This window comes from Coffea arabica, chromosome 2c (genome assembly GCF_036785885.1).
Source record: "Coffea arabica cultivar ET-39 chromosome 2c, Coffea Arabica ET-39 HiFi, whole genome shotgun sequence".
Lineage (NCBI taxonomy): Eukaryota > Viridiplantae > Streptophyta > Magnoliopsida > Gentianales > Rubiaceae > Coffea > Coffea arabica.
In genome coordinates this window covers 29,662,856-29,807,034 of record NC_092312.1, presented here as the reverse complement: position 1 = coordinate 29,807,034, position 144,179 = coordinate 29,662,856, and the positions used below count along the sequence as shown (strand labels likewise).

General features: G+C 35.3%; 3 protein-coding genes, 1 long non-coding RNA gene and 3 other non-coding genes across 7 annotated transcripts; 4 read left to right on the top strand and 3 right to left on the bottom strand.

The window, feature by feature from the left end:
• The first annotated feature begins 57,337 nt into the window (after nt 1–57,337).
• On the top strand, nt 57,338–76,429 carry LOC113727161 (protein REDUCED CHLOROPLAST COVERAGE 2). Its single transcript, XM_072076899.1, has 21 exons — nt 57,338–57,938; nt 58,403–58,464; nt 58,543–58,635; nt 63,541–63,613; nt 64,214–64,612; nt 64,730–64,794; nt 64,883–65,014; nt 65,478–65,519; nt 65,619–66,140; nt 66,261–66,418; nt 67,411–67,906; nt 68,147–68,211; nt 68,356–68,440; nt 68,515–68,616; nt 68,710–68,814; nt 69,793–69,926; nt 71,539–71,722; nt 72,477–72,608; nt 72,676–72,800; nt 73,249–73,321; nt 73,424–76,429. Exons 1-21 carry the CDS (start codon nt 57,869–57,871, stop codon nt 75,596–75,598), a joined length of 5,292 nt encoding a protein of 1,763 aa, XP_071933000.1. The 5' UTR covers nt 57,338–57,868; the 3' UTR covers nt 75,599–76,429.
• Nucleotides 76,430–77,984: 1,555 nt separating this feature from the next.
• On the bottom strand, nt 77,985–80,014 carry LOC140035293 (uncharacterized). The gene is made up of 3 exons (XR_011839307.1): nt 79,889–80,014; nt 78,880–78,923; nt 77,985–78,198 (listed from the first exon to the last, which is right to left on the bottom strand). It is a non-coding gene; the product is annotated as an uncharacterized lncRNA (long non-coding RNA).
• A 3,511-nt stretch (nt 80,015–83,525) lies between these two features.
• On the top strand, nt 83,526–88,467 carry LOC113724237 (serine carboxypeptidase-like 40). The gene is made up of 8 exons (XM_027247159.2): nt 83,526–83,964; nt 84,860–84,967; nt 85,063–85,337; nt 85,834–86,088; nt 87,325–87,443; nt 87,548–87,640; nt 87,750–87,855; nt 88,218–88,467. The coding sequence occupies exons 1-8, from the start codon at nt 83,589–83,591 to the stop codon at nt 88,362–88,364; spliced, it is 1,479 nt and encodes a 492-aa protein (XP_027102960.1). The 5' UTR covers nt 83,526–83,588; the 3' UTR covers nt 88,365–88,467.
• A 3,829-nt stretch (nt 88,468–92,296) lies between these two features.
• On the bottom strand, nt 92,297–92,403 carry LOC140036075 (small nucleolar RNA R71). Its single transcript, XR_011839960.1, has one exon. It is a non-coding gene; the product is annotated as a small nucleolar RNA R71 (small nucleolar RNA).
• An 8,693-nt stretch (nt 92,404–101,096) lies between these two features.
• Nucleotides 101,097–101,203, bottom strand: LOC113720787 (small nucleolar RNA R71). The gene has a single exon (XR_003455520.1). It is a non-coding gene; the product is annotated as a small nucleolar RNA R71 (small nucleolar RNA).
• Nucleotides 101,204–115,270: 14,067 nt separating this feature from the next.
• Nucleotides 115,271–115,377, top strand: LOC113728294 (small nucleolar RNA R71). The gene has a single exon (XR_003458023.1). It is a non-coding gene; the product is annotated as a small nucleolar RNA R71 (small nucleolar RNA).
• A 7,886-nt stretch (nt 115,378–123,263) lies between these two features.
• Nucleotides 123,264–127,114, top strand: LOC113724236 (serine carboxypeptidase-like 40). Its single transcript, XM_027247158.1, has 8 exons — nt 123,264–123,639; nt 124,069–124,176; nt 124,267–124,541; nt 125,107–125,367; nt 125,687–125,805; nt 125,949–126,041; nt 126,359–126,464; nt 126,968–127,114. Exons 1-8 carry the CDS (start codon nt 123,264–123,266, stop codon nt 127,112–127,114), a joined length of 1,485 nt encoding a protein of 494 aa, XP_027102959.1.
• Nucleotides 127,115–144,179: the final 17,065 nt, after the last annotated feature.

Here is a 144,179-nt window from a genome sequence, read left to right as displayed (position 1 = left end):
AATGAATGGTTTATTCAAAATTGATTATGAATTGACAAAATGGATCGGCCGACCATTGGTGGTTTCAGAAAAGTAGTCTATGAGCCTTCTAAAATCACTATTTGGCCTCAATTTATTCATCGTCTCAACAAGAGGAATCATTTGTGAATTTTCTTCAAATTAATGTCCTTTTACGCAAGGGAATTTTACCAATTTTGATAAAATGGCCAAAAAGTGATTATTAGACGCTCATATTCCAAAGACCGCTTTATGAAAATGATCGGATCCTACCTTACCTTGTGCACTACCCCTTTGGATGGTACAAAATGTAAACGTGCAAGTTTCGTTGGATTAAGTATCCGAGACACAAGGTGGTTTATTCCTAAACACGGGATTCCCTATGTGGCATTCCCTTTCTATGGTTTATGCATGATGCCATTTATTAAAACGATGTAAATATGTGACAAATACGGCCTAAAGGACATGAATAATGCATCGGGGGGGAAAAAGTCTAAAAATGAAATGCATTTATTGAAAATTAAGTGTAATGACTGAAATTTAAACATGTGAGTTATCTAGTGGGTGAGTCACTAAAAGAGTGCCGAAGAGGCTTCTTATTGCTAAGGCATATGAATGCAAGACAAGAAAACAATGAAATGGTTAGCACAATTGATAGTACACATAACACATTAGGAGCAAATAAGAAAAGAAATACACATACAAACAAGTAAAAAGGGTGGAACCCTTTCCCTCGTGCCTAATGTGCTTAATAGGGTAAGGTCGACTCTACCCTAGGCGAGTCTAACATGGATGCATGAGGCTGGGGCTCACTAATGCAACTAGACTCGATAAGGCTTCGGCTCCCAAGCCTTCAGACCTAAAGGCAAAGGGTCATCACTCCCAAGGCCTTCGATCGGTGGCTCGAGTGATCCCTTAGGTAGCGCTATGGGCGCAGTGCACATCATCCGCCTACCCAAGGCAATCAATCCTAATCCTACAAGGTGGTGTGGGATAGCGCCCACGAAAAATAAAATAAAATGGGATAACAATAAGTAAACGTGCACGTATGAAGTGTTCCCTATTTTTGAGGGAAGGGGTTGAGAACCACGCGAGGCTCTAAAGGTGACACACCCCCCCAAATGCAATGCAAGCGCGAGATAAGTAAGTAAACATCCAATCAACCAATCATACATTCGTGAGCGAGGGAGTAATTTGAGACGCGAGTGATGCAAAATCCTAAAAAAGGAAAAAGATGCAACCCTAAAACACCCAAATGTGATATATGAAAAGGTTAAAAGAAGAAAAAGGTTGATTAAATCAAATTTGCTCGGACTCTCGAATGTCCCCAGTGGAGTCGCCAACTGTCGCGCCCCATTTTTTGATGAAATAAATAAATGGCTTTAAAAAATGTATTTTTGTGATTGAAAAATGAATTTTGATTTAAAAGAAAAGTGGGTCTAAATGGGGGTTTGAGAATGCGACGATTTGACCCAAAATTATAGTTTAAAAAGGGTTTTTAAAACTAAATACGAAGTCGCCACTTGGTAATGAGTTAAGGTGTACCAAGTCACCTAAAAAATGTATTTTTAAAGAAAAATAGGAAAAAATAGTGAGAAACCCTTTTTAAACGACTCCTAGTCTACGTAAACCAAAGAAGAAGGTTCGGGAGTCACATTTGACAAAGGGGAAGGCAAGGATAAAATCCAAGGCACCCCTTTGACCTAGCCAAGGCTAGTTGCGTTGATTTAATCAAAGATTTTCTTGTTTTAATCAAAGAATTCATTACATTTGGATGCACTACATGAATGCAAACCCTAGACCTAGGGGTATTGAGGGAAATTTCTCTTCAAAGGTTGAGTGGTGCCAATCACATTAATTGTGAAGCCCAATAACGATCCTTTGAAGGGGTCACGAATAATGCAAGTGGGATGCAAATGAATGGAATGGATGTATGCAATGTGAAGGCATGAGTTTGAAAAAGTAATAAAAGACGATAATGTGTAAGTGAGAGTGTGCACGTGAGTGGGCAAGGTGCGGTATATGAAATGATAATATGAAGTGCATGTGTGCAAGAAATGACAAAAGTGCTCGTGTGCAAGTGAAAATATAAAGGTGCACGTGTGCAAAATGGGAAGAAAAATGAAAGTGTGATGAGGGTATAAAATGGTAGAATGGATGCATGATCCTAGGGAATGTATGCATATTGGGTACGGGGAGACCTAAATCGTGACTCAATTTGCCCTTTTATAGAGGGAATACAAGCGTGCTAAGGCTTAGAAAAAGCCACACTCGTCTATATCCCATATTTAAGGGGACTCTCAAGCAAATGAACCCTATAACTAGCATGAAATGCAAAAATCCTAAAATGGAGGGAAAAGGGGTTCAAGCGGCATGCAAAATGATAAAAACTAAAAAGAATGCATGACATGTAATGAACATGCAAACATGTACTAACAAAGGGAAATTCCTAAGGGTCTAGCGTTGGACTAGCCCATTCTATGAATTCCTACTAGCGTTGGACTAGTGGAAATAGGCAATGAACCACAACTAGCGTTGGACTAGTGTGGCGACGGGAAAAGGGACCACAACTAGCGTTGGACTAGTGTGGTGACGTGCATTCATTCACGACTATAAAAAGCAAGTAGACATGCCAAATACTCGTAAACATGTAGCACATAACACTTAGCATGCTTGACTAGATGCAAAACCTAATAAAACGGTAACACATAGCACATAGACAAGCATAAGGAGCCTATTACATTTTTTGCTAACTAGAACAAAAGGGGAAAGAGAAAATGGACCAAATTGCTCGCCAAAGCCCTATCTATTACAAGCCAAGAGGTGTACACATACCCCATTAAAAGAATAACTTAATGAAAACAAAAGTAAATGACATAAGTAAAAGGAATTAAGGAAAAGCTAGGAAAAGCTAGGAAAGCAAAGTAGGCATGCAATACACTTAACACGTTGGGTCACATAGGAGAGAAACAAAAGGGATAAAAGAAATTATACCGCCCCTTTGAATGGTGTCCAAATGAAAGAAAAATGGCTTCAAAATAATAAAAAGGTCAAGGTACCTCAAATAGTAAAGTATAACAAAGTCACCAAATCTCTCCTAATTGCAATTTAAATGAAATCAAATAATGCATAAGTTTCAAGAAAAGGACCCACCAAGGACCCAATTACCAACTAAAGACCCAATTGCAAACCTTAGTCAACCATTCGAATTCAATCGAAACATTTAAGCACTCCAAAGGTCCCAAGAGCCAAGAAAAGGTCAAACAACCAATTTATTTAGGGAAATTAAAGAAAATAGGCAAACACGAGCTCACTTGATCGTAAAGCCTCTAAAGTCATGGCTTAAGTGCAATTGACAAAGCATGGTAGTTAATTGAAGCAAAGCAATCAATGAAATTGCAAAAACTAAAGCTGCCAGGGACCAAATTGAGGAGATTATTCAATTGGTTGGGTCATAGTAGAATAAAGGAGGACTTGAGGGGTTGAATGCAAATACTTTGAAAGGTTTTCATGCAAAATTCATGCACAGCAACGTAAAGAATGATTCTGCAATCGAAACCTTATATAAACAACATGAATGTGCGCTGCAGCTTCATTTTTAACCATAGATTTCAAAAGAAACAACACAAACCTCAAACAAACTCTCTCAAACTAATGTATAAACTTTGAATTAAACAAACAACATACAACTTCAGCATCCAAACAAGTGAAACTTGGCCAGAAATTGATGCAAAAATAACGAAGAAACTCATGCATTTCTGCGAAAAAATTTTGACAAAACCGAAGTTGCTTCTGTTTCAAACTTCTTTATCAAATCAGCCAATGGCCAAGGTTTGAACACAGCTCACACTGCATCCATTCTTCTATAACCTCCATTGAAACAAGATTGAGGTGCAAACAAGGTAATGAACACCCAGCTTCATGGGCTGCTTGCGTGAAAAAGAAAGAGCAGCAAAAAAAGAAAGACCGAAACTCGCGGCAATTTTTCCAGCCGTGCTTGTTTGCCAATGTGGTGTTCATTCAAATGCAATTTTTCATCTGAACATAGCTAAAATCTCAGCCAAACATCAGAGTTTTGATCTTAAACAACAAAATCACAGAGGTTCAATCATCTAAAGGTGCAAGCTTTTGGCAAGGAATTTCTGCAACAATAAGAAGTCTTCAAAAACCAACCGAAACTTTGGGAACTTCAGCAGCCTTCGACTAAGCTTGAGCAAAACATTTTTAGATATTCATGTGTGGAGGAAAAAAAAAAATGCAGCAAGAGTAGGAAACTCATTGTGATCATGTACATGGCATATCGATAGAACCACAAATTTCAATCAACCGAAGCTTCAACAATCGAAAATACAGGCCTGCTGCATGGTTCCTTTCCAAGCCTGCAGCAATTTTCCAGCTGACTTTATCCGTTACATTATGCAAACAGGCTTATCAAATAACAGAAATCCACTTATCCATCATTGACTGGGTATGCCACTTTATTGCAGGATTAAAACAAAGAAATGAAGCCGATCATCAAGGATAAAAAGTAAACATCCAAAAGAATGAAGAAGAAAAGAAATGCAGCGATGGTCTTCATAACATCAAAACAAAGGTGCGGCTCAAACATTTTTCTGTCCTTAAACTAGAATCTGATCATAATGAAACCACCATCCACCAACTGATAAGCTTTAACGCAATCAAACACCAGCTAGGAGAATAAAAAGACAGGGACATAGACATGAAGGTAGTCAAAGAGGAAACGGAACACATACCAACGGAGGCAAGTGTAGCTTGGCCAATTTATTGCTGTATGCTTGGTGCAGATCTGCTGAAAGCAAATAGAAGGCTGCAATGATGACAATGGACTCTCGACTTCAATGGCTGGTGAAGCTCTTTCCTTCCTTCACCGTCTCTCTCGCTTACTCCCTCAAAATCTCTCTTTTTTTGTTAGTTTCAGATCTTCCTCCTTCCAAAGTTCCCCTCTTTTGCTTTCCCTTGCTTCATTTTTCCTCACAAGATCCTCACGGCTAAAACCCTTTCCTTCTTCCTTTTCTTTTTCTTTCGCTGCTAGTCCCAAATCCTCTCTCTCTTACTCAGCCGCCTCTTTTTCCTATCCTCTCCAGATTTGCAGCCGTTGCTCTCTTTTTTTTGTCCCTCCTCTACAACCCAGCCGTATCCTTTCCTCCTCTGCCCTCTGTCAAAACCCCACTCTCCCTTTGCGGCTGTCTCCCTCTTTTCTATTTATACCAGGAACCCCCCTCCTAAACCCTTAGCACTCTTCTATATTTTTTGCAGATAAGGGCTGCCCCAATGCTCCTTTTGCAAGCTGCGGCAAAACGCAGCTTGCATGCCGCAGGATCCTTTTTTTTTTTTTGATTTTAAACTTAATAATTTAACAAAAATAATAATAATAAAACTAAATAATAATAAAACAACAATTTTAATCAAAATAAACAAACTAAAAATAACAAAATTACCATTTTCGATCTTTTCTTTCATTTTTCATCGTTTTCCATCATTTTTCTTCCTTTTTTCCTTTTTTCCAAAATAAATTAACGAAAATAAACCAAAATGCCAAAAGATTGAATTTGAACGTATTTTTGTGAACAATTTTCCTTTTTTTCTCTTTTTCATGATTTTTCTACGCTAAAACTTAAAAATAAAAATAAAAACTAGAAACTAAAAAAAAACTAAAAGCAACCACGACAAATGAGAATAAAAAGTAAAAGAAATTACACCAAAAATTTGGTGTCTACAGTTTGCCCCTTTTTGTCTGAGTTTTGAAAAAAATTGAGACAAAGAAGTAGACACCAAATGCTTACCCGGGGTCATTCGGCTTCAGCTACTCGAACGACTGCTGTTATTGACATGAGGACTGACTCCTTTTTATGAAGCTGACTCGGACGAGAAATTTAAAAACGGGATAGACCAGAACTGGAAGTTTAAAACAGGACTGACTCGAACAGGAATTTAAAAACAGGATAGACCCGAACCGGAAGTTTAAAACAGGACAGACCCACGGGATAGACCCGGACAGAAATGTAAAATTGGGATAGACTCACGGGATAGACCCGAACAGAAATTTAAAATTGGGATAGACCCACGGAATAGACCCGGACAGAAATGTAAAATTAGATGAATTGAAGTGAGATGGAGTGTTGGTGGGATGAAAACACGCACATTAGTGAGATAGACTCGATGTTAACGGCGATAGAAATGAAAACACGCACGTTAGTGAGATAGACTCGATGCTAACGGCAGTAGAATGAAACACGCACGTTAGTGAGATAGACTCGATGCTAACGGCGGTAGAAATGAAAACACGCACGTTAGTGAGATAGACTCGATGCTAACGGTGGTAGAAGTGAAAGCACGCACGTTAGTGAGATAAACTCGATGCTAACGGCGGTTGAAATGAAACACGCACGTTAGTGAGATAAACTCGATGCTAACGGCGGTAGAAATGAAACACGCACGTTAGTGAGATAGACTCGATGCTAACGGCGGTATAATGAGAACACGCACGTTAGTGAGATAGACTCGATGCTAACGGCGGTAGAAATGAAAACACGCACGTTAGTGAGATAGACTCGATGCTAACGGCGGTAGAATGAAAACACGCACGTTAGTGAGATAGACTCGATACTAACGGCGGTAGAAATGAAACACGCACGTTAGTGAGATAGACTCGATGCTAACGGCGGTAGAATGAAACACGCACGTTAGTGAGATAGATTCGATGCTAACGGCGGTAGAAATGAAAACACGCACGTTAGTGAGATAGACTCGATGCTAACGGCGGTTGAAGTCAGTAAATTAAAATGTGGTTGTCAAGAAAAGAAGTATAAGGGTGCGCGGCGGACGCTAAGCTTTGCCAACAAGAAATGAAAAATGGATTTTCAAGAAATAGGAATTTGATTTTGATTTTTCTTTTTCTGATTTTTTTTTGTTTGTTTTTTTTCTGATTTTTTCTTGTTTCTTTTTCTGATTTTTTGATTTTTCCTTCTTTCTTTTTTCTGATTTTTTGATTGAGAGAGACTTGTGGAAATAATTTGCCCCAGTGATGAATTGGTCAGTGGGATTAACCCGAGCCTGCCCAATGAAATTTTTGAGATGTTGGCGGCACCAAGTCCAGGCCCAATAGGATTTTTGTGAAGTTGGCGGCACGAAATCCAGGCCCAACGAGATTTTTGAGATGTTGGCGGCACCCAGTCCAGGCCCAACGAGATTTTTGAGATGTTAAGAGAAGGGGGGGAACAGAATGATGCGCGGCGTGCATTGAAGCTTCGCCCACAAGAAATCAAATTTGATTTTTCAAGAAACAAGAATTTGAACTTGATTTTTGACTTTTTTTTTTTGATTTTTTTTTGAGAGAATTTTTCAAAAATAATTTGCCCCAAGTGTAGGGCCCTTTTCCCTTCTTTCTTCTCTTTCTTCGGCATCGGCCTCCCACATCACCAGATGCTTTTCTGTCATTTTGAACCATGAATTCCTGTACAAGGGGTTCATCAAAGTATGACATGCATTCAAATTTCTTATTTGGAAAGAACAGCGTGATTGGTTTGATATCCTCAAATGTATTAAAAAAAATTTTTTTTGCCCCAGTATGGATTTATTTCATGAAATCTCACAAATAAAATTTTTTTTTTTGCCCCAGTGTGGGCTCCCTTGATTGCAAAAATTTGTTCAGATGATTTCCCATTTATTTGAACAAAGAGAAACAGCACTTCTAAAATTTAGAAAATAGTCATATATACAATGTGAAGACACTTAACGTCGAGTTTGAACTCATGCAGAAATTTCATGATGAATTCCTCGAAGTAACACCAAATTCAAGAAGATTTCTTCCTCACTTTTAGCATTGGTGCTTAGGGTAACGGGTCACCACTTCTGGTTGACTCATCTTTTCAGGACCAATCAAATGACTTTATTTTTGAAATGACTAAGGAAATGGGAGGTCAGAATCTATCTTTTTTTTTTTTTTTTTTTTTTGTGCCCAGTCGTATGTAATCCATTCAATGTCACATCTTAGTGAAAGCAAAGAGTTTGTCACCCTCATTTCTTAAGAAAATTGAGTCAACATATGAGCTTTAAGCTTGCAACAAATGGGTAGAAACGATAGCTAAACATGCGAAAATTGGTTATACCCCCATGATCACAAATGATTGATGGATTTCTTATGAGCATAATACTCACTTTGGATTGTCATGAAGGAATAAGTCAACGATGGACTTTGTTAGCTTGTAATGTGGCTTGAAAACGATAGCTAAAGAATAAAAACTTTCAAGGACATAGCAACGAAGATCGCATTTTCCCAAAATTGCCCCTATTTTGAACTCGAAGATTCTGAACTTTGTTCGATCACTCAATAGGGACTTCACCATCGAATCCTTTGTATTTCATTTTTCCTTTTTGCTTTTCCGTTTTCTTTTCTTTGATCTGGTGGGTTTTCCATGGTGAGTAGCGTCAGCCTCCATACTCAAGCAATTCAGAAATACAGCTAAAATTTTCCGGCATCAGAAATTTTCTTGACAGGGCCATTGCAAAGAACAAAAGTCAGGACTTTCGGCTTTTGTAATGGGGTCAGGTGGGGTGTTTAGAAAAGTTAAGGCTTGAAAGCAGATTTCAAAAGTGGTTTGAAGAATCTGAGATCGCATTGTTGCGCCAACCCTATTTTAGGGTTAAATCAGAATTTGCCCCAGTTTATTTGTGAACTGAGGTTCTCTTTTCTTCTTTTGTCTTTTGAATTTGTGGCTTTTCACTTTTCCACTTTTTGAAGTTTTCCTTTTCAACTCAAACTTGCCCCAGTGTGGGGTTTGCGATTCTCAGGGGTTGCCAAACGAAGCAATTTATTCTGAAGGCTCAAAAGGGATAACTAGGGATAGAATGCTTGATCGGAAAAGAAGAGGGCCTGACTTTTAATCCGTTCCTTACAATAACTCTGAAAGGAAACTTTGGTTAATGCGAAATTTTTTTTTTTTGCATGTTTCTGAATTACTGACTGAGGAAGACCCTTGTTCATCCATATTTGTGAGACATAGGCGATCCACGTGGACAAAACTCTTCCTTTTTTCCAAAAATTGGAACCCAAATGGAATCAAATTTCCCCAATTCGCGATTCCCTTTCCCCTTTTCTTTTTGTTTCTTTTTCCTTCCCCAATGTGGGGTGCGATCATATGTGCACTCGAAAAGAACCACCAATTTTTAGCTCAAATGAGGATGCAAGGGATGATCAGTGTTTAGGTTGTGGAAACGACGGCCAAAGTATCATTCTCACACTTCATGACAACCAAAGTAACTAGATGGTCATTGAAAATCCATTCCCCTTCTTGGATATTTGAAAATTTTCCAATATAGGGTAGTGATCATTAGGGCTCTTATTTGAAACGAAATTATTCTTTCAAAGGCTCAAATGGGAGAGCAAAATGATAAAATGTGTATAGGTAGAGAAAAGAATGCTCGAAGTATCATTCCAAATTTTCAAAACAAACAAGAATAATGCACATTTTTGCTTTCACTTAGATGTGAATTGAATCGGTTAAACACAATAGATATTTTCAAGCAAAAATAGCCCCAATTTACAATTTATCAATCAATGTGACTGATTTTATTTTGGAATCAAATGAAGGAGGAAAGGAATCTCATAGGGCCTTTTGAGTGACCTCTTTTAATTCTGAGCACTCTTATTGTGTAATTCAGATCACCAATCTAGTGTACACAAGGATTTTAGAAAGCATACACTTGCGAATTTTTCAGGCTGGAGGTTGAAAACAAATCTCAATTTAGTCTTATTTCTTAAAATTCATCATGAAATCTCCAATGAATAAGAATAAAGAATGAAATGTACATAAATATACACAAAACAATGATTATCCAAAATTTTTATTGCTGAAAAACAATTTGAAACAAAATTTCTCGTTCAATTATGATACAAATGAGAAGAGAGAAACTCGTAAAGAGCTCCACATATACACTTTTTGTCTCCTTTTCTTTTTGGAACAAAATGTATTAACAAATCAAATATACAAAATTTTCCTTTGGAAATAATTACAAAATCTCTCAGATGCTTTAGCGTAGAGCTTCCAGATAGATCTTTTATGTTTTCATTGTAGGATCTGCCCAAGAATCATACAATACTTGCAATTTTGACACTTTATTAGATCCAAATTATCATCAGGTATAGAAAAATATTTTCACCTTATTGAAGCATTTTTTTTTTATGAATGTAGGGGAGGGGGAAAACAAAAGAAAAATACCCTGAGTTAGTAAATAAGAATATAAAATCGGTATGCATATCCTATGGGGGGAACCCTTTTTGTGCCAAGGGTAGGCCTAGCATGAAAATGCAATCCTCTAGGGTAGGCACTATACCATACCTGATGGCTCTGATCAATTGATTGAGTGAAAAATAATTTTGAAAAATTTGATCAATTGGAGAGATGAAAGACAATTGTCAAAATAAAGACAACGTCCGAATGAATTGATCACAAACGCACGGGTTTGACCTTGACGAACTTCCTATCGAAGAGACCGGAATTCGTTTGACAAAATTTCCTCAATAAAGCGCGGGTCAAAACCCCAACTGATCAAATGGCTGGATGCAATGGATGTTTTTCTCAAAATCGACTAGGTTTTCCATTTTGAAATTCGAAATTGAAATCCTAATTGGTCAAATGGGTTTGAAATGAAATTGACCATTTATTTAAAATCGACCGGATTACCCTAAAAAGGGAAACGGGTCAAATGAATTGAGTGACATTTGATAATTTACTCAAAATTAACCGGATCATCCTAAAAAAGGAACTTGGTCAAACGAATGAAATTGAGAATTTTATTCAAAATGGACCGGATCATCCTAAAAAAATGAAATTGGTTGAATGAATTGAATGAAATCGAGAATTTATTCAAAATTGACCAGATCGCCCTAAAAGGGTAAATTGGTCAAATGAATTTATGAAATTGATGATTTATCGAAAATCGACAAAATTGCCCTAACTAATCAAATGAATTGAATGAAATTGGTGATTTATTCAAAGATCGACCAGATTACCCTAAAAGGGTAATTTGGACAAATGAATTGAATGAAATTTGATTTATTTCAAAAATCGACCAGATCACCCTAAAAAGGGTAAATTGGTCAAATGAATTGATGATTCATTCAAAAATTGACCGAATGACCCTAAAAAGGGTAAATTGGTCAAATGAATGGTTTATTCAAAATTGATTATGAATTGACAAAATGGATCGGCCGACCATTGGTGGTTTCAGAAAAGTAGTCTATGAGCCTTCTAAAATCACTATTTGGCCTCAATTTATTCATCGTCTCAACAAGAGGAATCATTTGTGAATTTTCTTCAAATTAATGTCCTTTTACGCAAGGGAATTTTACCAATTTTGATAAAATGGCCAAAAAGTGATTATTAGACGCTCATATTCCAAAGACCGCTTTATGAAAATGATCGGATCCTACCTTACCTTGTGCACTACCCCTTTGGATGGTACAAAATGTAAACGTGCAAGTTTCGTTGGATTAAGTATCCGAGACACAAGGTGGTTTATTCCTAAACACGGGATTCCCTATGTGGCATTCCCTTTCTATGGTTTATGCATGATGCCATTTATTAAAACGATGTAAATATGTGACAAATACGGCCTAAAGGACATGAATAATGCATCGGGGGGGAAAAAGTCTAAAAATGAAATGCATTTATTGAAAATTAAGTGTAATGACTGAAATTTAAACATGTGAGTTATCTAGTGGGTGAGTCACTAAAAGAGTGCCGAAGAGGCTTCTTATTGCTAAGGCATATGAATGCAAGACAAGAAAACAATGAAATGGTTAGCACAATTGATAGTACACATAACACATTAGGAGCAAATAAGAAAAGAAATACACATACAAACAAGTAAAAAGGGTGGAACCCTTTCCCTCGTGCCTAATGTGCTTAATAGGGTAAGGTCGACTCTACCCTAGGCGAGTCTAACATGGATGCATGAGGCTGGGGCTCACTAATGCAACTAGACTCGATAAGGCTTCGGCTCCCAAGCCTTCAGACCTAAAGGCAAAGGGTCATCACTCCCAAGGCCTTCGATCGGTGGCTCGAGTGATCCCTTAGGTAGCGCTATGGGCGCAGTGCACATCATCCGCCTACCCAAGGCAATCAATCCTAATCCTACAAGGTGGTGTGGGATAGCGCCCACGAAAAATAAAATAAAATGGGATAACAATAAGTAAACGTGCACGTATGAAGTGTTCCCTATTTTTGAGGGAAGGGGTTGAGAACCACGCGAGGCTCTAAAGGTGACACACCCCCCCAAATGCAATGCAAGCGCGAGATAAGTAAGTAAACATCCAATCAACCAATCATACATTCGTGAGCGAGGGAGTAATTTGAGACGCGAGTGATGCAAAATCCTAAAAAAGGAAAAAGATGCAACCCTAAAACACCCAAATGTGATATATGAAAAGGTTAAAAGAAGAAAAAGGTTGATTAAATCAAATTTGCTCGGACTCTCGAATGTCCCCAGTGGAGTCGCCAACTGTCGCGCCCCATTTTTTGATGAAATAAATAAATGGCTTTAAAAAATGTATTTTTGTGATTGAAAAATGAATTTTGATTTAAAAGAAAAGTGGGTCTAAATGGGGGTTTGAGAATGCGACGATTTGACCCAAAATTATAGTTTAAAAAGGGTTTTTAAAACTAAATACGAAGTCGCCACTTGGTAATGAGTTAAGGTGTACCAAGTCACCTAAAAAATGTATTTTTAAAGAAAAATAGGAAAAAATAGTGAGAAACCCTTTTTAAACGACTCCTAGTCTACGTAAACCAAAGAAGAAGGTTCGGGAGTCACATTTGACAAAGGGGAAGGCAAGGATAAAATCCAAGGCACCCCTTTGACCTAGCCAAGGCTAGTTGCGTTGATTTAATCAAAGATTTTCTTGTTTTAATCAAAGAATTCATTACATTTGGATGCACTACATGAATGCAAACCCTAGACCTAGGGGTATTGAGGGAAATTTCTCTTCAAAGGTTGAGTGGTGCCAATCACATTAATTGTGAAGCCCAATAACGATCCTTTGAAGGGGTCACGAATAATGCAAGTGGGATGCAAATGAATGGAATGGATGTATGCAATGTGAAGGCATGAGTTTGAAAAAGTAATAAAAGACGATAATGTGTAAGTGAGAGTGTGCACGTGAGTGGGCAAGGTGCGGTATATGAAATGATAATATGAAGTGCATGTGTGCAAGAAATGACAAAAGTGCTCGTGTGCAAGTGAAAATATAAAGGTGCACGTGTGCAAAATGGGAAGAAAAATGAAAGTGTGATGAGGGTATAAAATGGTAGAATGGATGCATGATCCTAGGGAATGTATGCATATTGGGTACGGGGAGACCTAAATCGTGACTCAATTTGCCCTTTTATAGAGGGAATACAAGCGTGCTAAGGCTTAGAAAAAGCCACACTCGTCTATATCCCATATTTAAGGGGACTCTCAAGCAAATGAACCCTATAACTAGCATGAAATGCAAAAATCCTAAAATGGAGGGAAAAGGGGTTCAAGCGGCATGCAAAATGATAAAAACTAAAAAGAATGCATGACATGTAATGAACATGCAAACATGTACTAACAAAGGGAAATTCCTAAGGGTCTAGCGTTGGACTAGCCCATTCTATGAATTCCTACTAGCGTTGGACTAGTGGAAATAGGCAATGAACCACAACTAGCGTTGGACTAGTGTGGCGACGGGAAAAGGGACCACAACTAGCGTTGGACTAGTGTGGTGACGTGCATTCATTCACGACTATAAAAAGCAAGTAGACATGCCAAATACTCGTAAACATGTAGCACATAACACTTAGCATGCTTGACTAGATGCAAAACCTAATAAAACGGTAACACATAGCACATAGACAAGCATAAGGAGCCTATTACATTTTTTGCTAACTAGAACAAAAGGGGAAAGAGAAAATGGACCAAATTGCTCGCCAAAGCCCTATCTATTACAAGCCAAGAGGTGTACACATACCCCATTAAAAGAATAACTTAATGAAAACAAAAGTAAATGACATAAGTAAAAGGAATTAAGGAAAAGCTAGGAAAAGCTAGGAAAGCAAAGTAGGCATGCAATACACTTAACACGTTGGGTCACATAGGAGAGAAACAAAAGGGATAAAAGAAATTATACCGCCCCTTTGAATGGTGTCCAAATGAAAGAAAAATGGCTTCAAAATAATAAAAAGGTCAAGGTACCTCAAATAGTAAAGTATAACAAAGTCACCAAATCTCTCCTAATTGCAATTTAAATGAAATCAAATAATGCATAAGTTTCAAGAAAAGGACCCACCAAGGACCCAATTACCAACTAAAGACCCAATTGCAAACCTTAGTCAACCATTCGAATTCAATCGAAACATTTAAGCACTCCAAAGGTCCCAAGAGCCAAGAAAAGGTCAAACAACCAATTTATTTAGGGAAATTAAAGAAAATAGGCAAACACGAGCTCACTTGATCGTAAAGCCTCTAAAGTCATGGCTTAAGTGCAATTGACAAAGCATGGTAGTTAATTGAAGCAAAGCAATCAATGAAATTGCAAAAACTAAAGCTGCCAGGGACCAAATTGAGGAGATTATTCAATTGGTTGGGTCATAGTAGAATAAAGGAGGACTTGAGGGGTTGAATGCAAATACTTTGAAAGGTTTTCATGCAAAATTCATGCACAGCAACGTAAAGAATGATTCTGCAATCGAAACCTTATATAAACAACATGAATGTGCGCTGCAGCTTCATTTTTAACCATAGATTTCAAAAGAAACAACACAAACCTCAAACAAACTCTCTCAAACTAATGTATAAACTTTGAATTAAACAAACAACATACAACTTCAGCATCCAAACAAGTGAAACTTGGCCAGAAATTGATGCAAAAATAACGAAGAAACTCATGCATTTCTGCGAAAAAATTTTGACAAAACCGAAGTTGCTTCTGTTTCAAACTTCTTTATCAAATCAGCCAATGGCCAAGGTTTGAACACAGCTCACACTGCATCCATTCTTCTATAACCTCCATTGAAACAAGATTGAGGTGCAAACAAGGTAATGAACACCCAGCTTCATGGGCTGCTTGCGTGAAAAAGAAAGAGCAGCAAAAAAAGAAAGACCGAAACTCGCGGCAATTTTTCCAGCCGTGCTTGTTTGCCAATGTGGTGTTCATTCAAATGCAATTTTTCATCTGAACATAGCTAAAATCTCAGCCAAACATCAGAGTTTTGATCTTAAACAACAAAATCACAGAGGTTCAATCATCTAAAGGTGCAAGCTTTTGGCAAGGAATTTCTGCAACAATAAGAAGTCTTCAAAAACCAACCGAAACTTTGGGAACTTCAGCAGCCTTCGACTAAGCTTGAGCAAAACATTTTTAGATATTCATGTGTGGAGGAAAAAAAAAAATGCAGCAAGAGTAGGAAACTCATTGTGATCATGTACATGGCATATCGATAGAACCACAAATTTCAATCAACCGAAGCTTCAACAATCGAAAATACAGGCCTGCTGCATGGTTCCTTTCCAAGCCTGCAGCAATTTTCCAGCTGACTTTATCCGTTACATTATGCAAACAGGCTTATCAAATAACAGAAATCCACTTATCCATCATTGACTGGGTATGCCACTTTATTGCAGGATTAAAACAAAGAAATGAAGCCGATCATCAAGGATAAAAAGTAAACATCCAAAAGAATGAAGAAGAAAAGAAATGCAGCGATGGTCTTCATAACATCAAAACAAAGGTGCGGCTCAAACATTTTTCTGTCCTTAAACTAGAATCTGATCATAATGAAACCACCATCCACCAACTGATAAGCTTTAACGCAATCAAACACCAGCTAGGAGAATAAAAAGACAGGGACATAGACATGAAGGTAGTCAAAGAGGAAACGGAACACATACCAACGGAGGCAAGTGTAGCTTGGCCAATTTATTGCTGTATGCTTGGTGCAGATCTGCTGAAAGCAAATAGAAGGCTGCAATGATGACAATGGACTCTCGACTTCAATGGCTGGTGAAGCTCTTTCCTTCCTTCACCGTCTCTCTCGCTTACTCCCTCAAAATCTCTCTTTTTTTGTTAGTTTCAGATCTTCCTCCTTCCAAAGTTCCCCTCTTTTGCTTTCCCTTGCTTCATTTTTCCTCACAAGATCCTCACGGCTAAAACCCTTTCCTTCTTCCTTTTCTTTTTCTTTCGCTGCTAGTCCCAAATCCTCTCTCTCTTACTCAGCCGCCTCTTTTTCCTATCCTCTCCAGATTTGCAGCCGTTGCTCTCTTTTTTTTGTCCCTCCTCTACAACCCAGCCGTATCCTTTCCTCCTCTGCCCTCTGTCAAAACCCCACTCTCCCTTTGCGGCTGTCTCCCTCTTTTCTATTTATACCAGGAACCCCCCTCCTAAACCCTTAGCACTCTTCTATATTTTTTGCAGATAAGGGCTGCCCCAATGCTCCTTTTGCAAGCTGCGGCAAAACGCAGCTTGCATGCCGCAGGATCCTTTTTTTTTTTTTGATTTTAAACTTAATAATTTAACAAAAATAATAATAATAAAACTAAATAATAATAAAACAACAATTTTAATCAAAATAAACAAACTAAAAATAACAAAATTACCATTTTCGATCTTTTCTTTCATTTTTCATCGTTTTCCATCATTTTTCTTCCTTTTTTCCTTTTTTCCAAAATAAATTAACGAAAATAAACCAAAATGCCAAAAGATTGAATTTGAACGTATTTTTGTGAACAATTTTCCTTTTTTTCTCTTTTTCATGATTTTTCTACGCTAAAACTTAAAAATAAAAATAAAAACTAGAAACTAAAAAAAAACTAAAAGCAACCACGACAAATGAGAATAAAAAGTAAAAGAAATTACACCAAAAATTTGGTGTCTACAGTTTGCCCCTTTTTGTCTGAGTTTTGAAAAAAATTGAGACAAAGAAGTAGACACCAAATGCTTACCCGGGGTCATTCGGCTTCAGCTACTCGAACGACTGCTGTTATTGACATGAGGACTGACTCCTTTTTATGAAGCTGACTCGGACGAGAAATTTAAAAACGGGATAGACCAGAACTGGAAGTTTAAAACAGGACTGACTCGAACAGGAATTTAAAAACAGGATAGACCCGAACCGGAAGTTTAAAACAGGACAGACCCACGGGATAGACCCGGACAGAAATGTAAAATTGGGATAGACTCACGGGATAGACCCGAACAGAAATTTAAAATTGGGATAGACCCACGGAATAGACCCGGACAGAAATGTAAAATTAGATGAATTGAAGTGAGATGGAGTGTTGGTGGGATGAAAACACGCACATTAGTGAGATAGACTCGATGTTAACGGCGATAGAAATGAAAACACGCACGTTAGTGAGATAGACTCGATGCTAACGGCAGTAGAATGAAACACGCACGTTAGTGAGATAGACTCGATGCTAACGGCGGTAGAAATGAAAACACGCACGTTAGTGAGATAGACTCGATGCTAACGGTGGTAGAAGTGAAAGCACGCACGTTAGTGAGATAAACTCGATGCTAACGGCGGTTGAAATGAAACACGCACGTTAGTGAGATAAACTCGATGCTAACGGCGGTAGAAATGAAACACGCACGTTAGTGAGATAGACTCGATGCTAACGGCGGTATAATGAGAACACGCACGTTAGTGAGATAGACTCGATGCTAACGGCGGTAGAAATGAAAACACGCACGTTAGTGAGATAGACTCGATGCTAACGGCGGTAGAATGAAAACACGCACGTTAGTGAGATAGACTCGATACTAACGGCGGTAGAAATGAAACACGCACGTTAGTGAGATAGACTCGATGCTAACGGCGGTAGAATGAAACACGCACGTTAGTGAGATAGATTCGATGCTAACGGCGGTAGAAATGAAAACACGCACGTTAGTGAGATAGACTCGATGCTAACGGCGGTTGAAGTCAGTAAATTAAAATGTGGTTGTCAAGAAAAGAAGTATAAGGGTGCGCGGCGGACGCTAAGCTTTGCCAACAAGAAATGAAAAATGGATTTTCAAGAAATAGGAATTTGATTTTGATTTTTCTTTTTCTGATTTTTTTTTGTTTGTTTTTTTTCTGATTTTTTCTTGTTTCTTTTTCTGATTTTTTGATTTTTCCTTCTTTCTTTTTTCTGATTTTTTGATTGAGAGAGACTTGTGGAAATAATTTGCCCCAGTGATGAATTGGTCAGTGGGATTAACCCGAGCCTGCCCAATGAAATTTTTGAGATGTTGGCGGCACCAAGTCCAGGCCCAATAGGATTTTTGTGAAGTTGGCGGCACGAAATCCAGGCCCAACGAGATTTTTGAGATGTTGGCGGCACCCAGTCCAGGCCCAACGAGATTTTTGAGATGTTAAGAGAAGGGGGGGAACAGAATGATGCGCGGCGTGCATTGAAGCTTCGCCCACAAGAAATCAAATTTGATTTTTCAAGAAACAAGAATTTGAACTTGATTTTTGACTTTTTTTTTTTGATTTTTTTTTGAGAGAATTTTTCAAAAATAATTTGCCCCAAGTGTAGGGCCCTTTTCCCTTCTTTCTTCTCTTTCTTCGGCATCGGCCTCCCACATCACCAGATGCTTTTCTGTCATTTTGAACCATGAATTCCTGTACAAGGGGTTCATCAAAGTATGACATGCATTCAAATTTCTTATTTGGAAAGAACAGCGTGATTGGTTTGATATCCTCAAATGTATTAAAAAAAATTTTTTTTGCCCCAGTATGGATTTATTTCATGAAATCTCACAAATAAAATTTTTTTTTTTGCCCCAGTGTGGGCTCCCTTGATTGCAAAAATTTGTTCAGATGATTTCCCATTTATTTGAACAAAGAGAAACAGCACTTCTAAAATTTAGAAAATAGTCATATATACAATGTGAAGACACTTAACGTCGAGTTTGAACTCATGCAGAAATTTCATGATGAATTCCTCGAAGTAACACCAAATTCAAGAAGATTTCTTCCTCACTTTTAGCATTGGTGCTTAGGGTAACGGGTCACCACTTCTGGTTGACTCATCTTTTCAGGACCAATCAAATGACTTTATTTTTGAAATGACTAAGGAAATGGGAGGTCAGAATCTATCTTTTTTTTTTTTTTTTTTTTTTGTGCCCAGTCGTATGTAATCCATTCAATGTCACATCTTAGTGAAAGCAAAGAGTTTGTCACCCTCATTTCTTAAGAAAATTGAGTCAACATATGAGCTTTAAGCTTGCAACAAATGGGTAGAAACGATAGCTAAACATGCGAAAATTGGTTATACCCCCATGATCACAAATGATTGATGGATTTCTTATGAGCATAATACTCACTTTGGATTGTCATGAAGGAATAAGTCAACGATGGACTTTGTTAGCTTGTAATGTGGCTTGAAAACGATAGCTAAAGAATAAAAACTTTCAAGGACATAGCAACGAAGATCGCATTTTCCCAAAATTGCCCCTATTTTGAACTCGAAGATTCTGAACTTTGTTCGATCACTCAATAGGGACTTCACCATCGAATCCTTTGTATTTCATTTTTCCTTTTTGCTTTTCCGTTTTCTTTTCTTTGATCTGGTGGGTTTTCCATGGTGAGTAGCGTCAGCCTCCATACTCAAGCAATTCAGAAATACAGCTAAAATTTTCCGGCATCAGAAATTTTCTTGACAGGGCCATTGCAAAGAACAAAAGTCAGGACTTTCGGCTTTTGTAATGGGGTCAGGTGGGGTGTTTAGAAAAGTTAAGGCTTGAAAGCAGATTTCAAAAGTGGTTTGAAGAATCTGAGATCGCATTGTTGCGCCAACCCTATTTTAGGGTTAAATCAGAATTTGCCCCAGTTTATTTGTGAACTGAGGTTCTCTTTTCTTCTTTTGTCTTTTGAATTTGTGGCTTTTCACTTTTCCACTTTTTGAAGTTTTCCTTTTCAACTCAAACTTGCCCCAGTGTGGGGTTTGCGATTCTCAGGGGTTGCCAAACGAAGCAATTTATTCTGAAGGCTCAAAAGGGATAACTAGGGATAGAATGCTTGATCGGAAAAGAAGAGGGCCTGACTTTTAATCCGTTCCTTACAATAACTCTGAAAGGAAACTTTGGTTAATGCGAAATTTTTTTTTTTTGCATGTTTCTGAATTACTGACTGAGGAAGACCCTTGTTCATCCATATTTGTGAGACATAGGCGATCCACGTGGACAAAACTCTTCCTTTTTTCCAAAAATTGGAACCCAAATGGAATCAAATTTCCCCAATTCGCGATTCCCTTTCCCCTTTTCTTTTTGTTTCTTTTTCCTTCCCCAATGTGGGGTGCGATCATATGTGCACTCGAAAAGAACCACCAATTTTTAGCTCAAATGAGGATGCAAGGGATGATCAGTGTTTAGGTTGTGGAAACGACGGCCAAAGTATCATTCTCACACTTCATGACAACCAAAGTAACTAGATGGTCATTGAAAATCCATTCCCCTTCTTGGATATTTGAAAATTTTCCAATATAGGGTAGTGATCATTAGGGCTCTTATTTGAAACGAAATTATTCTTTCAAAGGCTCAAATGGGAGAGCAAAATGATAAAATGTGTATAGGTAGAGAAAAGAATGCTCGAAGTATCATTCCAAATTTTCAAAACAAACAAGAATAATGCACATTTTTGCTTTCACTTAGATGTGAATTGAATCGGTTAAACACAATAGATATTTTCAAGCAAAAATAGCCCCAATTTACAATTTATCAATCAATGTGACTGATTTTATTTTGGAATCAAATGAAGGAGGAAAGGAATCTCATAGGGCCTTTTGAGTGACCTCTTTTAATTCTGAGCACTCTTATTGTGTAATTCAGATCACCAATCTAGTGTACACAAGGATTTTAGAAAGCATACACTTGCGAATTTTTCAGGCTGGAGGTTGAAAACAAATCTCAATTTAGTCTTATTTCTTAAAATTCATCATGAAATCTCCAATGAATAAGAATAAAGAATGAAATGTACATAAATATACACAAAACAATGATTATCCAAAATTTTTATTGCTGAAAAACAATTTGAAACAAAATTTCTCGTTCAATTATGATACAAATGAGAAGAGAGAAACTCGTAAAGAGCTCCACATATACACTTTTTGTCTCCTTTTCTTTTTGGAACAAAATGTATTAACAAATCAAATATACAAAATTTTCCTTTGGAAATAATTACAAAATCTCTCAGATGCTTTAGCGTAGAGCTTCCAGATAGATCTTTTATGTTTTCATTGTAGGATCTGCCCAAGAATCATACAATACTTGCAATTTTGACACTTTATTAGATCCAAATTATCATCAGGTATAGAAAAATATTTTCACCTTATTGAAGCATTTTTTTTTTATGAATGTAGGGGAGGGGGAAAACAAAAGAAAAATACCCTGAGTTAGTAAATAAGAATATAAAATCGGTATGCATATCCTATGGGGGGAACCCTTTTTGTGCCAAGGGTAGGCCTAGCATGAAAATGCAATCCTCTAGGGTAGGCACTATACCATACCTGATGGCTCTGATCAATTGATTGAGTGAAAAATAATTTTGAAAAATTTGATCAATTGGAGAGATGAAAGACAATTGTCAAAATAAAGACAACGTCCGAATGAATTGATCACAAACGCACGGGTTTGACCTTGACGAACTTCCTATCGAAGAGACCGGAATTCGTTTGACAAAATTTCCTCAATAAAGCGCGGGTCAAAACCCCAACTGATCAAATGGCTGGATGCAATGGATGTTTTTCTCAAAATCGACTAGGTTTTCCATTTTGAAATTCGAAATTGAAATCCTAATTGGTCAAATGGGTTTGAAATGAAATTGACCATTTATTTAAAATCGACCGGATTACCCTAAAAAGGGAAACGGGTCAAATGAATTGAGTGACATTTGATAATTTACTCAAAATTAACCGGATCATCCTAAAAAAGGAACTTGGTCAAACGAATGAAATTGAGAATTTTATTCAAAATGGACCGGATCATCCTAAAAAAATGAAATTGGTTGAATGAATTGAATGAAATCGAGAATTTATTCAAAATTGACCAGATCGCCCTAAAAGGGTAAATTGGTCAAATGAATTTATGAAATTGATGATTTATCGAAAATCGACAAAATTGCCCTAACTAATCAAATGAATTGAATGAAATTGGTGATTTATTCAAAGATCGACCAGATTACCCTAAAAGGGTAATTTGGACAAATGAATTGAATGAAATTTGATTTATTTCAAAAATCGACCAGATCACCCTAAAAAGGGTAAATTGGTCAAATGAATTGATGATTCATTCAAAAATTGACCGAATGACCCTAAAAAGGGTAAATTGGTCAAATGAATGGTTTATTCAAAATTGATTATGAATTGACAAAATGGATCGGCCGACCATTGGTGGTTTCAGAAAAGTAGTCTATGAGCCTTCTAAAATCACTATTTGGCCTCAATTTATTCATCGTCTCAACAAGAGGAATCATTTGTGAATTTTCTTCAAATTAATGTCCTTTTACGCAAGGGAATTTTACCAATTTTGATAAAATGGCCAAAAAGTGATTATTAGACGCTCATATTCCAAAGACCGCTTTATGAAAATGATCGGATCCTACCTTACCTTGTGCACTACCCCTTTGGATGGTACAAAATGTAAACGTGCAAGTTTCGTTGGATTAAGTATCCGAGACACAAGGTGGTTTATTCCTAAACACGGGATTCCCTATGTGGCATTCCCTTTCTATGGTTTATGCATGATGCCATTTATTAAAACGATGTAAATATGTGACAAATACGGCCTAAAGGACATGAATAATGCATCGGGGGGGAAAAAGTCTAAAAATGAAATGCATTTATTGAAAATTAAGTGTAATGACTGAAATTTAAACATGTGAGTTATCTAGTGGGTGAGTCACTAAAAGAGTGCCGAAGAGGCTTCTTATTGCTAAGGCATATGAATGCAAGACAAGAAAACAATGAAATGGTTAGCACAATTGATAGTACACATAACACATTAGGAGCAAATAAGAAAAGAAATACACATACAAACAAGTAAAAAGGGTGGAACCCTTTCCCTCGTGCCTAATGTGCTTAATAGGGTAAGGTCGACTCTACCCTAGGCGAGTCTAACATGGATGCATGAGGCTGGGGCTCACTAATGCAACTAGACTCGATAAGGCTTCGGCTCCCAAGCCTTCAGACCTAAAGGCAAAGGGTCATCACTCCCAAGGCCTTCGATCGGTGGCTCGAGTGATCCCTTAGGTAGCGCTATGGGCGCAGTGCACATCATCCGCCTACCCAAGGCAATCAATCCTAATCCTACAAGGTGGTGTGGGATAGCGCCCACGAAAAATAAAATAAAATGGGATAACAATAAGTAAACGTGCACGTATGAAGTGTTCCCTATTTTTGAGGGAAGGGGTTGAGAACCACGCGAGACTCTAAAGGTGACACACCCCCCCAAATGCAATGCAAGCGCGAGATAAGTAAGTAAACATCCAATCAACCAATCATACATTCGTGAGCGAGGGAGTAATTTGAGACGCGAGTGATGCAAAATCCTAAAAAAGGAAAAAGATGCAACCCTAAAACACCCAAATGTGATATATGAAAAGGTTAAAAGAAGAAAAAGGTTGATTAAATCAAATTTGCTCGGACTCTCGAATGTCCCCAGTGGAGTCGCCAACTGTCGCGCCCCATTTTTTGATGAAATAAATAAATGGCTTTAAAAAATGTATTTTTGTGATTGAAAAATGAATTTTGATTTAAAAGAAAAGTGGGTCTAAATGGGGGTTTGAGAATGCGACGATTTGACCCAAAATTATAGTTTAAAAAGGGTTTTTAAAACTAAATACGAAGTCGCCACTTGGTAATGAGTTAAGGTGTACCAAGTCACCTAAAAAATGTATTTTTAAAGAAAAATAGGAAAAAATAGTGAGAAACCCTTTTTAAACGACTCCTAGTCTACGTAAACCAAAGAAGAAGGTTCGGGAGTCACATTTGACAAAGGGGAAGGCAAGGATAAAATCCAAGGCACCCCTTTGACCTAGCCAAGGCTAGTTGCGTTGATTTAATCAAAGATTTTCTTGTTTTAATCAAAGAATTCATTACATTTGGATGCACTACATGAATGCAAACCCTAGACCTAGGGGTATTGAGGGAAATTTCTCTTCAAAGGTTGAGTGGTGCCAATCACATTAATTGTGAAGCCCAATAACGATCCTTTGAAGGGGTCACGAATAATGCAAGTGGGATGCAAATGAATGGAATGGATGTATGCAATGTGAAGGCATGAGTTTGAAAAAGTAATAAAAGACGATAATGTGTAAGTGAGAGTGTGCACGTGAGTGGGCAAGGTGCGGTATATGAAATGATAATATGAAGTGCATGTGTGCAAGAAATGACAAAAGTGCTCGTGTGCAAGTGAAAATATAAAGGTGCACGTGTGCAAAATGGGAAGAAAAATGAAAGTGTGATGAGGGTATAAAATGGTAGAATGGATGCATGATCCTAGGGAATGTATGCATATTGGGTACGGGGAGACCTAAATCGTGACTCAATTTGCCCTTTTATAGAGGGAATACAAGCGTGCTAAGGCTTAGAAAAAGCCACACTCGTCTATATCCCATATTTAAGGGGACTCTCAAGCAAATGAACCCTATAACTAGCATGAAATGCAAAAATCCTAAAATGGAGGGAAAAGGGGTTCAAGCGGCATGCAAAATGATAAAAACTAAAAAGAATGCATGACATGTAATGAACATGCAAACATGTACTAACAAAGGGAAATTCCTAAGGGTCTAGCGTTGGACTAGCCCATTCTATGAATTCCTACTAGCGTTGGACTAGTGGAAATAGGCAATGAACCACAACTAGCGTTGGACTAGTGTGGCGACGGGAAAAGGGACCACAACTAGCGTTGGACTAGTGTGGTGACGTGCATTCATTCACGACTATAAAAAGCAAGTAGACATGCCAAATACTCGTAAACATGTAGCACATAACACTTAGCATGCTTGACTAGATGCAAAACCTAATAAAACGGTAACACATAGCACATAGACAAGCATAAGGAGCCTATTACATTTTTTGCTAACTAGAACAAAAGGGGAAAGAGAAAATGGACCAAATTGCTCGCCAAAGCCCTATCTATTACAAGCCAAGAGGTGTACACATACCCCATTAAAAGAATAACTTAATGAAAACAAAAGTAAATGACATAAGTAAAAGGAATTAAGGAAAAGCTAGGAAAAGCTAGGAAAGCAAAGTAGGCATGCAATACACTTAACACGTTGGGTCACATAGGAGAGAAACAAAAGGGATAAAAGAAATTATACCGCCCCTTTGAATGGTGTCCAAATGAAAGAAAAATGGCTTCAAAATAATAAAAAGGTCAAGGTACCTCAAATAGTAAAGTATAACAAAGTCACCAAATCTCTCCTAATTGCAATTTAAATGAAATCAAATAATGCATAAGTTTCAAGAAAAGGACCCACCAAGGACCCAATTACCAACTAAAGACCCAATTGCAAACCTTAGTCAACCATTCGAATTCAATCGAAACATTTAAGCACTCCAAAGGTCCCAAGAGCCAAGAAAAGGTCAAACAACCAATTTATTTAGGGAAATTAAAGAAAATAGGCAAACACGAGCTCACTTGATCGTAAAGCCTCTAAAGTCATGGCTTAAGTGCAATTGACAAAGCATGGTAGTTAATTGAAGCAAAGCAATCAATGAAATTGCAAAAACTAAAGCTGCCAGGGACCAAATTGAGGAGATTATTCAATTGGTTGGGTCATAGTAGAATAAAGGAGGACTTGAGGGGTTGAATGCAAATACTTTGAAAGGTTTTCATGCAAAATTCATGCACAGCAACGTAAAGAATGATTCTGCAATCGAAACCTTATATAAACAACATGAATGTGCGCTGCAGCTTCATTTTTAACCATAGATTTCAAAAGAAACAACACAAACCTCAAACAAACTCTCTCAAACTAATGTATAAACTTTGAATTAAACAAACAACATACAACTTCAGCATCCAAACAAGTGAAACTTGGCCAGAAATTGATGCAAAAATAACGAAGAAACTCATGCATTTCTGCGAAAAAATTTTGACAAAACCGAAGTTGCTTCTGTTTCAAACTTCTTTATCAAATCAGCCAATGGCCAAGGTTTGAACACAGCTCACACTGCATCCATTCTTCTATAACCTCCATTGAAACAAGATTGAGGTGCAAACAAGGTAATGAACACCCAGCTTCATGGGCTGCTTGCGTGAAAAAGAAAGAGCAGCAAAAAAAGAAAGACCGAAACTCGCGGCAATTTTTCCAGCCGTGCTTGTTTGCCAATGTGGTGTTCATTCAAATGCAATTTTTCATCTGAACATAGCTAAAATCTCAGCCAAACATCAGAGTTTTGATCTTAAACAACAAAATCACAGAGGTTCAATCATCTAAAGGTGCAAGCTTTTGGCAAGGAATTTCTGCAACAATAAGAAGTCTTCAAAAACCAACCGAAACTTTGGGAACTTCAGCAGCCTTCGACTAAGCTTGAGCAAAACATTTTTAGATATTCATGTGTGGAGGAAAAAAAAAAATGCAGCAAGAGTAGGAAACTCATTGTGATCATGTACATGGCATATCGATAGAACCACAAATTTCAATCAACCGAAGCTTCAACAATCGAAAATACAGGCCTGCTGCATGGTTCCTTTCCAAGCCTGCAGCAATTTTCCAGCTGACTTTATCCGTTACATTATGCAAACAGGCTTATCAAATAACAGAAATCCACTTATCCATCATTGACTGGGTATGCCACTTTATTGCAGGATTAAAACAAAGAAATGAAGCCGATCATCAAGGATAAAAAGTAAACATCCAAAAGAATGAAGAAGAAAAGAAATGCAGCGATGGTCTTCATAACATCAAAACAAAGGTGCGGCTCAAACATTTTTCTGTCCTTAAACTAGAATCTGATCATAATGAAACCACCATCCACCAACTGATAAGCTTTAACGCAATCAAACACCAGCTAGGAGAATAAAAAGACAGGGACATAGACATGAAGGTAGTCAAAGAGGAAACGGAACACATACCAACGGAGGCAAGTGTAGCTTGGCCAATTTATTGCTGTATGCTTGGTGCAGATCTGCTGAAAGCAAATAGAAGGCTGCAATGATGACAATGGACTCTCGACTTCAATGGCTGGTGAAGCTCTTTCCTTCCTTCACCGTCTCTCTCGCTTACTCCCTCAAAATCTCTCTTTTTTTGTTAGTTTCAGATCTTCCTCCTTCCAAAGTTCCCCTCTTTTGCTTTCCCTTGCTTCATTTTTCCTCACAAGATCCTCACGGCTAAAACCCTTTCCTTCTTCCTTTTCTTTTTCTTTCGCTGCTAGTCCCAAATCCTCTCTCTCTTACTCAGCCGCCTCTTTTTCCTATCCTCTCCAGATTTGCAGCCGTTGCTCTCTTTTTTTTGTCCCTCCTCTACAACCCAGCCGTATCCTTTCCTCCTCTGCCCTCTGTCAAAACCCCACTCTCCCTTTGCGGCTGTCTCCCTCTTTTCTATTTATACCAGGAACCCCCTCCTAAACCCTTAGCACTCTTCTATATTTTTTGCAGATAAGGGCTGCCCCAATGCTCCTTTTGCAAGCTGCGGCAAAACGCAGCTTGCATGCCGCAGGATCCTTTTTTTTTTTTTGATTTTAAACTTAATAATTTAACAAAAATAATAATAATAAAACTAAATAATAATAAAACAACAATTTTAATCAAAATAAACAAACTAAAAATAACAAAATTACCATTTTCGATCTTTTCTTTCATTTTTCATCGTTTTCCATCATTTTTCTTCCTTTTTTCCTTTTTTCCAAAATAAATTAACGAAAATAAACCAAAATGCCAAAAGATTGAATTTGAACGTATTTTTGTGAACAATTTTCCTTTTTTTCTCTTTTTCATGATTTTTCTACGCTAAAACTTAAAAATAAAAATAAAAACTAGAAACTAAAAAAAAACTAAAAGCAACCACGACAAATGAGAATAAAAAGTAAAAGAAATTACACCAAAAATTTGGTGTCTACAGCCATGTTACCAGATTGCTTCCAACAAATGTGAAATACCCTGATGTAGACTTTCGATCAGTTTGACTTCCAGCCCAATCTGCATCTGTATACCCTTTGATTTCTAGATCTTCTTTTTTAGCAAAAATTAATCCTTTTCTTGGAGAAGATTTTAGGTATCGCGGGATCCGGTAAACAGCCTCCATATGATCTTCACTTGGTGCATGCATGAATTGACTTACAATGCTCACAACATATGCAATGTCAGGACGCGTATGCGATAAGTATATTAGCCTCCCAACTAATCTTTGGTACCTCTCCTTATTGGTTGGAGTTTGGTCTTGTTGAATGGCTAACTTGTGATTCATCTCAATAGGAGTTTCAATGGGTTTACAGTCCAGCATACCAGTTTCTGCTAGTAAATCCAGCACATATTTTCGTTGGCAAAGAGAGATTCTGTTGCTCGATCTTGCAACTTTAATGCCTAAGAAATATTTCAGGTGCCCAAGATCTTTAAGTTCAAACTCAGTTGCAAGGCTTTCTTGGAGGGCAGCTATCTCATTTGAGTCATTTCCTGTGACAACCACATCATCAACATATACAATAAGAGCAGTCACATTTTTAAAAACTTGCTTGATGAAAAGTGTATGATCTGCATCACTTTGTTTATATCCATTCTTCTTCATGAAAGTTGAGAGCCTTCCAAACCATGCTCAAGGAGATTGCTTCAATCCGTATAAGGCCCTTCTTAGGTTGCATGCTTTGCCACCACAGTTTATGCCCGGAGGAGGATCCATGTATATTTCTTCATTCAGAGTTCCATTGAGAAAAGCATTTTTAACGTCAAACTGTCGCAGTGGCCACTCTTGATTGGCTGCTATGGAAATAAGTACTCGTATGGTATTTATTTTTGCTACAGGAGCAAATGTATCCCCATAATCAATTCCGTACTTCTGTGTATACCCTTTAGCAACAAGTCTTGCTTTGTACCAGTCTATGACTCCATTGGGATTGAGTTTAACTGTAAAAATCCACCTGCATCCTACTGTTCTTTTCCCACCGGGCAGCGATACAAGCTCCCATATATGATTTTTCTGCAAGGCTTCCATTTCATCATTCATAGCTTTCTTCCATTTTGAATCCATCAATGCTTCCTGCACATTACTTGGAATAGATATAGGGGATAATTGAGTTACAACAAGTGCATGAGATTTTGACAAACGATGAGAAGAGGTATAATTGTTAATGGGATATTTAGTCTTAGCTTTAAAATCAGCATCATACTGATTTTTTGGAATCCCTCTGTTTATCCTAATCGGATATCTTGGTTCAGCTTTAAGAGGACTTGACTCATGTATTACAGGGGATGAAGGTAATGATGTTACCTGAGGAGACACATTCGGAGTTTCTATGGCTGTTGGTGTGCCTTGGGAAATTGTACTATCTTGATTCTCATGAGAGCCACCAACAACCTCAGGATGTGTATTATTCAACAAATCAACATCTGGTTCAGTTTCAATTTGTGCTTGTTCGTGAAAAACCTCATGAGTGTTGTCTTCACCTAAATCAAGTGTTGTCTCCCCCTGAAGAGAGCACTCATGACCACCGAAAAAAGGAAGATCTGCATGGATTGTAACATCTCGAGTTACATACATTTTGTTTTTATTAGGATTATAGCACCGATATCCTTTTTTGAAATCTGCGTATCCAACAAATATGCAGCGGATAGCACGTGGATCTAGCTTGCCTGTAACCTGGTGGACATATGCAGTACAACCAAACACACGTGGTTCCAGATTTGAACCAATTGGTGCTTGGACAAGTTCATGGAGTTTTGAAATCAATGACTCGTGATGGAGTCCGATTGATAAGGTATGCAGCAGAGCGAACAGCTTCGCCCCAATACTCTCGAGGCACGTTCATTCCAAACAAGGACGCGCGAACAACCTCAAGTATTTGGTGATTCTTTCGTTCTGCCAAACCATTTTGTTGCGGTGTACCAGTACATGAGGTTTGGTGTCGAATGCCATTTTCTTGACAAAAAAATGCCAGACCCCACCATTATCAGATTGAAGAACTTGAATACGACATTGATACTGAGAAGCCACCATTTTATATAGATCCTGGAAAACAGAACAAACATCTCCCTTGTTTCTTAGGAGAGAGATCCAACTCATACGAGTACACTCATCAATAAATGTCACTAAATAACGAGCACCAGACAAAGTAGGAACTTGAGCAGGTCCCCAAACATCAGAGTGGATAGTCATAAAAGGTGTAGTACTCTTATTATAACTAGGTAGATAAGGAATTCGATGGTTCTTTGCTATTTCACAAATGTCACAATGAAACTTAGAATTTGTATGTAAAAACAAACTTGGTTTCAATTTGCGAAGATAATTAAATGATAGATGACCAAGACGACGGTGCCACAACCATGCCATATCTTTGTTTCCTTGACTCCCTTCGATCTTATTTGCTTGACCAGGTATCTGATTGTTTGTAGTGACCAAATCAAGATAGTACAAATTCCCACGTCTAATACCATAGCCAAGAGTCCGTTGTGTTGCAATGTCCTGAAAAAGACATTTATCAGGCCAGAAACGTACAGTACAATTCAAGGCTTTTGTGATTTTGCTAACAGATAAAAGTTTGGACGAAAGAGAAGGGACTACAAGCACAGTATCAAGATTAATGGAATTTGACACATGTACTGATCCTTCGCCAGTAACGGGTGCAACTCCTCCATTAGCAGTGAGTATGTGAGGTTGAGTTGAAGAACGAATAGAGGAAAGATGGGTAGAATCGTTTGTCATGTGGTCAGTAGCACCTGTATCAATAATCCATGTATCATTTATAGTAAGATTAGTTTTGGGCAGATCTGGATTACCAGCCTTGACAACATGTGCTGAAGCTGCGTTTGAAGTAGATGCAATCACTTCCTCATCTGTTGTGGTAGTAACGGCAGCTTGTCCAATTTTCTTCCGAGGTTTCTTTGTAAATTCCCACCATTCAGGATACCCAATAATTTCATAGCACCGTTGTTGGGAATGTCCCTCTTCACCACAATGAGTGCAAGTATAGTTGTTTCCTTTAGTGCCAGATTTTTTTCTTTAGTTTGTTGGGCATTTGCAGGGCGTGTGCGGGCAGTCAAGTGAACCATGCCATCTGATTGAACTTTAGGTTCCTCCATAGTTTGTCTTTGGTTGTGATCCTTGCGAACATATGCATAGCATGACTCAAGATCCAGAGGTGGATCTTTTCTCAAAATTTCACTTTAAGCTTGATTGAATTCTGGGTCAAGGCCAGCCAAAAAAATATGAACTCGAAGTCGAGTCATATGTTTGTGCAGCGATATGATTATAGCAGCATTATTTTCTTGTGTTTGAACACGAGCATCAATTTCCTGAAATATGCCAATCAGTTCATTGTAGTTTACAGATAAGGGTCTACCACTTTGATGAGTAGTAAATGATCTCCGATTCAGTTCAAAGAGTTGCGTTTCATCCGAGCCGTCATAAAACGTCTTTGCAACTGCTTCCCATATTTCTTTGGCTGTTTGAAGACGGATGAATCACTGCATCAAGAGTGGACTCATAGAGTCAATAAGCCAACTCTTAACCCGGTTATTATCAATAAGCCAGGCTTCCAATTACTTGTCATCTGCAGCAGGTTTCGGAGTTGTCCCTGTAAGGAATCCAGATTTGTTTCGAGCTCCAATACGCATCTCCATAAGCTGTGACCATAACGGAAAATTCGTATCATCTAAGATGATTCCAGATGGAAAAGGAGTATTGTCTTGGACAATGATTCGAGATTCATGGGGAATATTAGAAGAGGAGGGGTTTGTTTCATTCACAGTTGCAGAGTAAAAAAAAAATCTGTTTCTACGTTAGGTATTGCTCTGATACCATGTAGAAAAGATGATGGAGAATCGTTCTCATATTTTTTTATATCTTTTAAGCTATTACAGCCTATATATATACTAATTGGGGTACATCAAGATCCTATATTACAGCCTAAACATAAGACAATTAATTACAAATAAGGAAACGAAATATTTACACAATCTGCCAAATTTGACAGCAGATTTTGCTCCTTAAATTGCTCGCGTCAACACAAGCGTCTGGGGATAAGATCCTTTGTTGTTTGTTGGTCGGGTAGTACATATTTCATCGGGTACCTGTAAGGCCAATAGGGTATGGTCAGTAACATCTTCCTGTTCAGAAAATTCATATTCTAAATCAGAAAATTGGAAATGAAATTCATCCCGAATTTCTGAAATTAATTTTACTCCCTTTTGATTTTGAGAACAATTTTTTGCAAAATGTCCTGGCTTTCCACGGATAAAACACCTACTGTCTTTCCTTCCTCTGAATTTTTTCTCCTTCCTCTTGAAATATTTCCATCTTTTCCGGAAGGTTCTTCTTGGATAGCTTTTGTTGAAACTTCTGAACTTCTTAAACTTTTTCTTCTTTTGTGAGGAGCACATGCTTGACACTTCCCTTTTGTAATTAACTCAGGCTTTTTACAAGCTTGATCTAGGCAAACATCTCCTTTGAGATATTCTTGAATAACTTTTCTTTTGTTGCAAAGATCATCCAAGGATAAGAGGACTACCTGCTTAATTTGTCCTGTAGACAAATTCAAGATAGATCCATATTTCAAATTCAAGATAGATCCCTATTTGTTATGGATGTACATTTCTGCTCCATCAGCAAGAGATTTCGGAAGTGAACTCACAAAAGCTTGTTTAAGATTAATATCTGCACCAAGAGCAAAAAATAATTTAGTCATCTTTTTGAAATGTTTATTAATATCTTTACGATCATAAGAAAAACATTTCATTTCTTTTCTTTTTGTCTCCTTGCTCTTTTTCACATCTCTAATAAACATTAAATGTAGAATATTGATGTTTTCAGAGAAATTTTGGCGAGTTAAAAAATACATCTTGTCCTACTCTGCTAAACTCAACCACCAATCCAAAAGGATTCCTGAAAAATGAGCAGTGAAGTTAGACAAGATTTCAAAATGAGATTCTTCTGTAAGATTCCGGATAATCATCCAAGCATGAAAATCCTGGAATCTTGCTTCCCATTTTCCTGATGGGATATCATCAATAGTAATAGTAAAAATTTGAACTCCCTTTGTTTTTGAAAAAGTAGTCCTCTGAGTCCTGGAAGCATTTCAGGCTTCTCCTTCACTATCTTTTTTATCATCAGGATGTACTACTTCTGCCTCAGTAGCCATGTTTATGACCAGTATTTCTTCTTCTTCAGAAGATGTCATTTCATCAAATTCTTCTAAAGTTTGACTATCATCTGATTCAGATTCTTGCTCTGATTCCATTGAATTAGATTCTTTTGAATCTTCTTTCAACTGTTCATAAGTAGAAATGTATGGTACTGATTCCTGAAGTAGTTCTTCCAACATGGATGATAAAGGATTGTCATAAATTCTGGTAGTCTTTTCTGCTTCCTTTTCCTGTTCAAGAAAAAAACAGGATTAGTATGTATTTTTGTATACATCAATGAACTGTCCGGCTCTTGAACAATTTCTTTTTCTTTTCTTTTCATTTCTTCGTCAGCTTTCTTTCTTTCCTTTTCTTCATCTTTTTGTTTTTGCTTTTCTTACGATATTCTCGTAATACTTTAGCAATATCAAAAGGAGGAGTCTGTTCTTGTTGACTTGGAAAGAGTACAGAAGGATTAGGTGTAGTTACACCACCAAAGTAAAAAGGACTTGGCAAATTTCTTATAGGAGTGGCACCAAAACCTGGACTTACCTTTGGTACAGGTGGTTCAATTGGTCCAACATCAAAGTCAGGGACCTTACCTGTAGTCTTGAGAGTTTCAATCTAATTTTTGATGAAACAAGTTTCCTTTTCCTGATTCAAAACAAAGTTAGCCAAAGATGAAGAATGTGAAGGCAATTCATATTTCAAATTTTCAAACCTTTTTTTGAGAACTTCAATCATATGTGATACTTGAGAATTTTGAGTTTTGACTGCAGTAGCAATATGATCAATTTTTCCTTTTACCTCAGTCACATTCTTATGAATAGATGTCAAAGCGGTATTTTGAACCAAGAAATTTTCAGTCTGCCAATTCAGAATCTCCTCAGTAGGACTAGATCTAATCGTTTCTCCTATTGGGATGAGCATTCTGAACTTTTGGGACATGTCTAGAACCATTTTTAACAAAAGGTTCTAACTTGGGGAAATCTTCTTCATTGAACATGAAGATCTGCTGAAGAGGTTCCTCAGGCTTTTGGTACAGACATTTTGATAGCTGTACTGGCTTTGGCTTCCATTCTTGTTTTACTTTCTTTGTTTCTTTCTTGGCCCCCTTTTCCAAAATATCTAGACACTTTTAATAGTAAGGATGAAGGACTTGTTTAGGAACCTGTGGTTCCAGAGAGATCCATGAAGATGGAATTTGGTAGCCATCGAAGCTAGTTCTTTCTGACATGAAGTTGTTAGAGTCAGGGTCCTATGGTTCAAGATCTAGCTTGCATGGCCTATCCTCAACTGGTTGTTTTTTCTTTTTCTTCTTTGAGAATGATGAATAATCATCATCAATAAGAGAATTTTCCCAGCATTCATGATATCTAATACATACATCAAAATATATATGTCCAGAAATAGGATCTTGAAAATGATGAACTGGTTCACCTTCCTTGTTAAAATAGGCAATAATATCTTGAAGGTTGCATCTTTCCCCGTTTTCATCATAAGCACCTAGTGCTTTTCCTTCTTCAGTTGGTAACTCCATTGGAATCTCTGCAAGCATAACAGCAAGATAAGATTTCTTTGGATTTGGCTTTAAATGAGAATGATCAAAAGTAATAGAAATTCTCCCTTCAGTGGTTTAGGAGATTTTTGAGTTTGAAGACTCAATGGATTCATTTGCTTGAGAATGTAGGGACTCATAATTAGTAATCCAATTATCAGGTAATAATTGAATTAACTCTGATTTTGAGATCTGTCGGAGAACATGGGTGCAGGAAGCTGAATTTTTCTCATCAACACGAATGAAAAGAACTTCTTTTCCACTAGGAATTGTTAGATCCAGTGCATGGTTTTGGACCCTGTACACCATCTGATAGTGGAGGGTTGCAACAATGGCATCTGTTGCCTGACCTGCTTCTATTATTTGTACATGAACCTTGAGAGCATCAAGCAAATAAGGGTCTGACAGAGACAAGTTAAAATTGGAGAAAAAGGTCACAGAAACTGTTCCAACATTAAGAGTAGTTTTCACAGTTGCTATACAATCATGTTGGTACTTTGTGAATCAGGTGTCTAGCAAAGCTATGCGAGCCACCATAGGTAGTCCTTTTCTACCATGAAAGGATAAAGAAAACCTGATTGCACCAAAGTAGATATGGGTAAACCCTTGCTGTTTCCATTGAGAAGGAAATTTTGGATGAATGTAGAGGGTAATGAATTGTTCCTTCTTAGTAGCAAGGATAAGTTGTTGATCCACCTTTGAAACTCAGATATATTCTTTTATGCCCTTTGGATGGTGCTTGATCAGGGATTTAATAGCTTTTAATGGTGAAAATTGTTGTTTTCTAAAAGCAGAATAGGGATTAATAACAGGTAAAGAGATATGATTAACTACCTCTGATTCAAAAGATACTTCATATAGATAATCTAATTTATTACTATTAGTTTTATTTAACACAAGCTCACTAGAAGTAGAAGCACTCATATTTGATATTGAAATTTAATTTATTCTATTGTAATCATCAGCACTATTTATCAGAAAAATACGATACCACAAATAATCTATGATAACCTGTCTACTGACTCTTTGATATGAAAAAAGATGCAAATACTCTAAAAGTTCTAATATTTCAGCTTGCAACTTATTTATATATTCTAATAATTCTACTTTACTGAGTGTCTCAAATTGAAAGATTGGGGTTTCCTTCCACACCTGTTGAAAAACACGACAATACCAATCAGAAGGACTATTAGCAAAATTATAAGGATCAGGGTTTACAAGATATGATGAATTCATAGATGGATGATAGATAAACAAACAGATATAAATGATGAAAGTTTTCCCTTTAGATCTGGCTTTGATACCAAACTCAGAGTTGCCAGCTCCAATTTTTGAAGGTATTATCGAACACAACAATCTCTCTCTCTTGGGCTTTCAACGGTTCAAGGGACTTTTATCACAAGATCAAAGTCTGATTACCTTCATAAAGATCTCGACCTTCCTAAAGGGAAAATTAAAGAGTTTAAGCTGCCATTTTTAGAGAAAACTTTCAGATATTATTCAAGGCTAGATAGTTGATGATCTCCCAAATGGTAAGAATAATTTATTTATACAAGATAAAGTGACCTTTCAAGAAAGTCACGGATACTTGATGTGACAGCCCCACCTCCCCCTAAGGCGAACCAAAGGGTTTGGCGAACTGCTTGCCCAGCTCTCACCAGGACTCAGTCATATCTCAAGTAAAACTGGAGCAAGACCACAAGAACAAGTATAATAACAATTTAAAACTTAAAGCAAAACTTATATACATTTCTATCTCAAAAGGGAGTACAAACTCAAATATACAAAAGTTCTCAATTCTTCATACATCCAACCCGTGCCAAACGCTAGGGTGAGAACCATTATAAAATTCGAAGAATTAGACTAGGTTAGTCTATACAGAGCTCTCGTCCTTGCTCGCCGTCCCCTGTTAAGGAAAACAAAACTAAAGGAATGAGTTAAAAGTTCAGTGAGGTTCCAAACATACAATCAAACAATCAGTCCAACGCATTAGCCATAGATAACCAATAATTCAAGAATCATTTACAAAATAAAGCGATAATAACACATTCATTAAAAGGATACATGCTCACATGGAGCCATTCATTCATTCATTCTCCTTTCATTTCCTTATTCCTCCAATCATTTGAAAATGCATTTTTGTAAATAAAAACCCTTCATTTACATTATCACTCGTTCATTCATTTCATTTCACCCCCTTCCGGACGTTGGCCGGACTCCACCAGACAACAAGGTAATACTCGAGTATACCAAACATTCACCCAGGGTCACCAAATTACCCGACCGAGTTCGTTTTTGGCTCGAGTCGATCAGTAATGAAGGGCAGGGTCTAATTCAGTCAACAGGCTTACATTCATGCACATGTAATCATTCAATCATTATAAATTTCACATTCATTTAGGTCGAGTGCAATAAAGTACACACTCGCCTAGAAAACTCGTTTTGGCAATAATAGAACGCATTTAACATGTTATCAATCATTCATAACAAGCCATATAATCAAGAAAACATAACAAACAAGAAACACTCACCTATTTACGCAAAATAACGTCCAAAATATCCTTCCAGATATTACCCTCAGTCACCGATGAAAGCTAAGATTAAGCAAGAGAGACTATTACAGTTCATCTAGCAAAAATAATTAGGTGAAATCGAAGAAAATCTGACTAACGACGAGTAGAACGTATAAAGATGACTTTAAAGGTGAAAAGAAGGCATTTGGATATGAGGACGGGAATAACTAAGGGTTTCACAAATCAAACGTGAAACTAAACTCAAAAGAGTTATAAAATTTCGAACGAAAAACACTTGGACCAAAGACAAATCAGAATCCAACTAGATAGGCTAAAGAAATATTTTTTTGAATCGTTTATGTGGCTCAAAATCAATATATATTCAAGTAGATATTATATAACAAATGTCTTGATGAAAATCATGTGAAAATGAGGACAAAATACCTTACTTGAAAGTAGTTTTCTCGTGGCCAAGAAAACTCTAATTCATACCTCTTTATTTTGGTAAGGAGTAAGTAAACATTTGAAGTTTTAAACTAAAGAGGTATCATGTTTAAAATGGTAAAACGGTCATGATATTTACCAAGCATAAATATATAAGTTCAAATAGGAATGTAGCTCCTCGAACACCCTTCAAGAGAACCGATGTAATTTTCAATGAAGTACGTCCAACTCGACACAAAAATCACATTTCCAAATCCACTCTAACTCACTCAAATTACAAGAAAATAAACGGACAGTATTTCCCCCTAAATTCTTCACTTTCACCCTACAATCAAATACCCATTCTCATAGCAATTAATCACAATCACATATACGGTTCAATAGCAATAAAACACATCCAATTAGGGCTACAATACCCTTCAATCAAAGCCAATCAGGGACTTTACAACCAATCAAAGCAAAGCCCTAAATTTGAAACCCTAGGACTGAAATTTATACCCACAAGCGGAAATTTTCCGCAAACCATCACAACTAATAGACACAAGTTTCATTTTACACCATCTCCATCCATCAACCCAAGGCCAACCTATGATTATCATATAAAATCAGAAAAATTATCAATAAATCAGAAATTGGACCAACTCTATTTAAAATCATGAAATCATCCACAAAATAGCATATCTAACCTCTACAAACCACCAATTAACCATTATTAGAACAAAAAAAAAATAATTTCTTAACACTCATGTTATGAGCTTAAGAAAGGCAGGAACTTAAAACTTCCCTTCCAAAAATCACTCCGTCAAAAACTTTAAACCCTCTTAGTACACACTTGTATGGAGTAGATTAAAAATCTAACGGTGAAATCTCAAGATTTGAGCAAAGATTGCAGTTAGGAAAATAAAGAACTTTCTCTCTTCTCTCCATGATGCACGGGTGAGCAAGGTGAAGAAATGAAGATATTTTGGGTCAAAAAGCAATATAAGAATGAAGAAAACTGCCAGTCAAAGTTGGTGGCCGCCTGTGACACGTCACAATCTGGCCGGATTCAAGGTAGAAGAGAAATTAATTTTTCTTTTCAAAAACCAACAGCAATTCGGCCAAGAACTGGCCGGATTTGCAGCCGGATTTGGTTCTTCCCCTTTTCACCAAATGTTTTTCTTTTTTTCCTAGTTCAAATGCCGAGCTTATCCGTACTTCCAACTCATAGGCATATATACATATCTCACATCACACGTTCACATATTTGCAATGAAAACCCTCCATAGAAATGGATAGCAAATTTTTCCATTTTAAAAAGGAAAGTGAGAATAACAAAATGCTGAGAAAATGTGAAAATTTTAGGGTTCTCACACTCTCTTCCCCTTAAGAAATTTCGTCCTCGAAATTTTACCTTCCGTGGCCTCAGACGAGTCCAGAACTTGTCGGTTGTCTAAGGCATAAACCTTTGCCGATGCATTTGTTCGATCCCTTCTTCTTTCACTGGTTTTGATTTGGTTCCATCCAGTGGTTGAGTACTACTCTCTCGTGACTGTTTTCTCGGGCAGTTACTAACTTGATGATCACCACTTCCGCAGATCAAATACTTCCGCCCTTTTCTCCAACAATCGCTTTCGGTGTGATTTGCCTTTCCATAGTATCCACAGACCAAGTGAGAAGCCACCTTTTGACTTTCTTGAGAAATCTCCCTATGTCCGATTTGACTTCCTTTTGTAGACCGTTCATCTAACGCCCCTAATGTCCATGGTGGGTAAGATAAAGGGTTCACTTTTTACAATTTAGAAGGTGCGATCGTTTCACTAAATTCTTCCAATACACTACCCGATGCACCCCTTTTCAGGGTTTGGGAGGCTTTTACCTATGCCTTTGCATCCTCAATTTTTTGAGTTTTCTCAAGAGCCTACGTAAAAGTATTAACTTGCACCGCCGCTAATGCCTCCTAAATTTCCAAATTCAATTCTTGTATGGACCGTTTTACTCTTCGCCGGTCCGTGGCTACAAATTCAGAAGCAAACTTGGTTAGTTTCGTAAATTTTTTTGTTTCATATTCGGCCACACTTTGAGTTCTTTAGTGTAGCCCAATAAACTTCTCCTCTCTTCTTTCTTGGACTAAAGGTGGGAGATACTTCTCGTTAAATTCTCTTATGAAATTCACCCATGTCCATGCAGTCTGTTCTCTTTCCTACTTGGCTTTAATAACATTCCACCACGCTCAGGCCGATCCTTCAAATTGGAACACTGCAAAGTTCACTTGTTTTTGCTCAGTGTAATTCAAGGCTGTGAAAATATTAATCATGGCTTCTAGCCACTGTTCAGCTATGTCCGGATCATGCCCCCCAACGAATTTCGGAGGTACAAATTTTTGAAACCTCTCAAGAGCCTTATCCTCGCTTACCTCAGGGTTCCGGAGTTGGTTCACTGGCATTTGGCCTTGTTGATCCACCAGTCTTGCTAAGATATGCGTCATTTGTTGTATTGCAGTCGCCATTTGGTCTCCGACTTCAACCCTCTGTCCTTGTTCTTGCTCAGCCACTGTTTCTCTTTCTTCTCTTGGTTCTTGGGCTCGCTTAACTCCACGGCCACGTCCACGTCCACGTCTCCTCTCCATACTTTTTTTCTATCTCTTTTCTTTTCTTTTTCAAAAGGTAATTTAATAAATAAACGAAGTAAATTGACTAAAATAACAAGATCTAATGCACCAAATACATAGAGAGACATATACACGACATAACACACCATATACATAAAGAGACATATCACGTTAGACAGATAATCAAAAGCAGTCACTATCACACATGTAAGTATTATCATACCACAAACAAAAGTCATGTAGTAATAATACAAGGACAAATCAAAGGAAAAGGCGATATGTCGTCCCAGTCTCAGTAAAATAACTTCATTCGGTCCCTCACGTCACTTTCTATTCAAACTAGACGTCCGTTGACCTCTTGTACTCATTTTAGCCAAGCAAAACCTGTTTATGTTCCCAAAATACAAGTCTCAAGTACTTAGTACCGCATCAACTCTAGAGTACTCGGGTACGAGAATCCGAAATAAGATAATTCACATCTCGAGCTGGCCAGTCCCAAGAGTAAACTATCTACAATCGAAATTCCTACCTGACGTACCTATCTATGGTCCTCAGATTCCATGAGAAAGATTTAAGGCCTATAACATTTATGATTCATAGCTTATGCTCGAACGAGCACTTAGTCCTTTATACTTATTCACCACTTAGTTCAGACTCACTCCGTGCAGAGACCACGCGAAGCAGGCTCTGATACCAACTGTGACAGCCCCACCTCCCCCTAAGGTGAACCAAAGGGTTTGGCGGACCACCTGCCCAATTCTCGCTGGGATTCAGTCATATCTCAAGTAAAACTGGAGCAAAACCACAAGAACAAGCATAATAACAATTCAAAACTTAAAGCAAAACTTATATACATTTCTATCTCAAAAGGGAGTACAGACTCAAATATATAAAGATTCTCAATTTTTCATACATCCAACCCGTGCCAAACGTTAGGGCGAGAACCATTATAAAATTCGAAAAACTAGACTAGACTAGTCTATACAGAGCTCTCGTCCTTGCTCGCCGTCTCCTGTTAAGGAAAACAAAACTAAAGGAATGAGTTAAAAACTCAGTAAGGTTCCAAACACACAATCAAATAATCAGTCCAATGCATTAACCATAGATAACCAATAATTCAAGAATCATTTACAATATAAAGCGATAATAACACATTCATTAAAAGGATACGTGCTCACATGGAGCTATTCATTCATTCATTCTCCTTTCATTTCCTTATTCCTCCAATCATTTGAAAATGCATTTTTGTAAATAAAAACCCTTCATTTACATTATCACTCGTTCATTCATTTCATTTCACCCCCTTCCGGACGTTGGCCGGACTCCACCGGACAACAAGGTCATACTCGAGTATACCAAACATTCATCCAGGGTCACCAAATCGCTCGATTGAGTCCGCTTCTGACTCGAGTCGATCGGTAACAAAGGGCAGGGTCCAGTTTAGCCAATAGGCTTACATTCATGCACATGTAATCATTCAATCATTATAAATTTTACATTCATTTAGGTCGAGTGCGATAAAGTACACGCTCGTCTAGAAAACTCGTTTTGGCAATTATAGAATGCATTTTGTGACGCCCTCCACTTCTCCCAAGGGCGAACCCAAGGGTATCCGCGGGACGCCTGCCCAACTCTCGCCAGAACTCAAGACAAATCAAATCGAACTTAACGATACATACCAAATACTACGAGTCAAAATAAAGAAAAGTCGCTTCCTTAACTAAATATTTAAATCTTACATCATATTCACAAAAGATATATCAAGTTCCAAAATGCAACCATTAAAAGTCGACTACACATTTACAGCCCCGATTCTAATCAAAAGTATAATCTAGTCGGCTTTACCAAAATCTTCCAATCTAACCTGTTAAGGAAAACAAACTAATAGGATGAGCCAATACTCAGTGAGGCCAAGAAAACACACATGCAAACACATAATCTAAGTAGCAACAACAATTACATTGTAGGTAAGGCTATCAAATTCGAATAATTCACATTTCGAATAGGAAAAATAAACAGAAACAATTCAAGGATACTGTAGCTCTCAGGAGCTAAATTCCACGCAGTTGAGTCGAAGTCTTGATCACATCTCACGTTGACACTCCGTCAACCACATAAGTATCAAATCCGTAGATACACCACTTTTTTTCGAATCCCGTCACCGTTACACCCCCTTACCGGGCCCGCTCATCAAAGTTTTTGATAATACTCGAGTATATCATGGCAATACTACACGAGTAATGCCGAGCAAGATCTCTCCAATAGATCATACTCTACGAATATCCCATGGTTTGCTAAGCTTATCGACCAAACCCATGCTGGCTCGATTCGCAAAGTTAGCCAACGAGTTTTGGGCGTCCCCCGAATATGAATACGAATACGAATATAAGTCGATGAGCACCGCTCAAATCGACGATTCCAAATAGGAATCACAAATACGGATCACATATACGAATCATAAGTACAAATCACATCCACATTACCATGTACAAGTTGGATACGAATTCACATAGTAAAATTCGAATATAATTTCATTTGAAAGAGAACGAGTGCGATAAAGTACACTCTCGTCTCAAAATTTCAAATTTATATAACGGATAAGAAACAGATAACCACTTAACAACAAGTTCATGCACTTGACACTCACAGTGATTCAAGTAGCGAGTTCAAATGATGGTTTAGGCGTCTCCCGTGAGATCCTGTGGAAGGTCCTCTTGAGCGCCTGAGCATTTAATAGTGAATTATCATTCACACATCCCAATTATCAAGGAAGATTGTGCACTAGTACAATCTGGGAAAATTTCATGAAAATGAACCTCAATTACTAGTAAATCGAGGTTCAAGTGGAGTTTCTTAATGTACAAGAGTAATCGAGTTTTGTTATCTTGGAAATCAAGCATAAACGTTCAAGTATTATCGAAGGAATAAGGAATACTTGAAAAACTCCATTTCCTTGAAATTCAGAAAATTTCAGTTTTGATATGATATTATGAAAAAATCGTATCTCAGATTTCACATATCGAAAATTGGAAAACTTGGTAACGTTGGAAACCTCTTCCAAAGTACTAAAAGTTCTTAGAAGACACTTTTCCATGAATCTAAGTGGAAGGTGTTAAAAAATGAGCTTAAAGTTGCTGTTCCAAATCACCCAGGATTGAGCCGTTTTTCGCTAACTTTAAAAATTCAGCAGAATTCACTCGTTACAAACCAGCTCTTGAAATTTGTAGCTCAATTAGAGGTGCAAGTAAGGTTTAGGGCAGAACAAGCGGATCGAGAATCGGAGTTTCGAGCACCAAGATATGGTAGTTCAAAGTTGGGTAAATTTCAAGACTGTTAACAAATTTCCAGATTTGGTTCCGACTTTGGACCTTTAGTTAAGTGTCGAAACGGACTTGGATTCATACCAAATTTTGCAGTATAATACTCCTATATGAAGGGTATCTCTCTATCAAATTTCGTGGAAAAATACCTTCGAAAAGGTGGTTAACCAATCAACCAAAGTTTGGAAAATTTCTCAAGGCAATCTGCCCTTAATCATTTTCTTCCCAAATCAAATCGTTTGGCTAAGAAAATCCTCCAATCATGGTTCATATGTGAAAAGAAAGTTTAAGAAACATTCATGGTACATTTGGTAGGTGTTTAGTGTCAAGAAATTCATTTAGTAAGACCACCACAAATGTCACGTCAAATCTGTCCAAATCCAAGGCTTTCAAGAACAAAACAGTCACCGTATTTTGATCATAACTCACTCAATTTAACTAGGATTTGAGCATGGTTGATAGTGTTAGAAAATACATTCATAGAACTATGATTTCACAGAAGAAATCGTTTTGAGTTTCAGCATGCAACTAGCTCGAAATTAAGCCTAAAGTTGCAGAATCATCAAATCATTTCGGCAGAACGGAGAAACAGGACAGCCGACTTCAGATGAATGGTGTGGCTCACACACATGAAACCAGAATGTGCATTATACACCGTTGGAAACATGGGAACGTCTAGTTTCAAATGCCGCTAACAGCACTTGATTTCGATGTTGGAGTACGGAGTGATGGACAAAATACAAACACTGGTCTGGGTTACGACAAAACCGTTTTCCAGATTACTAGTTTTTGAAATAAATTCGTTTGACCCACCAAAACTCAGTATTTTCCAATGAAAATTTTTACACAACTACTACAACATATAAACAACACAATCAAGCCATTAAATCCTCAAATTTCTGCATTAAAGTGACCGAACAGAGCAGGGGTAAAATGGGAACGTTTTGCTTCAAGAGTTCAATAACGTTTCTGGCAACAATGCACCTTTAATCTACTTCCTTAAGCTCTAATTCAGCAATAAAACCATCATCAAACATCATCACAGCCATCAACCCAAAGTGGGAGTTCATAGAGCCCACATTTAACAATTTTCCAACATCCACAACAATCCATAAGAGATCAAGAGCTAAAAGATATACTAGACTTCCAAAAATCAAAGTTAGAAAGCTAGATTAAGACTTACTCTTAGTTGATGTTTAAGACAGAGATTCGGTCCTTTTGAAGCCTGAAGAAACCGTGAAAGCTCCTCCCCTTTTCAGCTTAATGTGTTGTCCAAGTGTAGAGCTAAGAGTATGTGAAGTTTTGGTTGAATCTATGGAGGTTTGGTTGTGATTTTTGTGAGATTTGTAGAAGGAAATGGTGAAGAGCTACGGCTGTGCTATCCGTCCATTGCAGTAGCAGAAATGAAATGTGATTCGGATGCCTTTGGGTACAAAAGATGCTTGACGTCTAATATTTTAAGTACGTAAAATTTTAATTGCAACTAGTGCCCTACGCGCGCGTTTTGTGTTCGATTTCTCTCACGTTTGTTGCACTAGTGCACTAAACCTCTAGGACACTTACATTTATATAAATATTATTCATTCTTAATTGTCCCAAAATAATTGTCCAAAGTCCCCCAATTAAGCGCGCACGTGAAACACGTATTTCTAATTTAGGCGCAATAAAAATTGAAACCTTTGAGAAATTCTTATAACGATCTTACCACTAACTATCACTTCAATATTTAAACCTAAAATTGCCTATTTTAGGACCATTGTATATGTCTTAAATTTTTGAGCTTATTGTACTCCTAATTGGCTAAAGTTTTCAAACACGTTTTCACTTTTTCACTAAACAAGCTTCTAAGAAAATAATTTTTTGAAACGAGACACTTTAAAAATATAACGAAGCTATAAAACCATATATTTAGGTCTAATAAGGATAGAAAATAATATTCGGGCAAAAATCCAAATAGATAATTAATTGAGCCAAAATTAGGGGTTTAAAAAATAATAATTTTACGAGTCCTCACGTGAATTGAGTATTAATTCCTCAATTAACCTTTTTTAATCTATTATTGATCGTTCTTAATTCTCCAATATTAATACACTCTCAATTCAAATATAGTCTCGAAAAACGTGCACTCGTTGTTCCGAACTAAACGAGTTTTCGAAAAGTGAATTTTTCCAACAAACGCTTTTAAAAATATAAAAGAGGCGTCGTTCCATATAAATGGATTTTAAATGATCGAAATAAATAATTTGGAGAAAAATGAGTAAATAAATATTTAAACAAACTACTAATATTCGATAAAATAAAATAAAAATTTTCGGGTCCTCACACATTTAACATGTTATCAATCATTCATAACAAGCTATATAATCAAGAAAATATAACAAACAAGAAACATTCACCTATTTACACAAAATAACGTCCAAAATATCCTTCCAAATATTACCTCAGTCACCGATGAAAGCTAAGATTAAGCAAGAGAGACTATTACAGTTCATCTAGCAAAAATAATTAGGTGAAATCGATGAAAATCTAACTAACGACGAGTAGAACGTATAAAGATGACTTTAAAGGTGAAAAGAAGGCATTTGGATCTGAGGACGGGAATAACTAAGGGTTTCACAAACTAAACGTAAAACTAAACTCAAAAGGATTATAAAATTTCCAACGGAAAACACTTGGACCAAAGACAAATCAGAATCCAACTAGATAGGCTAAAGAAATATTTTTCTAAATCGTTTATGTGGCTCAAAATCAATATATATTCAAGTAGATATTATATAACAAATGTCTTGATGAAAATCATGTGAAAATGAGGACAAAATACCTTACTTGAAAGTAGTTTTCTCGTGACTCAGAAAACCCTAATTCATACCTCTTTATTTTGGTAAGGAGTAAGTAAACATTTGAAGTTTCAAACTAAAGAGGTATCATGTTTAAAATGGTAAAACGGTCATGATATTCACCAAGCATAAATATATAAGTTCAAATAAGAATGTAGCTCCTCGAACACCCTTCGAGAGAACAGATGTAATTTTCAATGAAGTACGTCCAACTCGACACAAAAATCACATTTTCAAATCCACTCTAACTCACTCAAATTACAAGAAAATAAACGGACAGCATTTCTCCTTAAATTCTTCACTTTCATCCTACAATCAAATACCCATTCTCATAGCAATTAACCACAATCACACATACGGTTCAATAGCAATAAAACACATCCAATTAGGGCCACAATACCCTTCGATCAAAGCCAATTAGGGACTTTACAACCAATCAAAGCAAAGCCCTAAATTTGAAACCCTAGGACTGAAATTTACACCCACAAGCGGAAATTTTCCGCAAACCATCACAACTAATAGACACAAGTTTCATTTTACACCATCTCCATCCATCAATCCAAGGCCAACCCATGATTATCATATAAAATCAGAAAAATCCCCAGTAAATCAGAAATTGGACCAACTCAACTTAAAATCATGAAATCATCCACAAAATAGCATATCTAATCTCTACAAACCACCAATTAACCATTATTAGAAAAAAAAAAAGAATTTCTTAACACTCACCTTATGAGCTCAAGAAAGGTAGGAACTTAAAGCTTCCCTTCCAAAAATTACTCCGTCAAAAGCTTTAAACTCCCTTAGTACACACTTGTATGGAGTAGATTGAAAATCTAACGGTGAAATCTCAAGATTTGAGCAAAGATAGAAGCTAGGAAAATAAAGAACTTTGTCTCTTCTCTCTATGATGCACGGCTGAGCAAGGTGAAGAAATGAAGATATTTTGGACCAAAAAGCAATATAAGAATGAAGAAAACAGTCGGTCAAAGTTGGTGGGCGCCTGTGACACGTCACAATCCGGTCGGATTCCAGGCCGGATTCAAGGCAGAAGAGAAATTAAATTTTGTTTTCAAAAACCAACAACAATCCGGCCTGCAATCCGGCCAAGAACTGGCCGGATTTGCCGCCGGATTTGGTTCTTCCCCTTTTCACCAAATGTTTTTCTTCTTTTCCTAGTTCAAATGCCGCGCTCATTCGTACTTCCAATTCATAGGCATATACACATATCTCACATCACACGATCACATATATGCAATGAAAACCCTCCTTAGAAATGGATAGCAAATTTTTCCATTTTAAAAAGGAAAGTGAGAATAACAAAATGTTGAGAAAATGTGAAAATTTTAGAGTTCTCACACTTGACCTTTCAAAAAGCAAATATTAAAATGACTCTTGGTGAAAGGTAATAGACAACCTTTCAAGAACACAAAAGACAAATGACCCTTCAGAAAAGTAAAGGTTACAAATGACTCTTCAAGAAAGTTACAGACAACTTTCTTTATTACTGGAGCCTACATGACTTGTGGCAACAAGACACACCAATAATTGTCATCATCTGGGATATCCGAAGGAGTAGTATCTGGATCAGTGATGTTGTACATCTCAATGAAATCTTCATGTGCTCTCCTATTCCTTTTGTTGTTCAGCTGTCTACTTGCTTCTGATCTTTTTTTATGGACATAAGAAGATGTGAAGGGACCAGTTTCTGATTGACTTGTGTCATTATAGTGTCATTTATTGCATCTTGATACTATTTTTTTCGCGTTTTGAGCTCTAGTTCAGTAAGGATGACTAGTTTGATAGTTTCATGATCCATAATGTCCTGACCAATTTCTGGTGGAATGCATCTATTTTCTTGAAATATGTATCTCTATACTTCCTCATACTCATATTCAAGGTCTAAACTAGTATGAGACATTTCTTTATAAATGACTGTACTCGGAAGAGAATGGATTTGGTTATTGAGCAAATGACTTGATCCACCTTTGAAACTTGGATATATTCTTTTATGCCCTTTGGATGGTGCTTGATCAGGGATTTAATAACTTTTAATGGTGAAAATTGTTGTTTTCTGAAAGCAGAATAGGGATTAATAACAGGTAAAAAGGTATGATTAACTACCTCTGATTCAACAGATACTTCATACAGATAATCTAATTTATTACTATTAGTTTTATTTAATACAAGCTCACTAGAAGTAGAAGCACTCATATTTGATATTGAAATTTAATCTATTCTATTGAAATCATCAGCACTATTTATCAGAAAAATACGATACCACAGATAATCTATGATAACCTGTCTACTGACTCTTTGATATGAAAAAAGATGCAAATACTCTAAAAGTTCTAATATTTCAGCTTGCAACTTATTTATATATTCTAATAATTCTACTTTACTGAGTGTCTCAAATTGAAAGATTGGGGTTTCCTTCCACACCTGTTGAAAGACACGACAATATCAATCAAAAGGAAAATCAGCAAAATTATAAGGATCAGGGTTTACAAGATATGATGGATTCATAGATGGATGATAGATAAACAAATAGATATAAATGATGAAAGTTTTCCCTTTAGGTCTGGCTTTGATACCAAACTCAGAGTAGCCAACTCCAATTTTTGAAGGTATTCTCGAATACAACAGTCTCTCTCTCTTGGGCTTTCAACAGTTCAAGGGACTTTTATCACAAGATCAGAGTCTGATTACATTCATAAAGATCTCGGTCTTCCTAAAGGGAAAATTAAAGAGTTTAAGCCGCCATTTTTAGAGAAAACTTTTAGATATTATTCAAGGCTAGATAGTCGATGATCTTCCAATGGTAAGAATTATCTATTTATACAAGATAAAGTGACTTTTCAAGAAAGTCACTTTACTTGACCTTTCAAAAAGCAAATAGTAAAATGACTCTTGGTGAAAGGTAATAGACAACCTTTCAAGAACACAAAAGACAAATGACCCTTCAGAAAAGTAAAGGTTACAAATGACTCTTCAAGAAAGTTACAGACAACTTTCTTTATTACTGGAGCCTACATGACTTGTGACAACTAGACACACCAATAATTGTCATCATCTGAGATATCTGAAGGAGTAGTATCTGGATCAGTGATGTTGTACATCTCAATGAAATCTTCATGTGCTCTCCTATTCCTTTTGTTGTTCAGCTGTCTACTTGCTTCTAATATTTTTTTTATGGACATAAGAAGATGTGAAGGGACCAGTTTCTGATTGACTTGAGTCATTATAGTGTCATTTATTGCATCTTGATACTGTTTTTGTTTTTGGCTTTTTGAGCTCTAGTTCAATAAGGATGACTAGTTTGATAGTTTCATGATCCATAATGTCCTGACCAAATTTCTGGTGGAATGCATCTATTTTCTTGAAATATGTATCTCTGTGCTTCCTCATAGTCATATTCAAGGTCTAAAATAGTATGAGACATTTCTTTATAAATGACTGTACTCGGAAGAGAATGGATTTGGTTATTGAGCAAATGACTTGGTCTATGAAAATGAAAGATAACATGATTGGAATTTGTTGAGAATAATCCGGACCAGAAGGTTAATAGCCTAAACCATTGCAGAAAAACTTGAAGGTTTGGATTTAAAGGTTGATTAAAGAATGGACTCTGAAATTTCATTGGAATATGATATTGATGGCATAAGCACCAAAAATACTATAGCAGTGGTTTGAGAAAATCATGAGGGTTGGCTATGAAGATTTGACAGAAAGGATATTCAGGATTTGTTCCGAAGGGACTTAAGATTGATCCTCCATATGAACTAAAAACTTATAGTTCATATTGGTTTCGGATTCTTTCTATGTCTTCTTTTTCCCATGGATAAGGAATTTCATGAATATCTGGGGGTTCTGAATAAACTGGTGTGAACATGAAACAAGTTGAAATTTCTTTTGGCTCAATTGGTTCTTTTCTTGAGAAAAAGTCAGCTACAACATTCTTTTTTCCTTTGATATTTTTAATATCAAAGGAATATTGAGAAAACCATGCTGACCAACGAAGTAGTTGTAGATGAGGAATGATTTTTTGTTTAAAGTGCAGCATCTTAGGAAATGATCACATATCTATTTCAACCAAGAAATGATGAAATATAAGAAAGAAAGAGAATTTTTTTAATTCCATTTCTTACTACAAGTATTTCTTTGGATGTGGAATGATAATGTTGCTCTGAAATTTTGAACTTTCCACTTGCAAATCCATAGCAATGTCTTTGTCCCTGTTATCTTCTTCAAGCAGGATAGCTTCCCAGTATTTGTCACTGGCATCAGTCTGTAAAATCTTCTTGCCATCAGAGGGAATGTACAAAGTTGGAAGACAAAGAAGTTCTTCCTTCAAATTTTGGATTGCTTTGGTCTGAGATGGTCCCCATGGGGGTGGTTTTTTCTTAAGCATTTTAGTCAGAGGACTAATATGCTTAGCAGCTTTTGGAATGAATTCTCGAACATAATTCAAAACTACAAGAAACTGTTTAACTTGTGTTTTTGACAAAATTTTTTCCAGAAAATTTAAAACTGATTGTCCAACATGTTGTTCAGGAGTGCACTGTCCTTCAGAAATTTTCATGCCAAGAAATTGAATTTCTTGTTTTGTCAAAATCATTTTCTTTTCAGAAATCATGATACCATATTGCTTAACAATTTTGTGAAAATCATTAAGCAATTGGATATGCTCTTCCCAAGTATTACTGAAAAGAAGTATGTCATCAATGTATACAAGTGTAGTATGAAGAATAGGCTGAAAGATTTTGATCATGGCCTTTTGAAAAAGTGATGGTGCTGTTTTTAAGCCAAAAGGCATCACTTTCCACTGGAAGTGATGATTTAGAATGCAAAAACCAGTTTTGTGCCTATCTTCTGGAAGTATTCCTAACTATCAGAATCCAGATTTGAGATCAAATTTTGAAAACCATTTAGCTTTCGAAATATGGGCAAACAATGTAAATTTGTTGGGAATAGGAAACTTGTCATCAAGGAGAAAAATATTGAAAGGCTGATAATTAATTACCAGTATCATTTTTCCTCTTACCTGCTCAGATCTTTTGTTGACATAAAATGCTTGGCATGCCCACTGAGAATCAGATTTTTCAATAAGACCAAATTTCAAGAGTTCAACACATTCTTGCTTAGCTAGTTTGGAATCTTCAGGATTCATTCCTGAATGACTAGCTTTTGTGGGATTTATATCCTCATTCTTTTTGAAAGGAAGTCGGATATAGAAATCAGAATTTTCCCACAATGGATGATCACATTTTTATAAAAACTCTTGATGATTTGATGCACAAGACTCTTTAATGATTTGAAAGGAAAATCCAAAATTCAACTAGAACTTTTTTCAGATTCAACAAGAATCCAATCTAGGTATTGAACCCATACACATCAAGTTTTAAGAATTTCAAGAATGATGTCAAAAGTCTCATTAAATAAGCCCTCATATGTTCCTATATATAGCTAAGAAGTTCTAAACCCAAAAGTAAACGAAATTACATTAAAAACAGAAATAAAGCAAAAAATTTTAAAAAAAATTTGATGTTTGTCAGTGGAAGTCTTAAGTAAACACGGGTGAGGCTGCATTTTCATCCTGATGCTTTATTCCACGCAGCTTCTTCTTATGCTCTTTTGCGTGATCCTTTTGGTCCAAGTTTTCTTCTGCTACACATTTCACATCACTAGACTAACTTTGTACTTGCAGACCAGATAGATTCAGGTCATCACACACAATTGCTTGACCGAGATCATGTAAATGCACAAGTCCACTTTCTACTTGGAAATAATTAGCAGCAGCAAACTTTTTGTTTGTTTAACATTTCGTGAAGAAATGAAGGGAAAATATGATACTAATACATAGGGAAAATACCGGTTTTCATCCCCAAACTTTGGGCACAAGACACATTTCGTTCCTCATCTTTTGGGTATGACACATTTGGTGTCTGAATTAACAATTTTTGACCAAATGTCATCCTCAAACGGCAATTTAGCCAACCTTTAACAGACTGTTAAGTAAATGTGGCTATCCGAAGCAAAATCAGGTGGAAAATGACGTTGTCTTCACTTCCCTTTTTCTTTCACTTCAACAACTTCCTCTGCAAATTTCCAAGACTAAGCTCTTACTGCAAATTTCTCCGAGAGTAAATCCCCTCTTCCAACTATAAATATATAATACATATAAATATTACTTATACTAATATTTTATATAATTATAATGTATATTAGACATTAAATTTAATCATTATATAACCTTATATTCATAATAATAAATATAAATATAATTATATAATTTATTAATATTATATACACATATATATTATAAGGGATAATTTCAGAAACCTCCCCTAAATTAGCTTATGGAAAAATGGATAATTTATGAAGAAAAGCCACAAAGAGCTGGTGTTTTATTGGAGAATTGGTTTATTTTTATTTTATCCGATACATAAATTTGTTTATCAAAAAATAGGTACTCTGTTCTTATAATAGAGGAAAGCCATAAAGAGCTGAAGTTTTATTGGAAAACGAGTTTATTTTTATTTTATTCGATAAATAAATTTATTTATGAAAAAATTGGTACTCTGTTCATATAATGGAGGAAAGCCCTAAAGAGCTAGTCTTTTATGGGAAAGCAATACTTTACAGAAAGTGACCGAGATTTGGTTTATGAAATTATCCAAAAAAAATTTAGAATGAATTTGTTTATTTAATTAAATAATTATTATATATATTTATATAATGCATTATATAATTATACTAATATATTTTATGAGTATAAAGTATATTATATATTAATTATAATTTTTAGTAAATATTACTATAGTTATAATAATAAATATATTATTACTATATACACATATATGTTAAAATATATGCACATATAATATACATTTATAAATATATATAAATATATTATTAGGGTATATACCCTAATAACTATAATATATTTAGGGTAATAACTATAATAACTATAATAACTATACCCTAATAACTATAATATATTTATAAATGTATATTATATGTGCATATATTTATAATATATATGTGTATATAGTAATGATATATTATATAATTATAATTATATTTATTATTATAAATATACTAATATATACTAAAAATTATAATTAATATATAATATACTTTATAATCATATAATATATTAGTATAATTAGTATTTATATATATTATATAGTTATAATTATATATTTTATAATAATATTAGTATAATTATATAATGCATTATATAAATATATATAATAATTATTTAATTAAATAAACAAATTCATTCTAAAATTTTTTTGGATAATTTCATAAACCAAATTGTGGTCACTTTCTGTAAAGTATCACTTTCCGATAAAATATTAGCTCTTTAGGGCTTTCTTCCATTATAAGAACAGAGTACCCATTTTTCCATAAATAAATTTATTTATCGAATAAAATAAAAATAAACTCGTTTTCCAATAAAACTTTAGCTCTTTATGGTTTTCCTCTATTATAAGAATAGAATACCCATTTTTTCATAAACAAATTTATTTATTAGATAAAATAAAAATAAACCAATTCTCCAATAAAACACCAGCTCTTTGTGGCTTTTCTCCATAAATTATCCATTTTTCCATAAGCTAATTTAGGGGAGGTTTCTGAAATTAGCCCTTATAATATATATGTGTATATAATATTAATAAATTATATAATTATAATTATATTTATTATTATGAATATAAGGTTATATAATGATTAAATTTAATATCTAATATGCATTATAATTATATAAAATATTTGTATAAGTAATATTTATATGTATTATATAATTATAATTATATATTTATAATTGGAAGAGGGGGTTTACTCTCAGAGAAATTTTCAGTAGGAGCTTAGTCTTGGAAATTTGCAGAGAAAGTTGTTGAAGTGAAAGAAAAAAGGAAAGTGAAGACAACGTTATTTTCCACCTGATTTTGCTTCGGATAGCCCCAGTTACTTAACGGTCCGTTAAAGGTTGGCTAAATTGCCGTCTGAGGATGACATTTGGTCAAAAATTGTTAATTCAGACACCAAATGTGTCATGCCCGAAAGATGAGGGACGAAATGTGTCTTGTGCCCAAAATTTGGGGATGAAAACCGGTATTTTCCCCTAAAACATATGACTCAAACGATGTATGGACCAAATGGTCTTTGTAGAAAATCTAGAAACTGACAAGAATTTCGAGTTTTAGTTGGTTTTTCTGTGCAGTGAAGAGGAAAAGTACTAAATGCAGGAGAGACGAGAATTACCAACTTTCAATTTTAACGCCCTTTAGCTTGGTATTTGGCTGTGTTAAAGTTGACGCCCCTAAAGCATTACTCCCTCCGTCCCACTTTGATAGTCCTGATTTTTTTTTCACACAGTTTAAGAAAAAGTAGTTAATTTTGTTGAAACAATCAATTTAAATTGCTATTTTTCTAAAATACCCTTACATTAATTAGAGTACAACTTTATGGGAACTTGAATTGATGGTAAAAAAAGAATCAACTTTCATTAAATGAGATAGGTTTATAGTAACAACAACTTACATTGAATAAGGGTATTTTAGGAAAATTAAAATACAACTACATTCTTCAATTGAAAAGTGGATTACAATTTGGGACAGACGAAAAAGAAAAACAGGACTATCAAAGTGGGACAGAGGGAGTATAAGGCATTCTACATTAAAGAGTTGGAACCGTGTTTTTCAGAGATAGAAAGAAATTAATTAGCGTTCTACTTGAATACCGTTTTTGGAAGAGCAAACTCAGCAATGACAGGTTGCACTTTCTCTATCTTATTCACGAGGAAATGAAACAAGGACTGATCTTCTGTAATCCTAACATTACAAAATGGATCGATCAAATTATTGCTGACCGAAAAGCAAAATTGTCCTTGAAGCTAGCTGGAGAGATAAGTAAGGACAATGAAATCTGTCTTCACGTTTCACATGGGAAATTTAGCTAACTCGGTGATAGTTTGCCTTTCAATTAGTCCAATTAGGCTGTGTATAAATCGACTCGCTTGCAAACCGATTGCAAGTAGCTCGAGTCAAAGCTCGACTTGAACTTGGTCAATATCGAATTCAAAGATATGCAACTTGTTAACTTGCAAGTCAGCTCGTTTATATATATATATATATATATATATATATATATATATATATAATCTTTTTTAATAGTAAAATTACATATATATTCATTTTTAAAAAATAAAATAATCATTTTCTTTTTTTTTAACTCGAACTCAATTTTGAACTTCATGAAGTTAAGTTTGAGTTGAATAGAGTTCAAAGTCGAATTTTATATTGAAAACTCGTCAAATTTTATAGAACTAAGTCGAAACTCAATTCATTTAAACTAAAACTCGACTCGATTCGACTTATTTGTAATCCTAGATCCAACTGATTTTCCAATGCTCAAAAACACCAAAAACAAAACTGATACAGAACGTGTTTCTAATCAATTTTGGGCAAAAATGGAGTGCTTGTGGGACAAGAAATGAAGCCCCGGTTCGATGGCAGAATGTGAGGTCGTTTCTGACCTTGATCCAGTTTGTGGTCCCTCTCGGGAGAGGATGGGAACCGTGAGAGGATAGCCTAGCTCCTTGAGGCCAACCAGATCCAGTTTCAAATCCAGTCCTTTGTGGCTTGTGATCCGAGGCCGGATCCTTTGCGCATTTGTTTGCGACTAGGAATTCGTTTTATGTTTTACGCAATATATTTATTTATTTTTAGTGAAAGACCTAACCTATAAATTGGTATTTTTAAGCATTTTATTCATCCAACTATCATTTCTATCATATATTTCCATTAGAAATTCCAATAGATAGAGAGTTTCCTTCTCATTCTTTCGAATCTTTGATTCGTATTCAGGAAATTATTTGTGTAACCCTTTTCCTTGAGCTACGCTTCCTATCAGAAGCTATGATAACCATTTCAATTATTGGCTTTATACAATTTTGACATAAATTTATTTCTACAATTTCAAGCATTATCTCAATATTGATTCTTGAAAACTGTTCAACAAATACGAGGTTTAGGTCCACTGAGCTTAATAAGCTAAAAGCAAACCTTGTTAAATCTAAGACTTTCAATATCCTGAGGAGCAAATTCACGATTGCATCAATACACAAATAGGACAAAGTTATCCTTATCTTTTTTTTTTTGAACCATTTCAATTATTGACTTTACACAGTTTTGGCATAAATTTGTTTCTACAATTTCAAGCATTATCTCAATATTGATTCTTGAAACTGTTCAACAAGTACAAGGTTTAGGTCCTCTGAGTTTAATAAGCTAAAAGCAAACCTTGTTAGATCTAAGACTTTCAATATCCTGAGGAACAAATTCACGATTGCATCAATACACAAATAGGACAAAGTTATCCTTATCGGCCAACAACAAATGTAGATATGAACGTGGCACAAACTTAAGCGCAAAAAGTCCATCATTTTATCCAATTAAGCACTTACTGTTTCTCAAATCAAGCCAAAATGAAAAACTTCTCCATTTGTACTTTTCCAAATGCTCGAGCAAAAGGTCAAATGACAAGAAGATAACTCATTCTTGAATTTTTTCAGCAGCTTCTAGCACCCAATCTTCCAATGACAAAGGCACAAAAAAATTGTAGACAGACGTCTAAATGATCAGTTAGTGAAATGAGAGGCTCCAATTTGCCAACCTGACATTCATCTGGTTGTGACAAACACAAGTGCCATGGTTTTGGGTCATCTTATCCTATCCACCTCTAACTCTCTTCTCATTCTATTTCTCATTTCTTTTATCCTATGCTTCTCTCAAAACTCACAATAACAAATACGAGGGCTAGTTTTCCCTCTTTCTTTCTATCTTTTTGGCCCCCCTTCTCCTCCTAGATACTTTTAATTCCCTGTATTTCTTCCTTTATGGTGTCTCTGTTTATAACAAAGTTCGCTTCTACTACGAAAAACTATACACTGTAGCATTACAAACCCGCATTTGCACCTTCCAGACTAGCTAAATTTGGAACTTCTGAAGCATTTTTAACTACTGATTGTGCTTTTTTACTTCGTTTCTTATTTTTATTTCACTTGAATTGAACTATTTAGCTTGGCCCAGAAAAGTTGAGCATTAGCTAATTTGGGTTATGTGCATTTATATTGGCGGCTGTCATACAACAACAACAACAACAGAAGGGTTTATGGTGCAATTTATATTGTAATAACGTAAGTATTATGGATTGTGTAGTGAAGTAAAGCTGATTATAGGATTGTTGTAAACTAAACAAAAGTTATTCGCAATCCAATCCTTTCAAGAAGAAAATGGCTCCTAAAAGTGGGAAGGCTAAGCCCCACAAAGCTAAAGGAGAGAGGAAGAAGAAAGAAGAGAAAGGTTTGCTATTCTACTTATCTTTGTCTTGTCTTATATTATCATCTTTCTCCACTAATTTCCTTCTTCAGCTATGGTTTTGTCCCGCTAGTGTTGTCTTTGAGACTGAATGAATTGGTTTCTTAGTTTCACTTCCACATTACCATAATGCCATGGTATTCTCTCTCATCATAAGAACAATTGCATCAAGAACCTCAAAACATTTTCTGAACCAAAACTTCCCAATATCCTAGAAAATTGCATAGGAAATACATTAAGTTGAGTTCCTATTTTCACTTTTGCTTGTGGTTCTAAATACAACATTGTCTTGTCATTGGTCGAGAGCCCCCCCTTTTTTTTGGTCAAAATCAGCTGATAATGCAATTACTTCAAACAAACCTCTATCTTTTTCTTTTTTTTTTTTTTTTGGTTTTCCAAAGAACTAGCATATTCTTGATTAATTTTAGTATTTTTGGCCTTTACTGCAGTATTGCCTACAGTTATAGAAATAACAGTAGATACACCTGAGGATTCACAAGTGACACTTAAGGTAAGTACAAGTTCTGGGCTTCTGCCAATTCCGTTTAATACTTCCAGAGTGCACCAAATGAATGACATTTTACTGCAGGGAATATCGACGGATAAAATTCTAGATGTGAGAAAGCTTTTAGCGGTCCATGTCGAGACATGCCACTTAACCAACTACTCCTTGTCACACGAGGTCAGTTACTCTTATATATTCGTAGAGCAATGTAACATTCTTCATGCTTCATGCTACGTTATGTTATTGCATTTTACACTACGAACTGATGGATTGTAAACCTTAGATAAAACACAATCATGTCATTTTCATGGTCCCAACATCTAAACAAGAATTGAGTGAATTTAGATATAATGTCATGATTAGGTCGTATATTTTCTAGTCAAAGATATCAACTCCATTACAATTGCTTGAGAAATTAGTAGATTTAAAATTTTAGTGATCTATAAATTTGATTTAGAGAGAAAGTTTAGACTCTTTGAATAACATAATAATTTTGATAAGTTGGACGAGATTTAAATTCAAATTTAAAAGTTCAAAGGCTTTTGAAACCTAATTATCTTGGGCTTTTTTCAAGGGATAATTTCAAAAACCTCCCTTGACATTTCTAATAGTTCACTTTGCTCCCCTTTAAAAAATATCATTTGTTTCCCTTGCTTTTAACTTTTTGTAACATTGTCAACCCATTTTAAAATATATTATTTAAAAATTCATTTTCGAATAAAGACAATATTTTCATTCCAAATTAAAAAGTCCTTTGTTGTCCTTTTTATTTTTCAAAACTGAAAGCATGTAGGTTGAAAATAAAGACACTCAGTGCAAATGCATAATTTTGACCAAAATATAATAATAGGTATTTTACCATACCAAAAAAATAGTTTTGAGATTATTCGATTATTCTAAAGTATTTTTGGTCAATTTGAGGAATTTTTTAAATTTTAGAATTTTTTAGAATTTCCAATTTTCTTGTCTAGATTAATGGCTTGAAAACCAAAAAAAAGGACAAAATGTTTATGTTTACAAGCTCATTTGAGGTTTCTTCAAAGCAAAATTTATTTTCTAATTTGAAAGTGTTTGTGGGTGAATTTAAGGATTTATGAATTGTATACAAGTTTTTTGTCCATATCAATGGCCTAAAAACCTTGAAAAAAGATAAAATTATTAACTATATACATAGAAACTTATTTGAGGCATTTTCAAGATGCATAATGTTATTTACTTCATTGTAAAATTGTTGGGTAAATTTTATGAGTTTTCTAAACAATTTAGAATTCAAATTTTCATTATATTTCTTATGTAGATTAATGACACAAAAATTATTGATAGGCCTTTCAACCTTGTTAATACTTTGTGATTCCTAATTAAAAAATCATATTTGCCAAGTTTTCAAAAGTTAAGGGATTAATTAGATTTATTTATGATAACAAAATAATTCACAACAAAATGGCAATATTAGAATAAAATCATATTTTCTATCCACAAATGAGTTTTCTAATAATATATTTTGAAATAGGTTCACAATGCTTTAAAAAGTTAAATATAGGGGAGACAAATGATTTTTTTAAAGTTCAAGGATGTTAAATGATATTGTCACAAATCTCAGGAGAAGTTTCTAAAATTATTCCTATTTTTTCCAATGAAAAACTAATGTTATAGAGCAAGAATACTCGGAAAAATTGAAAATGTTATTTGGCATTTGTAGCTTTCAATGAAAATGTTAATTGGCATTTGTAGTTTTCACATAGAGCAAGAAACTAAGGTTATTTGGTATTTGTAGTTTTCACATAGAATAAGGGTTTGTTTGATAACATAAAAAAATGCTGAAACTGAACTGTTTTAGACATTCAGATGTTTTGGGTGTTTGATAAATAAAAATTCATTTGCTAAACTTGTGTATATTTTTTTTCAGCACAAGAATCGTAATTGAATGCTTAATTCTGATAAGAATCAATAAAATTATTTCAACTATCTTATCTTATCTATCAAATCTACTCTCATTTGTTAATTATGTTCAAAATTTTTATTTAATTAAACAACCTGATATTCTTTATTCAAAATCCTTATCTAATTAAAGAATATGATATTCTCTATCTAACGGTTTTCTACTTCTTTTTTCTCCCTTTTTAATGGCTTTCAAATCATCTCCATACTCTTCATATGATATATTTCATCTTTTATATTAATTTGATTTAAAAATAAATAATGTCATTTTCATATCTAACAATTTTAAACTAATTAAATCATAGGTTCTATTTCCTTTTTTGATGAAAAGATATAAGGGCAAAATTGTACAATTTACTTATTAAGTATTCAATTATAATTTATAAATATTTATCAAACAGTATAAATAATTTCAGTATTAAAATTCAGACATTCATATATTTCTTTTTCGTGTTTAAAATTCAGTAAATTAATTATTTCAGTATTCAGAATTCAGAATTCAGAATTCAGATGCAATTTTATCAAACAGAACCTAAGTGTTCCATCCATGTTAGGACAAATCTTCAATGTGTATCAACTTCTTCTATTATTGGTAAGGTCAGGTACCGATCAGTCCAACTCCAATTCTGTTATCAAAACGCAAACTCCATACGCCATGCCTTCTGCACCAAAGCAACCCCTCCGCTCCTTGACCCCTCCAATGAGTGAAGGGGAAATGGAAATTCCCCAACTCCTCAAGAATGAAATACCGAGCCTCCTAAACACAATCTTTGATCCATCGTCCTGCTGCCCCATAATGAAAAAGGGTACATCATGTCGATTTTGCATTGATCAAGACTCGGGAGTTAGTTATAGCATTCGAGTTATTAAAGTTGTGTGAATTTAGATAATCAGCAAGGTTACACCAAAATAATCAGGATAAGGGCCTCACAAATTCCATTTCAGACCAGTTCAGGATAAAATAATCACTTTATACTATCATTTGCTTATTTTTTACACAAAAATATTACCAATTTATACTTTGTCTAAATCTATTTACGTTATGTCTCTACCTATTTATACCTTAGAGGCAAATTAGTTTCAACTGGAAATTGTGAGGACCTGATCCTCTAAAACCAATGGTTGTGATACATGAACATTCAGCATTAAGCATGCCACGTGAGTCAATCACTTAATGCAAGATTTGGTCCCATATATAAATAGACTTAAGTTTTGGTGGAATGAGAGGTCAATAGTTTAAATTTTAATTTTCATCATTTTGCCATTATATGTGATTTTTCCAAATCCATACGAGTGCATAGTGCATCCATATGGTCTGATTGTTGTTCAGTTCCTATTAATTTTTCGATTGGTCCAATTGGACCTTCCCTTAGAATAGGAATAGGCTTCCCAAATCCATATGAGTACATAGTGCACCCATCTGATTCAATAGTGGTTTAGTCGCCGTTAGTTTCCCGATTGTTCAAGTTAGACCCCATTTGGAATAGGAATATGCTAGAATAAGAGTAGAGTAGATCGTGATAATTGAAATGTATGTTCAAAGTTATCAAAATTTGCCTTGTGCCAAGATAAATGATCGGGATAATTACACAAAAATCCCCTTAATATTTTAAAATTATACATACCTCCCCTATTGCTACAAAAGTACTCTACTACCCTTATATAGGATACTTAATGACATTTTTTGGAAAAATTTCAGAAATTCTAAGGAAACCCAGAGTTGACTCGTCCTCTCTCTCTCTCTCTTGCTTTTTCTTCCATTTCCTTCTTTGCCCAAATTCCCACCACCTTCCTTTCTGCCTAATATTTCTCTTCTAGTTTAGGTCCAAATTCTATCTATCGTCGCTTGCTCATATCTATCTCCCTCCTTTCCTTCTTCTTTATTCTCTATACCCATCTCCTGTTTGCAAACATGATTAGGCTTATCCACTTTTTCCTTTTAATTCTAAGTGTAATGGGTTTGATTTTTTTTTTTTTTTGCATTTATTTGTTTTATCTAATTTTAGTTGATTATGGGTGATAAAACTTGGTGATGTGAAAAGTCAAGAACTTGAGACATGGATGGGCTCTAGAAATGGGTGATTAAAAAAAATAAAGGGAGGTTGCAAAGAGAGGAAGAGGAAAGGGGCGCAATTGATTATTGATAAAGTGTTAGTTTTGGGTAAAATTTGAGGTTGATTTTTATTTAATTTAGCACCAAGTGACGAGTTTAATTGACTTGTGTAGGAAGTGTAGGGGCTGGGGCTGCTGGACATAAATCACGTTGCGGTATTTTGGGTGCTAGAATTATTGGAATTGATTTTGATTCAGATTGGGGTGTTCGCTTATCTTTTGTGGTAGTGTTGCTTGGAAGAAAGCAATCATCATAGTTGGATTTTTTTTTCAAACTTTTATTTTTGGCAGAAAGAGTTTGTTGGGTTTGGTGTTGGAAGAAAGGCAATCAACAAAATTAATTTTGTTTATCATTCCTTTTTATTCTTTTTTGCAAAAAGGATAGTTTGGGATATTTGAAGGAATTGGTAGCCTATTAGGCTATTTTGAAGCGTAAACATTGAAAGCAAGGGAGGTGACTGTAATTTTTGAAACCTAAGGGAAGCTTTGTAAAATTTGTAGAGACCTTATGGGAAGTTTCTCATATTATCCCTAAATGATATTGTCAAAACCATAATTTTAATGTCACAATAAATTTTTCTACACTATCCTCATACGTCAATTGTAATTAAAGACTAAAAAAAAGTTATGATGCAAAATGTAATTTTGGCGATTAATATCAAAATATTATGAGATTAAATTTCTCAGTGTGCCAAAATCGGTTGCCAACTCACCAAAAAGAAATAAACAGAATGTTCTACCAGTTTTATGTTCGAACTTGGGATCATGATTATGCAAACCAGCAACCGCATTTCCCAGATGTACGCCAAAAGTTGTACTTTGTGTTGTTGAATGCTCTATGGAGTTATAGTTGAATGTCTTACTTTAATTTCAATTTCTCATAAAATATTTTGAAGGCAATATTTTCCGATGCATAATCAAGTTTTTTAGAAGAATTACTAAAAAAATTTCCAGGATAAAAATATCACGCGGAAATACTTCAATAAATCTCCCAGGAAGATTAATTAACCAAAGGTTTGTGCCTCCGACCAGGTCAGAGGTTCACGGCTGAAGGATTCCGTCGAAATCACCTCTCTGAAACCATGCCACCTCACTATTGTTGAAGGTATTACAATATTTACAATTCCAACATGTTTCTTTTCTGTAAGAAAACAAATTGAAATGTTCATATGGAGTAATTATTTCTTTAATTGTGAGATTTTGTATAATCTGAATTAAGATATACCCTCTAATTGTCAAATAAGAAAGATGCTTTCTTGTCTCAAGTCTTGCTTTTATGTATATGCAAAAAAAGATTGATCGAGATAACATCCAATTGATTAGTTTCAAAGTGTTAGCTCATCATTTAAAGTTTCAAATTTGATTTGTTGAGAATTTGCACTTTCCATTTTTTATTCCTTCCTTTTCCTATATGAATTAATCAAATTGTACTAATTTCATACAATATGATAAGGATGGAAAAACTCTTGAACTTTACAATTCAAAAAGTGTAAAAAAATGCTTTATAAAATTTATCTCGTAGTTAATTATACCTAGACTAATAATAATCCTTGAAAACATTAAAATCTATCCAAGAAGGAAAGGATACTCATGAATTATGTATAAATATTTAGACTTTTTGATATAAATTATTTTTCATTAAAAGTATTGTGGCTATAGTCCATTACTACAAACTGTAGGGGTCATTATCCAATAAAATTTGCAGAGGACTACACTGAAAGCCAAGCCGCGGCCCACATTCGACGACTACTCGACATTGTCTCTTGCACGACGTCGTTTGGCGTTACATCTTCTTCGCCCAAATCTGACGGTAAACCCGGTTCAAAGGATACAGGTCACAAGGAATCCGGTTCTGCTGAGTCCGAACCCGGCCCGGAAAATGTCGTTTCCGAATCGACTTCTAAGCCCAAACTCTCCGGCAAGAAGTCCGGCACCGTTTCTCCCCACGAGAGACTCAAGCCGGCGAAGCCCGAAAGTATTTCCAATGACGGAGACTTGGCGGAGAAAAATGGCGATGCTTCCGCAGCTATAATGTGTCCTCCGCCGCGGCTCGGGCAGTTCTATGATTTTTTCTCCTTCTCTCATCTCACTCCTCCCATCCAATGTAAGCTTTTCTTTTTATTTCTGTTTTTTTTAAGTCATTTATTGCTATTTTCGTTCCAATTTTGTATGTGTTCCTTGAATTAATTTTCATTTTCCCAAAAAAAAAATTTTGTTGCAGATATTAGGAGATCAAATCGACCATTTCTGGATGATAAATCCGAAGATGATTTCTTTCAAATTGATGTAATTTGATAAATTCTTCTTTTTTAATTTTTCCTTTAAATATTTATAGTTATATATGATTGAATTGGACTTTTGAATTTATTTATAGGTTAGGGTTTGTAGTGGGAAGCCAACAACAATTGTTGTTTGTGAGAAAGGGTTTTATCCAGCTGGAAGAAGAATTCTTCTGAGACATTCTTTGGTCGGATTACTCCAACAATTAAGCAGAGTTTTTGATGCTGTGAGTATCAGCATTTCTAATGCCATTTACCCTATTGATTTCTAGAGCAATGGGCTATAAACTATTGAGCATTGTTAAAGTTACATATGTTTACACTTGAACAATGTCAAGAACATAATGGTAAGGGAATAAAAATAGAGTTCAATATCAAGAACATAATAGTAAAGGAATAAAAATAGAGTTACACTTTACTACAATTACTAACTTTACAATGTTAAATAAAAAAAAAAAACTAATGTTTAGAAGGGTGGAGAAAACTGCAAATTTTAGTAGTACTGACATTGTTTATCACCTTACGAACATGAAGATGTTTGCGCTAACAAACTTGAGGCACAAGTTGAGAACTTTGGACTTGTCCAGCCCATGATTCATGTTACTTGCTTGAAGTGCCTTAGTGTTATTTTCTTCTATGCTTTGATTAAGCTTGCTTACTTATTTTGCAACTTTATCTTGTGGTTATCAGGCATATAAATCTCTGATGAAAGCTTTCAGTGAGCACAATAAAGTAAGTATTTTCTGTAAGTTGTTTTGTCTTGACTGAAATATTTGAGATGAAATATGTAGCAGAGTAACAATTTGTTGTAACATCAATTGTCCTTTTCAGTTTGGGAATCTTCCTTATGGTTTTCGAGCGAATACATGGGTTGTACCACCTTTTGTTGCTGAGCAGCCATCAACATTTCCTCCATTGCCTGTTGAAGATGAGAACTGGGGAGGACATGGAGGTGGACAAGGAAGAGATGGGAAGCATGATAATAGGCAGTGGGCGAAAGAATTTGCAATTTTGGCAGCAATGTCGTGTAAGACAGCAGAGGAAAGGCAAATTCGAGATAGAAAAGCCTTTCTACTTCACAGTTTATTCGTTGACATTTCAGTCTTTAAGGCTGTTGCAGCAATAAAGAATCTTGTGGAAAATAATCAGCACTCGCCAACTGGTTCTAGTTCCATCGAAAATGAACAGAAACTTGGAGATCTACTGATTACGGTGACAAAGGACATGGCTGATGCAAGTATGAAATTAGATTGCAAGAATGATGGGATTCGTGTTCTTGGGATGTCACAAGAGGAACTTACTAAGCGAAATTTACTCAAAGGGATAACTGCAGATGAAAGTGCAACTGTTCATGTCAGTTTGGCAATCCATTCTGTTCTTCATTTTCTTGAATTTTTGCGGATGTGATTCTTGTTCTTGACATTTTCTTAGAAAACAATATTTTCATTATGAGCTTATATTGCTTTCTTGCAGGATACTTCTACTCTGGGTGTTGTGGTTGTTAAACACTGTGGCTATACAGCTATTGTGAAAGTGGTAGCTGAAACAAATCAGAATGATAGTTTAGTTTCCCAGGACATTGACATTGAGGACCAGCCTGAGGGAGGTGCAAATGCCTTGAACGTGAATAGGTTAGTTCTCATCTGGCTTCAAGGTTTGAGACTTTTTCTTCCTTTACATCAGCATATGGTTCCTATGGCATTTGAAATTTTACAATTACTTGGTTCAAGAAGGCTATTATAATGCTGTAATTGAATCTCTGTTTGCTAATATGTATGTATGTGAGTGTATTTATTACTATTTTTATTTAACTCCCAGAACGCAACAATTGTTTTCAAATATCAATTTTACTCGTAATGAAAGCAACAAACTTCCTTCTTAATAGTTAATATACAACAAACAAATAACTGATACAGTGGTCTGTATTAAAGGTGTTAGGAACTTGCAGACGCATGAGATCTCATAGCATGGCTACATGCATCCAGCATACCACTTTTTAGTTGCATATGTTGTATTTGTTTTCCACAATGCATTGACGTAGATGGGGAAGCAAGGGTGGTCTTCCACTGCAATTTTTTAGAAATTCCTTTCAACCTGTATAATATTATAGAATTTTCGTTGAACTCCTTACTCGCCTTGCCCCCCACCTCCCCTCCCCCCCCCCCCCCCCCCCCCCCCCCCCCGCCAAAAAAAATTTTGTTTAGTTTTTTTTCACTCCCTGACTTTTCCTCAGAAAGATTTGAGTCCCTTTTTTTAAAAAATTATTTAAATATACTTTGGTTAATTTTATTGTAGTTCTTTGTGTTATTGCCTTATCCATAGAGGATCATTTTCTTGTTTTAACCATATGTAGCACTATACCCATGGTGCAATTCTTGTAAACTTTTTTTCTGTCCCTAGAGAAAAATGTACTCCGTTGAATTCAGTCAATTTTCACTTGCAACCGTTATTTTAGAGGATAATTTATAGACAATATTTCTATCTCAAAATTTGCCCCCTCTTCCCCCTCCCCCCAAATTGTGGGTCTGCCACTGCTTAAATGTAATAACTGTAGCTACTGTTACATTTTTTCTGTCATTATAATGATGCTTTCAGTAACCAGTGCCTGATCATCTCATCCCAGCTTAAGAATGCTGTTGCACAAGACACCAACATCCCAAGCATCCAGACTGGTTCAAAGATCAAATACTACAGACCTCGAAGATTTACGTACATCTAGGTCATTGGTAAGAAAGGTGTTAGGTGAAGGTTTGTTGAGGTTGCAAGCGGAGGACACCAAACAAGCAAAACCAATTAGATGGGAGCTGGGGGCCTGTTGGGTGCAACATTTACAAAATCAAAGTGCAGGTAAAACTGACTCTAAAAAAGGTGAAGATAAAGTTGAGCAAGCTGTAAAGGGTCTTGGAAAAAGTGGTGGACTGCTCAAGGATATTAAGAAAAAACTAGATGACCGAAACTCAAATTCTGAGCAAAGAAAAGAAGCTGCAAATGATGGTTTTGATGTGGGAAAGAAAGAGCTTGAAGAGTTAGATGAGGCAAAAGAAACGATGTGGAAACAACTGCTTTCTGAAGCATCATACTTGCGCCTTAAAGATTCAGAGACTGGTCTTCATCTAAAGGTTGGCTCATTGCTCTATAAATGAAGACATAAGTGCAATAACTTCATATTATTTGCAGTAATTCATGTACTAATAACATCTGCTAGAGGATATTTGCTGAACATTTAGTCGTGTCTGTGATGTATGATAGGCGAGTCTTTAGACATTTTAATGGTCTGACCATAGGGAAAATAAATATCTGTGGTCCAAGAGGTTAATGTTCTTAAAACTTGATTTCTTTCATTTCATTCATGTTGGCAGTCACCCAGCGAGTTGATTGAGATGGCACACAAGTACTATGCTGATAGTGCACTTCCAAAACTGGTGTGTTGTTATACATTTTCTGCATTCTTTATATAAGAGCTAATTAGTTTTTTTGGAATCCCAGTTAACGGAATTTGAGACCAGCAACTATTGCTTTTGTTGAACTGACGGAGACTCATCAAATATTGGTTTTACCAAACTGACAGGTGGCTGGTTCCCAGGGACTATGACATGGATACATCTTGCCCTTTTAAGAAGACAGACATTATAAGCATGATACCTGTATACAAGGTATAAAACTCCACAACTCAAGTGAAAAGTTGTTTTGACTAATCTTTCATTACACCATTTAAGTTTCCCTACAGCATGTTGCGTGTTCATCAGCTGATGGGCGTACTTTGTTAGAATCATCAAAAACATCCTTGGATAAAGGTAAACTGGAGGATGCTGTTAATTATGGAACTAAGGTAACGCAAACTTCCATCTCCCTTGCAACTCGTTGATTTATTTTGACTTGATTGAATATTTGACAATACTAATCTCAATTCTCTACTCTGCAGGCACTCTCCAGATTTGTATCAGTTTGTGGACCTTACCATAGAATGACAGCTGGAGCATATAGTCTTCTTGCCGTGGTTCTCTACCATACTGGAGATTTTAATCAGGTACTATGTAATACTGGAACCCATGATCTATTGGCAAGTCCTTTTGATGGATACAGAGTGCAGCTTACACTTAAACATCAAGAAGAAACTATTAACAGGAAATATGGAGCATGTCATTCCTTGCCACGACTGTCCTGAATTAGATTAATTGGTTTATTGGGCTGGTCAACAAGGAATAAGCTGGATATTTTACTTTTAATGTTTGTGTTTAATAAACAATAAGATGAATATGTGCTTGTATGAGATCAAGCAAGAAACCGAACATGTATTTTTATCACTAGAAAAGGTGACACCATTGTTCTCCACTGGTAATAAGTTTCATGACAAGTACCTTAAGTTAGTCATTCCATAAAGAAAAAAAAATACAAGGGAAATCTTTAGACAATGTTAAGGTTACCCCCAATTCCTTCATGTATTTTTTCTTCAACAAATTTCAGTTCTCAGATCCCAAACTCTAGAAACCATTACACATTTTTAATGGAATATCTATTAGAATGAGACTTGCTGTAGTAAAGATAAATTGGAGGAAATACATACCATATTTACGCTTTATTTGTTGCTTGTCACTCAGAAGCATGTAAAAAATTGGTTCTTTTTTTTTTTTCGGTTGTAGGAGATCTTTGGTGCCTTTGATTATCTTATGATATTTTAAGCTTGAGCGTTTCAAACAAAGTAGAAAATATAATGATGCAGAAATCCATGTCTATCTAAATATCTGCAGAAGAACCACCTGAGTTGCACAATTAGGGCCAGCATGGTATTGATGTAAAGTTTCAATGACATATTTCTATGTTCAACCTAGCTTTTGACGGCTTAAAATATAAATGCATGGCTTCTACTAAATATATTTCTGATTTAACTAGTGTGATGTAAAACCTCTTGGTACTGTCAAAGCACTTCTGTCTACGTATGATGCTATCAATCACCTACTAACATTCTAACTCTGTTGTTGTCTTTTACCATTTTTCAACCATTCAGGCTACAATTTACCAGCAAAAAGCTTTGGATATAAATGAGAGGGAGCTTGGACTTGATCACCCAGATACAATGAAAAGTTATGGAGACTTGGCTGTTTTTTACTATCGGCTCCAGCATACAGAGTTGGCCTTAAAGTAGGTCAAATACATATAATATTTGAAAGCTTTTCCTAGATGGATTCTTATTGAAATGTTGATTGTTTTTTTTGCTTTTGTTGCCTAATTATAAAACAATTGCTTATACTAAGGTACATTGCTTAATCTGCAGCTATTTCATGTAACTTGTCCCTTAAAGAGGAAATTCAGGAACCCTTTCACTTCATCATATTCACCAACTAAATCTTGAATGATTTCAAATTTTGCTGGAAAGTAAGGTAGTTTTCTCTAGATTTTTTTTGAGTTGTGAATAGGAACATATAATGGACAAAAACTGTACAAATGATGAGGATTGGATGCGGAATCAATTAACTTTGTCAAGAATCTAAGTGTGTTATTACAAACTATTTCTTTTCCCTTTCTCTAAGACATGGAAAATTTTTTTTTTTTAAAATGTATCAACAGTGTGAAATTTCTTTATTACTGAAAATTCTGTCAGGTAGCCTGCATGGTACCTCTTGTTTCTTAAGGACCGGCCACAAATTTGTGCTGGTGGTTCAAAGTATATCATGCTTTTAGTCCTGCTATGGAAAACATAGAACAATTTCAGTTGTTTGGTGATGTGAATGTCCTATTGCACCAATAATTGCATCTCCTGTTCTCATAGTTTCTTTTACTTGCTTTAATCTGACCATTAACTCCTTATTATTAAGCATTTAATTGCAAGTTGATATGTGTGAAACTGCATTTTACCATTTCTCCATGCTGACAGTTCTGCATAGCATGTTATGCGTATGCATTATATTCTGATCTTCTCGTGAACGTAGTCCAGTCTCCAATTGTTTATGATTCTTTGCTTAAAGGTCCTCAAAATTTAACTACTTTGAACTGTTATTAGTGGTGGCTCTAGAAGATTATCTGTTTTACGCATGGTTTCTGATTGTTTCTGTAAGATGCTGTATTTGATTGCCATCTTTGCAGTGAGTTCGTTACAGTCATGAAAACTTGTCAAAGTCATAATCTTATTTTCAATACCAAGCTATCATCCATTTTGCTTAAAACCTTATCTAGTTGGCAATGACTATAATATAAATAAGCTGCAACAATTTTTGCTAATCTTTTGTCCACTGACTTGTCTCCGTGAGTTTAAAAAAGAATGTGCAGTAAAAGAGTTATGCATGAGCTATTGTTTTAAAGTAAGTTCTTGACTAAATAGAATATTCTTAACGGGATTCATTCCCTATGGAAGTGATAATAGCAGTTAATTTAGTTTCTTAATTCTTGCTTGACAGTATGTAAGAAAAGCAGGTATGCAAAATCAGTTTACATGGACGCCATAAGAAGCATGAAGACTCTTTATGTCTTTCTGGTTTCTTTTTTACTTTCATCTGTTTATTTTTGTTTGGCATATTTTCTGTTTCCTGGCTGATTGGAAGACTTAAATTTGCTAAATCCGAAGTGAAATCTGTTTACTTTTATTACAAATAGGTGCGAAAGATTTCCTTGAGCATTTAGATAGAGTAATACCAAGTCTTGTACGAGGCAAATCATGGTGCTAAGGACTATCTCTGAGTGTTGAAATGTTGAAGCATAGATGTTTTCATGATCATTTGTTTTTTCATTGGCTAATATTTTCTCTGTTTGCTTATAGGTATGTCAATCGCGCATTGTATCTCTTGCATCTAACTTGTGGACCATCTCATCCAAATACGGCTGCGACTTACATTAATGTTGCAATGATGGAAGAAGGTTTGGGCAATGTCCATGTTGCTCTGAGGTACCTCCATGAGGCTCTTAAATGCAATCAAAGACTTCTTGGAGCTGATCATATCCAGGTCCTCTCTCTCTCTCTCTCTCCACACACACACACACACACACACACACACACACATCAATATGCATATATATTGTAAATTATATGTATTGTATATATGTATTCAAAAGTTCAAGACCAAAAAATCAAGGGCTACTGATTCATCCTACTAAGGGAGGCGTAATGAAGGGGGACACACCATAAAGTACTGAATTTAGCTGCAAAGGTTACAAGACCCTTTTCTGCTATATTCCAGCAGATGTCTTGCTAATATCTAGAAGAATCGCACTTAGTGCACATAGTAATGGTTGTTAGGAAAATTACCACCGATTTGAAATTTGTTCATTAAAAAGTATAACGAATTCTTAACCTCCTCTCCCACTTGAATGACTGCTTTCATGGACTCATGCACATGTCCATGGGTCCATGAAAAACACCTGATATGATCTCATGAAAGAGTTGATCAAACTATCTGGGGTTGATTCGGTGCTGTGAATTTCCACATGTGTTGCATCTCTGTCTATTATTATCATTGCTGTCAATTTGTAGTTGTAAATGTTGGTTGGTTTTGGAAATGTTGTTCATGTACATCTACACAAACTAATTTTCTGTATATCCGATTTTAGAAAATTAGCAGGCATGTCTTTGCAGAAATTTAAACAAAAACAAAAGACTTGTTTTTCTGTCTTCTTTTCTCTGCCTTATGTTTATGCATTGATTATGATTGATGCTAACTTGCCTCGAGGATGTTAAAACTGACATTTGTGGCTCTTCAGACTGCAGCCAGCTATCATGCTATAGCAATTGCTCTCTCTTTGATGGAAGCATATTCACTGAGTGTTCAGCATGAACAAACCACTCTTCAAATACTGCAGGCAAAACTTGGGCCAGATGATCTTCGTACACAGGTGATACAAATTATCTTTCAATAAAGCTTAAATAGCTTTCAGTTGATTACTATTTCGATCTTATCAGATGTTTCTTCAGGATGCGGCTGCGTGGCTTGAATATTTTGAGTCAAAGGCCCTGGAGCAGCAAGAAGCAGCTCGCAATGGTACCCCAAAACCAGATGCCTCTATTTCTAGCAAAGGACATTTAAGGTGATATTCTGTTTATTAGTTTCATTCCCATTTTGCATTTTCTATCCTGGGAGAAGATACTTAAATTGGAATCATCTCTTATAATGGGGGTTAATGGAAACACTTGAACCTCGACTGCCTCAAATTCATGGATTTTATAAGTGTTTGCTCAATCAAAAACCTGTTTGTCATGCTCAAGTTCTATATAGGACTTGGTAAACCTTCACTGCATACACTTATACTAGCCAAATATAAAGAGCCGACTTCAAACTGGTTTTAAACTAAATAATCCCATCATGCTAGCCAAACATAAAGAGCTGACTTCAAACTGGTTTTAAACTAAATAATCCCATTCTGGTACCATAATTTGCATAGCAAATATAGAAGAATTAAATTGTGAAAATTGCTGTTACTGCATTTTGGATTCTATAGATCATGATTATGTAGTTCCACTTTTTCGTTGTATTAGTGTGTCAGATTTGCTGGATTACATAACGCCGGATGAAGTAAGGGATGCCCAAAAGAAACAAGCTCGTGCAAAGGTCAAAATCTTTAGTAATTCTTTGATTCTTACATGTACTTTTAAGTTACTGATCTTCTTTGTATGCTGCTATATTCTGATGAATATCATAATTATGACACAGGTTAAAGGCAAAATAGGACAATATGGGGAGGCTGTTGAAGATAAATATAACAAGGATGAATTGCTATCACCAGCTCATTCTGTGGTGGAGAATTCGAGTGATAAAGAGAACAAATCTGAGCTTCTATTTATGGAAACTATTGACAAGAACCATGATTTATTTCCAGCAGAGCAAACAATATTAAATGAACCTGATGATCTTGTGCAGGATAATAGATCTGAAGAAGGATGGCAAGAAGCTTTACCTAAGGGTCGCTCATCGATGGGCCGAAAGCCTCCTGGCTTAAGGAGGCCCAACCTCGCAAAACTGCACACCAACTTAACGAACACTTCTCAGGTATCCAAATTCCATGGTAAAAGCACCACTTTCTCATCTCCAAGGACATCATCTAATGAGTCTGCTGCTGCTTCCACACTTACTCCTGCTCCAAAGAAGTTCGGGAAGAGTTCTAGCTTCAGTCCAAAGTCAATTAATCCTGCAATTTCAATTGGTGGTGTAGAAAAATCAGCTAACCCAAAATCAGCCCCTGTGAGCCCTGCTTCTACTGATCTGGTGAGTAAGGCTGATGAAACCATAAGTTCGGTCAGTATTCAGACAGCTGGAAAACATTTTTCCTACAAAGAAGTTGCTTTAGCTCCACCTGGTACAATAGTGAAGGCAGTGACTGAAAAGTCTCCAAATGAAAGTTCTGTAGAAGCAAGTCTTCCCATAAGGAAGGAGACAGGTGTGGCATCTAAAAGTGAAGTAATAGAAAGGAATAATGGGGAGGAAATACAAGTGAACAGTCCCATCGAAGAGAAATCAACAGTGGATCTTGATGGGCAAATGGATGAAGATTCCAACAGAAAAGAACAAATAGAAGAGATAGCTACTACCTTAGTAAAATCTTTAGAAGGAGATGAAACTGAAGATTCTAAAGGAAAAGGATCTGAAGTCACTGAGGGTAAACAAGAAAGGAGTATTGTTGAAAGCAAGGAAGGAGAAGCCGGGCAAGGTTCTGTTTTGGAAGGTGAGAATTCTAGTTCTTCTGAAAAGTCAGAACTTGGCACTTCCAAAGTGGAAGTGTCTGAAAGACCGGGTGGCAAATGTAAGGAAGCGTCGTCTGAGAATGAATCTATTTCTACTTCAGCAGAAAATACCACCCCGCTGTCACAAAAACATGAATTTAACCCAAAAGACGAAGTAGAAGCTATACAGGAGAAGCTTTCTGCTGAAAATGAAGCAAACGAAGATAAAGAAATTGCAAGTTCTTTATCCAATGGAGGAGTAAAACAAGGGGATTCTGAGACTGGAAAAGGAACAAGCAAGAAGCTTTCTGCAGCTGCTTCTCCATTTAATCCATCATCAGTTCCAGTTTTTGGCTCAGTTCCAGCGCAAAGCTTTAAAGAGCTTGGAGGATTATTGCCCCCTCCTGTAAATATTCTACCACTGCTTCCAGTTAGTCCAGCTCATAGATCACCACATCAGTCAGCAACTGCAAGAGTTCCATATGGTCCCCGACTCTCAGGTGGCTATACTGGATCAAGAAATCGGGTACCACGTAATAAAACTGTTTACCACAGTGATGAACATAATGGGGATGCAAGTCATTTCAGCCTGCCACGAGTAATGAACCCACATGCATCTGAGTTTGTCCCTGGCCAGCCATGGGTTCCAAATGGTTATCCAATTGCTCCAAATGGTTATATAGTTTATTCAAATTGTACTGCTGTATCACCAAATGCTTATCCTATACCCCAAAATGGTGTACTAGTTTCACCAAATGGCTCTTCAGCACCCTCCCATGTTTTTCCTGTGACTCAAAATGGGTTACCAGTACCAGTAGAATCTGTAGAAACTCGTTCAGTTGCAGAACATGTTGAAGGTCAGAATGAAGTAGGATCAGATGGATGTAAAGAGGAGTCCTCCATGAACTTGACAGGTGAAAGCTCAATAGTCGAGAAAGTTGAAGAGAATCAATCTGATGATGGTGAAAAACCATGTGATGATGAGTCTGGAGTTGCCGAAAAGTCATGTACAGATCCTGAAAAAAAGACCACAGATACGGCAACCCAAATTCCTGAGATTGTTGCTGCAAAAGAAAGCTGTGGTAGCATTCTGGTGGAGAAGACTAAAACTAAATGTTGGGGAGATTATAGTGATGGTGAAACTGAGATTGTTGAGATCAAAAGTTGAGAAAGTCTAAGTTCTGATGGGCTATAACTTTTTGATAGAACTGAACGGTCATAGTGCCAAGTTGTTGGACATGCAACAATGCCAAGAGCAATAAGTGAGACTTGGTATATGTGAAAGTCCAGGAGTTCTGTAGCTAAGATTCTATCTTGTGGGAAGGACCAATATAGCTGATGAGGTACCAAATATGAGTTTGACTGAATGACGACTTTGAAATTGGTATGTTGTACAAAAAGCATTTATTTGACCTTGAAATCAATAAGTCACAATGAGAATAAACCTAGCGAGCAATGGATCTTGATGGAGGACCGGGTTTTTGGGTCTACCTTGATCTGTTCTTTTCTGGAATTCAAATTTTGTCGGTTCTTCATTAATCAAGACCTTGTAGGAGTTTTGGATCTTCAGGTACTCAGCAAATGATGATGGGAGAGTGAGAGTCGAAACGGAGATGCATCACTTCTATCTCTCATTCAAAACTGCGCATGAGACTTTCATCTAACATGGAGCCTAAGTGATCTTCCTTTTTTTTTTTTTTTTGATTACCTTCCTCGCATATGTACAACACGTAGACCTGCCAGGGTGTCATAATTTCTCCATTCCAGTTTTACTTTGTTGTGATTTGAGGAATTTTAGCTTTGGTGCCAATTATTTGATAATTAGGCTTATCTTTAGTCTAGCCTAAGAGAGTAGCAGTCACAGACTTGGATGGATCCACATATTAGGCTGCCAAGTTTAGATTTTTGCAGTTTATTCTTTTATGTGCACCATTCCCTTTTCTGAACAAGGATGAGCTCTGTTATTTGTTAGTAAACAAATATGCAGAATTTTGTTCAATGTGTGCATAATATGCTTTGTGAGAGTGCATGTATTATTTTCATCTTGCTATACATGTAATTTTCAATTGATTTAGGTGAAGAATGTCATTTGATTGACGAAGTATATTGATTTTTATTTTTTAGTCATTGGTAAAGTCTGAAGGGTGCATGCCTGGTGGAAATTTCATGTTGGTCTAGACTTGGTTCCATTTTTTCATTTTTTGTACCTTTGTGTGCTTTTCATTATTTTTGGTTTATCATTTAATTTTCGGCGGATTTAGGCGAAGATTGTAATTACGTTCATTAGGCCCAATGGATTTGGAGTTGGATGGAACCTCTGGAGACTGATGCATAGTACATTGCTTTCTTCTATGCTCACTTTTGGGTATACAAATAATCAAGGTATTATACTAGAAACAGGTTGGCGAAATTGGTCAATCGTATCTCGAAGTATCATGCAAGCAATTTATTATGTGAAATGAATCACACCTTTCTAGTTTAATACTCTTCCCTTTATTGATTGATTTTATTTGCTTTAGTAATTGATTAACAAGAAGTATGTGAAGAAAACTGATACTCTAAAAAAGAAACAGGCATCTTATTATGGCTTAATTAGAAGAGTTTGTGAATTAAGGCGATGGCGTCCTTTTTTTCTTTTTTTTTTTAAGTGAGAGGTCTCAAATTCAGAACTTCCGATTTACAATTCCTTCCACCCTATCATCCAACACAACCCTTTCCCAAGGCAATGGTATCATTAATATTATGCAAGCAATATTTGTGATAATAGTTAGAGATTTTTGGCTTTGTATTCTTTGTTTCTTCATTGATTTTAATTGATATTCTATTTACTTAACAAGAAACACATGAAGAAAACCAACAGTCATAGTTAGGGTGCTGTAAACGAGTTTAATCAAATTGTCAACAAGGAACGCATGAACACATGAATTTTTCAGGTTTGATACTGCTCCTTCTGCATTTCCTTGTGCAGCACAAGCTTGACTGACATCAGTTTCAATTGTTAATACATTAACACTTTGTTATGTCCCAAAGAAAAACTAACCTTAGCATGTTATACGAGCAACAGGGTTTGACTTGAGCTGCAGACAGCAATTGCTGCAATTGTTGGAGATAAATAAAAGGAAGGTAATTTTTGTTCTTTTTCTGCAAGAAAAATGTCGACATTTCTTGACTTTTATTACTCGTAGTCTAGTCAAAATCTTTTTACAGGAAATAAGTTATAAATGTGATTGAAAACCAGTAAGATTGGTCCTGCTTTCTATCCTGAGAATGTCAAAACTGCATGCAGATCAAAATATTCTAGTCTGCCAAGCAGCATGAGGAGGACTAACTATTCGGATTTGATCAGGACATGGCATGCGGGATTTTTTGTCCGAATGGAGCCAACAGTTTGCCGCAAAAATGTGGTTCTCTAGGAATTCAGGCATTCATTTGCTTGGGATGGGACTGTCTGTCTCGCCTCAAATCCGATAATCGTATTTAAAAATTTATTAACTTATATTTTGGAGCGTGGCACCGATATACACTCCTGAGAGGATATACCGGCGTCTGTTGAATTTATAAATATATCAATAATTACATAAATCTTTAAATGTGTTTACCAAAGTTTCAAACACAAAAAGTCATTCGTACAAATTTTCACATTAAACTCTTGACATACATGCATTACTAGGGTACAAAAGTCATACAAGCTACATTTTTGCAAAATTCAACGCTAGAAACATACTCTGATCAAACTAGTCTTCAATCGATCATGCATTTGATCCTCATCTGCAGGACAGAAAAAATTAGGTGGGGTGATCATCAATTTACTCAATAAGTAGCTCAAATGTATCTTTAATAGATTGAGTATATTAATATTATAAATAACATTTAATAAAATTATTTCTTAGAATTCAATCACAATTAAAACAGTGCATGCATCTTGCATATACAATGCATAACTGTGCATAGATTCATATTTTATTGTTCTTTAATTATAATCCATGGAATGTTGTATCTTTTCATTTTGCGTTTAGCTCAAAAATATACCACGGTCACCATTATATCTCATGACAAGACTATTAAATACCACTATTATTTTTCGTGGTAGGGCCACATACCGGTTAAAAATATAGTTCTAGATAATTACTACGGTCACTCTTTTTTCCCGTGATAGGGTCATTTGTCCACTATTATATCCTGTGAAAGGGCTACCAGTATTCAAATATAACAATTTTAGAGACTTTTCGTGTCATTTACTTATTTAAGCACGTCCAATGATATCCAAAATATTGCATAACAATCACTTTTAAACAAGTAATATAGTTATTCATATGCACATAGTTGTAAAAAAATTACACATGCTCAATCCAATTTAGTATAACAAAATATATTTTCTGTAACAACTGACAAATAAAAAAAAATTTAAAGACATTTTAAAAATTATAGAGATATGAAAGAGCCACTTACTCGTTAGTCAAGAGAGTGTCACCCAAATTCTCTTTATCCTTCTCCTAAAACAATAAAATCAGAATAATAACCATCTGTTGAAACTCCTAGCAGTAATCAAGAATGTATATCGTTTCAAGAGTTATGCCATTATACTTAAGTCGACTATAGAGCTACACTGCTCTCCATCATTTTCAGCATGGACAAAGTTCAATTAAACATGTGTAACATGGGCTGTATACTTCAGAAAATTCTAAATTTCACACTGTTATAAACTAGAAACAAGGCTCTAACTACCTTCAGAAGAAACTACTGAGAGATTTATATCATAAGCTTATCTAAATTCAGTCACAATTTGGTACACTTTCAAGTTCTTATGTTGTGCAGGGTGGAAGTTTCAGCAAATGCAGTTGTCGATTAAACATGCATAACTCTGGATATATATGTCAAATCACCGCAAAATTGGAGGCATTAGAACCCACAATTGAAATACTAAATATATCTACAAGGGATCATTTAGCGAATCAATCAATAGATGGTTCTAAGTTGGGCCACAAGTACGTGCAATTTCCAGTCTCTAACTGCGCAGGTTCTGATTTCCAATGAAATTTGCAAATTTTCTGGTATTAGTAGGCAATGAACCAGAGCTTGATTTTTATACCACTGGAAAGATCTCTAAGTCTAGTTTCTAATGCAATTGACGTTGCCCAATTTTGAGTTTTCCATCTCAAGTTATGGCCTATTTACTAAAGCTGCGCAAAGGTGACTGTCAACCTTGGGGTTAGTTAGAACTCAAGGTTTCTTGGCCATTACCATCTAAAATCTCTTCAGTTTCATACATCTACCCACATCAGATGTTTGGTTACAAGTTAATAGCAACATATGCAAGAAATCATACCCACAAAATTGGTTTATAGCTGTCCAACTTCAATTTTCCCGGCTAGAAGTTATCAACTCAAATTTGGTTCATAAAAGATCACCAAATCCTATCAAGTTCAGCTCATAAAATTCAATTCTATACATTAGTTACCTTAAATCAATTAGACTCTGGTGGATTTGGACCCTTAGTTTCTCCTCCTGAAGCTGTTCTGTTATTCCCTTTGTTTCTTTCTACAAAATGAGAGCACAAAATTGATACATAGGAGCGGTGGGGAAGATATGTATCAAGGCAATTTGCACTTTAGTACTCAAATTCTTGATATAATTGTAAAGAATGCCTCCCCACTTATACCAATTCCAATTTTGGCAATCATATTTTGGGGAGTGAAATCTGGGTATTATGGTGACAGTTGTAAGAGATGATATGAGCATTCCATGCTAAGGTAGGAATTCAGTCAAACAAAATCAGCGAGAGCAAATTGTATCAGCTAGGGAAAGTAGGAAATGATTGAACACCATATGCCTTCTATAGCATATGTTCCACTTGTACCTTTGATCTCATAACAGTTTGTTCCGTTGTCATATCTCTTAATAGCAAAAAAGAATTCTTGTGATAATGTCGATCCTATAAATCTTGCTTTAAATTTTTAAGTTACCGATTAGGTCTAGAAATATGGTATTGTCTGTAACCAATTCTTGTGTTAACGAACGTAAATCATCAACCAAATAAAGAAGACTTCAGCAATTAGGCAAATCAACTCTGACCCGTCCGCACTCGTGTGTGTGGAACTTCTCTCTTTCCTTTTGCCCCACATCAATTTTGTATATCCTATAAACCAAAACTCTGGACTCTGATCATTGATACCAACATATGGTCGCAAGCAAAATCCTTTCACTAGAAGATATCAACTAGACCAAAACATTTAGTTTAGGGAAAGATGGACAACAGAGTTTATCATACAAATTTTGTATAGATAAAAGATTGGGTTGTTTCGATTAAATTTTACAATAAAATTGAATTGCACAAGTAGAACAAGTGAGAGAAAATCACACCAAGCCGGTTTGAGACGGCAACAAATCGTCCCTCATTCCGGCTATCTCCTTTTCAATTTCCAGGCCATTAGCATTCTTCAAAGCCAATAATTTCTTTTTTATTTTCTTTTGTTTCAGGCAATCTTTTTGAAATGTGAGGTGTAAAATTTCTTTGTTTAAGTACAGAAAATACTTGTCCTTTTCTCTTTATGATATATACTTCCTCTTGTGTCCAATTACAGTATTCGTTTCTGAACAATTTCAGACTTCCTTTAGTTAGTTTGAGGTATTTAAAATGAAAAAGACTGTTGTTTGATTAAACTAAAAGAAGTAGTATATACTAACTAAAGGAGTTTGATTAAACTAAAGGAAGTATATAGTTTGAAATAAATATACTAACTAAAGGAAGTAAATATTTGGGTAGGGTAAATATACTAATAGAAAAGTAACTAATTTTATTAAACATTTTATTCCTATGAGGTATTATTTTTTTCTTTGTTTTTTCATTTCAATACTAGATTTTGGTGCCTTGCAACAAATGCATGCAACTTCTATCCCCACATTCATATGCACAGTGTCAATTAAGAAAGTAAATTGATTTAGCTTCATATGTTGTTACTGAGCATGTTAATGGATAGGATCTTACCCAAATTCAATCCAGACCTAATATGTTTGGGTCGGGTCTAAGTTTAATTTTTTAAACTTAGATCCTACCCATAGTCAGACTGTGTAAGAGAATCGTGAATTTTAATAGAGTCTAATTTTATATGATCCATATTTAAACCTAGATTCAAACCAAATCCTATGTATAAATAAATAATATGTATGTATGTATGTCTATATGTGTATGTGTGTGTGTATGTGCATGTGTGTATATATATATTCAATAAATTTATAAAATAATCTAATATTACATGGACATTAGATCGAATGTAGTAAGACTTCATGACCATTAGATAAAATATACGCTCGTGATCTAAGAAAATACCACCTAATCTTGCCTATCTATTACACTCCTATGCTTTCTCTGGTTCCCTCCCTAAACAAAAATTTGGGTGGTATTTATGTTATTTTTAAGCTCTATACATTTTTAAATATTTTTACTTTAATTCTGTATGTTCAAAAAAATACCTACAGATTCTCATTAGATACCCAAACTCATGGGATCTGGATTTGGGTTTACTTTTTCAAATCCATAAGAATTTGAGTTTGGATTTGTGTTTAAGTAAATTTAATGGGTCTAAATTTGAATCAAATGGATCCAATCCAAACGCTACTCATTGATATGTCTAGCTATTAGTATTCAAATTACTGAGGATTTTAAATCCTCAGGCTTCTACAAAAGTAGACATAATCCTCCAGTAGATCAACAGTAATGTCACTAATCACCAAAATCGGGGAAAATGGAAGCCAAAATTTTGGGGAAAACCTAAAAGTAAAATCGAGGGATATATATCAGTCTCTTTTAAAAAGTTTCTCCATTAACACCATAAAAAAGGTAATAATTACCACATACTACTACTGCGACGGAGAAAGAGAAAAATACATCACAATTTTATTTACCCAAGATTCATGAACAATACAGAAATAAAGAGCCCTATCTACAGCCCAGAAGACTTGACTAAAATAACAAAAAAAAAAAAACCTCATAGTAAAAACAACTAATATCTGGACTTGACCAAAAACTGCTGAAAATAGGATTGAAACTTTTGGATTTAACAGACTTGGTTTGATGTGCCGACTTTCTCTAAGGCAATACACGGAGGGAGGAAGAGCCTGGCATGCAAATTCATCGATGAAATGCCTTTGGTTGAGGTTTAACCAACTAATGTTCTATCTACCATTATCTGAATTTTCAATGTTTACCATCCAGTGGTGGGTCAAAGGTATAATAACTAAAGGATTAATCTTATATATATGTCAGTGTATACACTATTACTATTAGATATATAATATGTACAAATTTTGAATTTAAAATTTACTTATGTGTCATGCATCCATTCATGAAAATTTATACACTGACAATATATATAAAAATTATTTATAATTAAATTGGTAAAACAAATAAAGTAGAGGCCAAAACCTTTCTGGCAAAAAAATAAAGCATTAAATAAGATTTTGTCCCAAAATTTTGACATTGATTTCAACACATGTCAAGTTCAATTTAATACTGTTTACCTCATATTTTCCTTCATTTTTATAGCATAAGAACCCTAAAACTACCACCTAAAAATATTGTTAAGTGGCCTAGTAAAAAAAAAATAGTGACGTCTTATTATATATTGGTATTCTTTCGATTCACGTCTTTCCCCTCATCGAAAGTTTATGTTCCAAAGTTCATGGAGAAATCTGAATGAGTCTTCTTTGATGAGTAACATAGATTCAGATTAACTCGGATTCTTTGCATGTTAAACATAATTTAATGTGTTTGTTACCGTCTTAAATTGAAAATTTATGAAACATAAAAGGGTCACGCAAAGGGAATGAATTAAGACGTGAATTATAGTAGATTCGAAATGAATCTCACCCAAATAAGATGAACACCTTACATGTTTAAAAAATGGAATTTGATTTGTCATCAAGAAATCAGGAAAGTTAATGCACATTCATTCAAGAGATTCTTGTACCAAAGCAGAACCTTTACCGATTCAGGACCCTTGTGAAAATCTTTTGATAGGTTAATTTTCCTTGTGCAAAACTTCTCTCTTTAACAAAAACTCCAAAAATTCTTCCCCTGTTAGTACTTGCCCTCATGACTTTCTCATAAATAGAGCAACTCGTATTCTTCAAACCTCAGAGTTTGTCCCTAGAAAGCAAAAATGGAGATCAAAACAACCCGTTTTATTCTCCTCCCAGCTCTCTTGTTTATACTATTTCGGGTCCAGACTTTTGGGAAAACCCATAGAGAAGCTGACTACCATCATCTCAAGGCTAGATTGAACCCACAATCCAATGTTGAAAGAAGCAGCTACTTCCCAGCATTTGATGCCCCTGCTAAGCCTTCAAATAAAAAAGGGCTGAAAGAGAAAGATAGGATCGATCGATTGCCTGGACAACCACACGTTGGATTCAAGCAGTATGGTGGATATATCACCATCAATGAGACTGCTGGCCGTGCCTTTTTCTATTATTTTGTTGAAGCACAGGGTCGCAAGAAGCCTGAAGATGTGCCTCTTCTCCTTTGGCTCAATGGAGGTTCATTAGCAATTTCTCATCATTTATTTTATTTTTGTATATCAATTTGTTTTCTTTTGTACATCAGTAGTAGCGTTTTTTTTTTTTTGGAAGGTAAACAGAGGTATATTACTAATTTCTCAACTTTTATTTTCCTTTTGTATATAAATATGTTTTCTTTTGTACATAAGTAGTAGCCTGTTTTTCTTGGAAGATAAGTGTATATGAGTGGTTATGTGTAAAATTTTTAATGGAGATTTATACAAAATCTGTGTGTGTGTGTGTGTATTTTTTTTTGGCAAAACAATTAGATGGCTAGTTTTCTTGTAAGTTTTGGAACAATTTTTTCTGGAACAAGAAAAGTCCCACCTAACCTTATACAATGACTAGAGGTTTAATTTGTTAATTTTCAAGATTGTGATTCTTTGTATTTGATTACCTGTAGAATTTGATTACTTTATATAATGGTATTTCATTGTTTTCGAGTTTCTGAGTTTCACACTCCAAACAAACTTCTCTATTCCCACGAATCAGCACCAGAAATTCAGTATAGCAAAAATAATATACTAGAAGCTATGCATGCTGCGCTACGACTTGTGTACAAAATCTTCACAAGAATGATATTGCTTTTTTTATTTTCTTTTTCGCAAGTTTTAGTCATTTTGTTATTAAATTAGTTATGCATTTGATTTAGAGTAATGATTCGATCAATGCCTAGATCTTGATAATTTATATATATAGATTGATACATAACTTACATATTTTCTCCCTTCATTATATCACTCTGAAAAAATCCAACAGCAAAGGTGGAATTATTAGTAACAGAATATCACTATCTTTACAAACATTGTTATATTGTCTTAAGCTTGTTAAACTGACTATGATATTTCCATTTTTTAACTCATTTGTCAAATAGGTCCTGGTTGTTCTTCTCTTGCTTATGGAGCCTTCCAAGAACTAGGACCATTCAGGGTTGGCAGTGATGGCAAGACACTGTTCAATAACAGATTTGCTTGGAATTATGGTGGGTTACTTTTGTATTTTGCTAATTTTTCCATTGAATATTTCAATAGTTAGGTATTAAAGACTAAAAGCTGTTTTAATATTTTGTACCTGCAGTGGCTAATGTTTTGTTCTTGGAGTCTCCAGCCGGAGTAGGATTTTCATATTCTAACACAACATCAGATTTTGTTAGCGGCGGTGATAGAAAAACTGCTGCAGACAATTACATTTTCTTACTAAATTGGCTTGAGAGGTTTCCCGAGTACAAAAATAGAGACTTTTACATTTCTGGAGAGAGTTATGCTGGTCATTATGTACCTCAATTAGCACATAACATTGTTTACCATAACAAGAAGGCGAACAGGACCATCATTAACCTCAAAGGAATCCTGGTATGTCTGTTCACTTCTGTTGTTAAAATCATCGATTGCTAGTCTCCTGAATGATAAAAGTGACTTTATCAAACTTAATTGATCCTATAAAGCAGCTAGACTTGGGTTAGGACATCAAACAAATTGAATATGTTGTCATGGCATATTCTGTATTCAATTCTTATAAATATATAGTTGTTTCTGCGAAAGCAACTTATTTATACAGACATCTAATGATTTGCATCCAAATAAAGTAGTTCTGAGTGAATTATATTGTGATTTTCACGTTCAAAACATTTTAGGCATTGTTGGTTCTGAGTTGCTATGTACGTTGAAAATTTTAAGGGCAACCTTATGAGCATAGTATCATAGCATGCATGCAATATCCGAGAGTGAGATTCTGGGCTGCAGTATGAATATGACTAATACAAAATGGCTATCATAAATGAGCACAAATGAGCTGTTAAATGTAATTAAATTTTCTAAATCGTGTGATTAATCTTGGACTTTAATGCAGATTGGAAATGCAGTCATCAATGATGCAACAGATGATCCAGGGATGTATGACTATTTTGGAACACATGCTCTAATTTCCCCTGAAACTGTAAAAAAAATCCACAAATTCTGTAATTTCTCAGCGGCCGAATTATCGGCTAATTGTCAGAACATCCTAAGTGTGGCAGATGGAGTGTTCGACGAAGTTGACATATACAATATCTATTACCCTCGATGCTTTGATGACAGTCTAACCAGTGTACCCAAGCAGTTCTCCGTAAGTTCTCTTAATTTTTTTTTTTAACCTTTTGTCTTTTGTTCTTGATAACATTTAATAGAAAAAAATACATTGTAAAAGCTTCACTAGAACTTAATAATCAATTGGGATAATTTCAAAAACCTCCCCTGAGGTTTCTGACAATTTCATTGAGTTCGCCTGAGATTTGAAAAATTACACATACCTCCCTTATCATTTTAAATGACAATTTACCCTTAAATATTTTAATGAAATTTCCTTATTTGGTATGCTTATGCTTAGAATGAGTTTTAAAATTATTTTTTCATTCTTTTTCCTTATTACTTTTTTTAAATTTTTTGCCAATAAAACTATAGAATTACCATTATTGGCTCTAATTTCTATATAACCAAATATCGAACTAGTGCTTTTTTTTACGAGTTAATTTTATATGCAATTCAATGTTTTTGATGATCTTTGTTTTCTATTTTTTGGTATTAAAATTAACAACAAATCAAAAAAAGAGCCCAAAAGCACTACTAAATTATGATAATTCCACTAGTCCAAAAATTCATAAATTCTAAATGAATTATTTCAACACTTTCTTTTCTCTCTTATAAATCTAAATCCATAATAAAATACCATCAAAAGTATCATATCATAGTAATAAAATTATTACTATAGTTGTTTATCAAATAGTAGATATGGACATGAAAAATTTGGCACATTTTCCTTATAATTATACTAAACAATCTTATAATTGTATAGGAAAATAAATTAAAACTGATTACACAAGGGCATTTTTGGATATTCATTTAAAAAATTGGCCAAGTCAATATTATGTTAAGGTTTTGTTACTAAAACTATCAAATCAAAGGAGGTAAGTGTAATTCTTCAAACCTTAGGGGAGCTCAGTGAAATTGTTAGAAACCTCAAGGGAGGTTTCTGAAATTATCCCTAATCAATTATAGCACTTATAACCCTAAAAATATCTGTTCATTCTTTCAGAAAACTTAAAGTGAAATTTACAATTTGAACTTCATCAAGGTTTTAGTTAGACGGTGTCATTGGAATCTTTTTATGCCCAGCAAGATGAGGCATATATCTTTCTGGGATTTGCAGAAATTCTAGTTTTTAATGAAATTGAAAGATTAAAATTAATGACAAAGTAAAGAAAGATGACAAATTAATGGCCTAATCTAGAAAATTTTGATTTCTTAAATATTATTGTTTCTTTATTCCATCTATGAACCCTTGATTTTCCAATTCAACGTGCAGATACTGGAGTTTGATGAATGCAGTGAATATTATGGCCATTCATACTTTAACCATCCCAACGTTCAAGAGGCACTACATGCAAATGTCACGAAGATACCATATGATTGGCAGCCATGCAGGTTATTTAGAAGCCCTCCTTTCTTTCTCCAATATTTTAATTTTTATTTTTTAACCTGGTTACCCATCTTTTCATGCTAATGGGGGTTTGCCAAAAAAAATGCAGTGATGTTCTTCAAAACTGGACAGATTGGCAGTCAACAGTACTTCCATTTCTTAAAGAGTTCTTGGCAAATGGATTAAAAGTATGGATATTTAGGTAAATGTAATCCTATCATTCACTATCTCATTATGGTCATATTTTTTAATATAAGACCTTCCCAAAATATTGATTATTTATAAGAATTAACTCAACTATATGAAAACAGTGGCGATGTGGATGGAAGGGTACCTGTGACTGGATCACAGTACGCAATAGAAGCATTGAACGTTTCAATTGTAACTCCTTGGCAGCCATGGTATCGTGATTTGGAGGTCAGTAATCAATGCATGAATTCTTCCACCTCCATAATGTTTTATTTAGATTCTGATTTTCAACTTGTTCTTAAATATTTCCAAATTTTTCAGAATTACAAGTTAGGAGCACCTTATTCTCAGTCTTTTTCTCCAATTAAGTTAGATTTTTAAAAGCAATTAAGAAGTGAGAATAGAAGAAAACATGTTTTCTAGGATCGAAAGCTAAAATCAGTATTTAAAACCATGGAAACATAATTTTTGTAAACTACTTTTATATATTTTTGAGATCTTAATAAATATTAAATAGATGCTAGATTCATCAATGCTATGCTCACCGAAAATTTATTTATTGTTTTGTTATGCTGTAATGCTGTGATCAGGTAGGGGGATATGTGCAAATTTATCAAGACAACTTGACATTTGTGACGGTGAGAGGAGCTGGTCATCAAGTACCGAGTTATAAACCTGATAGGGCTCTTTCACTTATTTCACATTTCATTTCTGGGATACCATTTCCCAACCATTAACTGGACAAACAGGGCATTGTATAAGCTCTTTCGTCGCATTATTATTCAAGTATAGTGTAATACCTACGCATATTCAATTCAGCTGGTTATTCTTTTGATTTAATGGTTTATTCCATAATATTGGTATTGACTTATCCTCATTATTCTAGCACAGCCTGGTACTTCTGAAGGTTTAATTTGGCTTGTTACTCCTCAGGTTTATTGGTCTATTGAAATAATATTGGCATTGACAAATTCATGTGATGTCACGTGTTTTAGAAAATAGCTCCTCTTATCTAGTTTTGGTAGTTGCATGCAGTATTTTGTGCTTCATGTATAAACTATTTTCGGGTATATTGAAATGCTGTTTTTGACGGTAGAATAATAGACGCTTATGTAGGACTTGTCCTTCATTTCGATGTTCAGCAATAAAAGCTAAGGTTAATAGTTAAACAATAAGACCATTTGGCATACTTGGAATTCTAAGTATGTAACTTTTACGATTGGCATCATTCCAGGAAATTTATTCTTGTACTTTGTCGTGGCCGTCAATTCCAACTCTAATAGAACAGAAACAGGGACAATGCGTAGGTCGATAACAAACTCGATGAAAAATCCATTTCATATACACTTTAGTATTTTCCTTTTCTTTTTTTTTTTTTGTTTTACCTAAAAAATCATGTAGTCTAGACATATAAAAAAATTCAAAAGTTCTTGAAAAATAAAATAGGAATTGGTCACTATTATAATTTTTGGAAGGTGTAGTTGTTTTGTAGTGTGAAAGGGTTTAATAGAGGGGCCAAAAAAAATGTTGTTTGCTGAAGTTGGAAACAGTAAACATGGAAACTAGATTTAAACGGATGATGTAAAGCACGAAGAGTATATTTAAGGATTCGGATCCTCTCTAATAGTAGTTGCCTCCAATTTTCCACAATACGAGTATGGATATCTAACAAGTTTGATGATGTTTGATCAATTGTTCAAAAAGCTATAGGCATATTGTAGTCTATAAATAGGGGGTGTTAATATTATTGTCTATTGAGAAGAGCGAAATTTGAGTGTCTTGTTATTATGTGTAATTAATGATACATTATTGATTTATTCCTTTTCTCCCACACATACTTGTATGTGTGTCAATTGCCTCCTTATAAATATAAATTTTATGAAATTTATCTCCTATACAAATTTTTGGCGGACCTTTTTTTGAGAGCTTACATCTTGGTATCAAAGCCCTAAATTCAAGAAATCGATCCTAGAGTGCATTTGAAAATTGAAGAATTGCCCCTAGTTACGAGGTTAGTCTTGAGTGTTTTCCATGGTCAGTTATAAGAATTGATGTTGATAAGAGTTTATTTTACGTATTTTTAAGTGCATTTTATTAGTTAATTTTGAGTTGATTATCTAGTTTTATAAATAAAATAAAGAGGTTTTTGGTAAAATTATATATTTTTGGTAAAAGTGGATAATATTGCATTTTTAGTGATTTTAATGATAAAAACTTCATTTTTATGCAGGAATGATGATTCAATCACCAAAGGATGTCAAATGAGATGAAAAATAGAAAGTTGGTGATGAATTCAAGTGGTAACAAGAAGAATGAAGTGAAAAACGTTCAAGTGAGGAAATGCAAGACAAATCAGTTTTGACACTCTTCAGTATTTTGATCATATCTGGAGCTACACTTATCGGATTAAGGTGATCTTTATACCATTTTAAAGCTAAGAAAGAGACCTACAATTCGTATGAAGACATCGAAATCCAATTCTGCCATTTTCATGGACAAAAAGTCGGAATACAGAAGCTGCACTCTGTGGTCGAAACTGGAAACAGAGGTTTGACCAGGTGATAGTATTTTGACCATATCTCAGGCTGCACAACTCCGATCTGGATGATTTTTAGAGCATTGGAAAGCTAACTCAAAGGGTTACAACTTTGGTGTTTTGCACAAAAGCCAGTTCGGCATTTATGATAGAGAAAATCGCAGATGAAGTAAGGCCAAAGTGAATACGCGAGTACACAAAACGTGACTTGTAACCGCGTTTTGTGTAGGCGCGTTTTCTGACCGTAATTCTGCAATTTGCTCAGTCAATTCTCTTATGTTCAAACTACTTTCCAGCTACAATCTGCAAGAGAATTCGGTGCACATGCCTCAGAAGACAAAAGGGCAGTAAAGATGGCTTATTTTCAAGTCAAAAATATCGGTTTTTGACTATGCTAACAAAGTGCAGATTTGGGAATCAAAGGATATTTTTGACTTGGAAAAATAGAGCCTTTGAGTAGTCTTTATGCTGAGACATTGAGGGAGGTCTTAGAGCCATACGTAGCTTAGCTTCTTACAAAAAAACATATTCTCTCTAGCTAGGTACTTGCAAGGGGCAATTGAGGTTTCATCTTGTAATCATCTAAGTTCAAGACAAAGGAGATTTTTTGGAAGGCTTCACCATATCTTGGCTAAGACTTTCTTTACTCTTTTTGTATTTGTAATTCATGATGATTTGCATTAATGAAGTTCTGAGTGTTTCATTATTCATGAGTAGCTAATTTCCTTAATCTAGGGAGTAGATGAAACTTATGGTCAAGTGATATGAAGTGATTGTGATTTATACTTGTTATATCTTGTATATATTAACCTATCTACTTGTGTATGTTGGATTACTTGTTGTTGTTTGATCACCAATAGCAGGTTTGTAGTTGTTTTTACTCATTGAGAAATGGTAAAAATAATGGAATGACATAAGTAGAGCTTGAGTAGTATATTCATGAGAATAGAAATACATTCAAGTGGATGAAATTTACATTTCCTGTGTGCACAAAACAGAATTAGTATTTACCAAGAGATTAGGGAAAACTAATCTGTTTTAACCCATTATTATCATGAGAATGTGATTTTGGTATTATTGGAAATGAATCCTTGGTTAAACAAGAGTAGTAACAAGTGTTAAATTCATTCGTTTTAGATCTTTTGTATTATATGTGGAATCTACATCCCTAGATCTTAATACTTAGTGAATTCTACTCCTATTGTGAATTGCATTTATCTAGTTAAGAATTTTTGTAGTTGAATTAAATTCTGAATTTTCTGCTCAAATTTATTGTGAGTCTAAATAATAGAGTAAATTAGTATCTAATAATTGTTCTAATTGCTCCTCGTGGGATCGACCCGATACATACCCAATACTACGCTTTTGGCCTGTATACTTGCAGAAAAAACGGGTATAATTCGGAATTAAACTTGCACTTATAGTAAACACCCGTCAAGTTTTTGGCGCCGTTGCCGGGGAGCGGCAATATTAGAGCCTAATCATCTTTATTAATTTAGACAGCTTTATTTTTTTAGATTATATTTTATCTTATATTGTAATCAGTTTTTTTTACCATTGAAGTTGCATAATATCCCTTATTTCTGTTTGTAATGTATGCACCGGGAGTCTCGAGAAGTCGCACCCTTCGATCCAGAAATTGAGAGGACACTACGTAGACAAAGAAGGCACACACAACAGCAAGAGGAACAAGAGATTTGGCAACCAATAGAGGAAATTTTGATAGAACTACCGTTTGAAGAAGAAATGGCCGAAAACGAAGCAAATAGGCGAGTTCTACGAGATTTTGCTCTACCGGGAACACAAGGATCTCAAACAAGCATAGCAAAGCCTTCGAAAAATGCTAACAATTTTGAGATTAAACCATCACTTATCCAAATGGTTCAACAATCTCAATTTGGAGGTAATGCAGTAGAAGATCCTAATACACACTTAGCTACATTCTTGGAAATTTGTGATACAATTAAAATGAATGGAGTTAGTGATGATGCTATAAGGTTACGGTTGTTCCCATTTTCATTGAGAGATAAGGCCAAACTTTGGCTACACTCTCATGCTCCTAATACTTTCACCGGATGGGATGATTTATCAAGAGCATTCTTAAATAAGTATTTTCCACCAGGTAAGACTGCTAAACTAAGAATGGATATCACTAGTTTTAGCCAAATGGAAGGTGAATCATTATATGAGGCATGGGAAAGGTTTAGAGATTTGCTTCGGAAATGTCCACATCATGGACTGCCGGAGTGGTTAATCATACAAACCTTCTATAATGGTTTAGTTTTTTCTACTAAAACTATAATCGATGCAGCTGCAGGTGGAGCTTTAATGGGTAAATCACCCCAAGAAGCTCATAATTTGATAGAAGAAATGGCAGCAAATAACTACCAATGGGCCAATGAGAGAGGTAATACAAGACGTCACGCAGGTATGATAGAAATGAACACTCTCAATATGCTGAGTGCTCAAATGAATAATGTGATGAAATTGCTAAGTAGATAAGGTGGAGTTGGTCCAAGTTCATCTAATACACACGTAGCTTGTTGCTCTTTCTGTGGAGGTGAACATGATATTAATGAGTGTGTTGATTCTGAGCAGGTACAATTTGTCAATAATTACAACCGAAATGCTCCAAATAATCCCTACTCGAATACTTACAATCCGGGGTGGAGAAATCATCCAAACTTTGGATGGAAAGATCAAGGCAATCAACAAAGGCCAACCAATCCGCCGGGATTTCAACCAAGGCAACCACAGGCTGAAACTAAACCAAGTTGGGAGATCGCGGTGGAAAAACTTGCTAAGGTGACTTCGGATAGATTCGAGCGAGTTGAGGGGCGGTTGGACCAATTAGCTGGGATGTACAGAAACTTGGAGGTTCAAATTGGTCAAATTGCCAATGTGATCAACAATAGAAACCCTGGTGAATTACCAAGTAAAACCGAAGTGAATCCGAGAGAGCATGTCAATGCAATCATTCTTAGAAGCGGTAAAACGGTTGAGGGATTCGATTTTGAAAATTCAGGTTGTGAAAAAGACAAGAAGCAAGCAATTGAAGGGGAGCAAGAAAGTCAAAATGATCATGTTATCATTGATATTGATGCACTTCATCCCAAATTAAATTCTAATGTGATACCTTTTCCTCACAGGTTGAAGAAAGATGGACAGGATCGGGAGTTTGAAAAGTTCTTCAAAATGTTTAAACAATTGCACATTAACATTCCTTTCATTGATGCTATAACACAGATTCCCTCTTATGCACGTTTCTTGAAAGACATCATGTCAAAGAAGAGGAAAATTGTAGATAATGAGATGATAGCATTAACGGAAGAGTGTAGTGCATTGATTAAGAATAAACTCCCTCCTAAATTGAAAGATCCGGAAAGTTTTTCTATTCCTTGCACTATTGGTCAATTGCATTTTTCTAATGCTTTATGTGATTTAGGTGCAAGTGTGTCACTTATGCCGTTATCGGTTGCCCGGAGATTGGGACTTCAAGAGCTAAAAGCTACCAATATTACATTGCAATTGGCGGATCGGTCAATCACACGTCCCATGGGTATTTTGGAAAATGTGCTCATAAAGGTAAGACAATCTATAATACCTGTGGATTTTGTTGTCTTAGATATTGAAGAAGATGTGAGAATGCCAATTATTCTAGGACGACCGTTTTTAGCCACTGCACGAACTATAATTGATGTAGAAAAAGGTAAGCTTATATTACGGGTTAATGGTGAGGAATTGGAATTCAATTTGGATAATAAAGATGGGAGTATAGAGCCTACTGCTCTTGTTTCTAATATGCCATCTGATGAAAAGGTTAACCAAGAAAGGACCGAAAAAGTTAAATTTATAAATGTCCTTGGTACTAACTTTCATGGTGTAGGAACAAAGGAGGAGAAGATAAGGATGGAAGTTGGCTTAATAAATTCGCCATTCCATGAAGAAAATGGTGAAAAGTTGAGCCAATTCAGAAAAGACAAGCAAAATCCACTCCAAGGTGAAGTTGAGCCTCTCTATGACAAGTCTAATATTCCTCCTTGGCATTTGAGGAAATTGGATTATGAAGATCAATGCATGGTTCACCACATGGTGGATTGGCTCGGGAGTTTCGACCCATGGGGAGAAAATCTCTCTCTAATGCTCTAAAGTGATTCAACTTTTTCAGTCGAGCCAACGACTATAAACAAAAGCGCTAATTGGGAGGCAACCCAATATTTAGGTTATATTTGTTAACTTGGTGTGATTTTGTGGTTTGAATCAATGTTTTAGCTACATTGTTGTTTTTGTAATGTGGGGTTGGCAATTGAAGGCAATGATGACCAATTGAGTACAAAAAAGGCGAACTTTGATCAAACAACTCAACCCCTCGATTTGCGTTAAAGGTGTTTTTGATTCATTATAAAGGGGTAAAATGCATTTTTTTTAATGTTTTACATTTGTTCCAGTCATTAAAATTGGCAAACAAATGATCTATGATGCATTTTGAGTCATTGGGGTACCTTTTGTAATTTTTTCAAAAGTTGAAATTCTGCTAAAAATCGAAGCAGAAAACGCGTTTTCCAAGAAAACGCGACTATAAGTCGCTTTTCTCAGAATCGCGTTTTCAATTCTGAGCCTGCAGAACAGAAAACGCGCCTTTAAAACGCGACTTCAAGTCGCGTTTTGGAGGAAGTCGCGTTTTCTCGCCTGAGCAAAACTGGAAAACGCGACACATATAAACGCGACTTAAAGTCGCGTTTTCATAAGTAACCGCGTTTTCAATTCTGCGAGATTTGTGCAGAAAACGCGGCTTTAAAAACGCGCGTTGAAGGCGCGTTTTTAGTCGCGTTTGTGGTTCACTTTTCTGCTTCAAAAACGCGGTATCCAGAACATTTCTTCACTTCTCCAATTTTTCCAGCCGCGTTTTTCCCTCTTTCCTCTGCCCAACTCACAAAATTCCATTTATACTCCATAATCTTGCTAGATATCATCACCCCAACACCATTTGAGCTTCATACACCCTTTTTAACCGATTAAAATCAAAGAAAAACACCTCAAATTCAGTTTTTGAAGGATTGAAGGTTAGGGTTCTTCAACTCTAATTTCTTCAATTGGAGGTCAATTGGAGGTTGTTTCATAGGGCTTTTTGCATTTTTAGCATCACCAAACATCCTTCTACGTGATTGAGGTAAGTTTCTTCATCAAATCTTTTGATTTTAGAAGTTCATATTTTTTATCCTGAGCTATCTGACATCTTTTAATTTCGAAAATTTGATGAGGTTCATGGCTATTTTTGATTTTATTCATGATTATTATGATTGTTTAAGCATGTTTAAATGTTTAAATGTAGCAATTTATTGGTTTTCAAGTACTTTAAAATTCACAATTGCTATATTTAGATGAAATTGGAAAAAGGAACTAGAATGTTTTTGAGCCATTGGTGATGTTAAATTATGGTTAAAAATGGTTAGTTGATGATGTTTAAGCATGTGCATTGTGTATAGTGAGTAATTTGGTTGATTTGGTGAGTTAATTAGTTTAATTTTTGCCTAAACATGATTATAGCTAAAAGCATATTATTATTGTTAATTCTAAATAGTTATAATCATAATTGTTCCTATTTTCACTAATTAAATTATAATTGATACATATCTTGTGTAATTTGGTGATTTTGGGCAACTTTAGGCAGAAAATATGTCTTGTACGATCATTGAATGATTAGAACTTGAGCAATTGTATTTGAGGTTATTTGGATTAATGCTGAACTTTTGTTGCCAAATAATGAGTTGTAGTACATGTGGATAATTGAAATATTTTTTAGGTACTATGCCAAGGGGAAGAAGAGCGGTACTTTCATCCTCTAGTAGTGAGGAGAGGGAGGTTAATGAAGAGATGGAGGTGACTGAAGAGGAGAATTCACCTTCTCCTCCACCAATTAACCGACAACTTGGTGAGGGCACCTCTCGTGGAGCGGGAAGATCTGTGTTTGACAGTGCAAGGTTCACTAATCGGAGGAATCAAGAATGGCATGAGGAGCATGCTAACTTGGAGTTCCTATTTGAGATGCACGTGAACCAAACGGTGGAGATGATGTATAACATCTCGAAGGCTTTTGCTCAGCTTGGATGGGCTCCGATTCTCACCTTACCAAACCATTACTACCCCGACTTGGTGCGCGAGTTTTACGCCAACATTGAGAGTAAGGCGCGCCACAGTGGAGAAATGGTTGAGTCCTGGGTGCGTGGAAGACGAATCGTCTTGTCACGTCAAGATTTGGCCGCTATTTTGGGGTGTATGGATGACGGACGTCCAGTAGATTTGAAGAAGGAGTTTGTTCCCCCGAATAGGAAGTGGGATCCCTCATTGGCCATGGCTAGGTTTGGTCTCGAGTACCAACCTTTTCGCTCTACAAGGAAGGAGACCATAGTGACGAATGTCTTCGAACCTCGTCATCGGCTTATCATTTATATGATGGCTCACAATGTCATCCCAAAGAAGACGGGGCACACAGAGGTTCGCAAGAGCGATATTTACTTCCTTGATTACATGTTCCACAACCGAACTTCCCCGTATGCTCGAATTTCATTGCCGAACATCATCATCAGCCACATTAGGTCTACGGCGAGGCGTAAGACAACTTCCTTCAAACTTTCATTTCCTCGTCTACTGACTTTAATCTTCCCCCGTTTTGAGGTTCGCTTGGAAGGCATGAGGCGGGAGAATGTTCCTCCACGAGCTGAAATGACTCTTACTACTCTCCGTCGGCTTGGTATTGGCACGGGGAACGTTCCACGCCCTGTTCAGGAGCAGCGACAGAAGGCTAGACATGGTCGCGATGAAGCTGGAACATCTACTTCAGCACCACCTCTTCCTTCGCCCCAAACCAATTGGTAGCGGCTTTTCGGTCGCTTGGACGACATCGACCATCATTTAGCCCGACTGGATACTCGCTTGGACCACATTGAACATCATCTAGGCTTACATCCACCTCCTGTCGATGATGATGAAGATGACGATGAAGAGGATGATTGAGGCTGCACGTTGGCTGGCTTTTCTTTTGTTTGCTTGTTTGCATGTTATTTTTATCTTTTGTTCGAAAAATGTTAACTTACATTCCTTATTTTGAATATTGGAACTTGTGGCAGTAACTAGTAGGTCGTTGACTGTAGATGGTTGAGCGGTCGATGACTCATGCTTCAAGGCTTCACTGGACCACAGCCATATCACTTGGGGAGTCACTTGTTCCTTTCTTTTGTTTCTTTTCTTTTCTTTCCCTACACATTGAGGACAATGTGTATTCTAAGTGTGGGGGAAGAAATGTGTGGTACTTGTGATTTTAGTTGTGTTCGATATAATTCTTGTGCTTAAATTGTGTTTCTTGTGGTTGCTGGCAGGGAGTTTAGTCCACTTTTAAGGGGAGACTCTGTCAAAATTTTTCCAAAACCTTACACATATTTATATGTTATTAACCATAATAAATAAATAAAATTTTGTCACTTATCCTTTTAAAATAAGTATATGTGGTTTTGAAATTTCTTTTCTCATGGAATTTGGAAATGATTTTTATGTGATTATAATTTTTACATCTATAGGAAAGTATATCTAGTAAAGTGGAGAAAATTATGCCTACATTTTGCATATTTGATGAAAATGCTTCTTTTTATCTGATTTTATAAGATAAGATATTAATATGGTCAATAAGTGTCATACTTTTCTCATGATTATTTTTAGAGGGAATTTTATTATATATATATTAAAAAAAAAAGGGGGTTTATTCTACTCCAATGGTTTTTGTACTTAGTAACCGGGAGTCTTCATTTACAAATGTCGATTTTCGCGTAAAACGGTACTTAAATTAAGAGTATGAAAAGTAACTTGAGTATGTGAAATGTTGAGTAACCGGGGATCTTCATCTAAAAATGTTGATCTTCGCGTCAAAAGGCATTTTTCACAACTTAAGTAATATTTAACCCTTAAAATATATACAAAAAAAAAAAGAGATGAGTAAGTAAAATAAATCCCTCTTTGAAAGAAAAATAAGAAGTTGATCATGAGATTAGTTAGCATCTTTATTGACTATAGGAGTTGCTTGCTTGCGAAATTGGATAAAAATAAGAAATTGAGTTGAATTGATAAAAATTATGGTATATTTAGCTCCTCTTTGCTTGATATGATGAGTACTTGAGGTTAATTAAAAGATCACATAAGGGTTATTTACCTTGATTTAAGGAAACAGAGTTGAAATACTACATATGTTTATTTTCAAATTTTTGGATCATTGATGGTTGGAATTTTATATTGCTTGAGGACAAGCAATGATTCAAGTGTGGGGGTATTTGATAAGAGTTTATTTTACGTATTTTTAAGTGCATTTTATTAGTTAATTTTGAGTTGATTATCTAGTTTTATAAATAAAATAAAGAGGTTTTTGGTAAAATTATATATTTTTGGTAAAAGTGGATAATATTGCATTTTTAGTGATTTTAATGATAAAAACTTCATTTTTATGCAGAAATGATGATTCAATCACCAAAGGATGTCAAATGAGATGAAAAATAGAAAGTTGGTGATGAATTCAAGTGGTAACAAGAAGAATGAAGTGAAAAACGTTCAAGTGAGGAAATGCAAGACAAATCAGTTTTGACACTCTTCAGTATTTTGATCATATCTGGAGCTACACTTATCGGATTAAGGTGATCTTTATACCATTTTAAAGCTAAGAAAGAGACCTACAATTCGTATGAAGACATTGAAATCCAATTCTGCCATTTTCATGGACAAAAAGTCGGAATACAGAAGCTGCACTCTGTGGTCGAAACTGGAAACAGAGGTTTGACCAGGTGATAGTATTTCGACCATATCTCAGGCTGCACAACTCTGATCTGGATGATTTTTAAAGCATTGGAAAGCTAACTCAAAGGGTTACAACTTTGGTTTTTTGCACAAAAGCCAGTTCGGCATTTATGATAGAGAAAATCGCAGATGAAGTAAGGCCAAAGTGAATACGCGAGTACACAAAACGTGACTTGTAACCGCGTTTTGTGTAGGCGCGTTTTCTGGCCGTAATTCTGCAATTTGCTCAGTCAATTCTCTTATGTTCAAACTACTTTCCAGCTACAATCTACAAGAGAATTCGGTGCACATGCCTCAGAAGACAAAAGGGCAGTAAAGATGGCTTATTTTCAAGTCAAAAATATCGGTTTTTGACTATGCTAACAAAGTGCAGATTTGGGAATCAAAGGATATTTTTGACTTGGAAAAATAGAGCCTTTGAGTAGTCTTTATGCTGAGACATTGAGGGAGGTCTTAGAGCCATACGTAGCTTAGCTTCTTACAGAAAAACATATTCTCTCAAGCTAGGTACTTGCAAGGGGCAATTGAGGTTTCATCTTGTAATCATCTAAGTTCAAGACAAAGGAGATTTTTTGGAAGGCTTCACCATATCTTGGCTAAGACTTTCTTTACTCTTTTTGTATTTGTAATTCATGATGATTTGCATTAATGAAGTTCTGAGTGTTTCATTATTCATGAGTAGCTAATTTCCTTAATCTAGGGAGTAGATGAAACTTATGGTCAAGTGATATGAAGTGATTGTGATTTATACTTGTTATATCTTGTATATATTAACCTATCTACTTGTGTATGTTGGATTACTTGTTGTTGTTTGATCACCAATAGCAGGTTTGTAGTTGTTTTTACTCATTGAGAAATGGTAAAAATAATGGAATGACATAAGTAGAGCTTGAGTAGTATATTCATGAGAATAGAAATACATTCAAGTGGATGAAATTTACATTTCCTGTGTGCACAAAACAGAATTAGTATTTACCAAGAGATTAGGGAAAACTAATCTGTTTTAACCCATTATTATCATGAGAATGTGATTTTGGTATTATTGGAAATGAATCCTTGGTTAAACAAGAGTAGTAACAAGTGTTAAATTCATTCGTTTTAGATCTTTTGTATTATATGTGGAATCTACATCCCTAGATCTTAATACTTAGTGAATTCTACTCCTATTGTGAATTGCATTTATCTAGTTAAGAATTTTTGTAGTTGAATTAAATTCTGAATTTTCTGCTCAAATTTATTGTGAGTCTAAATAATAGAGTAAATTAGTATCTAATAATTGTTCTAATTGCTCCTCGTGGGATCGACCCGATACATACCCAATACTACGCTTTTGGCCTGTATACTTGCAGAAAAAACGGGTATAATTCGGAATTAAACTTGCACTTATAGTAAACACCCGTCAAGTTTTTGGCGCCGTTGCCGGGGAGCGGCAATATTAGAGCCTAATCATCTTTATTAATTTAGACAGCTTTATTTTTTTAGATTATATTTTATCTTATATTGTAATCAGTTTTTTTTACCATTGAAGTTGCATAATATCCCTTATTTCTGTTTGTAATGTATGCACCGGGAGTCTCGAGAAGTCGCACCCTTCGATCCAGAAATTGAGAGGACACTACGTAGACAAAGAAGGCACACACAACAGCAAGAGGAACAAGAGATTTGGCAACCAATAGAGGAAATTTTGATAGAACTACCGTTTGAAGAAGAAATGGCCGAAAACGAAGCAAATAGGCGAGTTCTACGAGATTTTGCTCTACCGGGAACACAAGGATCTCAAACAAGCATAGCAAAGCCTTCGAAAAATGCTAACAATTTTGAGATTAAACCATCACTTATCCAAATGGTTCAACAATCTCAATTTGGAGGTAATGCAGTAGAAGATCCTAATACACACTTAGCTACATTCTTGGAAATTTGTGATACAATTAAAATGAATGGAGTTAGTGATGATGCTATAAGGTTACGGTTGTTCCCATTTTCATTGAGAGATAAGGCCAAACTTTGGCTACACTCTCATGCTCCTAATACTTTCACCGGATGGGATGATTTATCAAGAGCATTCTTAAATAAGTATTTTCCACCAGGTAAGACTGCTAAACTAAGAATGGATATCACTAGTTTTAGCCAAATGGAAGGTGAATCATTATATGAGGCATGGGAAAGGTTTAGAGATTTGCTTCGGAAATGTCCACATCATGGACTGCCGGAGTGGTTAATCATACAAACCTTCTATAATGGTTTAGTTTTTTCTACTAAAACTATAATCGATGCAGCTGCAGGTGGAGCTTTAATGGGTAAATCACCCCAAGAAGCTCATAATTTGATAGAAGAAATGGCAGCAAATAACTACCAATGGGCCAATGAGAGAGGTAATACAAGACGTCACGCAGGTATGATAGAAATGAACACTCTCAATATGCTGAGTGCTCAAATGAATAATGTGATGAAATTGCTAAGTAGATAAGGTGGAGTTGGTCCAAGTTCATCTAATACACACGTAGCTTGTTGCTCTTTCTGTGGAGGTGAACATGATATTAATGAGTGTGTTGATTCTGAGCAGGTACAATTTGTCAATAATTACAACCGAAATGCTCCAAATAATCCCTACTCGAATACTTACAATCCGGGGTGGAGAAATCATCCAAACTTTGGATGGAAAGATCAAGGCAATCAACAAAGGCCAACCAATCCGCCGGGATTTCAACCAAGGCAACCACAGGCTGAAACTAAACCAAGTTGGGAGATCGCGGTGGAAAAACTTGCTAAGGTGACTTCGGATAGATTCGAGCGAGTTGAGGGGCGGTTGGACCAATTAGCTGGGATGTACAGAAACTTGGAGGTTCAAATTGGTCAAATTGCCAATGTGATCAACAATAGAAACCCTGGTGAATTACCAAGTAAAACCGAAGTGAATCCGAGAGAGCATGTCAATGCAATCATTCTTAGAAGCGGTAAAACGGTTGAGGGATTCGATTTTGAAAATTCAGGTTGTGAAAAAGACAAGAAGCAAGCAATTGAAGGGGAGCAAGAAAGTCAAAATGATCATGTTATCATTGATATTGATGCACTTCATCCCAAATTAAATTCTAATGTGATACCTTTTCCTCACAGGTTGAAGAAAGATGGACAGGATCGGGAGTTTGAAAAGTTCTTCAAAATGTTTAAACAATTGCACATTAACATTCCTTTCATTGATGCTATAACACAGATTCCCTCTTATGCACGTTTCTTGAAAGACATCATGTCAAAGAAGAGGAAAATTGTAGATAATGAGATGATAGCATTAACGGAAGAGTGTAGTGCATTGATTAAGAATAAACTCCCTCCTAAATTGAAAGATCCGGAAAGTTTTTCTATTCCTTGCACTATTGGTCAATTGCATTTTTCTAATGCTTTATGTGATTTAGGTGCAAGTGTGTCACTTATGCCGTTATCGGTTGCCCGGATATTGGGACTTCAAGAGCTAAAAGCTACCAATATTACATTGCAATTGGCGGATCGGTCAATCACACGTCCCATGGGTATTTTGGAAAATGTGCTCATAAAGGTAAGACAATCTATAATACCTGTGGATTTTGTTGTCTTAGATATTGAAGAAGATGTGAGAATGCCAATTATTCTAGGACGACCGTTTTTAGCCACTGCACGAACTATAATTGATGTAGAAAAAGGTAAGCTTATATTACGGGTTAATGGTGAGGAATTGGAATTCAATTTGGATAATAAAGATGGGAGTATAGAGCCTACTGCTCTTGTTTCTAATATGCCATCTGATGAAAAGGTTAACCAAGAAAGGACCGAAAAAGTTAAATTTATAAATGTCCTTGGTACTAACTTTCATGGTGTAGGAACAAAGGAGGAGAAGATAAGGATGGAAGTTGGCTTAATAAATTCGCCATTCCATGAAGAAAATGGTGAAAAGTTGAGCCAATTCAGAAAAGACAAGCAAAATCCACTCCAAGGTGAAGTTGAGCCTCTCTATGACAAGTCTAATATTCCTCCTTGGCATTTGAGGAAATTGGATTATGAAGATCAATGCATGGTTCACCACATGGTGGATTGGCTCGGGAGTTTCGACCCATGGGGAGAAAATCTCTCTCTAATGCTCTAAAGTGATTCAACTTTTTCAGTCGAGCCAACGACTATAAACAAAAGCGCTAATTGGGAGGCAACCCAATATTTAGGTTATATTTGTTAACTTGGTGTGATTTTGTGGTTTGAATCAATGTTTTAGCTACATTGTTGTTTTTGTAATGTGGGGTTGGCAATTGAAGGCAATGATGACCAATTGAGTACAAAAAAGGCGAACTTTGATCAAACAACTCAACCCCTCGATTTGCGTTAAAGGTGTTTTTGATTCATTATAAAGGGGTAAAATGCATTTTTTTTAATGTTTTACATTTGTTCCAGTCATTAAAATTGGCAAACAAATGATCTATGATGCATTTTGAGTCATTGGGGTACCTTTTGTAATTTTTTCAAAAGTTGAAATTCTGCTAAAAATCGAAGCAGAAAACGCGTTTTCCAAGAAAACGCGACTATAAGTCGCTTTTCTCAGAATCGCGTTTTCAATTCTGAGCCTGCAGAACAGAAAACGCGCCTTTAAAACGCGACTTCAAGTCGCGTTTTGGAGGAAGTCGCGTTTTCTCGCCTGAGCAAAACTGGAAAACGCGACACATATAAACGCGACTTAAAGTCGCGTTTTCATAAGTAACCGCGTTTTCAATTCTGCGAGATTTGTGCAGAAAACGCGGCTTTAAAAACGCGCGTTGAAGGCGCGTTTTTAGTCGCGTTTGTGGTTCACTTTTCTACTTCAAAAACGCGGTATCCAGAACATTTCTTCACTTCTCCAATTTTTCCAGCCGCGTTTTTCCCTCTTTCCTCTGCCCAACTCACAAAATTCCATTTATACTCCATAATCTTGCTAGATATCATCACCCCAACACCATTTGAGCTTCATACACCCTTTTTAACCGATTAAAATCAAAGAAAAACACCTCAAATTCAGTTTTTGAAGGATTGAAGGTTAGGGTTCTTCAACTCTAATTTCTTCAATTGGAGGTCAATTGGAGGTTGTTTCATAGGGCTTTTTGCATTTTTAGCATCACCAAACATCCTTCTACGTGATTGAGGTAAGTTTCTTCATCAAATCTTTTGATTTTAGAAGTTCATATTTTTTATCCTGAGCTATCTGACATCTTTTAATTTCGAAAATTTGATGAGGTTCATGGCTATTTTTGATTTTATTCATGATTATTATGATTGTTTAAGCATGTTTAAATGTTTAAATGTAGCAATTTATTGGTTTTCAAGTACTTTAAAATTCACAATTGCTATATTTAGATGAAATTGGAAAAAGGAACTAGAATGTTTTTGAGCCATTGGTGATGTTAAATTATGGTTAAAAATGGTTAGTTGATGATGTTTAAGCATGTGCATTGTGTATAGTGAGTAATTTGGTTGATTTGGTGAGTTAATTAGTTTAATTTTTGCCTAAACATGATTATAGCTAAAAGCATATTATTATTGTTAATTCTAAATAGTTATAATCATAATTGTTCCTATTTTCACTAATTAAATTATAATTGATACATATCTTGTGTAATTTGGTGATTTTGGGCAACTTTAGGCAGAAAATATGTCTTGTACGATCATTGAATGATTAGAACTTGAGCAATTGTATTTGAGGTTATTTGGATTAATGCTGAACTTTTGTTGCCAAATAATGAGTTGTAGTACATGTGGATAATTGAAATATTTTTTAGGTACTATGCCAAGGGGAAGAAGAGCGGTACTTTCATCCTCTAGTAGTGAGGAGAGGGAGGTTAATGAAGAGATGGAGGTGACTGAAGAGGAGAATTCACCTTCTCCTCCACCAATTAACCGACAACTTGGTGAGGGCACCTCTCGTGGAGCGGGAAGATCTGTGTTTGACAGTGCAAGGTTCACTAATCGGAGGAATCAAGAATGGCATGAGGAGCATGCTAACTTGGAGTTCCTATTTGAGATGCACGTGAACCAAACGGTGGAGATGATGTATAACATCTCGAAGGCTTTTGCTCAGCTTGGATGGGCTCCGATTCTCACCTTACCAAACCATTACTACCCCGACTTGGTGCGCGAGTTTTACGCCAACATTGAGAGTAAGGCGCGCCACAGTGGAGAAATGGTTGAGTCCTGGGTGCGTGGAAGACGAATCGTCTTGTCACGTCAAGATTTGGCCGCTATTTTGGGGTGTATGGATGACGGACGTCCAGTAGATTTGAAGAAGGAGTTTGTTCCCCCGAATAGGAAGTGGGATCCCTCATTGGCCATGGCTAGGTTTGGTCTCGAGTACCAACCTTTTCGCTCTACAAGGAAGGAGACCATAGTGACGAATGTCTTCGAACCTCGTCATCGGCTTATCATTTATATGATGGCTCACAATGTCATCCCAAAGAAGACGGGGCACACAGAGGTTCGCAAGAGCGATATTTACTTCCTTGATTACATGTTCCACAACCGAACTTCCCCGTATGCTCGAATTTCATTGCCGAACATCATCATCAGCCACATTAGGTCTACGGCGAGGCGTAAGACAACTTCCTTCAAACTTTCATTTCCTCGTCTACTGACTTTAATCTTCCCCCGTTTTGAGGTTCGCTTGGAAGGCATGAGGCGGGAGAATGTTCCTCCACGAGCTGAAATGACTCTTACTACTCTCCGTCGGCTTGGTATTGGCACGGGGAACGTTCCACGCCCTGTTCAGGAGCAGCGACAGAAGGCTAGACATGGTCGCGATGAAGCTGGAACATCTACTTCAGCACCACCTCTTCCTTCGCCCCAAACCAATTGGTAGCGGCTTTTCGGTCGCTTGGACGACATCGACCATCATTTAGCCCGACTGGATACTCGCTTGGACCACATTGAACATCATCTAGGCTTACATCCACCTCCTGTCGATGATGATGAAGATGACGATGAAGAGGATGATTGAGGCTGCACGTTGGCTGGCTTTTCTTTTGTTTGCTTGTTTGCATGTTATTTTTATCTTTTGTTCGAAAAATGTTAACTTACATTCCTTATTTTGAATATTGGAACTTGTGGCAGTAACTAGTAGGTCGTTGACTGTAGATGGTTGAGCGGTCGATGACTCATGCTTCAAGGCTTCACTGGACCACAGCCATATCACTTGGGGAGTCACTTGTTCCTTTCTTTTGTTTCTTTTCTTTTCTTTCCCTACACATTGAGGACAATGTGTATTCTAAGTGTGGGGGAAGAAATGTGTGGTACTTGTGATTTTAGTTGTGTTCGATATAATTCTTGTGCTTAAATTGTGTTTCTTGTGGTTGCTGGCAGGGAGTTTAGTCCACTTTTAAGGGGAGACTCTGTCAAAATTTTTCCAAAACCTTACACATATTTATATGTTATTAACCATAATAAATAAATAAAATTTTGTCACTTATCCTTTTAAAATAAGTATATGTGGTTTTGAAATTTCTTTTCTCATGGAATTTGGAAATGATTTTTATGTGATTATAATTTTTACATCTATAGGAAAGTATATCTAGTAAAGTGGAGAAAATTATGCCTACATTTTGCATATTTGATGAAAATGCTTCTTTTTATCTGATTTTATAAGATAAGATATTAATATGGTCAATAAGTGTCATACTTTTCTCATGATTATTTTTAGAGGGAATTTTATTATATATATATTAAAAAAAAAAGGGGGTTTATTCTACTCCAATGGTTTTTGTACTTAGTAACCGGGAGTCTTCATTTACAAATGTCGATTTTCGCGTAAAACGGTACTTAAATTAAGAGTATGAAAAGTAACTTGAGTATGTGAAATGTTGAGTAACCGGGGATCTTCATCTAAAAATGTTGATCTTCGCGTCAAAAGGCATTTTTCACAACTTAAGTAATATTTAACCCTTAAAATATATACAAAAAAAAAAAGAGATGAGTAAGTAAAATAAATCCCTCTTTGAAAGAAAAATAAGAAGTTGATCATGAGATTAGTTAGCATCTTTATTGACTATAGGAGTTGCTTGCTTGCGAAATTGGATAAAAATAAGAAATTGAGTTGAATTGATAAAAATTATGGTATATTTAGCTCCTCTTTGCTTGATATGATGAGTACTTGAGGTTAATTAAAAGATCACATAAGGGTTATTTACCTTGATTTAAGGAAACAGAGTTGAAATACTACATATGTTTATTTTCAAATTTTTGGATCATTGATGGTTGGAATTTTATATTGCTTGAGGACAAGCAATGATTCAAGTGTGGGGGTATTTGATAAGAGTTTATTTTACGTATTTTTAAGTGCATTTTATTAGTTAATTTTGAGTTGATTATCTAGTTTTATAAATAAAATAAAGAGGTTTTTGGTAAAATTATATATTTTTGGTAAAAGTGGATAATATTGCATTTTTAGTGATTTTAATGATAAAAACTTCATTTTTATGCAGAAATGATGATTCAATCACCAAAGGATGTCAAATGAGATGAAAAATAGAAAGTTGGTGATGAATTCAAGTGGTAACAAGAAGAATGAAGTGAAAAACGTTCAAGTGAGGAAATGCAAGACAAATCAGTTTTGACACTCTTCAGTATTTTGATCATATCTGGAGCTACACTTATCGGATTAAGGTGATCTTTATACCATTTTAAAGCTAAGAAAGAGACCTACAATTCGTATGAAGACATTGAAATCCAATTCTGCCATTTTCATGGACAAAAAGTCGGAATACAGAAGCTGCACTCTGTGGTCGAAACTGGAAACAGAGGTTTGACCAGGTGATAGTATTTCGACCATATCTCAGGCTGCACAACTCTGATCTGGATGATTTTTAAAGCATTGGAAAGCTAACTCAAAGGGTTACAACTTTGGTTTTTTGCACAAAAGCCAGTTCGGCATTTATGATAGAGAAAATCGCAGATGAAGTAAGGCCAAAGTGAATACGCGAGTACACAAAACGTGACTTGTAACCGCGTTTTGTGTAGGCGCGTTTTCTGGCCGTAATTCTGCAATTTGCTCAGTCAATTCTCTTATGTTCAAACTACTTTCCAGCTACAATCTACAAGAGAATTCGGTGCACATGCCTCAGAAGACAAAAGGGCAGTAAAGATGGCTTATTTTCAAGTCAAAAATATCGGTTTTTGACTATGCTAACAAAGTGCAGATTTGGGAATCAAAGGATATTTTTGACTTGGAAAAATAGAGCCTTTGAGTAGTCTTTATGCTGAGACATTGAGGGAGGTCTTAGAGCCATACGTAGCTTAGCTTCTTACAGAAAAACATATTCTCTCAAGCTAGGTACTTGCAAGGGGCAATTGAGGTTTCATCTTGTAATCATCTAAGTTCAAGACAAAGGAGATTTTTTGGAAGGCTTCACCATATCTTGGCTAAGACTTTCTTTACTCTTTTTGTATTTGTAATTCATGATGATTTGCATTAATGAAGTTCTGAGTGTTTCATTATTCATGAGTAGCTAATTTCCTTAATCTAGGGAGTAGATGAAACTTATGGTCAAGTGATATGAAGTGATTGTGATTTATACTTGTTATATCTTGTATATATTAACCTATCTACTTGTGTATGTTGGATTACTTGTTGTTGTTTGATCACCAATAGCAGGTTTGTAGTTGTTTTTACTCATTGAGAAATGGTAAAAATAATGGAATGACATAAGTAGAGCTTGAGTAGTATATTCATGAGAATAGAAATACATTCAAGTGGATGAAATTTACATTTCCTGTGTGCACAAAACAGAATTAGTATTTACCAAGAGATTAGGGAAAACTAATCTGTTTTAACCCATTATTATCATGAGAATGTGATTTTGGTATTATTGGAAATGAATCCTTGGTTAAACAAGAGTAGTAACAAGTGTTAAATTCATTCGTTTTAGATCTTTTGTATTATATGTGGAATCTACATCCCTAGATCTTAATACTTAGTGAATTCTACTCCTATTGTGAATTGCATTTATCTAGTTAAGAATTTTTGTAGTTGAATTAAATTCTGAATTTTCTGCTCAAATTTATTGTGAGTCTAAATAATAGAGTAAATTAGTATCTAATAATTGTTCTAATTGCTCCTCGTGGGATCGACCCGATACATACCCAATACTACGCTTTTGGCCTGTATACTTGCAGAAAAAACGGGTATAATTCGGAATTAAACTTGCACTTATAGTAAACACCCGTCAGATGTGAAGAAGTTAGTTGATAGATTTAGACCATAGGGTTGGTCATGGTGTACCTAGTTGGTGAAAATTGGACTATAAAATTGGCCCAAGGATTGTGAAATTGATTGTGATTGTGAAAACAAAAGTCAGAGATGAATCCCATCAGTTGAATTGTGATTATGAAAACCACAAAGTGAGTTGTCAATAAATTGATATCAAATTGTGCGATGAAAATAGTCTATCCAAGTGAGCAGATTATTACGACGAGAAAACTGTTTGAAGATGATGAACTAGTACAAAGTGATGTTGTTCAAATTTGCAAGGAAGATATTGATCATGATTGTATTAGACTAGGTTTGAAAGAGCTTGATTTAAGGGAGGCAATGTTGGCATATTAATCAAGCCTAAAAAATAAAAGTTTCTATATTGTTATAGATTAATCTTCTATACACTGATAATGAATACATTTTCATCATTAGATATATGGCACATAATTTGAATTTGAATTTGAAACTCAAATTTTACATATGTGCCGTATATCTAATCATAATAGTGCTTATACCGTCAATGTATATAAGATTTACTCTATTCTTATTTAGTAGCATATTAGTAAGTAAAAATTTTAGTAATTCTATTGGAGTCAAATTATAATAGTTTTACTATTTAAGAATTAATATGTTATTAGAAAATTTCTTGTGTAATTGTAAAACTTGTTTACTAAATCATCTAGTTGGGAGTTTTAATATTATTGTCAGTTGAGAATGGTAAAATCTGAGAGCCTTGTTATTATATCTAATTAATGATATATTGTTGATTTATTCCTTTTCTCCCACACATACTTGTATGTGTATAAATCGCCTTCCCATATATATTAGTTCCATAAAATTTATTTTCTATATAAATTTTTGGTGAATAATTTAAGTCTACAAAACGACTCACTATACTACATGCTCCTTAATTTTGGTTAAGAAACAGAATCCGAACAAACTTTCGATTCTGATATGGTCTCTTAGAACTCTTTCATGCACTAGGTGGGGAATTAATCTTGCATCCCACCTGATAGATTAAAGAGACATATAGTGCTTTCTTTTATTTAAAAAGATTTGGGTACGGTAGTGAACACTTGTGCTGAGAACCACCTCGAGCCTCATACAAGTCCAATTGGACTCTCCTTTCTCCCTTGGACCTTGAAAAATTGTCCAAAACTACTAGGAAAGATTTGGTTTTGGGAGCAGGATGTACAATTCCTTGGTTTGGATAGAGGGAAAAATGCACTTTTCATTCCCAGGGTTTGGGATGTTTGACAATTTCATCCCTGGTGGTTGTCAAACTACCAAAGATAAAATTTATAATGATACCTACTCCCAAAACTGAATGAGTATAGTAGTGAGTAGGGTCGTCTCCACAGGGAACTGGTAGATTTATCACACACAGATAATTGGAGGGTTTTTGGAAGAAAGGTAAACGAACAAATTAAAGGTGTAGGGTCACTAAATAAACAATCGCAAGAAAGGCAATAACTAAGGAATATAATAAACAATTAATCGACACAACCTAGTCAAGGAGATAATCTCGGCACCGGTTCACACAATTGATCATAGATACCTGAATTAATTCACACGTTCATAAATAAATTGGTTCTAACAATTTAGTAACCGCCAAACTCCCAATCTCTCCTTAATTTTACAGTAGTCCAGAGACGCTCTTAAACTACTCTCTTATAAAATAGATAACCCCAGAGACGCTCGAAGGATTTAATCTATTTACAGCTTTAGGAATTAGAGAGACCCAATTCTAGTTAACAAACACACATGCGGGTTCATTTAAACTAGATTAATTATTCCCACGACCCAGATTAGACTGCTTGCGAGGCAATGAAATTATGCCGTTCGCCACTAATTTAAGACAATCAAGTGATATGCACCTTTGTCCTAATTGGCAGTATACTATTCAGACAATTGAACAACTGGCCATATTGATCCAATAAATCCAAACAATAATAGACTATTAAATCATAGAATAATTAAATACTCACAAACGTCGAATTTAGAATAATAAAAAAGATCTCACAATTATTTGTGCACCGGGCCTTGATTATTCCTCAACTAGATAAAAGAACTAGCCTTGCCGCATAATCACAAAGCAATTGAAGGCTTTCATGGAGTTTAGCCGATTGAAGAAAAGTAAAGAGCGGCACAACCGCTAGTCTCGAACTCACGTATAAGAAGGGAAAAAAGATAAAAGATGAAAGATGATAGACCCTAGTCTATTGCTGTCCTATTTAAAGTGTTGTCGCCGCCGCACCTTTTGCTTTTCGAATTAGAGTTTGTTTTTCAAAAGGATTCCTTCCTTATTTCCCTCATTGAATTGTTGCCAAAAGTCTTCTCTACAAAGGTTTCCTAATCCCACGCAGGTTTAGAACGTGTCTCCAAAGAAAGGCGGTAGCTCTAGAAATAGGACCCGCGGTCCGTCTTTTTCATGCAGCTCTACGGTCTCTGACGTGGGCATGCTCTGGAGGGACTGGTCTTCTAGAAATTCACTTCTTTTTGTCACTTTTGACCTCAGTTGCCTGCAGGTAACACAAATACCAAATACGAGCATAAACCCATTACTCTGCACAATAATTAGCCAAAATTAGGACTAAATAGCAATGCAATAACACTCAATTATCGCCCTATCAAATCCCCCCACACCAAGGCAATGCTTGTCCTCAAGCATCTCGGAGCTCAGAGATACAATCACAGTTACACACATGTAACAGTCCACCATGTGAGTACAAATATCCTTTCCTCCTAACAATATTATCAAATTCAGAAATTACAAGACTTAACCCTCTCTTATAGAATGGTATATGATTACTCACCACACTGACATGAAACACAAAAGGTTACTCTCACCACACAATAAAATGATGTTACCATATGCTTGCTAATATATCACATCGCTACCACTGAATCCAAATTTAATGCAAAAATCAAAGGGTTTTGATGCGGGTTGTAATGGGGCTCAGGCACGGGTTGGATCAAACAGATAATTCAAGCTCATTATGTCAAAGGAAACACCATTGACTTCCTGCATGAATTCCAATTTCCTCCTTCATTCCATTGATCTTTCCAAAGCCTAACTGTAACTTTTCCAAAAAATTAGCAAGTGCAAGCACAACTAAGGACTTCACCCATTTATCTCAACAGAACACACATAGACAAAAGCACTTTTTTTTCTCTTTCTTCTTTTTTTTTTTGTTTTTTTTCTTTCTCTCTTTCTAGGTATGCTCCTTTTCTTCTCTTTCTCCCCCTTCTCTCTTTTTTTCTTTTTCTATTTTTTCTCTCCTTTTTTTTTTGTTTCAAATACGCCCAACTACATGGGGATATAGACACACTTGCTAACTTTAATCATCTCCTTTCAACCCAATTCGAAATCATCATGCACTGAAATCAAGACATTCCTTTGACACGGGGTAGAAACAAAGAGGGTCGAACACAAGAGGTTAAGGGGTGACAAAATAAATTTTTAAACAAAGAAGAGGTCCAGGCTCAACAATGGTCAATTGGGGGAGATCCGACTAGGGTGGGTCTTTAGAAAGTTAAAAATGGTAAACCTAAGTGACTTTATCATTTTAATTTATCAAACTCAGGGATGCAATCTTGACATGCACAACAAAGTAAGTTCTAGAACAATCAAATCATGTGTGATATCACTCAATGAAAGAAGATAGAACAGTTATCAATGCAATGCTCATTGGCTCGACAGCTCACAAAATGGTTATTAATCACCAAGTCTTGCAAAATTCATCATCCAATTTCATTATCAAGAAGACAAGACATTTAACCACATAATATCACTGCTCATGCTTGTAGAGTAATTGAAATTATCATCATAGCATCAAGTTCTAGACATTTTCAACTGTAGTCAAACGAACTCATCATATATCTATTTTTTCCTTTGTTTTTTTGTTTTGTTTTTTTTTTCAATGTAAAGAGCTAGAACTACTCCCCTCCACACTAGAAACCTACATTGTTCTCAATGGAGAAAAGAAAAATAGAAACCAAAAAGAAAGGAATTAGAGCTTCCCTGAAGGCCGAAAGAATGCAACGAAAGCAACATGGGCAAGGAAGGCTGCTAGATTTTGCGTTTGAATGGAAGAGTGGACTTGCAAGGCTCTTTTTTTTTTTTTTCTTTCTCGCAATAGTTGGAAGGTGTGGGCACGCTTTGGAACCCATAGTTTTCTGTTTATCAAACTCTAATTCCAGTAAAACGTCACAGAACACATCCAGGATCTACAATAAAGATTTTCTATCAATGGAAACCCAAAACAACCTGATCTTGAACACGAAAACATGAAATAAAAACACAAAAAAATAACTAAAAATTGAAACTCTTGGGTTGCCTCCCAAGTAGCGCCTTTCTTTAACGTCTTTGGTTAGACAATACCACGTGCTCAATCTGGATGTAACTCGAATTTCTTTGCAACTCTTGACATCTTGTGCGAATCAAAATTGCAATTGATTACAACCGTCAACGCATCTCTACCATTTAATTCAAACTTTTGCTGCATGAAAGGGTCAATTACATCTATAACAAAAACAAAATGTGCCTCACTGGAACATTTAATGGCATCACAAGTATTGAATTTTATTATGTCACCATCAAATTCTATTGTCAAGGTTCCTGAATAAACATCAATTTTTGTTTTGGATGTCATTAAAAATGACCTGCCCAACAAAACTAGGGGTGAAACAGAAAGATCATCATCCATATCTAGTACATAGAAATCTGCAAGAAAAACTAATTTATCAACTTGAACTGGAATATCCTCCAATATTCCATCAGGATATGCATTAGACATATCAGCAAGTTGCATAATGGTACTCATTTCTTTTAATGATCCAAAATTTAAAGAATTATAAATGGAATGAGGCATAATATTTATTGCAGCTCCTAAATCTATCAATGCTTTTTCGACCTTAACATTCTTTATTTTGCAAGGAACAGTAAACATACCTGGATCCTTATGTTTAAAAGGCAATTTCTGTTGTAGGACTGCTGAAGCATTTTCTCCCATATAAATCTTTTCAAAACCCTTCAACTCAACTTTACGAAAAATATCAAAAACTTTTTGCTCTTGCTCCTCTTTCCTGGATTTTGCACATCGACTGGAAAATGGAGGAGGAGGTGTCACCACTACTAGGGTTCATCTCTAGGCTCTTTCCTTGGAAGGGATTGAGTTGGAGATTTCATTGTTTCTACCTCAACTTGCTCTTCAAGATCATGCTTAGATACTGCATTTTGATACTCTTGCAATTCTTTGTCACTTCTCAAAGTAATTGCACTCACATTCTCCATCGGATTGGGAATCACTTGAGTTGGTAGTTTCCTTTTACTATTCTCAAAGTTGCTCAATGAAGATGCTAGTTGTGACATTTGCGCCTCCAAGGTCTTAATGCTTGCGTGTGTTTCTTGTTGAAATCTGTGTTGGTCCTGTTGAAATCTCTGTTGGTCCTGCCGCATTTAACAAGTGCTGTCAGCTAGTGATTTAACCATGTCTTTCAGGGACATACCTGAATCAGATGTGGATGGTTGCTGTACTGGTTGTCTTTGCTAGAATGGTTGTTTGAATCCCGAAGGTTTCTAAGCATAGCTAAAGTTGGGGTGGTTCCGCCACCCTGGATTGTATGTGGGTGCATAGGGGTCATTTCTCCATTGGAGTGGTCCAAGCAAACCTCCCATAGCATTGGCTTGCTCGTGGGGGTCTTCTTGAAGGGTCGGGCACATATCGGTCATGTGTTCAGGAGCAGCACTTATCTCACATGCTTTAACCGCATGTACTTGTCCTTTAGCCATTTGACGAACCAAGGCAGTTAGCTCAGTTAATCTATTCACAAGGTCAGAATGATTTACCTCATTGACCCTTCTAGTCACTCCCTCAGATTTGACTCCAAACTGTTGCGAGTTCTCAGTCATGTTCGAGATAAGCCGTTTGGCTTCATCTATTGTCTTATTCACTAGAGCTCCTCCACTAGTTGTATCGACCATGCTCCTATCCATGGGTAGGAGTCCCTCGTAAAAATATTGGATCAACAGTTGGTCAGGAATTTGATGGTGTGGGCAACCGGCACACAGTTGTTTGAATCGCTCCCAGTATTCATAGAGGATCTCCCCATTTGCCTGCCTAATTCCACATATCTCCTTCCTGATGTTGGCGGCCCTGGAGGCTGGGAAGAACTTCTCAAGGAATTGCCGTTTTAATGCTTCCCACGTAGTGATGGACCTCGATGGCAAGTAGAACAACCAGTCCTTAGCTTTATCTGCTAAGGAAAATGGAAACACATGTAATTTGACTTGCTCCTCAGTGACTCCCTGAGATCTCACGGTCGAACACACTACATGAAATTATTTCAAATGCTTGTGTGAGCCCTCACCTGCAATACCACGAAAAGTAGGTAATAAGTGAATCAGTCCAGATTTTAGTTCAAAAGCCTCCTCAGTGTCAGTGTATGTGATGCACAGAGGCTGTTGGTTAACATTTGGGGTTGCAAGCTCCCTCAAGGTTCTTTGGGCTGCCATTGTCTCGTTGGGTCCAGGCAAATTTGCTTCCAGGCCAACTGACGAATCACCAAAGTGAAAATTTTGCTCAACTCCGTAGGGTAAGGCTGCTGAAGTTTGTTGTTTTAGCAGCTTAGTCTTCTTCGTTAGCCTCCTTGCTGTTTTCTCAATCTCTAGGTCAAACTCGAGTCTTCCTGTACGGGAAGATCGAGGCATAAAACAATGCTAAGTTAGCCTGTGCAAAAAATCACTTCAAGCACCAGTTCCCCAAAAACGGCGCCAAATTTGGTGGCTGTCAAACTACCAAAGATAAAATTTATAATGATACCTACTCCCAAAACTAAATGAGTATAGTAGTGAGTAGGGTCATCTCCATGGGGAACTGGTAAATTTATCACACACAGATAATTGGGGGTTTTTGGAAGAGAGATATACGAACAAATTAAAGGCGTAGGGTCACTAAATAAACAATCGCAAGAAAGGCAATAACTAAGGAATGTAATAAACAATTAATCGACATAACCTAGTCAAGGAGATAATCTCGGCACCGGTTCACACAATTGATCATAGATACCTAAATTAATTCACACATTTATAAATAAATTGGTTCTAGCAATTTAGCAACCACCAAACTCCCAATCTCTCCTTAATTTTACAGTAGTTTAGAGACGCTCTTAAACTACTCTCTTGTAAAATAGATAACCCCAGAGACGCTCAAAAGATTTAATCTATTTACAGCTTTAGGAATTAGAGAGACCCAATTCTAATTAACAAACACACATGCGGGTTCATTTAAACTAGACTAACTATTCCCACGACCCAGATTAGACTGCCTGTGAGCCAATTAAATTATGCCGTTTACCACTAATTTAAAACAATCAAGTGCTACGCACCCTTGTCCTAATTGGCAGTATACTATTCAGACAATTGAACAACTGGCCACATTAATCCAATAAATCCAAACAATAATAGACTATTAAATCAGAGAATAATTAAATACTCACAAACGCCAAATTTAGAATAATCAAAGAGATTTCACAATTGTTTGTGCACCGGGCCTTGATTATTCCTCAACTAGATAAAAGAACTAGCCTTGCCGCATAATCACAAAGCAATTGAAAGCTTTCATGGAGTTTAGCTGATTGAAGAAAAGTAAGAGCAGCACAACCGCTAGTCTCAAACTCACGTATAAGAAGGGAAAAAAGATAAATGATGAAAGATGATAGACCCTAGTCTATTGCTGTCCTATTTAAAGTGTTGTCGCCGCCGCACCTTTTGTTTTTCGAATTAGAGTTTGTTTTTCAAAAGGATTCTTTCCTTATTTCTCTCATTGAATTGTTGCCAAAAGTCTTCTTTGCAAAGGTTTCCTAATCCCACGCAGGTTTAGAATGTGTCTCCAAAGAAAGGCGGTAGCTCTAGAAATAGGATCCGCGGTCTGTTTTTTTCACGCAGCTCTACGGTCTCTGACGTGGGCACGCTCTGGAGGGACTGGTCTTCTAGAAATTCACTTCTTTTTGTCATTTTTTACCTCAGTTGCTTGCAGGTAACACAAATACCAAATACGAGCATAAACCCATTACTATGCACAATAATTAGCCAAAATTAGGACTAAACAGCAATGTAATAACACTCAATTGTCGCCCTATCAGTCCCTAGAGTTTCAGTCAAAATACATTTTACCCTTGTAGTTTTGTAATTTCAACCAATTTCATTAATAAAGTTTCATACAATACATTTTATCCTCACAGTTTCATAAATTTGAACAATTGAGAACAATTGAATCATTGTTAATCAATTTGAACTGAATATCATCATATGACTAGTATGCCCGGTTAATAATTGTATTGTTAATATTGAATTTAGTCATTGATTAAATTACAGAAAATAATAATGACTGTGTACGAATAAGAGATTATTTTAAAATTTTGTGATATGATATATGTGAGACAAAAAATAAATTAGATGATAGATAGACAATTTGAAAAACATGTATATGCTGCAACAAATAAAAATTTTGCAAATAAATGATAATCTAAACAATTCTTTCTTTCATGTTAATATTTTTCTCCAATTCGTTGCAATGAGATTGTTTGAAAATTTTTTCCAATTGGCAATAGTGGGGTTGTTTCTTCCCCATGACTTCGTTATTTCTTGATCTTTTTAATTCAATTTGTGAATAAGATGAAAGTAATGGTGGCTGAAATTTTCTTAGTTTTTTTAATAAGAAAGTGAATTGAAAAATTATTTTTGAGATTTTTTTTATCCAATATTTTTTGTATTTTACTAATGGGCATGCTATGGTCAAGTGATGATATTTCCATTCAAATTATTTAATAATTTATCAATTGTCTTTGATTAATCAAATTTATGAAACTAATGGATGAAATGTGTTTGCGTGAAAGTTTGGGACAAAATTGGTCAAAATCATTAAATGATGAGATTGAAATGTGTTTTGGCTGAAAATTTAGAGATGAAATTGTCCAACATTCCAAACAATGGGGATGAAAAGTGAATTTTTCCCTTTGGATGGATAGAAATTGATAGCCTGATTCTAGGTTGCAATCACGGGTATCATCTTTTGCGTGCGAATATTGCTGTTGCATGCAGCTCCTGGCTCATTGATTATCTACCCTATTTTTGGCTTCAATTCAATGTGCATTTACTGTAGCATTCTATTAATTATTCTTTTTGTATTTAGATATTTGGAATTTTTGATTGATTAATATTAGGTTTTGAGAGTAGAAATTGATAGATAAAAATTTTATTGTTTTGTCTTGTGTTTTTGGTTGGTTTCTAATTACTATTATGCATAATCCACCACAGTGCAAGACGGGCAAAAAGAAAGATGGAGAAAACTGTCATCTCCTTCTCCTGTACTTGAATCATGAAAAAATTGGGATTGGAAATCGCGCTAGATGATTCCAACAATCAGCCAGTAGAATTTTCTTTTATATAAAAAAAAGTGGTACTGGCAAATTAATTGCGTGGTCATGAAAACTTAAAAGTCCCATCTGTAAATTAATTGTTATGATTTTGTGAGTTAATCCGGTCGGGAATAGATATAGCTGAGGTGAAATGTCATTGCTGTCCTTGCCAATTGCAGTTGATCTTAGGGGTGGCAATTCGGGTCCAAATCAGGTTGGCGGGTCGGGTTCGGGTCAACCCGCCAGAAAATCTGTTGACCCGAACCCGACCCGCCAACCCGTGACGGGTCAGACCCGAACCCGAAAATTTCAGGTTGGCGGGTTGGCGGGTCGACCCGAAATGACCCGAAACTTAATTTTAATTTATTAATTTATCACTGTAATTTCTAATAAAATCAATTTCTCACAAAACTAATTACATAATCAAGTAATAAAAATTTAAATAAGTAATTCCAAACCAAATCTAAAATAAATTAAACACCGTAAAAGTGTTTTATCCCAAACAAAATATAAAATAAATTAAAACAGTATAAAAGTAAAAAATAATATAATATATTATTTGTCCAAATATAATAATTTCAACTTCACACAAATTAAATAAATTCATTTATGATTAAGTAATTAATGCCTTTGAAAAAAAGAATAACTTAGGTTAGTTAGATAAAATTATTTTTATATTTATTAAATTATTTTTAATTCGTAAACGGGTCATATCGGGTCATATCAGGTCACCATGGGTTGACCCGAAATCGACCTGTTTTCTTTTCAGGTTCATCGGGTCCAACCCGATTCTGACCCGAATTCCCAAAACCTCAACCCAAACCCATTAATTTCGTGTTAGGTTCGTGTCGTGTTTTCAGGTCGTGTCGAAAATTGCCACCCCTAGTTGATCTGAACAAATTTCCATCTAATTTAACAAAAGATTAAATGGAGATCCTGACCGAATGTGTGATCTTTACAAGGACGAATTTCTATCTAACTGAACCGAAGCACTTCAGTAGTTTGATGGATGCAAAAAAGATCGATAGTTTCAATGAGAATTCGAAATAGTTTAGTGGACTATAATATACTTCATCCATAGATCTTCTTAGAATTTTTTTTTAATGTGTAAAGGTTTATGTGGTTACGACCAACCAAAAGTTATTATTTGCGTTTGTCCCAAAAGAATAAAATCCTAACAGATTCTCATATGCATAAGATTGTAAACAAAGCACGAATTGAGCACCTAGTTAACGACCAGATAGAACTTTTTAACTCATATTGCACTTCTTGAGATAACCAGATATTAGATTTCTAGCTTGGTATGATAATTTGTAAGGGAGTAACACAACGAGAGAGCACATCAAAGAGGTTAATATATAAGTCAGAAACCCAATTTTAACCCAAAAACATAAACTATTAGATCTCAAATTCTTACTTACATATTAACTGTTTTTTCTTTATCTCTCAAACCAATGTGAAACATAGTTTTTTACTCATGAACCTAACAAATCTCCCTTTTCATGAGTAACCCCTCACATTAAATCCAAGTTTACAAACTTTATTTCGAACCTACTTTAATACTCAACGCAAACCCATCTTATCACTTAAGGTCGCTTCTTCTTCCAATCATGAACTCACTCTTTTTCAACATCCAAAGTATATTTTAAACCCCCATCAACTTGACTCCTTGGTCTAACCCCAACTGAACCCTCTGCCAAACTCATGGTACACCTGATCCAACACTAATCAAATTCCTTAACACTTTGGCACTTTGATCCACTACTAAGAAGAAAATTTTCACCGGTCTAACTCCAAGAAGAATTTTTTTGCCCATGAGTAACCCAGTCTCGCAACTTGAAACTCTAATACCACTTGTTGGGATGCAAACGGAGAACACACGACTATTGAGATATCAAGTACATAACAATTTAATGATAAACAAGTTACAAGCATGAAAGATAAACGATACACAATATTTAATGTGGTTCGACTCCATTATTGATCCTACGTCTACTGAGAGATATCCATTTTTTATTATGAGAGGAAAACTGTATATAAGAATACAACTTAAACCCAACTTTAACTTTCGTATACCATCTTTCATCTCCCAAAAACTTTCTTTCACCTTTATGTATAAGGCTACATGTCGTCCTTGTGTGCTCTTTATGTGTCACTTTATAGTATGGCAACCCATCTATTTACAAAGAATATTATTTAACCAAAAATCAAATAATAATAGGAAACCAATACTAATTTCTAAATTTGTACATAATAGGAAATAACTTCTAAATTCTAAACAAAGTAGGAAATTCCTTGACTACTAATTCAAATAACTAAAATTAATTAGGAAACTAGGTACTTTCACACAAATTAAGAAACTTGCCAAAAAGAAATTAAGCCAATTTTCTAACAAATCTTCACTTTGGCGAATATTTCTTTTGGTAACCATTTGCCTTCAACTACTAAATTATATGGTATCAAACTACATATCCAATTAATACAGTCCTGACATCAAATTGATTTAATTGGTAAATGAACATATATAGTTGCCCCGAGTCCAACGTCCAGTTGACTTGCTAGAAGGTATCTCAATTCACCATCTCCTTTCGCAGGATTTCTTCTCACCATCACTTGCAATTTGAGATCCCCTTTTGTGAGCTCTATTTCTAACCATTAAAGCAACCAAGTGGTAAAATCATCATACTTTTCCCATCCTCAGGACTGTCTCGCCATGTATGGTTTCCAAAACTCTACCTACAACGTAAAACTCATTGCCATCAGAGTTTTCTAGCATTTGAAAATTAGATTATTTTGTTTATTTAGGACATATGTCATACCACCTAAAGAACATAATTGGAATCTAAATATCACCAGGATGAAGTATCAACTGATAGAATTATGAAAAAGTCTCCAACAATTAACATCCAAAATCAACATTGAATTTCATTTTTTCCTTGACCCTTGAATCACCTGTTTAGATTCACCATTAAGTATCTCCATATTTTTTGACTTTCTATCCTTCACTTTCAATGCTTCTTATCAAGCTCTTGAAACAAGAATATCACCTATTAAATTGTTCAATTAGTAATAGACACCAACCCATTTGATCTCAGTAGATAACTAGCTTGCAACTTGAAACTCTGGCACTACTTGTTAGAGAGAAACACAACTATAGAGCCCATTAAAGAGTCCAATATATAAGTCAGGAATCTAACTCTGACCTAAATACTTAAACTATTAGGTCATGGATCTTTACTTATATATTAACCGCTCTTTTTTCGTCTCTCGAACCAATGTGGGACATAGTCTTTTACTCATGAACCTAACATAATTGATGATAATTTCTTTCTAATTCCTCGGAAGAAGAAGCAAAGCTATTTTACTAAATGAGTTTGGAAGGGTTTTGCATAGAACTAAATGACTATTTGTTTTGCCTCATTTAATCTAAAGCTTTTCCAATAATGCCTTTTTTTCCCTCGTAGCGGAAAAGGAATTTAAGAAGTTGGGAGGGAATTGGAATCCAAAACCTCTAAGTTTTGAGATCTCGACTTTAACTACTAGATTAAAGCTAGATAATACCTATATTTTCGCTCATTATGTGAGTATGTCAAAATCCTTGAATTGCAAGAGATTCTACAAAAAGGTTATTATGATATTTAGCATCATATGTTTGAGAAATGAAATAAAAAGAAACATTAAAAATAGAACTACTCAAAAACCATTATTGTGTGACTAGAATAAAATCTTGATTAAGAAATGAACGCAAATGAAACAATGAAATATTTTGCCTTTGACAAGAGATTGTGTGTTAATTTAACCGGGGTCAGCCACATTGTCCAAATTTATCACCTTAACAATCTGCATCCCCATTATCAAGTGCAAACATATTCTTCTGAGTTCTGATGGCTAGTGATCTAGAGAGAAATCAAGTATTACCCAGAAATTGAAGTACATAATAATGATTTAAAAATAACTCTTACTATTAAAATCCAATTATAAAAAACCAAATGCTTGTTTGTATGCAATCATGTAGTTTACGTGGTGTGTTATTGCTTCTATAAACTAGTCATTCGATGTTCACCCTTCATTTTTTCAGTCTGCTATTTGCATGTATATAGGCTTTCAGATTTCCTTTGGTGAGTCTATGCTTGTAATCATCATTTTTTTTTATTGAAAATACTTACGAAATTACTCATAGGTAGATAATTCTGTTGAGTTCCTGCCAATTATTCGATAATGCCAAATTTTTTCTTGAGCAGTAGAAGCGAATAAGTAGATCCTGCACTGTATAATATACTATTCATAAGAAGTCTTCTGGAAGGAGTCTTCTTGAATGAATAAAAAAGACTTGCACATATAACTTGGATTCTTCGTTTAACATAATTTAATGTCCTCGTGAACATCTTAGGTTCAAATTCTAAGAAGGACAAAGGTGATTATTCCGAACTTCAACCAATTCAGGGCTCTGAAAAACTTTGCTAGGTTTAGGTTCATACTACTTATACGTTAAGGACTTCAATGTTTAACAGTTCCCAGAATTCTTTCCGTATTGGTACTTAACCTCCTAATTTCCTCATAAATAGGAGCAACTTGCATTCTTCAGACCCTCGGAATTTCTCCCTTGAGAAAGCAAAAATGGAGATCAAAACAACCCGTTTGAATCTCCTATCAGCTCTCTTATTTACATTGTTTCTGGTCCAGACATTTGGGAAAACACATATAGAAGCAGACTTCCATCATCTCAAGGCGAGATTGAACCCACAATCCAACGTTGAAATAAGCAATCACTTTCCAGCATGTGATTCCCCTCCTAAGCCTTCAAATCAAGAAGGGCTGAAGGAGAAAGATAGGATTGATCGTCTGCCTGGACAACCACCTGTTGGATTCAAACAGTATGGTGGATATATCACCGTAAATGAGACTGCTGGCCGTGCCTTTTTCTATTATTTTGTTGAAGCACAGGGTCGCAGGAAGCCTGAGGATGTGCCTCTTGTCCTTTGGCTCAATGGAGGTGGATTACTAATTTCTCAAGTTTTATTTTCTTGTTGTATATAATTTTGTTCTTTTTTGTGTATAAGTTGCATATATATTTTATGGAAGGCAATAAAAGGATTGCAAGATTTTGTTTCCTTTGTCTGTTAATAGTTTGTGTGTAAATTCCTCGTGGAGATCAATGTTTGTGCGTGTTGTGGAGATTTGTTATGCCTAGATTCTTAGATTGTGAGACGACAAAGTACATGTATACATAGATACGTAAGATACATATTTATTCCTATAATTAATATCACTCGAGAAAAAGGCAATTGAAAAAGATAGAATATCCAAACAAGTGAACAACATGTATGTACAGCCCTTGTGATATTGTTTTAAGCTTGTTAAACTCAAATGACATTTTCCTTCTTTTTTTTTTCTCTTTTTTTTTTTCTTATCTTTCAAATAGGTCCGGGTTGTTCTTCTCTTGCTTACGGAGCCTTTCAAGAACTTGGACCATTCAGAGTTGGCAGTGATGGAAAGACACTGTTCAAGAACAGATTTGCTTGGAATTATGGTAGGTTACTTTATATTTTGCTAATTTTTCCACAAGATTCAATAGTTATGCATTTAATATTAACTGTTTGTAATTTTTGTGTACCTGCAGTTGCCAATGTTTTGTTCGTGGAATCCCCTGCAGGAGTAGGATTTTCATACTCCAACACAACAGAGGATTTTGTTAAGGGAGGTGATAAAAAAACTGCAGCAGACAATTATATTTTCTTGCTAAATTGGCTTGAGAGGTTCCCCGAATACAAAAATAGAGACTTTTACATTACTGGAGAGAGTTATGCTGGCCATTATGTACCTCAATTAGCACATAACATTGTTTACCACAACAAGAAGGCCAGCAGGACCATCATTAACCTCAAAGGAATCTTGGTACGACTCTACTACTATGATAAACTCCCCAACTTTGTCTGCGTTGTCAATCATCATTTGCTTAGTGTCGTTTTCTCTCTTTCTTTTTCCTCTTGTCTTAAATGATAAAAATTGACTTTAGCTTAATTTTGGCGATAGGATTCCTATTTTTTTAGGAAAATTTTGAATCTGTGTTTTCTTAGTAAGCAAAAAGAAAACTACAATACTTTGTCCTCATAAAGTTTTTTTTTTTTTTTGGAATGTCAACTTATTTATGGAGACATGATATCACGTCTAGATAAAGAAGTTTTTAGTGAGAGTTATAATGAGTATGTTTGGTTAGCAAGATTTGCAAAAAAAAAAAAAAAAAAATTCAAATTTTGTTCTGTTATATCATGAACACAATTTTTAATCAGTTTTTTTATTTCACATACATTATATCACAAAAAGTACTACAATAATTATTTCAAATAATTTTTTATCCAAACACATGTGAATTTCACATTTAAATCAATTTAGCATGTGATTTTCACATTTTTAGTGAGAGTTTTCTAGATGACGCTGTTGATCTTGAAATCTAATGCAGATTGGAAATGCAGTCATCAATGACCCAACAGATTCCATTGGGATGTATGACTTTTTTGCAACACATGCTCTTATTTCCCCTGAAACTTTACAAAAAATCAACAAACTGTGCGATTTGTCACATCCCAATGGCAGTGTTAGTGTTGAATGTAACCAAACCCTTGCCGTGGCAGACAATGCAGTTGACCAAATTGACATATACAACATCTATTACCCTAGGTGTTTCCACGGCGGTCTGACCAGCTTCCCGAAAAGATTTAATGTAAGTTTTCTTGATTTCTTTTTTCTTTTCCACCAAACATTTACAAAATTTTTAGAATTCGGGCCGCTGATGTTTGGTTAGAAGGTGTAAGGTGTGCTATTAAATCCTTTAATAGCTGAAAAAGAAAACCATATCTTTTTTGTGTTTGGAGAAACGATAGTTATAGTGAAGTTGAAAAATGAAAATTCAATGCCTAAAAAAGAAGAAAGACAACTGAAAAATCAAATTCTTACGTAGAAAAATCTGACAATTTTGTTAGATATTTTTTCTTGAAATTAAATTTGTTTCTTAATTGACTCTATTAATCCTCAACATGCAGATATTGAAGTTCGATAAATGCAGTGATTATTATGGCTATGCGTACTTTAACCATCCCAATGTTCAAGAGGCGTTGCATGCTAATGTCACGAAAATACCATATGATTGGCAGCCATGCAGGTTAATTAGAAGCCCTCCTCCCTCCCTCTCCTTTTTTTTTTATCTCTATCTTTAATTTTCAATTTTTTCCATCTTTAATTTTTGAATCTGTTTAACCATCTTTCCATGCTAAGCTGGATTCAATTATTAAAAAAAATTTGCAGTGATGTTCTTAATGATTGGGTAGACTGGCAATCAACCGTGCTTCCTTACCTTAAAGAGTTCATGGCAAATGGAATAAAAGTGTGGATATTTAGGTAATCCTATCATCCACTTTCTTATTATTGCATTGTGGTCATCTATGTAAAGGATTCATATTTTCTTCTCGTATAGTATTTTAAATTTTGGGAAACATAAAATTGCATAGGTTTCCCCACCAAAACGTGAACAACTTTACAAGACCATCCATGCCCAACCAAAAATCCTCTGCAAATTCTTTGATCCTTGAATGTAATATCTTTTAAAATTAGACCGTCCGTTAATATTTGATGATTTATAAGCGAGCTCATTTTGTATATTCTTTGAAATTAAAAATGTCAAAGATTAATCTGTTTGATCAATTGTGTGAAAACAGTGGCGATGTGGATGGAAGGGTCCCCGTGACTGCATCACAATATGCGATAGAAGCGTTAAAAGTTTCAGTTGTAACTCCTTGGCAGCCATGGTTTCGGGATTGGGAGGTCAGTAATCAATGCATGAATTTTTTGAGCTCCCTAATATTATAGTTTTAGATTTTTATTTTGGGCTTGCTTTCAAATGTTTCTAATTTGAGGAATCAGAAGTTAAAAGCATATTACTTTTCTTCTTTTTTTTTTCCTCAAAAATTGTTTAACACTAGATTTTAAAAATCACTTGAGAAGTGAGAATAGAAGAAAACTCATTTTTTTTTTTAATACTCATAGCTAAACTCAAGTATTCAGAAACATTTGGAAGTTATTGTTCTTAGAGTCCATCCACAAAAACACAGCATGCCTATACGATACATACAAATATGACAAGTGGACCTTCTTTTAGTTTGTTCCTAGAGTCCATCTATAAAAACATAGCATGCCTATACGATAGACAGAATAAGTAGTATAGGATTTTTCTTATTCTTAATAATCTTATCTAAGATCTTAATAAACTACTAAAAAGATAATACATGTGCTCATAAAATATTTTCATTTTCTTATGTTATAATCAGGTCGGTGGATATGTGCAAATTTATCAAGACAACTTGACATTTGTGACGGTGAAAGGAGCTGGTCATCAAGTACCAAGTTATAGACCTGATAGAGCCCTTTCACTTATTTCTCATTTTATTTCAGGGATACCATTTCCCAACCATTAAGTATGCAATAAATAGGGCAAGATGACCTTTCTCACTTGATCATTTTTTTAGTTGTTTCTCAACAATTAAGTAGACAAATAGGATATTAGGTGATCTTTCACATTTCATCATTATTCTAGTTGCTTCCCAATTATAAGTAGATGAGTGGGATAGTTCTTCAGCTTATTACTTCCATCAATAGTCTAGTAACAACGTAATACTTGCAGAAATTTAATTTGGCAATGTTATTTGTTTAGATTTATGGTTTTTGCGCTACATCTATAAACTGTTTTTCGAGCATATCGAGTAAATATATAATCTCCCTACATGTTTGGCAGAAGTTATATGGGAAAAATGCACTTTTCATCCCCCAATGTTTAAGGTGTTAACTAATTTTGTCCCTAAAGTTTATGTAGAACACATTTCATCCTCATAGTTTCATAATTTCTACCAATTGAGGACAATTAAATGATTGTTAACCAATTTGTACATAATATCATCACATGTCCCATTAATAATTGTATTATTAATACTTAATTCAGTTATTGATTAAATTACAGAAATAACAAGTGTTTTTGGATAGGAGACTATCTCTTTGTTTTTTAAAATTATGATATGATGTATTTGAGATAAAACAAATAAACAATTGAAAAACATGTACATGATGCAACTATTGGTGCAAAATACACATCAACAAAATAAAATTTTGCAAATAAATGACAATCCAAACCATTCTTTCTTTCACATTAATATTTTTTTCCAATTAGTTGTAATGGGGTGGTTCGACATTCTTTTCCAATTGGCTATAGTGAGGTTGTTTGTTTTCCACGATTTCATTTTCTTTGGATCTTCTTGTTCGATTGTGATTAAGAAGAGAGCAATTGTGGCAAAAAATTTCTTAGGTTTTTTTGGGTACTAAAACTAGAAAGTGAATTAAGAAAAGATTTTTAAACTTTTTGTTGATCCAATGTTTTTTTTTTTTTTTTTACTAAAGGGCATGCTGATCAAATGACAATAATCTAATTAAAATCCTTGACAATATATGTTAGCCAAATCTATTAAACTATGAGGATGAAATGTATTTGTGTGAAACTTTAAGGATGAAATTAGTCAAAATTATAAAATTACAAGAATGAAATATGTTTTGTGTAACGACCCTACCTCCCCCTAAGACGTACCCAAGGGTTTGGCGGATCGCCTACCCAACTCTCGCCAGGACTCCCTTACTAACGTTCTTGAAATAGCCGTTCAAGCCTTGAAATTAACATAAAAGCTCCATTTCCAACCAACAATTCAACTTAATTTACAATCCAAGAGTAAAGCATAGGATTACATTTCCAAAGAGTCCAAATATGTGTCATTTACAAAAGTACAAGTACATAAAAGTTATACACCCTAATTCATGCCTACTTGCTCCGGCCTTCATTCCTGTAAAGAAAACAAACTAATGGAATGAGTTAAAACCTCTGTGAGGTTTTCCAAACAAGCAATCAGGTAAAGAAACCATGGAAGTATAGCATTTAGCAGTTGGAACACTTTGCACAATAATACACAGTCATTCGACAAATAAACATTAATTCATTGGAAGGATACGTGCTCACTTGGAGCTATTCATTCATTCATTTGCCAACCATTTTTCTTATCCCTCCAACATTAGAAAACATTTGCAAGTGAAAACTCCTTCAGTGTTCTTGTCATTCATTCATTTATGTCATTGCTTTGAATCCACTGGCCAGTTCTCTACCAGATTTCGTGGTAATACTCGAGTATATCAAACATTGTCCCAAGGTCACTAGCCGCCCGACCGAATTCGCTTTTGGTTCGAGTCGACTGGCAACGAAGTGCAAGATCCCAGTTCAGCCAAAAGCCTTACATTCATGCACAAGTAACATTCAATTATTTAATCATTAAAAATTTCACGTCCACATAGGCCAAGTCCGATAAAGTACACACTCGCCTATTGAAATCCATTTAACAATCATTTAAAAGCATTTAATATTCAAGCAAACATTAACAACAATTCAAATAGTCATTGGAAGCACAACATGCAAAGAACACTCACCACGGTACAAGTTCAAGTGTTCGGCTCATGTGCACTTCCGACCTCACCTCCACGTCCTAAAATCACATTTATAAAGTGCCATGAAATCCACTATGCCAAGTCACATTATTCCAAAAGAAAAATCAAGCTCAAAATGGTTCAACAACTCCAACTTGAAGTTGGAAGTGAAAGTAAGGACAATTTAAAAAAAATAGAATTTTTTTCAGTTTTACGCGACGTTATTGAAAAAATCATATCTCAAGCTTTTTAATCCAAAATTTATAAACTTTATATCATTGTAAAATAGATTCAAAGAGTTACAATTTCACAGAAGACACCTTTGCAAGATTCTGTCTACAAGTCAGTCAAAATCCAATCTCAAGCGGCTACTTTGTCCAGTAGAAAGACAGAACAGGAATGGAAATTCAATCAAATTTGAAAAATCACAAATATTCATAGGAATTGAGAAAATTTTTGAAATTTTTATCGTTAAAAGAGCTATGAGTCTAGTTTCCAATCCAACAAATGGAACTCAATTTGGATTTTTTTACACCAAGATATAACGGTTTTCTCAAGACTGCTCAAAGTCTCCTGCTAAAAAAAATTTCAGCAGCACTTCCTTTGTGTTTATCATTTTTTCCAGCCATTTCAAGGCTACATTTTCTTCTCAAATCAGCCCATTCAACACCACAAGACAGCCACAAATCAAGTTCACAAGGTATAGGATACATAGAGTGCTTATTTTAGCCACAAAACTAGCTATAATCAACATATACTTAAGTCGAAAATCCTTTACCAAGGCTGAAATTTCACATCTAAAGGTGGAAAATCCTATTTTGAAGCTAAAATTTCATACCAAAGCTAGAGTTCTTTATATCTCAACTTTCATATCCAAATCAAAACTAAAAACTCCCAATTCATGGCTGAAAAATATAAATAAAAGTTGAAAAATTCCAACAACATTACAAATCCATCAAGCTAGGAATCAAGATGAAAATTGGAAGTTTTCTCTCTTCATTTCCTCTCTAAGGTTCGGGCTTCATGGAGCAAGAAAGTGATGGTTTTTCTTCAATTTTTTCAAGATAAATACAAAGACTAATCTTGGTCAACATTTGGTTTGATCGATGGTTGACAAGTGTCACCCAACTATTTTGTCTTTATTTTCCTTTTCCTTAGTCAATAAGTTTGACTGACTTAAGGGTTAATTTAGGGCAGATTAAATGAAATAAAAACAAGAAGATTAGGGTAAGAAAGTATTAGTCAAGTGGTGTACTCAACTGGTAACAAACGGCGCACGTCGGTTCAAGCCTATTTCCTTAATTCTCTTATACTTTTATCTTAATTTATGATTCACTACCTTACTCTTAGCACTTTTTAACGACATATTTTCTCTTACTTAATACCCACTCTTATCCATCAAATTTAGTGCACACATCTCACCAATCGATTACACTATCAAAATGCACCGAAACCCTAACTTATTCTAACTTTAAAAGTCAAAGTAAAACTCTTGACTCAACTAATGAAATCATCATGAAATTTAGGGTTAGTAAATAGTTAAATGGTAAAGTAAAGAAATATAGAAGGAAATATAAATTACTTGTTCAAAAATGGGAGGAAATTCTAAAGAAATTTTCGGATCCTCACACTTTCTCCCCCTTAAGAAAATTTCGTCCTTGAAATTTTTACCTTCCATCGCCTCAGATGACTCCGGAGCCTGTTGCTTGTCTATAGCGTATACCCATGCTGGCACTCTTGATCTATTTTCTCTTTCATTAGCTTGTCTAGGGTTAGTATTATCCCCTTGTTGAGCATTATTCCCTCGTTGCTGCTTTTTCGGCCAATTGCTAATTTGATGGTCGGTACCCCCACAAACTAAGCACTTTCGCCTCTTCCTCCAACAATCATCCTCAGTGTGATTTGTCTTCCCACAGTATCCACAAGCCAAGTGAGGAGCTACTTTTTGACTTTCTCGAGGAATTCCCTCTTGTTGCCCTTTTCCTATTTGAACTCCTCTTGAAGAACCTTCTTCTAATTATCCTAATGTCCATGGTGGGTAGTGCGAAAAGTTCGCTCTTCTTACTTTGATGATGTTACATTTTCCTTAGGTTTCCTCAGGTGTACTCCTTTTTCTTGCATGAAAGGCCTTCACTTGTGCCCTGGCAATTTCAATTCTTTGAGCTTTTTCAAGGGCTTCTATGAATGTATTAATTTGTGCAGCTGTCAAACCCTCTTGCATTTCCACATTTAACCCCTGTACAAATCGCCTCACCCCCCTTTGCTTCGTAGCTACCAATTTAGGAGCAAATTTGGACAGTTTAGTGAATTACGTTTCATATTCGACCACGCTTAAGGTTCCCTGACGTAGCCTAATAAAATCATCATCTCTCTTCTCTTAGACCAGAGGTGGGAAGTATTTCTCATTAAGCTCTTTCATAAAATTTACCCAAGTCCATGCTGTATGTTCTCTCTCCCATTTTACCCTAATAACATTCCACCACGTTCGAGCGAGTCCCTCAATCTGAAAGACAGCAAATGCCACTTATCTTTCCTCCGTATAATTCAAAGCCGTAAAAATATTAGCCATAGCCTCCAACCAATATTCAGCCATCTCTGAATCAGGCCCTCCAAGGAACTTAGGAGGAACAAACTTTTGAAAACGCTTTAGAGCCCTGTCCTCTCCATTTTCAGGGTTCCTAGGCTAATTCACTGGAATTCGGTCTTGTTGCTCTACCAATTGCGCTAAAATATTAGCCATTTTTTGTATTGTCGTTGCTTTTTGATCCCCTGTTTTGGCCTTTAGTTCTTGTTGCTGCTCTGCCGCCGCGTCTCTTGTTTCTCTTAGTTTTGGTACTTGCCTACTGCTATGTCCACAGGTAGCTCCATGTCCCTGACTAGCCCATCATTCTTGATTTTGTTTACCCTCCATACTCTTCTCTCTTTTTTTTAAAAAGGTTATGTAGCACATAAACAAAATAAATCGACTATAACAGAAAAATAAAAATATTTTTAAATCACACAGTCAAAGATAAGAAAATGCACTTAGTACACTTATAGCATTCCAAGTTCATTCATCAGGTTACAAAGATACTTTACATATCAATTTGATCAAAACCAAGTGCGTAAAACAAATCAGATACTATACACATTAGTATTGACATGTCACTAGCAGCATACATACAATGGTAGAACAAGAAATGGCCTGTTATCCCAGTTAACTACACCCACATTCTGTATTTTCAAGTCTCTAACCTAGGTCATTATCGAACCAACTGATTCTACTTCTCCCTCGGCGCAGATTACCCTACCTTAGGCTCAAGATTAAATTTATTGGGGCCTGTATACCCTTGACCTCCCTTGGCTAGGTTCACTTGTACTACCTCATCCATAAGCATCTCAGATTAGTCAAAGTACAAAACTCTTCAATTACATGTACAAATTCAAATACATCATTAGTAATGTCAATCTAAGATAATAACCTACTCTTTCGAGCTAAAAACAATTCATATAAGCATGGCCTAATCGCATTTTCACATTTATCTCAACTCCATTCGTAATCATCATAAAGTATCAACTCTTTAGTACTCGAGTACAAGAATTCAAAAGAGAATAATTCACAACTCGAGTCGGCTGGTCCCAAGAGTAAATCACCCATATTAGAGATTCCTACCTGACGTACATATCTATCTTTTCCAAGTATCAAGAAAAAGGGTTTATACCTATAACATTCATAATTCACAACTTACGCTTAAGAAGAGCATCTAATCACACTTTCACGTAAGTAGGACCATAACACCACTTGGGCCAAATTCACCCCGCGCAAAGACCATGCGAAATAGCTCTGATACCACCTGTAACGACCCCACCTCCTTCTAGGGCATACCCAAGGGTTTGACGGACCGCGTGTCTAACTCTCACTAGGACTCCCTTACTAAAGTTTTTGAAATAGCCGTTCAAGCCTCGAAATTACCATAAAAGCTCCATTTCCAACCAACAATTTAACTTAATTTACAATCCAAGAGTAAAGCATAGGATTACATTTTCAAAGAGCCCAAATATGTCTCATCTACAAAAGTACAACTATAAAAAAGTTATACACCCTAGTTCATGCCTACTTACTCCAGCCTCCATTCCTGTAACAAAAACAAACTAATAGAATGAACTAAAAACTCAGTAAGGTTCCCAAACAAGCAATCAGGTAGAGAAACCATCGAAGTATGGCATTTAGCAGTTGAAACACTTTGCACAATAATAAATAGTCATTCAAGAAATAAACATTCATTCATTAAAAAGATACGTGCTCACTTGGAGCCATTCATTCAAGTCATTCATTCATTCGTCAACCATTTTCCTTATCCCTCCAATATTAGAAAACGTTTGCAAGTGAAAACTCCTTCAGTGTTCTTGTCATTCATTCATTAATATCATTGCATTGAATCCACTGGCCAGTTCTCCACCAGATTTTGTAGTAATATTCGAGTATACCAAACATTGTCCCAGGGTCTCCAGCCGCCCGATCGAGTCTGCTTCTAGCTCGAGTTGACTAGCAACGAAGGGCAAGGGTCCAGTTCAGCCAAAAGGCTTACATTCATGCACAAGTAACATTCAATCATTTAATCATTGAAAATTTCACGTCCACATAGGTCAAGTGCGATAAAGTACACACTCGCCTATCGAAATCCATTTAACAATTATTTAAAAACATTTAACATTCAAGCAAACATTCCCAACAATTCAAATAGTCTTTGGAAGCACAACATGCAATGAACACTCACCACAGTACAAGTTCAAGTGTTTGGCTCACGTGCACTTCCGACCTCACCTCCACGTCCTAAAATCACATTTATAAAGTGCCATGAGATGCCAAGTCACATTATTCCAAAAGAAAAATCAAGCTCAAAATGATTCAACAACTCCAACTTGAAGTTGGAAATGAAAGTAAGGACAGTTTTAAGAAAACAGATTTTTTTTCAGTTTTGCGCGATGCTATTGAAAACATCATATCTCAAGCTTCTTAAGTTCAAAATTTATAAACTTTATACAGTTGGAAAATATATTCAAAGGTTACAATTTCACAAAAGACACTTTTGCAAGATTCTGTCCACAAGTCAGTCAAAATCCAATTTCAACCGGCTGCTTTATTCAGTAGAAAGACAGAACAGGAATAGAAATTCAGTCAAATTTGAAAAATCACAGATATTCATAGGAATTGAAAAAAATTCTGAAATTTTCACGGTTAAAAGAGCTATGAGTCTAGTTTTCAACGCAGTAAATGGAAATCAATTTGAATTTTTCTACACCAAGATATAATAGTTTTCCCAAGACTGCTCAAAGTTTCCTGCTAAAAAAAATTTCAGCAGCACTTCCTTTGTGTTTACCAATTTTTCCAACCATTTCAAGGCTATATTTTCTTCTCAAATCAGCCCACTCAACACCACAAGACAGCCACAAATCAAGTTCACAAGGTATAGGATACATAGAGTACTTATTTTAGCCACAAAACTAGTTATAATCAACATATACTTAAGTTGAAAATCCTCTACCAAGGCTGAAATTTCACATCTAAAGCTGCAAAATCCTATTTTGAAGCTAAAATTTCATACCAAAGCTAAAGTTCTTCATATCTCAACTTTCATATCCCAATCAAAACTAAAAACTCCTAATTCATGGCTGAAAAATATAAATAAAAGTTAAAAAATTCCAACAACATTACAAATCCACAAAACCAACCACAAAACTTCCATATTCAAGTCATATGCCCACTTGAATGCAAGATTAAAGGGAAAAGGTAGTTTCTTACCTATATTACCTTCAATTCCTAGGGAGAGTAGCAAATCACAGCTTTCTTCTCTCAAAATCACACCACACCAAGCTTCTTCCTTCCTTGTTGCAACCTTCTATGGATGAATTTAGGATTTAAGGTTGATTTCCCCACAAAATCAAGCAAGGAATCATGATGAAAATTGGAAGTTTTCTCTCCTCCTTTCCTCTCTAAGGTTTGGGCTTCATGGAGCAAGAAAGTGATGGTTTTTCTTCAATTTTTTCAAGATAAATACAAAGACTAATCTTGGTCAACATTTGGTTTGATGGTTGACAAGTGTCACCCAACTATTTCGTCTTTCTTTTCCTTTTCTTTAGTCAATAATTTCAGCTAACTTAAGGGTTAATTTAGGAAAGATTAAATGAAATAAAAACAAGGAGATTAGGGTGAGAAAATATCGGTCAAGTGGTGTACTCAACCGGTAACAAACGGCGCACGTCGGTTCAAGTCTATTTCCTTAATTCTCTTATACTTTTATCTTAATTTATGATTCACTAACTTACTCTTAGCACTTTTTAACCACATCCTTTCTTTTACTTAATACCCTCTCTAATCCACCAAATTTAGTGTACAAACATCATCAATCGATCACACTACCAAAATACACCAAAACCCTAACTTACTCTAACTTTAAAAGTAAAAGTAAAACTCTTGACTCAACTAATGAAATCACCATGAAATTTAGGGCTAGTAAATAGTTAAACAGTAAAGTAAAGAAATATAGAAGGAAATATAAATTAATTATTCAAAAATAGGAGAAAATTCTAAAGGAATTTTCGGGTCCTCACATTTTGCATGAAACTTTAAGGACAAAATTAGTTAATACCTTAAAAATTAGGGATGAAAAGTGCATTTTTCCTAAAATTCTATAACTTAAACTTCAAGTTGATGGTTCACCAATAAATCCTAAGATTAAACAGTTAAACAATAAGGCCAATTGGCAAATTGGAACGTTAAGTATGTTAGTCCCACGATTGACAGTTTGATACGATTCCAGCCACATTGATTCTTCTACAATGCTTTTACCCGCCCAACGCTATGGGACCCAAGTTCTTCCATCACTTCACCAAGAGGAGTAACCGGGACACGTGGAGGATAGAACTTTGCTGCATAAGCCGTGTCACAAGCACTTCTGCTTTCGTTTTGTTATTTGCCTAAAAATTGGGGTTAATTCCACTTTGTCCCTCCAAACTTTGGACGATTGCCCACTTTAGTTCCTAAACTTCAAAATGGGACACCTAAGTCCCTAAAACTTATAAATTGGGACACTTAAATCCCTAAACCCTTATAAAATGGGACACTTCAACCACCACGGCATTTAGGATTCTGTTAACAATTTTCCTTAATTGAAAGGTATTTATAAGTTTAGGGAGTTAAGTGTCCTATTTTGAAGTTTAGGAACTAAAGTGGATAATCATCTAAAGTTTGGGAGGACAAAGTGGAATTAACCCTAAAAATTGAGATAGTCTAAAACATATGAAATAGTTCTTCACAGCGCTTTTACTTCGTGCCAAGTTTTAAAAAATTTAAATACCTCATTTATCATATTATATGGGATATTAGGTATTAGGTATCGCGCATAGTTCTTGAGTTCTTGACGAGGCTTTTACTTGACACAAAATTTAAAAAAAAATTAAATGCTCGTTTTCTGCAAGTATACAGATCATTTATCGATAAGTATAGGAGATATTAAGTATCGAGCGTAGGAAATATTATATATTAAGTGTCAATCTCATCAGAAAGATTGTTAGAAATGGAACTTAAAAAACTAGTACTTGGGCCAACTATTGTTACTCTACATAGTTATCAAGTCATCAAAAGTATGATTCCGAATCTACCATTCAATCTTGTTAATTAACCAAAGACAAAATCTAAGATTAGTATAATATGTTACCTGATTTAAAACTTTGAGGGGAAACCCTTTCTCTAATTACTTACTTGGTGGATTGTGGTGGTGATACTTAATTCCTCTTAAAGCAAAGTCATGTCTTCTTGGATTTCTGCTTCATAAATGTCCATTTGATATCCTTGTCATCACCAACCGTCAAGGCACTTGTCTCTCAATCAGATCCAGAATGTTATGAATTTTGCTGTTTCTTTGCCTTTGAAATTTGTGTTTCAACTTTACTAATTGCTTGTAATGTTCCTTGAATTTAGTTGCTCTGGAACCCAAAAAAAAAAAGAAAAAAAAAAGGTTCTTGAGTCTCAAGGCTATTCCAAAATGGTAGTGACAACCTAATAGCCAATCGAAAAATAACTGCGATTCTTTATATTAATCGTAAATTAACTCCCATACAATTGGACTCACCAGTACAAGATAAGGGAAAAAATGGGCCAATGCACTAAAAAGAAGTTAGTTAATCTTTCGTCCTCTAAAGTATAAACTAATTTGAGAAATTTCTCGTATGCAATAAAACTGTGTAGCCTAAATTGGATCTCAGGGCCCTAAACAATGTTACTCGTTTATTTGCTCGTCATGCTAAACATATTTCTGGAAGATATACGCGGGAAGCACCTCCACATGCTTTTGTAATTGTTGCTATTTATGCTGATATCAGTTGATTAATAAATTGATTAATAAATTCGCGTCATTTTTATGAGAAAAAAAAAAGAATGCGCAGCCTAATTGTTTTCGAAAATGAGTTTAAAAAGCAAAAAAGAAAAAAAGCTATTGTCCCAGTTGGCTCATGCTTATCAACCCAAACTTCAACCTGGCCTCTCTCACACAGGTATAAGTTAGGCAGAATTATAGCCTGTAAAAAGATTAAACTAAGTTATATTCGGTAGTACAATGTGATTGGGTTAAGGGCGATACGTGTTGATAAATTGTACAGTTAGTTTATATTGATTAGTTATTAAGAAATAACTTTGATTGGATGAAATGTAATATGACCACTGAAAGTCATTGTAATTGCAAAATTACTTGTGAATAATTACTTAGATTAGGTTCTTAGTTAGTAATTTAGTTTTCCAGCCAGAATTTTGTTATTTGCAAATAATTACTTAGGGTGCGTTTGATAAAATTGAAGTTTAACAACTGCTGAAATCTGAAAACTAAATCTATTTAGTTATTTAATTGTTAAATATTAAATCAAATATATTTGAGGGTATATAACATTCAATAATAAGTTAATAGTTTATCACTTATTTTTGGGAGCATGTTTTGCCTAAAAAATTCAATGCCATTTAATTAATTCGAATGTTAAATTTTTAGTTACCAAACACATCTGAATATATTAAGATTTGAATCTATTAAATTTAAGTACTAAATTGGTTATTAAACATGATTATGTTCCTAATTAATAATTTAGTTTTTCCACGGAACTCTGGGAGAAGCGGTGCCCATCTTGAAGAATTAAAGTACATTTTCACATTGTTTTTTTTTTCCTTCTCTTAGGAACTTTGGGACTTAATTTTTTTTTTTTTGGAAAAATCGTCAAAACGTCCCTCACATTTTGCAAGATGACTTTTTTCGTCCTTCACTTTTAAAAGTATAATTTTACATTCTTTACAAATTCACATTGATTAAATTTGGTCCCTACCTAGGTTTCTAATTAATTTTTTTATTGAAATCCACCTAAAGGACAAATTTGTCAAATTAAATTTTACATAATCCGATTCATAGTCTCTCACATTTTACAAAATGAATTTTTGCGTCTCTAATATTTTACAAAACGAATTGTTTTATCCCTCACATTTCACAAAATGAATTTTTTCATTCTTCACATTTTTCAAAATAGATTTTTTATCCCTTATTGATCATGTGTACGAATAACTTTTTTTTAATCCCATATATATATTTATTTGATTTCACCTTAACAGTACGAATAGCAAGTAATATATTTCTATTTGATTTCACCTAAACAGACTAATTGTAGTTATACACATTCTATTCAATAGATATATACAGAGGTTTAAAACTAACAATTTTGTTTTCAATTCATGCATATATTGATATGACTTCACCATGTGAATCTTTTCAATACTTGGGACCTTTCTCTTTTGGTAATAATTTATTTATTGAGTTGTATAATAAGACCATCTAATTAATGGGTCCTAATTCGAATTCTATAGTTGTGCTAACAAATTATTGTTTAATCTGAAATTACTACTCGCCACTTTCAAGACCAACAGTTGAATTACTTGCCTTGTAATTGTCGTAAAATTTGAAAGTGCCAATCACTTATTTCATTTTGTCATACTTTTCCTTTGTTTATTTTTTCTGTCCAAATTTAATTCAATATAAACATTCAATAATGTTTAGAGTTCAAAGTCTTCTTTGCTTTCAATTTTCGAGTAAAAGGAAATTAATTTTTTAAACTCATGTATATATCTATTTGATTTCACTTTAACAGCATTAATAGCATATAATATATTTCTATTTGATTTCGCCTACCAAATAGAGATATATTACATGCTATTCATGGTGCTCAGGTGAAATCAAATAGATATGCATGGATTTAAGAAAAATTATTCGTACACATGATCAATGAGGAAAAAAATTCATTTTGAAAAATGTGAAGGACGAAAAAATTCATTTTGTAAACTGTGAGGGAGGAAAAAATTCATTTTGTGAAATATGAAAAACTATAAATCAAATTATGTAAAACTTGATTTGATAATTTTGCCCTTAAAAATGGTCACGTGCAAGGCACGTGATGGATTCCGACAAAAAACTAGTAAAAAATCTAGGTCGGGACCAAATTTGGTCAATGTGAATTTGTGAGGGAAATAAAATTACACTTTTAAAAGCAAAAGATGAAAAAAATTATTTTGCAAAATATGAGGGATTTTTTGAACGATTTTTCCTTTTTTTTTATTGCACTTGGGATGGCAATTACTTTTTTCTTTCCCTTTTTTTTACTTGGTGGGATGGCAGTGTGACCAATAGTGTCTTTCTGTGAACAGGTTTTAATCATCAGATCAATCAAGCCTTCATTAGTTACCCATCGTTCCTGTAGTTGTTGGGGGATTCACAAATGGCAATGACCTCTTAGGTCAATTAATCTTTTCTATTATCGTGCAAAAAAATTAAACAATATTTTGTGTTTTTCATTATACTATATAAATTTGATAATATTTTAGTGATTATGTTCTTACAAATAATAAAACTGAAAAGTCTTGAATTTGTCGTACTATTTGAATTTTTTTAATGCATTAATATAAGTTTATTTTAGGAAGACAACAAAATTTTGGTGAAGAATTTATTACAAAAAAAATGAAAAGTGGTTACTGAAAAAAGGAAAAAAGTTCATATGCTATTTAACAATGTGAATTTAACTTCACGGGTTCTGCTGCGGACTTGGACCCTTTATTCTGTTCTCTCAAAAAAAAAATTTAAAGAAAGGACTCTTTATTCGATTGATTCAATAGGATGCCTTACCAAATTATTGTGGATGGTAAGCAACTGAAACGGTTTTCGAGAAGGAACTGTTTTCTATGTTATATTGTAGCAATTGAACAGCTGGGGATGAGGCCCATAAGTGCTCCAACTAAGCTTCTTATCTCATGCTGCGAAAAGTTCAGGCCCAATTCCACAACTAAGATTAGAGTCACTACTAAAATTAGCTCATTACAAGTAAAAAAATATTGTACTATCCTATTTGGGTTGCTATTTTTAGAAGTTTTTATAAAAAAAAAATATACTATAGTGATTTGATATATATGACATAAAAAGGTAAATGAAAAAAGTGCTTACAAAAAATGTTAAAATATTTTTACAAAAAACCACAATTCAGAAATTTTTTCAGATTTCGCTATTGATTTTTTTTTAGAATGTTAAAGATTTTCAAAATTATCCAAGCATGATCTGTGACTAGATCTACTTTAGGAGCTGAATGGATTTGCGCTTGTGGATCGGGTTTTGGAATCGAGAAAAATTCAACCCTTCAGGATCTGCGCGTGGATCGTATTGGATCCCTAGAACAAATCGAGGATCCGACTGCAGATCTAGTTGAATTGGGAATGAATCCACTCCCGAGTGTTATGTAAGTTCTGTCTGTTAAATTCATGAGTAAAGGGTTATGTCTCACGTGTATTGGTTCAAAAAATACAGAAAGAGCGGTTAATATGTAAGTAAGGGTTCGAAACCTAATGACTTAAATTTTTTGGTTAGAGTTGGCTTCGTAACTTACATATTGAGCTATTTGATGGATTCTCTCAACGTGTTTCTCGCTATCAAATTGGTATCTAAGTTCCATTGGGATTTTGGTTAATTATTTGAAATTGAATGAGTGGTGGCATACATGGGGTTTGGAACTATATAGTTTCCAATTCAATAGTTTAATGGAACTACAAGTTTCACTCTTTAACAAAGAAGAGTGAAGGATGTTCTAGTTCAACAAGGTTTGGTAGAAGTATTGAATGGAAAGAATAAGAAGCTAGAGAGCATGAAAGATGATGAGTTTGAAGAGTTGGACACAAGGTGTGCGAGCACGATTCAACTCTATGTGGCGGACAACATTATAAATAATATGATAGATAAGGAAGATTCCGTAGCAGACCTCTGGAAAAAATTGGAAAACCTTTATCTAGGTAAAAGTTTATCCAATAAGTTGCATCTGAAGTGGCAACTTTATACACTAAAGATGGAAGAGGTTGACAGTCTCACGGGTCACATAAATACGTTCAACGAATTTTGGCTCAACTTCAAAAAGTTGGCGTAGAAATTGAGGAAGAAGATAAGACACTTTTACTTCTTACCTCAGTCTCTGATTCTTATGAAAGTGTCGTGATGACCCTGTTGTACGGAAAGACACTTTAGAATTTGAGAATGTGCAGTCATCTTTGTTGGATCATGAAAAATAAAGAAAGACAAACCAGAATGTGACTCAAGAAAAACTGCGTTATTTGCTCGAGATGAGAATAAAATAGGAAAAAAACTTTGTGGTGAATCTAAGGCAGGTGGTTCAACGGCCAAGAGAAAGGGTGGAATCGAATGCTTTGGTTGTCAGGAGTTTGGCCATATTAAAAGATATTGCCCTCATCAAAAGAAAAATAATGAGAATGAGTATGATGGTGTTGCTGGATATATATCGAGTGGAGATATTCTCACAATCTCCAAAGGTAATAATACTTCTTCTCGTGATGATTTGATTTTAGATTTTGGATATGTTTCACATGTTTGCTCCAAGTTAAACTATTTTGATACTCTCCAAAGAAAGAAGGCACATTTTGTGCCTTTGGGTGATGGATCTACTTGTGAAATCAAAGGTGTTGGAGTGGTGAAAATTAAAATGTTGAATGGAGAGATTCGTTCTTTTGGTGGTGTGACTTATGTCCTAAAGTTACTAAGGAATCTAATCTCTTTGAGCCAATTAGAATTGTGTGCTACCATTTTTTGACTGCAGGTCACACATGGTGAGACGGTCTGTTGATGGGGAAGAAGTATGATAATTTGTACCATTTAAATACCTTAATGGATTGGGAGCGCGCAAGGAAGGGGATCCAGAAATGCTCTCAAATTACAAATGGTGGTGAGAGAAAAAGTCTTGCTATGAGAGAGGGTGAATTGAGGCCCCTCTAGCGAATCAACTAGATGTTGGACTCGATTAGCTACACGCGTTCATTTGCCAATTAAATCAATTGAAAATAAGACCTTTTGATTTGGGTGTGTAGTTAGACACTAAGGTATTTGGTGGTAAAAAGACAAATGGAGTTTCTTTTTGAATGGTTTGCTTTGTTTGCTAAAAGAAATATTCGCCAATGTGGAGATTTGTTAGAAAATTGGTTTGATTTCTTTTAGTCAAAATCCTTATCTTGTATGGGAATTAACTTGTTTCTTAATTAGTTTTCAGTTACTTGAAGTAGTAGTCAAGAAATTTTGTATTTTGTTTAGGATTTAGATGTTATTTCCTATTTTGTATAAGTCTTAGAATTAGTATTGGTTTTCAATTGTTTATTTGATTTTTTGGCCAAATAATATTTTCTATAAATAGGTAGATTAACATACTACAAAGATACACAAGAAAGGAGTGAGAGAGTTCTTAATAGGTGAGAAGGTTATACAAGAGTTGGGGTTTAGGAATCAAATTGTAATCTTGTGGTGTTTTTCTCTCATAGTAAGAATAAGTTTTTCTCTCAGTGGATATAGGTTTGGTGATTAAGTTGAATCACGTTAATTTTTGTGTGTTACTCATCATTCGTGCTGTAGACACCAAAATTTTAGTGCAATTTGCATTTACTATTTTGTCTTAATTTTTATTTGTCGTGTTAGCTTTATTCACTTTTTAGTTTTTAGTTTTTTAGTTTTTTATTTTATTATTTTTATTTTAAGTTTTAACATAGAATTTCTTGAAAAGAAAAGAAAAGCATTCAAAAAATATGCTTTAGTTGTTTTTGATTTAAATTCAATGTTTTCTTGAAAAAAAAAAAAAAGAGGACAATGTGCCGTGCATGCAGCAGCGGCAAAAGAGGATGTCATTTTTACGGGGAGATTGCTGGAAGATCGGAGGGCTGGAAATCTTGGTAGAAACCAATCACTTATCCTCACCTTTGAGGTGAGGGTTTAGCGATTTGGAGTTCCTATAAAAAGGATGGCCGCAGCCAGGAGAGAGAGGACAGAGGGGACTTGACGGCTGAGAGGAAAAATAGGGGGAGAAAACATAGAAACCAGGGTGAGGGAGAAGATAGAGGAGGAACGAGAGAGGGTTTAGAGAGAGTTCGACGGCTGAGGGAGATTAGAGAGAGAAGGAGGACGGCTGGGCTGAAAGGAAAAGCTGAGGGCAGCTGGGGTTCTGGGCAAGAAATCTACGGGCCAGATCAGAGGAAGAAGGAAGAAAACGGTGAAGGAAAAGAGAGAACTTTGAGAGGGTTTTGATGGCGGAAGAAAGAAACCAGAGGGAGGTGACGGCGAAAAGAAAAGTAGAGGGAGAACAAGGTAACGACGGAGAAAGAGCTGTGGTTGCGGGGAAGAGCAAAAGAAGCTACGGGCAAGTTGGAAAAATCTGGAAGACGCGAGAAGAACTTCAGTCCGAGCGGAGGATCCTTTCTCGTTGATTCGCCAGGATAAAGATGATATCTTTTGTTTGGTCTGTTTATACTCCGCTCGATTCGTGTCTTTGAAGCTTTTTCTTTATTTCTGTTTTCCTCCATGTGCGTCAGCTATATGAATCTGATCAGGGGTAGAAATTTAGGTAAGTTTAGGCTGGGGTTTTGGGATTCAAGATCTAGATCTTCTATAAGGTTGTGTCATGGTTTCTTGCTTGAGTTCCCAGCTGTATGTA

What these genes read in the sequence shown, in the direction of transcription:
- LOC113727161 (XM_072076899.1), top strand. Translation starts at nt 57,869, where the DNA reads ATGGCTCCTAAAAGTGGGAAGGCTAAGCCCCACAAAGCTAAAGGAGAG. An exon ending in CCACCTCACTATTGTTGAAG is followed by an intron (nt 63,614 to 64,213) that starts GTATTACAATAT and finishes TAAAATTTGCAG; the next exon opens with AGGACTACACTGAAAGCCAA. An exon ending in AGAAACAAGCTCGTGCAAAG is followed by an intron (nt 73,322 to 73,423) that starts GTCAAAATCTTT and finishes ATTATGACACAG; the next exon opens with GTTAAAGGCAAAATAGGACA.
- LOC113724237 (XM_027247159.2), top strand. Translation starts at nt 83,589, where the DNA reads ATGGAGATCAAAACAACCCGTTTTATTCTCCTCCCAGCTCTCTTGTTT. An exon ending in TTAACCTCAAAGGAATCCTG is followed by an intron (nt 85,338 to 85,833) that starts GTATGTCTGTTC and finishes ACTTTAATGCAG; the next exon opens with ATTGGAAATGCAGTCATCAA. An exon ending in GTGTACCCAAGCAGTTCTCC is followed by an intron (nt 86,089 to 87,324) that starts GTAAGTTCTCTT and finishes TTCAACGTGCAG; the next exon opens with ATACTGGAGTTTGATGAATG.
- LOC113724236 (XM_027247158.1), top strand. Translation starts at nt 123,264, where the DNA reads ATGGAGATCAAAACAACCCGTTTGAATCTCCTATCAGCTCTCTTATTT. An exon ending in TGTCCTTTGGCTCAATGGAG is followed by an intron (nt 123,640 to 124,068) that starts GTGGATTACTAA and finishes TCTTTCAAATAG; the next exon opens with GTCCGGGTTGTTCTTCTCTT. An exon ending in GCTTCCCGAAAAGATTTAAT is followed by an intron (nt 125,368 to 125,686) that starts GTAAGTTTTCTT and finishes CTCAACATGCAG; the next exon opens with ATATTGAAGTTCGATAAATG.